A 123,984-nucleotide genomic window follows, 5' to 3' on the forward strand; every position below is an offset into this window, starting at 1 on the left:
AAGATCTTCAAAGTATGTATGTAAAAACATTTACAGGGACATTATGTATCCTACAGCCTGTATATTTAAATCTTATTTCATCTGACTTCCTGTGGTCTCCATAAAATGTCTCCATATGATTGTAGTACTACTCTACTTCAAAGAGAAAGGAAATTCTGGGAAGTGGTTACATAGAGACATCGAGATATTACAAGCTGGACAGAAGAGGAGGAAGGAGCATTCGGACCTGAGCTGACAAACTGATAGGGATTCTTAAAAATGGCCTATGAGAAGACAGAGCTAAGCAATGAGACTGGTGAAAGAAATCTAGGGTATCTGCTCTGAAAGCACTCTCTGAGTCTGAAAAAATCTAGAATACCCTTTCATAAACCACGAATCTAGTTGAACATGTAAAACAATCTTAAAATATCAAGGAGATGGAGTGTTATATGAAGCAGGTAACTCTTCAGAAGGCTGCTAGCTAAATACAAGCTGTATATAAAAAGACAAAAGTAAAACATAGGACAGGAAATGTTAAATGACATCATGATGCTTTTAAACAGAGTTACTGATGATTAGCTGGTGAAAGAGAATCCATCTGCAAACAACTAAAGATCTTTTCCCATAATAGAAACAAGAGGTACTAATTACATCATGAATTGGGCAGACAAATTAGACTATGGCAAGGATTTCAGTGGCAGAAAAAGGTTCCTTGAAAAACCTAAGTCTGAGCTCTTTGAATTGATGAGGTTATCCTAGAAAAGTCAAGCTGCCCTGTGAAAGGTGAAATACTCATTCCCTTCATAGCAACTTTATAGCTAAGCCCCTAGGATTCACTAGTTTCCTCACACTGGAAATGCATTGTTCCCCAAAAAAGATGATCCTGTGCTTGCACAGGTGGCTCAGGCAAATAATACATCTGGGTTGAAATACATACACTCATCACAATACACATAAAAGTAGGCACAAGAACTTGATGATCGTAGTGCTCTTTACATGCTTGAAGGTGTTATTGTGATGGCCACAGAGTAAATGCATGGACAAGAAAGCAAAGAAGTCCAGAACAAAAATATCAAGGTCTCTGCAGTTCAGAACACTTACTGCTGTTTTGCTTCTGTTCAAAATACCTCGGATATTTGAAAAAGTCAACAGTTTCATAACCAACCTTGGACAAGCTAATCTTTGACTAGCACAGTCAACCACGACACAAACTTTTCTGATAACTGCTGGTGTCATTGATCTTCCCCTCGGTCAGCTCGCTGCAGCCTCACACTTGCTGTGTCTGGCTTGCGAGGCTGCCATGGAGCAGTTAACAGCTCTCGTCAAACCTCTCGCAGCTGCGGCAGCTTATGTGATGTGGTTCAGCTTTTCTCACAGGGTTCTTTAGTTTGACATTTAGACCAGCAGAAATAACATATAAAGATGGTAAATGAAAATATGTGTTTCAACAGGTTTGTGGTTTTGTCTTTTAAATAAACAAAATCCCCATTTGCCATGTAAGTTTAACAGAGTAACAAATGTAGTAATTACCACTCCTTACAAATAGTAATCCAAGAGCCACATCTCATTTTCTTCAAATAAAAAACTCTTTTAGTTGTCTCTGGTTTTGGGCATTGTCTGAACTTTCATGGAAAATATATAGAAATTACACATATTTCCCATTTATGTATTTAAGTTTCAAAAAGTCTGTCATGCAAAGCAGAATTCAGTTAAGGGAAACAAATCAGGCTTGTTTTACTCTTCAGTTAATGGGAGGCCACACCTAAGAAAGAGGAGTTATGTTGGATGCATCTCTAAAGGCTCTACAGGTGTCTAGAGACAGATCTGTCTTTGTTCCTCTCTCTCAAAACAAGCTGCCAGGAACAGGTGTTCTTTTATGTCAAGTCCTTCCTCTATACATACACAGAGATTGGGATGGAGTCACAGCTTCATCGCTCTGTTGCTATGTTAGCCAAACTATATTGGAAGACTGAATAAAATGAGGAAAAGAAGAAAATTTGGCCTATTGGTTTGCTATGTAAACATTTGCATTATCATTTTAGTCCTCTGGAGTGTCTGAATTCAGTTTATCGTGCTTGCTTATATTCAACAGAAAGTAAGGCATAGTATAGAAGGATACCTCTGGATAAGAAATGTGTCCCAGATTCTAGGAACATCCATACATTGCAATTTCCCTTTCTTTGGTTAGTAATGCAGTCACATTGAAGATGTACATATATTAGGATTTCCATTTATATTAAACTTGCAAAGTTGTAATATTTTTTCTAAGAGGAATAACTCCACATTGTTTCTTATGTGTGCCAGGAAACATAAGCTTCTGTTACTTGATGAGATCCACGTCCTTTTATTACATCAAAAATTATATTGGTATCATATGAAAGATACTATGGTTTTAATTTCTGCAATATCTTTCAGACCTGTCATTTGCTTGGAGCAATGTCACACTTCACAGCCCCAAAAAAGGAACAGTGAATTTGTTCTGACAAGCTCTAGGACAAGCATGGACTATTCCTTTTTCACACAGGCCCTATCTTCCAATCTGGCTCTTCAGATAGCCCAGAACTATATTCAGTATTACGGATTTTCAGAGGACTGTCCACATTCACAGTTGTATTTAATCTAAGGTTTTTATTTCTGTTTTCAATTCAGCAAGATTTCCCTAGGTGTAATTATTTGAGAAAAAAAATCTTTAAATTTTCAATTCTGCTCTCAAGTTACCATCAACACTAAAAAAAAAAAAAAAAGTAAGTTCAAACCTTAAATTCTGGTATCTAGGATGATGTACAACCTGTCAAATTATGGTGACAAATGGCTGATCCTCATGCACCATGACAGAAGCAGGAGACCCAGGCCTGAGAGGAGCCCCAGCAGCCTCACAAGGCCAACAGAGCCCCCTGTTCCAGCCCCTCCAGGTGCCACAGGAGCCCTAAGTTGTGCTACTGGGAGGGTCCGCATATAGGATAGGTAGGTAGGGGGATGTGTGTGCATGCAAAACAGTTTTTCATCCTGATCAGCCAGAGGGGAACAAAGAGACCTCTGGTGCTGTTTGTGCCTGTGTGAGTGCTAAGTGTTCCTGCCCGTGTTGCTCTGTGGGGTTTTCCATGCCTCCATGTACACACGCCATACAGTGTGTGCATGTCTCCTGCTGGCAATGCAATACACGCTCAGCCCTGCTGCTGGGGCCACCTGGGGCAGGCGGCTGTGGCAGCCTCACCTCCACTGGGCTGCCAGATTTGGCAACCCCTAAAAGAAACCATGGAATCACAAAATGGGAAAGGTTGGAAGCAATCACCTGGTCCAACTTCCTTGCCCAAGCAGGGCCATGCTAGAGCACATTGCACTGGATTGTGTCCAGATGGCTCTTGAATATCTCCAATGTGGGAGACACCACAACCTCTCTGGGCAGCCTGTCCCAGTGCATGGTCAACCGCACATTAAACTTCTTTCTCATATTCAGGTGAAAATTCCTGAGCATCAGTTTCTGCCTGTTGCCTCTTGTCTATAGTGTGGCACCACTGAGAAGAGCCTGGTTCCCCCAATGAGACACATGGTCCATGAGATAGGTGTCAAAAGATCCGATTATTCAATGCCAACTGCTGTTTTGATGACTGGATATATTTTTAATGCTGGAGGATACATTTCACTTTCTTCCAAGCCAACTGAGAAAGCATGCAGCATCACACTATTTGACAGTAATCTGAGTTTTTATGTTCTTTTTCTACTACTTTTTTTCTACTTTTTCACTTAAAAGGCCAAATAGGGGATATTTAAAGCACGATGATAATGCAACAGGGGATGATGACAACAGAGTCACAGAATCATAGAATGTTAAGGGTTGGAAGGGACCTCAAAGATCATTTAGTCACAACTCCCCCTGACATAGGCAGGGACGCTTCCCATGAGACAAGGTAGTTCAAGGCCTTATCCAATCTGGCCCTGCCAGCAATCAGGCATCCACAACCTCCCTGGACAACCTGTTCCAATATCTCACCACCCTCACAGTAAAAGATTTCTTCCTCATATCAAACCTAAATTTCCCCTCTTTTAGTTTGTATCCCTTACTTCTTGTCCTATCACTACATGCCCTTTTGATAAGTCCCTCTCTGACTTCCCTGTTTTTCCCCTTCAGGTACTGGAAGGTTTTTATGAGGTCTCCATGAAACCTTCTCTTCTGCAGGCAGAACAGCCCCAAATGTCTCAGCCTGTCTTAACAGCAGAGGTGCTCCAGCCCTCATGGCCTCCTCTGGACTTGCTCCAACACTTTCATGTCCTTCTTATGTTGGGGTTCCTTCTGACTAAGAAATGCATTATAACACCTCTTTTCCAAATACTTCATGCCAGCATTAGTGGAGCAGAAGGGATGGGATGTTAAACAAGGCGTGTCCTGTACTCGGCACTGCTGAGGCCACACCTCGAGTACTGTGTCCAGTTCCGTGCCCCTCCATTCAGGAAGGACACTGAGGTGCAGAAGCAGATCCAGGTAAAGGCAATGAAGCTGGTGAAGGGTCTGGAGCACAAATCCTAAGAAGAGCAGCTGAGGGAGCTGGGGTTGTTAAGCCTGGAGAAAAGGAAGCCCAGGGGGGACGTTATCACTCTCTACAACCACCTGAAAGGAGGCTGTAGCCAGATGGGGGTCGGCCTCTTCTCCCAGGCAACCAGCAACAGGACAAGAGGAAATGGCCTCACGCTGTGCCAGAGGTTTAAGTTGGACATCGGGAAAAATTTCTTCACAGGCAGGGTGACTGGACACTGGAATGGAATACCCAGGGAGGTGGTGGAGTCACCATCCCTTGACATAGTTAAGGAAAGGCTGGACGTGGCACTCAGTGCCATGGTCTATTGACATGGTGGTGCTCAGTCATAACTTGCACTCGATCTCAGAAGCCTTTTCCAGTCTGATTGATTCTGTGTTTCAAGCCTGCCGTCAGCTGGTGCGCAGCTGATGACCGGCACAGCTGCAGCCCTTCTTACCACGGCGCAGCGACTACCGAACCGCTTTCCCCACAGGCTTACGCCCCGTGCCTCCAGGACTACGGCCCCGAAGTTCCCCATTCCCTCCCCGGCCCGGCTCCGCCCCGCGGCCCCGCCGCCACATAAGGCCGCCGCCTCCTCCCCGCCTCCGAGCAGCGCGGAGCAGAGGTTGAGGACCGGCGGCCGCCGCCATGGTGTTGAACCCGGTGCTGGGGAAGCTGGTCAGCAAGCGGGTGGTGCTGGCCAGCGCCTCGCCGCGCCGGCAGGAGATCCTCACCAACGTGGTGAGTGCGGCCGGCAGCCGCTCGCCTCGCACGGCCGGGGACTGTGGGCAGCGGCGGCTGCCAGTGCCGGCCCGGGCCCGCGGGGCCCGACGCCTCCCGGCCCGCCCGCCCCATGAGACCAGCGGGAGGGGAGCGGGCGGCATGAAGGAGATGCCTCCTTTCTGAAATGCACTAGTGGAGAGCAAAGGAGGCCGTAACCTGTCAGTCAGGCCGTTCAGCTCCTGTGGAGGAGCGTGTCGGCCTCACCGGGCGGGCTGCGGGAGGCTTTTGATTAGTACTTGCGTATTACCTGCCCAGCTTAGGTTGCTTGGTATTACCATTCTTAATAATTCAACTGATAAATTGAGCTTAAGTGGAAGGAATAACTTAAAAATACAGATGTGTGGAGAAGCACAGAGGTTCAGTCATGCACTGAGTTATTAGAAACATAGCCTGCCTGCTGGGTGTAGTAAATGTACAAGTGTAACATAGAGGCAAAAAAATGGAAGAATAGTTGGGGTTTCTTTTGACAAAACCAATCAGAAACTGTCCGGTTTTGTTTTCTGTTTATCGTGTGTATAAAGGCAGATAAAGTGCAGTAAAGCTCCTGTAAGAATTTGCACTGTTGCAGTAAAGTGTTATGGATGGATTCAATAAAAAAAAAAAATCCAGTAGTATAATCTTTTGTTTCTGAAGTGTGTACGTTTATACTGTTAGTTTTTGTATGATGAGAATAATGACGTGATGATTAGGTTCTAATAAATAAGGGTAGAATCAAATACACACACCTGTTTTGACGTTCTATCTGATTTTGTTTTAGATTGCTTGCAAAGTGTACGTATGCACTAAACACTGATAGGAGCACTGGGGGGGTTTTTCTGTGTGTGTTTGGGGGGAGGTGTGTTAAAGTGGAAAAAGCAGATGTCAAACTTTCTACTTGTTTAATATGCCTTGGGAGCAATGTTTAATAACGAGGTCAGATTGACTGCATCACTTTCCTGTGTTACAGGGTCTGCGTTTTGAGGTGGTTCCATCCTGGTTTAAGGAGACACTTGAAAAGTCATCTTTTACAGCCCCTTATGAGTATGCTGTGGAAACAGCAAAACAGAAAGCTATTGAAGTAGCAAACAGAATGCATGTAGTAAGTTACGATTATAGCAATGAGCTTTTTGGCTTTAGGTGATGCATTTTACTGTGACTTAATTTGCTTGCACTGTTTAAGTGATCCCTGAGTCCTTTCTCTCCACTGAAGGCTAATGAATGCTTTCCTGTCATTTGTGAAAGACAGTGTCTTGAAATTGCCTAATCAAAAGTCTCATGCCTGCAGTTCAGGCTTTCCACAAACTGAAGTGGCCTGCATCTTTTGTCAGCATCACACCTAGTCTTGTGTGGGATATATATTCCATAGTTCCTTTGAACAGTCAGGTATATGGCTGACCTCATTCTAGGTATTTGTTGATTGTAGAGACAGACTCCATGGAAAAACTCTGATGTGATTGCAGTGCTTTGCTGTATCTTTCACTGATCGAGTGACAAGAGTAACTCAGAAACTCTGAGTATAGGGGTACTGGAGGAAAGCAGAAGAAGAATTACTGTTGCTTTGCCAGAATGTTTTAAACCAGAATTTGTCTTTTTAATTTTAAGAAGGGAAAACTTGATGTGATTTTATCCAAACCAGTGATGCAACTTACACTATCAGTGGTATTTGACTTACGGCCTTGGCTGTGATCACTGTTTGAGCACATAAGGCTCTTTGCTACCAGAACCTATTTAAAAGTCTAGCTGATTAAATCTCACAAAATGGACTGTAATAATTTCTTAGTAACAAAGCTCTGAAAGAGAGGGGTATGTTTGTTGATCCTATACTAGTGGCAGAAAAAGAATGTTGAACACTTTAAATGAGCAGTGTTGCCAGATGTCACCATTCTTCAAAGCAAATATTGCATGATCTCCAATGTAAATCGTTACCCAGGATTCTGTCAACTACTTTCTGGACAATGGCACAACATCGGAGAGTGGATTTTAAACCCACCCTCACTAAATGACTTACTTTGGGCTTTCATTGCAAAACACTGTGCTGGTGATAATGCTAGTTCAGTGGATTTCAAAATGCTTCTTCATACAGGAATTACAAGAATTAACTCCAGGCATCATTAAACAATTTAAAGCACATCAACAATCTTTCTCTAGAAGAGTAGCCTCCCTATAAATGTTGTATTATGGTAGTCACACTTGCAGACAGATTTCATGTCATGCTGTGTTAAGTAAGAGTTATGTACTTTATAATATGAAAGTAAATAAAAGCTATAAGGACAGGTACAGTTTAAAGTCAAGAAAAGTCTACAAGGAATTTTACATGCCACTACCTCTCATATTCAGAAAACAGACTGTGTATGTTCCCTTTCAAGAGAAAAAAAGTGTAGCTAAAAAAATGGGGTTTATTTTTCAGTAAAATTTTGCTTGGAAGAATGATCCTAGAGGGCTGTATTCTCTGGCTTCCAAACATTAGGTACTTCCTTTAAAAGAATTGTTTGCCACCTTGAAGACCAGATGGAGTTTTGAGAATGCACTTTATTTCCTGGATGCATTTATTCATCAGTAATATATTTGGGCAAATTTGTGGTTTGAGAATGGTCTGCTCAAGCCTCACTTTTATGGTAATGTAAATGATTACTATTTTGGAAACAGTGCAAAAAGAGAAACAGTGTCTTGTTTTCAGGTCAGTGTAGAGCCCTACTTCTAAACTAGTAAACTGCTATTTTCTTACCTTAAAAGGTTTTCTTCTCTTTGCATCTTCTCACAAATGCCTTTTTTTTTATGCCTTTGCAGAAACATCTGAGAACACCTGATGTTGTCATAGGAGCAGACACTATTGTGGTAAGAAGTCTTCAGTTATTTAGCACTACTTTAATTTATGATGAGCGTAGGAAATACTTGTATCTTTGGGTTTAAAGTTTGAAAGCTGCCTTCATTGAAGTTATATCTGCATTATATTACATCTTTTGGGGTTTGTGGCTGTGGCTTTTAGGGTTTTTTTTTTCCCCAACAAGATAACTTTTGAAATCTTGAGAGCTAGAAGCCTTGCTACTGGTTTTGGGGATACTAACACTGCTGTAAGTATTGCATTGGATCATCTTATATGTAATGGAAATTGAAATTCTCAGGTGATTTGCCTGTCAAGAAGTCCAGATCATGGGAACTGTTCAGTGTTGTGCCTTATAGGAGGTCACTACACCTGACATCTTCACAGAGACAGTGACCTGTTAAGGGCAGAAAAAGTTGAATTTTTCTTTTGTTTGAGAGCTGCAGTCACTGGAGAGTAGAGTGTGGTACTCCTGTACTTGACACTAAATTACCTGTTCTACCAAAGTGTCTGTGGTTCTTGCTCTACTCAATAAACTCAAGTTTGAAGCCCTGGCTGAAATCATGGTTTAAACATAATTTATGACCTCAATCCTGTAATACTCTGACTCAAAAGTAAGAAAAAGCAGCACACTCACTCTGTCGTTCTGTTTTAGTCTGTGGATGAGCAGATCCTGGAGAAACCAGTTGATAAGCAAGATGCCTACAGGATGCTGTCAAGGTCTGTAGTTTTAAGTAAGAGATGAAATCTGAAGATTCAATTTCTCCATCACCTAGATTCTCAAAAGGGTTCCACAGAAGGGATACATGCAAATTTTCTTGGGTTTTGTTTTGTTTGTTGTAAGTTTAGTAGGTCAATGTCTTAATTAGGGATATGAAATGCACTTAATATTAGCTTTTTAGAACTCCCGGAAAAAATGCAGACAAAATGATGCATCTTTGCATCTATCTAAAGTGTCAAATGAAAATTTTCAGTGTTTCATCTTACAATTCAGTGTGGAATCTTGTGGGGAACAGAGCATGTGAGATGCTTCTGATCACATCCAAACATATCTTGGCTAATCTTTATGAGGCTATTCTTTAAACAGTCTCTTCAAAGATTCACATTGCCTTGCTATTATACATCTACTGCTTACACAGCAGATAATAAAGTCCTCAGAACTAATTGGCCACAGCGTGGCACTCCAGAGCCACTACAGGAGAGAGCCAGGGACAAGGAAATTTGGGCTCTTCCTCTACACTCTAGCTTGCCATGGGATCTCTGGGGGCCAGTCTGAATGAAAGGAGAACATATGCTCTAGTTCCCCATTACATGTTTAGTCTGAGTTGCATCACCTAGGATTTATTACCAGCTTTCAGTGAAGATGGTCGTAACAGTAGTGTTTATGCCAATTGGCCTTTTCTAATGCTTTTGGAATAGTCACTTTCCTGATGTACAGTGATTGAGCTGATACCATGGACTACTTTTATACAAATGGTATTTTGGAGACTTGAAATGACTGCAGCTTTTGATAGTGGTTTTTTTATGTGGTTATTTTTTTGTTTGTTTTGACAATGTCTTTTCACTGATACTGAAATAAAATGTATTTGTTTGGGGCACATGTCAGATACATTGAATGATATATTAATGTAGTGATCTGCTTCTCAGGCTGTAGCATTATAATCATGTAGAACATTTAATAAGACTGTTGCTTAATGGATATTTTTTTCCCTGGCAGGTTGAATGGGAAAGAGCACAGTGTTTTCACAGGAGTGGCTATTATACACTGCCACAGTAAAGGTACACATAATTTTATTACAACTCAGTATTTGTATTAAAAATTTCTCCCATTATAGCTTGTACAGGTAAAGAAACAGGATGAAGATGTTTCATATACAGTCTGAATTGGTTTTCTCCTCAGGAATTACCTTATCAAAATATAACTTAAAGACTCCCCACTAAAGCAAAACTTCTTCCTCTATTCAGTTTTCACACAGGAAGGAAAGTGACAAAATACAATGGAGTTTAGAAATACTGTCTCTGAAAGCTACGAGACTATTCCAAAGGCCAGTGTAAGTTGTGGAATATTCTAAATTAAGTTCAAGTAAGGTACTACAGACTGTGAGACTGAGCTGAATGTGATCCATATCAACTTTATTCTGTGTTGTGTTTACACCAGGTGAGGCTTAATGTCTCAGACTGTTAAGAGGCTGTAGGGAGCAATACACCAATGTTCTTTATCAGATAGTTTATTGAGAAAGTGAGTGGTTTTTATGTAAACAGTACCATTAATATAAGTTGAGGAGTATTTGAGGGCCATCATCTGATAATTGTGTCAATAGTCTTTATAGTAGAGCTTTTGCAGGCATCATTTCTGTGACATTTCACTGGACAAAGTCTTTCTGTAGACAAATTAACAGTTTTTACTCTTTTCTGGAATGATTTCTCTTAACTCTTGTAAAAGAGAATTAAAGTTAGTGATGTGGTACTGCTAGTATAGTAGAGGGAGAGCTGCTGCAAAAGAAATAAAACGTTACCAAGGGGGTCCTGTGAGCAACCCAGCAATGTAAATAATGCCTTCAACTGTTTACTCTAGGAAGAAAGTTAAGTGCACTGAACTGTAGCAGTGATGCTATAACAGCACATCTCATTTGAAGTTTACAAATTTGAACTGCATCACAGTCAGATGAATAAAAATACCTTTAGTCTGCATATTCCCCAAGACATGCAATCAATTGAAGAAGTTTTGTAGAATACATTTGTAGTTGCAGTTTATTGTTACAATGTGTTTCTTAACTTGTTAAAGATGAAATTTCCATTTTGAGCTGATTAGAACTTTTTATCATACTGAAAGACATGGTAATCTGTCTCCATATGCACTGATTTTCTTATTTCATCTGGGTCATTAAATGTTTGGCTGGTTTTTTTTTCACACTACCACCATTAGAAGTTGGTTAGCATTCTTCCCTTGGTCTGTACTGTAGATATTTCTTACTCCTCCTCAAGCATTTCCACTGCTACCAGAACTATGGTAACAGGAGATGCTGACCTTGGTGTTTATAGAAAAGAGTAGAGAGAGCTGCTAATCTGTAATGTGCACACTCATTTGTGCAAGGCTGTTACCTTTTGAACATGTTTTAGGAAAGTCTCTGTCTGCAGTGACAGCAGGGTCACAGTGTACCACGTGCAGCAGGGTCCATACCCAGGTGTGCAGTACTTTATTGCACCTTCCCTCAGCCACTTCCAGCTACAGAAGTCTGAAATAATCTTGTCATCTCTTGAGAGATATGAAGATGAGTGATGGTTCCTGATGGGACTGCTGGATACCCAAGTCTGAAGTGCAGGTGCAGCTGCATGTTCCCACTTTTATTGCAGCTACATGTTGAACTCTGATGTGTTGTTAAGAGTTCTTCGACAACAGTCATAAAGTTGGAAGGGTGATTATAGCCTTCTTTGTACTCACTGCTGGATGTGTGTGCCAGCACCCATAAATAGCTTTGTGTAAGCATTGTTAATTTAAGATTATCTTCCACACAGGAAGAGCAGTGTGTTAGCCCTGAGCCAGGATGGCAGGGGTTGAAAATGCAAACTTTTACTGTCTTGGGAAAGTTGAGTCCACTGTACCTAAAGAACATTATTAGTCATTTCATACATCTGTGTAATATATTTAATTTTTCTCAAGCAGAATTGTTAAGTGATTAAGAAATAAAACTTAGATGTTATGCTCTCTAAGCCACAATTCCTGTTTCTAATAAGGCCTCTTCCTTTCTGTAGACAATCAGCTAGAGATGGACATCACTGATTTCTATGAAGAGACTAAAGTAAAATTTTCTGAGCTGTCTGAAGAGCTCTTATGGGAGTACATTCATAGCGGGGAGCCAATGTAAGTAAGACCCTGATGCCACCACACAACACTTGAGAATAGGCCTTAGGGTACATTAAGCCACCAGTGTAAAAAAAATGTTCTGTGACATTTTGCTGTGTGTATGATAAATGATAGCATGGGTGATGCAAGGTCACTATTCTTTTGTTCTTTTGTGAAGCTGTCATTTCTTCAGTGAAAGTGAGCTACCTTTTTAGAACCCTAATGAATCTGTAAAGTGAAGTCTTGAAATATTCTGGATTAGAGCAAGTGCTTGTGCAGTATACAATTATTTCTCTGTTAGCAGAGGCATTCAGGGATCTTTGATGCCTGAGACAAGGTATAGTTTTCATTATAAACAGGTGAAAAGAGTGAGTGTGGGATAATCAGGGCATCGTGGAACTGTATTGGAAGAAGATAGAACTCAGTGTATTTAGTCTATCAAAATTACTGCTCTGATGCAAGGAACACCAGCTTAATTTTCACTTATCCTTGTGATAAGTGAAAACACAGTTTGTGTGTTCCTATGCCAAAATTGTCCTTTAGCTTATGTGTACCTGCTACACTGGTAATAAGATTACTGACCTATATAGGCAGCATTTACAAAGACAATATACCAGACAACAGTGATTCCATGGAAGAAATAGGATGAGAACAGAATGCCTATTACTACTCCTAAGATGAAGTTCACTAGATTGCTAAAAAAAAAAAAAAAAAAAAATATATATATATATATATAAAAGAAAAAGTACTTATTTGGAGACAACAAGGGAAAAAAGGACTTTGTCTTTCTTTTGCGTTAGCTGAAGCCTTGTGAAGGCATAGTTAGGACTGTGGACTGCATATCAAGTGATCTGATATGAACTTTTGTCTCTGTAGCTTCAATTCTGGCCATGTAAGAATATAAATCGTGGTGGTTTTTAAACTCATTTGTGCTATAAAACAATAAAGTCATGTTTTACTAGGGAAAGAGAAACCAGTGTAGACTTTGGACATACTTCAATGCTTATCTGTAAATGAGGCATACTTTGTGAACATGTAAGGTTCACAGTTTATTGAATAGACTGATATTAAATTGGATTATATGGAGAGAATGTTTTGGCAAGACTACAGCTTGAAACAAATTCCTAAGTAGGTTTTTGGAAGGTGATGTTTACTATGCTAATTAGTATGATGCTTAGATTTAGTGGGTCATAAAGTTTCAGTTTGAAGGAGAAATTACCATGGATTTTTAGGAAGAATGTCAGATTGAAAATAATTTTGGAATATTCTGAGTACTTCCTCTGGGAGCAAATATGCTTTAGCAGTGCTTTGCTGCAGCAAAACGGCTCATGAGCAGTGCTGGGTCATTCTGTTCATTCTGCTAAACAGGCTGTGTGACATCAAGGGTTTCTCAGGGACCAAAGGTTCAGAGAATGTATTTCATTACTCTCTTAGGCAGAAGCCAATTGATCTTTGTTTATATAATCCTGAGGATAGGAATTTGTTCTGACTTTGCAAAGGAGCTACTAAACACAGTGTCCTATAAATTTTGCAAAGCACTAAGAAGTATTTCACAGCACTTTTTTTTGGTTGTCTGTTTTTGTTCCCTCCTCCATGGCCACTCATACAGGTTACACGCCTATATGCATACAGGTTTTTCTAAACACTGTATTGCTGTCAAGTGACCATTTCTTACTTTAAAAAAAACCAACTAAATGGCGAAGTAATTTTCTGTAATAATATAAGACTTAATAATCACATGAAAAAATAAAAGAAAAATTACTAATGCTACTGAGGATTAGATTGAGTTCTTCTTGTAGCAAGAAGAAAATTGGCATATAGTATTTAAGTCAATCACTGGTGACAGAGACTAATACTAGAAATACATAGCTGACCTAAAGTATGGGTAAAAAAAGGCGGGGAAATTGCTGTCTCAAGGTAGTCTTTGGTGAGGCTATAAAAACCCTTAAATTTTGGCTGCAGAAAGATGTTTTGCTTCTTGTTTTATTCTTGTTCCTCTTTCTAACCAAGGATTTTCTGCTTGCAGGCAGTGTCTCTTTCTTCTTTTCTGTCTATCTGTAAAAAGAAGGCTGTACCACAGTAATCCTAACTGTTTTGGGCTTGTATAATGAGTAGACTTAGTTTCTGCCAACCTCTTTGACCCAGCTTTTTATTTTCTAGTCTTTCCCTTATGAACAACTTTCTCTCTCTGCTTACAACTTCTAGCCTGAAAATCCTATGTGGTTTTAGTAGCTCTCATCTGATGGCAGTGAAACCAGAGGACCCTACTGCAGTCTGGGAAGAAGGTGATGACAGAGCCTAGAGCTCTACAGTTTGACTTCACTGGGAAGTAATAAAATGTAGAATGTAAATATTTTCTTCAAGATCCAATCCCAGAACATAAAGTGTTGTAGAAAAATAAACGTGTGGCCAGTTGTGTTAATGTTCTTGCTGGGAGTATGATACTGCTGCTTTTGATAGTCCTAATGTTTTTTGCCTCCCTGTAAGCGTATACCAAAATGACTGCAACTTCATTTAAAAATGAGAAGACATTTTAGTCATTAAAATAATCCTAATTTAGTTGATGTAAGTCATAAGAATGTCATTGTTTAAATTATTACTTCTTTTTTAACAAAGTTATAAGGTAGTGCATACAATGCAAGATTAAAGGAAAATCTCTATTCCCCAATTTATAGCAATTCAGAAAATCCTACTTGTTGGGACACCAATTCCTCTGTTTGTTTTAGGATGCTATTAGAAATGGAATCCAGAGATAAGTACTAAAAATAAAGAGCTGTTCCTGATCAAATCTAAGGTTAAAAAATTAGCAATATTTTTTTGTGTAGTAACCTTCTTTCTCATGCATAAGATTGCATAATTCCGTGCTACCTTAAGTTAATGGATCTGAGGCTGACTGACCTTTAGTTTCTAAGCTTGCTGACGTAGCTTTCAGCTTCTGTTGTTATGAGGAAACATACTTTTAACTGCCTTGTTCCTTGTACGAGAACAGTAAAATTGTTGGGTCTACAGCAGCTTATCTGACTTGTATGTATTTCCATTCCACTCTGTGGAATTTGCGTAATTACGCCCATTGTGCCAAATTACCAACATTACCATGACATCTAAGAGCACAGTGTTGTGAACCACAACTCTGCTTCTATCTCGGTGGTTACACAAGAGATGGATAGGGCTAAATGGAGTAGTGGATCTTGTTTGAATAAGTTGCTCTTTCCCAAGAAAATGCTGTCTTCCCAATCCTCATTTCAGGTATTCCTGTGACTGAGATCTGCAAGACACATTCTACAATCATTTGAATTCTAAGGGGTCATCTTTGTTGAGCTCCTTTGGGACCTAACATTCCTAAAGGCTTTTCAGCCTCTTGTGGAATTGAGTGAGGGTCAGTATGCATCTGGTGACCCAGTGGCAGTGTTGGTCTTGGTGACACTTACTGTTACCTTTTTGGTAGCCACGACTTGGCAAATGCTGGGTACCCTGTGACAGCACACTCTGACTGCAGTCACCTGCTGCTTAGGTGACTGCGGCACTTGCGCTGACTGAAGCATCAAGACCTTTGGCTAGTCACCCTTAGTGGAAATACTGATCCTTATATTTATCTTGGGATTTAGAAATTGAAGTGTTGAGCCTAGCTAGTAGATTTAATCTGCTTCTGACTCAGGTACACTAGTTTTTATTCCAGCCTCTGCAGTACTGGTGGATTATTAGTGTTCTGTGATACCTCCACCCTTAACCTTAATTAGATCGATGCTGTTTTTGTTTTCTCTTCCCCAGGGACAAAGCTGGTGGATATGGTATCCAAGCCCTTGGTGGAATGTTAGTTGAGTATGTCCATGGAGACTTCTTGAATGTGGTGGGATTTCCTCTGAATCACTTCTGCAAAAAGCTAGCAGAATTGTACTATCCGCCCTCTAAACATAATGTACAACGTAAAAAGTACGACTCTATCCCTTCTGTGGACACTTTTGAGAACCAAAGTGATGGAGAAAGTGAATCTTCAAATTTCACAAAGCAGAAAGGTGCTAGTAAGTTGGACAGCAGTGGGATGCATTCCTCAGAAGCTGTTTACGCTTCTGAAAACAGTTCTGGTGTCAGAACTGGTTTTACAGTGCCTTTGGAAGATCAGAATGGAGTGTCACAGAGTGCAGCAAAACTTCCATCCAAAATTCTAGAGCTGATGGACGGTTTTAGAGCTTCAAAGGTAAGGGAAGAAAATATAAAACTACTTGTTACATTGTAGTCTGATACATTTGTTTCACTGTACTCCAGTATGTACCAGTTATGTGAAATACTTGAGCTGGGGAAAGAATGTATTAATAATTAGTAAAAAAGGACCACTGAAGTTCTGGAGAATCTAAGATAGCTGAAGCTTCTGGTGCAGTGCAAACATTGTTGGGTTTGGTTTTCTGTATTTGTTTTTATGTGTTCTATGAAATGTCAGTTACCTATTTGATAATTTTTTCTCTTGAGTTGAGAGGGAAAAGAAGTTGGAGATTTTTTTTTTTTGCTGATCAGAAGGGTACAACCAAGCTGGAATTTACTCTGCAGAGAAAACATTTAATGTGGTTAACTCACCTGACTTAAAACTGTGACAAAAATTGTATATATTATATTTCCTTTCTAACTTCTAATGCTTTGCATTAGAATTCTGTGGAAGATACTAATTTTTTATTGCCTCTTAAGAATAATATTTTTTAATAACCTGTTTCATGTTCCATGTGTGTTTAACTGAATATCCATGCTGTATCTGATGGAGGCATACTCATAACAGCTCACAAACAAGGTCACATGCTCTGTGTATCAGCCAAGCATGATGAGAAATGCATAGGTGGACATTTTAAGTACTCCCAGATTTTCTACTCATAGTTCCAGTGTAGCAAGGACAATAGTGAAGAAGAAATGAACAGTGATCATTCTAATAGATCACTGGTCTCCATCAAGTTATTTATGTTTTAGGAAGAAGTGAAAAAAAGTGCTAAAGTGGCAGTGAAATGCAAACTTGGAAATAAAGATATGACAGCTTTAAGGTGAATGGAGGGAGGCACACCAGACAGTGAACAATAGTTTTGCTGAAACAGTGGAGAGTTGTGCTCAGCTCTGAAGGAAGACTGTAGTGTGATCATGTGGTGTAGATCTGTGGGCATGCTGCTTGCAGGCATGTGCTGCTTGCAGGCATGCAAAGCTATGCTGAGAGGTTTGGAATAAAGTGGCTTTGAGGTTGCTGCATTTGTGAACTGCTTGTGTATCCATAGGGAGCAGTGTATTTGAATGGGTGAGATGATGCTTAGCATTTCTTCAATTCAAATAAAAATAAATATGGAAAATCATCAGCATGTGGTTGTACATTACTTATACTGTTTACAGTGATGTGATGCTGAATTCCATTTTGTGCAGTGAAAGACAGTGGAGGCAGGAAATAAAAGGAGGAGCTTTGCTTTCCCACTACTCCAGTGTAAAGTCATAGTATAAAGTACTGAATGGTGTGTTGAACTAGTCGGATTTATTTTTTTGGTCTTCATCATGGGTCTTGGTAAAATTACCAGTAGCAATGTATTGTGATGTGACAAAACTCATCTTTCCATTTGTGGAATAGGTTTGAGCAAACAAAAGCATTTATTTCCACAAAAACTCTAAAGTTTTTTTCATTTTGATTCTTGAATATTGCTTCAAGAACTTTATAAGGCAGACTAGAATCTCCTGCAGGTGAAGATGTTGCTGCCTATTTTACTCTGAACAGCTCTGTTGCAGAACAGGAGGGGATCAGGATTAAATCCTTCGAAGTTAAAAACCTTTGAAGTTTACTATGTTCCAAATTTACATAATCTGATCTGTACTCAGATCTTTCACATTTTTTCTTCTTCTTTTTTTTTTTTTTTTTTTTTTTTACACCTGAGAATTACTGAATGGTAGGTCAGCCAAGCTTTCTGCCTTATCTTCTCACCTTCTTTTTCTTGTTCTAATAGTTTACAGTTGGTATCAGTCTAAAGCCTGGACAGGTCTCAGAAGCCATCTGGTTGCAAACTAGATGTAATTGGCTCAGTATTGTGAAAGCCTGAATTATAATAAATCCCACCTGTATGTTCTTATTAGAGTAACAAAGGAAACTGTAAAAAGAGGTGAAGATGATAGAATATATAGACACCCAGTAGCAGACCTACCTCTCAAAGTTATTTCCCTTTGATTTTATTAAGCAGAATGTCAAGGCCCTTCTTCCCTTGATTACCTTTAGTTTTAAATTTCATTATAGTTACTTGCAGTTGCAAAGAAGTGGATTCTGTGATTGCTGCATTTGCCTCCATTGTTGTGCTCTCCATAAGTTCTTTGGGTTTAGGTGTTTTACCTGCTTCAGAATACAGAAATTGCAAATTAATTTTGCATGGAGAGATATATATTACCACATCTCATTAACTTTACTCTCTGGTTTAGTTAGCATATCTTTTAAAAAAGGTTCGGCTAAGGTTTTCAACTTAAGACTGCCATTGCCCATGAGCATTTCTTTACCATGAGGCACTAGCTGTTCTCTCATTCCCATTCCATGTGTACACGTCCTGTTAAGGTGTGCCAGGAGTAAAGTTGTCCTGGGAAGTTTTATTCTTTTTGTTCTTAATATTTTTTGGGTTTTTTCTTAATTTTAATATAATAAAGACCTGTATTTTAGCAACTGAAGCTGTTACGCTTAGTGGAGAGCTTTGAGTTCCTTATGTGTTGGGTATATAAAATTTAATTTGATCTTTTGGTCTTGGTTCGTATGCTTAAGAATGTTCCATAAGGTCAAACAGCCATATAGATGGGGAAGTGCTAAATAGCTGAATAAAGAAATGGGTCTTCATAAAGAAATGCGTCTTCATACAAAATTTGTAGGCTGCATTCCAGAATACTGTGAGTTCCCTTCTCTCCCAAACACTGTTACTAAACGTGCTGTTACTTGGCCAAGATACTGAAACCCTCTGAGAAGGAAGGGAGCAATTTTTAGGAGGTTCATTAAACTGGGTTGCAGTAGTTTAACAGTAGTTGTGTAGAATAATTCTAGGCAAACAGTATAGTTCTGTTTTTTTGATTGCAGTCTTTTAAATGCATCATGATAACAATTTCTTACCTACACATAGGCTCTGTTTGTAGCCTCTAAGCTGAAGATATTTGATCATCTGAAAGATAAAGGTCCAATGAAGGCTGTGGATATTGCAAATGATGTTGGAACCTCTGTATGTGGAACTGAAAGACTCCTTGATGCATGTGCTTCTCTTGGATTACTGGAGAAAACACCACAAGGTGATTAATGTATCCTCCCTGCAACTGCATGTGGTACTGAAAGACAGGCAGGACTGGAAGAGATGCTTTTAAGGTCACAGGTTCTGACTTGATATTGTGGGTAACTTGGATTTGGGGAAGAGGGGAATGGATTGTTACTCCTTTGCTTTTGTTATTAGTAGCTAGAATTGTTTCATATGGGGATAGGCTTTATGTAATGAACACATTCAGGTCTCCTTTATGGAGACTTTAGATTGTTTTTGCTCTCTGGACATAATATTGACCAAATGGCTAAGAAAAGGTTGCACAGACAGCAAGCAGTGTAACAGCTCAGATGTGTCATCTGCACTTGAATCACAACAACCCCATGCAGCACTACAGGCTGGTGGAAAAGTGGCTGGAAGGCTGCCCAGTGGAAAAGGACCTGGGGGTGTTGGTTGACAGCAGCTGAACGTGAGCCAGTGTGTGCCCAGGTAGCCAAGAAGGCTGATGGCATCCTGGCCTATATTGGCAGTAGTGTGGCCAGCGGGACCAGCGCAGTGACTGTGCCCCTGTATTCAGCACTGGTGAGGCCTCACCTTGAATCCTGTTTTCAGTTTTGAGCCCCTCTTGACAAGAAAGACACTGAGGTGCTGCAGCATGTCCAGAGAAGAGTAATGGAGCTGATGAAGGGCCTGGAGCACAAGTCTGATGAGGAGTGGCTGAGGGAGCTGGGGGTGTTACACCTGAAGAAAAGGAGGGTCAGAGGAGACCTTATTGTTCTCTACAACTACATGTAAGGGTGCTGTAGCCAGGTGGGAGACAGTTTCTTTTACAAGTAACAAAAGCAGGATAAGAGGAAACAGCCTCAAGCTATGCCAGGGGAGATTTAGATTGAATATTAGGAAAAATTTCTTCCCTGAAAGGATTGTCAAGCATTGGAACAGGCTGCCCAGGGAAGTGGCTGAGTCACCATCCCTGGAGGTATTTAAAAGGTGTGTAGATGTGGTACTTGGGAACCTGGTTAAGTGGTATACTTAACAGTGCTGGGTTAAACGTTGTACTTGATAATCTTAGAGGCTTTTCCATTGAAGTGATTCTATGTTTCTTGCTAAAATAAATGTCAAATTCCATTCCCTGCTGCAGCAGTACAGTCAGTCTTCAACAGATGATCAGGGTTTTAATAAGGAGAGTTCTGCAGTGTGTCCCTCTTCATGGGCAACTTAAATTTTAGTGCTCCTAACTGGAACAGTCCTTGAAGGTGTATGTAAGTGAGGGAGTCAGTATTAGAATTAAGTTTTTCAGTCCACACTATGTATTTCTAAGTTTCCAAGTGCATGTTTTACATAGTAAGACTTGAAATGGTGAAGTGCCAAGAAAAGGAAGTAAAGGAGTCTTTTTAACTCTGTTAGAGGACAAGACAAATGAAAAAGCCCTAAAGGCAAAATATAGTGGAGAAAGCTCGAATTCAGGGAAGAAGCCATAATCTAAACAAAAATACAGTCAAGAATGAGGAACTTCTAATACTGTCCCTTGAATATTAGGTATCTGAGATACTCTGGTTTAAAATAAAAATAATAAATCAGTGTGTATCTATATTTTCCAGCATCTAAATTCTTTTTATAAACTAAGTACTTACTCTTTTAAGAATGACAAGACTTTTAGAATGAATTACTTTTTCTGCAAAATTTGTACTACTAGATCATAAGATCAGGATTTACTAGCTATTTATGCAGGAAAATATGCCTTCAGATTTTAAACAACAGTTGTAAAGAACTGAAACAAAACTGGTTTCAATTGTTTTCTTTCCATAAGGTTACAGTAATACAGACTCAGCAAATACCTACCTGGCCTCAGATGGTAAATACTCACTTCATGGCTACATTATCCATTCTAATGATCACCTTTGGCCTCTCTTCACAAACTTGGAATCTGCTGTCAAAGAAGGGAGCAGGCAGAATCATCGAGCCTTTGGAAAGAAAGCAGATGATCTATTTAAGGTAATATAAACTCTTACTAGTATCTGAACCAGCTGTGAGGAGCCCAGAACTGACCTACGGGCAAATGGGACAGAGCTCAAAGTTTGTCGATCTCAGAAATGGTAGAACTACAATGTAACTCACTAATCCCAGGCTTCTGTTCCCTTCAACTTTAGGCTACGTAGTGGAGTAGAAGTAGTGGAACAACCACAGAATATATTGGGAAATTCAAGTGCTGAGAGAAGTTCTCCAGATGAAGTGTTCCCATCCCACTGACACACTCTCAGAACAACCTCTGGGCCTGTTTAGTTTCATACCAGTTAGTACCTTACCACACATGCACTCCTTCCATATTGGATGCCAGTCTGTTGATACTGATGTGCATCCAGTTTAGGCTGTGCTGTATAGTCAAAGCTGGTTTGTGTTGATGCAGTGGAGAAGTGATCTAACCTCCTTTATGAAGCTTTGTAGTTTTGTATAAGCTTCAAGCTGATATCTATTGCTGATAAAATTGTAATCCTTCTGCCATCTGTTTCAATCTGTGGCATTCCTTTCCCAGTGCTAGCCCAGGTGGATGTGATCAGACTGGAGAATCACTTAGGGTTATAACTAGCCTAACTTGTCGATTACCCATCTTGTGAAGCAGGTTGAGAGGCATAAATATTTGTACCTGTGTTAGCAGAGAGCTGGTACTGTGAGCAGGAGAATATGTCAGGACTTCATCTCTGACAGCACTGCTGGCTTAAATTGTGCTTCAGACTACATCCTGATGTCCTTAATTTGTATTTAACTTCAAGATGGTAATGAAGGCTTTCTCCTGAAGGAGATGTCTACATCCGTCATGTATAGTCAATGGAATGAATTAAGGACTTCTGGAGACTTAAAAGTTCTGCTAGCCTCATGTTGGTACTTAAATAACTGGAGGACAGAAACTCCTTTGGAAATCATTCAGAGTCTTTAAAGGGAGTTAAGGTACTTTGCTTCAGGATAGCTGTTGCAGTAGATGCCTAAATTTATATACAAATTAAGTGGTTTAATGTACATGAACTGAATCTCATCCTTTGTTAAACATCTGGGTTATCAACTTTGCTTGGGTGATGCTTGTGTCCAGTTTGGACCTGGGCTCCATATGTGTACAGGATGGTATGTCTGAGCAGAATATATGGCCTGTCTGTGGTACTGTGTGCATCACAGCCTGGAGATACTTCCATTTCATGATAGAGTCAAAGCCAGCCCTAACTGGTGAAATCTGTATAAAAGTGAAACGTAAAGGGATTTGTGTGTATGTATCCTTGAAAAGGTATAGGCCTGAGGTTCTGGTACTGAATGCTTGCTTCTTCCCTAATCAGAAAAAACAGTATGATCTTTAATGTTTCTGATTTATGGTATGGTCCAATTATCTAGTTATTTTCCCATCATGGGAGAATAAATGTTTGAATGAAATGAAAGCAATTTGTGAGGTTATCAAAAAGGAACACTCTTGTTTTTCTTTGTCTCCTAAATCTATCCTTTCAAGATGTCTGTGTGATCAGAATTCTTGAGGGGATGCAAAAATCTGCTTATCACTACAGCAAAGGATTTGGATGAGCAAATAGTCAGTGGCACTTTTAAAAGACCTTTTCATTTTGGGAATTCTTATGTTCACCACATTCACCTACATCCTTGGTTGTACATAGTTTTAGTTAATTAATGAAAATAAACATCAATTACTCTGCTTTCCCCCCTTTTTAGGACTATTATCACAGCCAGGAGGTAAAGCAACGTTTTATGGGTGCCATGCACAGCATTGCTCACCTGACAGCAAGAGATGTGGCTACAGCGTTTGATCTTTCACAGTTTAAATCTGCTTGTGATTTAGGAGGTATGGCTTGTAACTGAACTTCTATGCAAATTAAAGGGAAAAGCTTGATTTCGGTTCCATATTTTATTATTTAAAAGATATGTATATTTTTTACTAGAACTGCAGTAATATTATCTACTGTTATTTTTTTCTGATATTGCAATGTCAGAATAGAAGAACAGTGCAGCTAATTGAAAGTAGAGTTATATAAATGGTATATGAATGGTTTAAGATAAGTGAATGTTTGTCTCAATCAGTTACACAATTCAAGGCAGAAAAGAAGAGAGTTTGTGGCTCAGGTGATACAGCACTGGGCTGAGAGTGCCGTTTTCAGCAGTTTTGTTCTCTCCTTAGAGAGCAACAACAACTCTCCTTAGGAGAGTTGCTCTCCACTACAGCATATCCAGGATTTTCAAAAGTAATGAAAGTAGTGAACTGCCACTACTGGGGTGTCAAACTTGAAACACTGCACTGCTAGAACAAAAGTTTGGGTTCTTTTCTAGTGGGTTTGTTTTGTGTATTGTTGCAGTTATTAATATCTAAGATGTCCACCAAAATGTTGAAGACCAATGATATACCTAAAGAAACTTATTTTTAGCATTCCTTTTTTTGCCCTGTGCTTGGAGCGGCGAGAGGGAATGTTATTACCTAGGGAAAGATCCACTGAAGGAAGCACACTTTATTTTGTGCCTGGGGAGGTGGACAGCATGTCAGAGGAATTAAGCCCATACCAGTACAAGCATTGCCACTTGTGCAGAGACTCCAAAGCTTCACAATCTTTACTGTGCTGGAGAGTTTGTCAAATTCCATGTATCACTGCTTTGTAAATGCTAAACAGTTAGAGGTGCTCTTCAACAAGTAGAAGTCTTCGCCTTTTCATTTACATTTTGATACTCCCAAAAAAAGCCTGAGGTACCGATATCAAAGGTCACATTAGCAGTTCTGTGTCAGCAAGGAGTCATACCTGCATTCCACAAGCTTCAAAACCTTGCTCTAGCAATTAGGAAGTCCTGTTGCCCATGTTAGTTGTGGAGCTGACTGTCTACCTCTAGTTCTGATGGGATGTCTTTATTTTAATGTTATATACAGCCTTGTCCCAAAAATGTCTGTAAATTCTGGGAGAAAATACTTGATTTGACTTCTTTAAATTTTTAACAGGTTGCACTGGAGCTCTGGCTCATGAATTAGTACAAGTATACCCAAATCTTAAGGTCACAGTATTTGACCTTCCAGAAGTCATTGCAAACACCTCTTACTTTCAGCCTTCAGGACAACACACTGCTCCAGTGACATTTGTATCAGGTAAATGTAGCACACGATCTTTTGTCTGATTTGTTATCCTTGAGCATAGAACAGGCTCTTTTGCTGCTCTTCCAACCCCAAATATATCTTAGTACAGGGCAATGTAGGTTCAGCCATGCTAAATGGGGACATTGTATTTTTTAGTTGGTGGGGATAAAAAATGGTTGGAGAATGTGGCTAAATAAGTGTGAATTAGTAATTTTTTGAATACCACTGTGAGCAGAGGCTGCATGTGCTTGTCTGAGGCATTTCATTTCTAGACAAGTTTAACATGGTGACTACAAAGAACTTTGTCTCCTTCCCTGCTTTAGGCTTGCTCTCCATTTTTGTAACAGAATTCTTGCCTGTGATCTGCTCTTTAACTACACTTTCCTTGCCTGCAAATCAGGGCATACCTGTACCTGTTCATTCTTGTTACTTTTGTACTCTGCTGAGCACCTTGTTTTTGTAGCATGTGCTCCGTGGTTTCTGTAGGAATGTACTCTGTTTTCCAACAGGTGACTTCTTCAAGGATAGTCTTCCAGAAGCAGATCTTTACATCCTTTCTCGTGTTCTTCATGACTGGCCTGATGAAAAGATACATGTGCTATTAAGCAAGGTATCAGCTGTTTGCAGACCAGGTATGTTGTTTTTGTGATGAAAGGTGCATGTTAATGTACCTTTAATGAGTACTGAGTAATGCTTTTTTAATACGAATGTACGATATTCTTCTGTTCAATCGTAGTAGCCTTTGCTTGAATGTCTAGGTTTGCATTATGATAATACCTACTAAGAAAAAGAAGGAAACAAAGCTGCAAATAAAACTATGTATGTTAAGCTTTTACTATCATTGCAGGCTTCACATACAGCTATATCATCTCCCCAATCTCTGCCATGCCCAGTCTTACTAAGCCCTGTATAATCAATTAACTAAGCATGTGCTTATTTCTGTACATAAAATTAGCCTAACTAAAGCTCCTTTGGGTTAATCAAGAAGCAGCAGTTTGTTGTGCTGTTGGTTTGCTATCTCAGTAGTGTCCAGAATATGGTAAACTGGCTGAAATTCTGTACCACTTTATGCACACGTACCAGGAGAAATATGTAGCCTCTTTGACTTTCTACTACATTTGAATCATAGAATCATCAGAGTACCTCAAGTTGGAAGTGACCCATAAGGATACTCAGGTCAAACTCCTTGCTTCTTGAAGGACTAACCAGAACTAGTTCATACGACTAAGAATGTCATCCAGATGCTCCTTGAACTCTGTCAGGCTGGTGCTGTGACTGCATCCCTGGGGAGCCTGTTCCAGTGCTTACCACCTTCTGGGTGAAGAACCTTTTTCAAATGGCCAGTCTGAACTTTCCCTAATGCAGCTTCATTCCATTTCTTTGTGTCCCATCAGTGGTTCACCAGAGACAGCACCTCCCCTGCTACTGCTCCCTTGAGGAAGTCGTAGATGGTGATGAGGTCACACCTCAGCCTTCTGTTCTCCAGTCTGAACAGATCAGGGGACCTCAGCTGCACCTCATGAATGTTGTCCTCATGGCCCTTCAACATCTTGGTCACATACAGTGAGGCATGCAAAACTGCACACAGAATCAAATAATACACTGAGTTGAAAGGGACCCATCAGGATCCTCAAGTTCAACTGCTGGCCCTATGCAGGATACCCCAAGGGTCACACCATGTGCCTGAGAACATTGTCCAAACACCCCTTGAACTCAGACAGCCTTGGTGCTGTGATCACTTCCCAGGGAAGCCTGTTCCAGTGTCCAACCATCCTCTGGGTGAAAAGCTTTTTCCTGATACCTGACCTAAAGCTCCCCTGACTCAGCTTCATGCTGTTTCCTTGAGTCCTGTCATTGGTCACAAGAGTGAAGAGATCAGTACTTGATGCTCCATTACCCCTTGTGAGGATGTTGAAGACCACAGTGAGGTCTCCCCTCAGTCTCCTCCAGGCTGAACAAACCAAGTGACCTCAGCTGCTCCTTTTAAGGCTTCCCCTCAAGGCCCTTCACCATCCTTGTGGCCCTCCTTTGGATGGTCTCTAATAGCCTAATGTCTTTTTTATATTGTGGTTCCCAAAACCCCACACAGTACTCAAGGCAAGGCAATACCAGCACAGAGTGAGACAATTGCCAGTGTAGTGATTTCGCATCCTGTGCTTGATGCACCCCAGAACATGGTTGTCCCTTTGGATTGCCAGGGCACACTGCTGACTCTTATTCAGGCAGTATTAAAGATCAAAGAAGACAAAAAGCAGAAAAGCCTGACCACTAAGATCATCTGATTCCTTAATCCAGCTGTAGCTCTGAAGTTTGTTTCAGCAGAGAGCATGCAAAATAAGACCTAGCCCATAAACTATAATCCTGATTATGAATTATGAAAAAAAATTTGTGGGTGACTGTCTTAATCTTCTTTTGCAAAGACTGGGGTATGACAGATACTTACAGGAGTTGTTTGGTTCAAATAAAAGCAAGGCTGAGTTTAAGAGCATAGGCAGGAAGTGATCTGAACTTCTAGAGACACTGCTCTAAACTCTCCCTTCTTTTTAACAATTAAATGATTGCTTCCAGGAACAGATGACTGAAAGTAAACTTCTTTCACTGATTTCCACTGAAGACCATTTAAAAATCAGTCTGAGGGGACCTCTGTAACTGTCTCTGAGCAAAACATTTAAGTTAAAGCTAAAAATACTTAAACAGCACCACTTTTGGTTGCTTTGGAAATGCAGGAAATGCCTTGCTAGTGGCAGAAACTGTGCTTGATGAACAGAAGACACACCCTTCTGTAGCTGTGCTACAATCCCTCAGTATGACTGAAGGCAAGCAGAGAAGCGGCTCAGAATATAAACAGCTACTGGAGAAATATGGATTCACAGATGTACAAATTAAGATTACAGGAAACTTACTAGATGTGGTTCTGTGCTTCAAGAAGAGTCTGTCACTGTAGTGTACCCAGAAGCAATGTGGGATGCTGAATTTTCACCCCCTTGTGCAGTACACCCATCATCAACCAGCTTGTATGGGCAGTTTAGGAGCATTTTGGCCCTTTATCTGAAGCCTAATTGTTACAGGCCTTGGATACAAGTTGGAGTGCAGCTTCTGCAGGAGTGAATTCTATGCATTTTAAAAAGTGTCTGGGACAGGCCAAAACTCCTGCATGTGAAATACCTTAATGTCCAGTTCTTCTGCAGACTGCATTAAGCTTAGACTTGACCTAGCTGTGTACAGCATGTCAAGTTAAAACTGCCAGCTTGTATTGAGCTACATTAATACCTTATTTTTCTCAGACCTTAAAATTAAAAAGAATTCTTGCTCTGCAGTGTATTCAGTGGTTACTGCTCATTTATATCAGAAATGAAAAATTAGATAATATTAATATTAAATATTGTACCATCTGCCTGATTTGGGGATGTTAGTCCTGTTTTTTACTACTGTGTGGGACTTTACTCAAAAATATCTCAAGGACAGTCTCTTTTAAGCACTTTTTCTACAAGCAAAAGTGAAAACAGAACAAACCTCAAACATCTTCCTACAACAGCTATAACATCACAGAGGAACTTCAGCAGCCTCTGACCTCCAGCCACAGTGTGTACCTGCACAGGCTCCAGCTGAGAGCTGTTCGTATTGTGTACTATCACTTCTGGGGTTTTCTGAATATGGTTGAATGACCATATATGCTTTCTGTCTCATTAACTGAGATGAGTTTTAGGATTTATATATAAACCCTTGTATGAAAATTAAAAAATAAATGTTTCTTCATGCTTCAGTCTTTAATTGGAGAACCTATTTATAGCTTCAAGTAATTTGTCACTAATGTCACCTCTCCTAATGTTTATTTCTCTCCTGATACTTCATTGAAATTTATTTTTTTCTTTTTAAAGTGTACTTTTTAGTGGAAGCCTCTCTGGAGATAAAGGTTGCACTTTCAAACTAGCTTTCTTCTCTATCAGTTGTGAGTTTCTTGCTTGTCACTTGTACAGCAATAGTCCCAATAAACCAGTGTGAAAGAGGCTGTGCCAATACTGAATCACCAACCTCAGCAAATTAGAGAGGGTCAGTGAGGAAGGCTAAGAGTTCCATCTGCCCGGATGTTACTTAATCAGGAGTTACTTTGCTCCTTGACTAATGGGTAAAGAAAAAATGCCACAGATTCAACTCATCAGGAGAAACACACTTCCTACAGAGCATTTTAGGTGTAAAAATCAAGGAAATGTAAGACTTTACCATAGTGGGGTTTTTAATTCTTAGCAAAAGCTTTCTATGAATGGAAATTTGACTGATCTCATCTGTGCAGACATTTAAAATAGAAAAGGCCAAATATTCAACAAATGAATAAATTTGAAATGTTTCTTTTCCACATTGACATGAAGCTTGCTATTAGCTTAACAGGTTTGTATGTTGAGAGAGACTTGTTCTTGCAATCAGATCTCTCACAGTTATTCATAAAGCTCATAATGCTGTGCTTTAAGCTGCTCTAAGCTGTTTGAGTCAGAAACAATGAAATCCTAAAGTTGGCACACCTGTAACTGTCACAGACTTTAAAACTGTGCCCCTAAGTACTATGTCTCTGACTGTAAAACTTGAATAGAATGTGTCTGGCTACCACACAGCCTTCATGTACTCTGTCATTAAGGCACAACACTAAGCATTAGTCCCTTGGGCATGGTGTCTGTTGTCCTGCACCACAGGTTTGCTCTCTTGGGATAATTAAGCATTGGAGTACGTGGTCCAGGGATGTTGTGGAATCTCTGTCCTTGGAGGCTTCCATGTGAGAAGCCCTGAAGAAGCTGAGCTGATTGTAGAGCTGCCCTGCTCTGAGTGGGAGGCTGGACTAGAGATCTTCTGTGGTCTGTTTCAGTCTCAGCTGTTCTACAATCATTTGATGCAGCCTGGACACCTGGGGAATTATAAGCTTATCTTATTAATATACAAAATGAGTTTTCCAGTTGCTCTGAATATCTTTTGCTGACTGGTAGAAGGAGTGGATTTAATCATCTAACACTAAAAAGATTTTCTAAGCAATATGCATAACTGAGGAAAATTGTCCTGACATGAAGAATGAGGGGGGTTAAACTTCAAAACTTTTTGATGATTATTAAATGTCTGAGGTTTACAAGTTGGAATGGCTCTGAAGAGATTGTCTTAAAGGTCAGAAAGATATGAATGGTATGCAGCACTTAATAATAAAATCACCATGAACTGCTGCTACTTTGATCTGAGTTGGTGCAAGGCCAAAAGGCAAGTATGTATAGCAATGCTTGTTTTGTCAGTAGCCCTCTCTTGTCTTCCCTTTCCCCTCACAGGTGTGAATATGGAGAAAAAGACTGTGAGATCATTTAAGTTCTGCTTTCATCCTTAGGTTAGTCCCACCACAAAGAACTTGGGTCCTACAGAATAATGTACAGAATGTATTGAACAGAAACATTGACTTCTCCTCTGCTTCTGTAATGCTTGCCATTCTTCTTTCTGCTTGGCATCATTTCATTATGAATGTGAAGCAGCAGTATATCCCAAAGTCATGCAGCTCTATTCCTGTCTTACTGTTTTCTATAGTCCTCATGACAAGTCTGCAGAAGTCATCCCCTTTTCCCCTGAAAACAGAGACGTGCCTTGACTTGTGTTTGATCACTCCATACTGTGAAAGGGAATTTCCTGGGGTTTGTTAAGAGGAGTGGATTATTCATTTAATAGTGCATTAGTCCTTTAATAGCACAGTAAATCCATAAATGATAAAGGAAATCACCCAGGTCTTGTAGTTTGCACCCCTGTATATGGTAGCAGAAATTTTCTTGCCTGACAATGGATTAGAACTGTTGCATGCATTTGTTTTTAAATCAGGGTGTGCAGTTTTGCTGGCTGAAATGGTGTTGGATGATGAGAAGAAGAACAAGAGCACAGCTCTGCTGCAGTCTTTGAACATGCTTGTGCAGACAGAGGGAAAGGAGAGAAGTGGCTCTGAATATCAAGCCTTGCTGGAACAACATGGATTCACAAATGTTAAAATCAGAATAACAGGAAATTTATTAGATGTCATTCTCTGTGTTAAGACCTAGAAAAAATGGATTAAGTAGCAGTCTGGATGTCTTATGTTTGATGTTTTGTAATCATGCAAATACATTCTCAGCTTCCTATCAATACCATATACAAGTAATGTAACAAGAAATGTTATATCAGCTTTGTGGTGTTACTTTTAAAAAGGGAGAAAGATTGATTACATTTACTTTAGACTTCAGTAAAATGATGCCAGAGGATTCTGTGGCTGCACAACACATGAAGGACACAAATGGTGTCATCAGCCTGACGGCAGTATTCACACTGCTGAGAAATCACTGTTTCTTCATACTTGGTGCAATTAGAATAGTAGAGTTTTTAGACCAGCACACATTGCTTTGCCCTCTTCCAGGAGGTTAATGTTGGTATCATTTTAATGTCCTTTGGCCCCATCAACATCCATTTTAATATAATTTTATGTTACACCTTCTATGGTAAATAAACACTCTCTAATCAAGTCTGGAAACTGCTACTGCAATGGTGTAGTCAAGATTGGAAATGAGAACTGGAGCAGCAGCTTCCTGAGAGAGTCAAGACAGACTGCTCTGCTTTGAGAGAGGTTTCTGAAAAAAGGCAGTTATATAAAAGCACAAGTTTCTTCTGTGACTGTAATTTGAGATTAAATGTGAGGGCACCAAGTTTGTTTCAAGAACATTATCCTACACCTTTTTAGTCCTACTTAATTTGTGACCTCCTATAAAAGTGAATAGCAGAATATGGGATTAGATAAAGAGAAAAAAAAAAGGTGCAGAAAGAGAAGAAAAAGCGTGGTGATAGAGGAAAAAGGATTTCCCCCAGCCATATGCAGGTGAGCTCCCAAGGTGAACAGAACATGACAACTGCTGACTGAACAGTTTCCCATTACTTGTGCCTTTTACCTTCATTTTTCACACTGATGATACTCAAGAGTCTTAGAGTATAAAGTTCTTTTTAAATCAATAGAAAATTTCATGGTGAAAAAAATCTCAGTCTTGCAGACAATGTATTATGCTAAGAGAGTATTAACATTCAGTTATGAGCTTTTTTAAAAGGAAGAAATACCATGTTAGGCTGTGTGTGCCTCCCTGAATGTATGTACCACAGCCTTTCACAAATTATGTCCAAAATAATGGTCTTGTAACACTATGTGCATAACCCTCTGTGAGCACAGGATTCACTTCAGTCTATCTGTATTATGATATAGAATACAGAAGAGCACACAATTTACTTTGGATCTTTTGATGTGCAAAAAAAAAAAAGTATAGTGACATATCTAACGCAGTATATTGTACTAGAGCAGAGACAAAGGCTATGCCTGGCACATCTTCTCACAACATGCCCTCTGAGAGAGATGCTCTCATTTTGAAATCCTACAAAGTACATACATGTGTAAGCAGTGGTTTCTGGCACCTCAGCTGCTGCAGCTTTGTGGTTTACCAGTCATCTGTTTAAAAAACAGGTTTGGCCTTATTTACTTTGGTTGGAAACATCCATTAAAAATGAAAGCAGGTGAGTGTGAACAAATGCCCTCCAGCTAGCATAATTTCAATACTTTTAGAAAGAATAGCTATAATTTTGGACAGAAGTTTGACCATTAAGTTAAAAATACCAATTTCAGCATACAGTAAAATTAGCAAAGTTACTGATGGAAACCAGGCCTGTCTTGGTAGGGCCTGAGGCCCTGCCATGAGTGCTTACCCTGGCAGCATGCAGAGGAGGTTTTCACAGCATCTAACTTTGAGTGCCTATAAAAGACACTTGAACCACCCTTTCCTATTGTCCCTCTATTGCCCACAGGAAACTGCAGCTAAGTCCTTTGGCATTTCATTGTCTTGGATCAGTTCAGTGACATACAGAAGAACCCCGTGATGTGATCCTTGGCACTGGCAGTGCTAAGGAGGAGGCAGGAACAGAACTTGGGAACAAGGATATGCCATGGATCAGCATTATCCAGAGGGTGGTGAGCATGGAGCAAAACCCATTGGTGCCCAGACAGTGCCCCAAATCTGCTCCTCTCCATCTGACAGGTGCTGCTGCTCCACGAGGATCCTCTGCAGAAAGCTGTGTCTCCATCCTAGACTGGCTTCCAGGAGTTGCCACAGAAGGAGCCTCCCAGCTCGCTTGCTTCTGCTGCTCATTGAATACTGCCCAGGCCCACAGACCCGCACCCCAAAGCCAGTGCTCCACCAGCTCACGTTCAGCTTCACAGAATCATAGAATCACAGAATCAGTTACGTAGGAAAAGAATTCTCAGATCATCAAGTACAACCTCTGACCCAAAACCATATGTCAACAGATCATGGCACCAAGTGCTACATCCAGTCTCCTTAGACACACCAAGGGACGGTGACTCCACCACTTCCCTGGGCAGTCCATTCCAATGTCTCACCACCCTTTCTGTGAAGCAATTCCTCCTAATGTTCAACCTAACTGTCCCCTGGCACACCTTAAGACTGTGTCCTCTTGTCCTGTTGCTGGTTGCCTCAGAGAAAAGGCCGACCCTCACCTGGTTAAACCCTCCTTTCAGGTGGTTGTAGAGAGCGATGAGGTCACCCCTGAGCTTCCTTTTCTCCAGGCTAAACACCCCCAGCTCCCTCAGCCACTCCTCATAGGACTTGTGCTTCAGACCCCTTCACCAGCTTCATTCCTCTTATCTGGATCCACTCCAACACCTCAATGTCCTTCCTGGATTAAAGGGCCCAGAACTGGGCATAGTACTCAAGGTGTGGCCTCAGGAGTGCTGAGTACAGAGGCAGGACCACTGCCCTGGTCCTGTTAGCCAGGATGGCATTGGCCTTCTTGGCTACCTGGGCAGCGCTGGCTCACGTTCAGACGCCGTCACCAGCACCCCCTGGCCCTTTTACGCTGGGCAGTTTTCCAGCCAGTCTGCCACCAGCGCTGCATGGGGTTGTTGTGACCCAGGTGCATTCTGCATTTGGTCTTGTTGAACCTCATGCAGTTGGCCGCCCATCGATCCAGTCCGTCGAGATCCCTCTGCACCCTTCGTGCCGAGCGGTGCGGAGACCCGCTGAGCTATGCGGGCTGGTGCGGGCGCTACCGACAGCGACAGAAAGCGATCGCGGAGAGCGCTTGGGAAGACGACTGTAGTGGGGACAGCTGTGTGAGCAGCGCGATGACAGCCAGGCTGCCCCGCGGGGGCCGGGCCGGCGAGGTGGCGGGGCGGGGCGGGGCCGGGCCGGGCCGGGGCGGCGGCGGGCGGAGGCGCCCCGGGTGACGCGGCGCTGCGACACTGGCGCCGCAGCGGGGGGAGGGCGGGGGGAGGGCGCGGGGGGCGGGGCCCTTTCGGCACCCGCCCCGCCCCGGAGCGGACTGGCCAATGGGGCGGCGGGGGCGCGGCCGGCGCGGCCCGGCATTAAGCCCATGCGCGGCGGCGCTCCCGCCCTTTCGTCTTGAGCGGCAGCGGCGTTTCTCTCCCGGCGGCTCCGGCGCGGCGCGAACATGGCGGACCAGGCCATCTCCTTCCTCAAGGACTTTCTGGCGGGCGGCGTCGCCGCCGCCATCAGCAAGACCGCGGTGGCGCCCATCGAGCGGGTCAAGCTCTTGCTCCAGGTCAGCGGCGCGGGCGAGAGCGGGTAGCGCAGGCGGCACCATTCACCGTCCCCTGCGGGAGCCGGGCCGGGCGAGGACAGAAGGACGGAGGGGGCGGGGGCCGCGGCCAGCGTGGGACAAAGGGCGCGAGCCTGGCGGCAGCGGCTGGCATGAAGGTCACGTGGGCAGCGGCGGGGAAGCCGAAGCCGGTTCCGCCGTGCGGAGCGGGGAGGGGAGGGAGCGCCGGGCCGAGCCGAGCCGAGGGGGCGGCCGCCGCTGGTGTCACTTCCTGCCGCCCCCGCTCCCGGCGCCGAGGGCACGGCGGGGAGGGGAGGGCGGCTGCTCTCCGCCGCCATCTTGGCGACCTTCACGTGACGCGCACCCGGGCCCCGATTGGGCCGCGCCCGGGGCGGGGTCGGGCCGCGGCCGGCGCGCGGGGCCCGGCGTGACCCGGTGGCGCCCCAAGGTGACTCGAGTGACCTTCGTGGCGCCTCCGGCCCCGGCCGCGGACATGGTGGCTCCTCCCTCGTCCCCAGCCCCTGTTCCTCTGGCTGGCGGCTGTCTCGGCTTAACGCGGCTCCCTCAGGCGATTCCCACCCGCAGATCCGCCTCTGTCAGTAAAGGCTCTTGCTTCTAGGTAGGCCCGGTCGTGATGTATTTGCCTTATATTGGCCCTTGTTCCTTACAAAATCAGTTAGGTTGGTAAAGACCTCAGAGATGGTGAAGCCAAACCTAACACCACCATTTAAACTAGACTGTGGCACTTAGTGCCATGTCTAGTCTTAAACACCTCCAGGGATGGCGCCTTCACCACCTCCCTGGGCAGTCTATTCCAATGTCTAATCACTTTTTATCTGAAGTAATTCCTCCCCTAATGTCCAACCTCAGCCTTCCTTGGCACAGCTTGAGGCTATGTTGTCTTGTCCTGTCACTAGTTGCCTGCAAGAAGAGGCTGGCCCCCACCTTGCTACACTCTCCTTTCAGGTAGTTTTAGAGGAATTGCTCGCAGCTGTCCATTCCTATTTTGGCAAGTCTTGACCTCTGAGAAAGTTTGCAAGCAATTTTAAGCCTATTTATTAATAATACCAACCATGGCCATTCAGAATTAACGACTTCATTTGAAGCAGGTCAAAGCCCAGCTGTAGCATAGACCTGTTGAGGCGTGTGGTCAATATTCATATTTTTATTTGCAGGTGCAACATGCAAGTAAACAGATTGCTGCTGATAAGCAGTACAAGGGTATCATCGATTGTGTAGTGCGTATTCCAAAGGAACAAGGAGTGCTGTCTTTCTGGCGAGGAAACTTGGCAAATGTCATCAGATACTTCCCAACTCAAGCTCTCAATTTTGCCTTCAAGGATAAGTATAAGCAGGTGTTTCTGGGAGGTGTAGACAAGCACACTCAGTTCTGGAGGTATTTTGCTGGTAACCTGGCATCTGGTGGTGCAGCTGGAGCCACTTCCCTCTGCTTTGTCTACCCCTTGGATTTTGCAAGAACCCGTTTGGCTGCTGATGTTGGAAAAGCTGGTGCAGACAGAGAATTCTCTGGTCTCGGGGACTGTCTAGTTAAAATCACCAAGTCTGATGGTGTGCGTGGCTTGTACCAAGGGTTCAATGTCTCTGTCCAAGGCATCATCATCTACAGAGCTGCCTACTTTGGGATCTATGATACGGCAAAAGGTAATATTTCAGAAGGCATCTGAAAAACTTGGTTTTAGATTTGTATTGTCTGTTTTTGGATATGTGAAGATGAAGGGGGATTTTGGTGCTACATCCATGACACTGCTGTATTCAAGGGAAAACTTGGGGATGTGTTGATGGCAGCAGCCCACTTTCAAGTACTGGTTTTGTACTTAAGGCAGTTGCTCCTAATGCCAGGAGAGTGTGTCGGTGACCATACACAGTTAGAATAATTTCTTTTTTGTTCAGTGCATTACTGTATCTACTTTGGACCAGTCCAAGTGTGTTTAGCAAAATGGGATTGAGCAGTGCTTTTGCAAAGCAACTGTTAAGCTTGACATTTGGGCATATAGGTCATTAATGCTAGTTTGTAGTGTAATGTTATCCACAGAGCAGTGACTTAATTCAGTGACTTTTTTTTACTAAAAGAGTAGTGAATGGTCAAGTTTTCTCATGCCAGTCTAAAAAGAATGCTTGTGCTTAAATGGTAACCTGTTTTGATTCCTGAGAAAAAAGTCTTCTAAATATTGCTTCAGTATGTTTAAAGTTTGTGAAGTGTTTTGCTGCAATATTATTTAGAGTATGGGTCTCCAGTGTTTCATACTAGTTAATCTAGTAAAATAGCTGTCATGTAGTGAGTGAACCAGAGGAGGATGTGGAAGATAAAAAGCTAATTGCCTTTTTTGTTTTATTGCAGGCATGCTCCCAGATCCCAGAAATACTCACATTGTTATCAGTTGGATGATTGCCCAGACGGTGACTGCGGTGGCCGGCGTGGTCTCCTATCCTTTCGATACAGTGCGGCGTAGAATGATGATGCAGTCAGGACGCAAAGGAGGTAGGCTGTAAATCCATGGAGCTGTTAATGCTGTTTTAACAGCATTAACAAGATGGAGTTCTTTTTTACTAATGGCCATCCTCAGCAGTTACCATTCCTTGTTCCATAAGTCTGTTTTGTTACATTACACTCAAATGAGGAAATGCAGTAAGGTTCAACTTGTGATTGTCAGGATTTATGCTGAGGACTTTTCATTATGGAATATGAAATTTAAAAAACGGACTGCCCATTTGTATTGTTAGATTAAACAAAGGTATGAAAAAGAAGGCTTAACATTTTTAATACGTATTGTGTTACAGTCTTAAATTGTGGTTTGGGACATTACAGAGCAGTTAAGTGAAACAGGGCAGTTGTTAAAAATTATCTGAGATAAAATAGGAATTAAGAATAACTCTTTGCTCTTTTCCTGCAGCTGATATCATGTACTCTGGAACAATTGACTGCTGGCGGAAGATTGCAAGGGATGAGGGAGGAAAGGCCTTCTTCAAGGGTGCATGGTCTAATGTTCTCAGAGGCATGGGGGGTGCTTTTGTGCTTGTGCTGTACGATGAATTCAAGAAAGTAATTTAAACAGCCTAAATAGAATTGGAAATCAAGTTGAGCAGATCATGTAGAGTAACTACCATTATGGACCATTGACCTTCAAGAAATTCCTGTGAGTCTTATTTATCGGAGCCAGATGATACCTCTGGATGGGGCTAGAAACTGACACAGAGGACTGATCCATTTCTCTGTAATGTGCATGAAGACACTGAATCTGGCAATTCAGTGTGGCAATTTTTCTTTACAGCAGTGAGGAATGAGTGGCGTTGGTTCTGGGTCCAAATTAGCTAGGTCCAGTTTAAAAAGAAAAAACTCATTTGCCTGTGGATCAGTCCCCAGTTTCAAGTCCTATCTTATAGGACCATAAAATTGTATTTGAAAGCATTTGCTAACAAATCATGTTTTTTTCCACTTGTACTGAAGCACTATGTACCATTTTGCACAGCTGAACATCTAGCAATTTTGTTCTTAAATTGGGGCATTCTGCTGTAAAACAATAAACATACTTACTCAGTCTGCGTTGAAATTATTACATAAAAGCTTTGGGAAAGCCTCTTGTATTTGAAAACTTGTTTCAGATCATGGGTCCTCTGATACCCTTACACTGCATTCTGTAACAAAATAAGCTTTTAAAAAAATAATTGAATATGAGATCTTTAGAGGGGAGGGGTGGGGAAGCATGGGTTGTACTAACAGAAACCACTCCCATTCTTTGTGCCTGATAGTGTATGATGGGCTGCTGCAAGTGGCTTTTTGCATGATTCTTAGAAATTCATTTACAACTTCTGTGATTTAAAATGGCAGGGGGGGAGGGGGGTTCAGTTGTAGTGCTAAGAAACCCCAAAGTACCAAGGACTGTCAAAAAGTAATGCTCTTGCCCTTGGTAAAACAGCCTAAAGTAAATAATTTTTTTGTTTAGTCAGTATGGAAAGCAAAATGGCATTCATGCAAAAACCCAGGAACCCAGTAAATGCCTTCAACTTCTGAGTGACCTGTGTATTGTATTGTTGCTGCTGGTTGGAAATGTTGATTGTGCCATTCAAGATACTGTTTGGTGGCCTCATTTGTGGCAGTGGTCAGTAGATCTGTGGAAGGTTGAATTTAATCTGAAATGAGTTGCAGTCTAATGAAGTTGAAGGGGTGTGGGGGAGGGAATGTGTGTGCTTCTATGTAGCTGTAAAATAATAGATCAAGGTAGGTCAGCCTTCAGTATTAACTGATTGATGTTTAGGGATGGTCAGAAGACCAGATTGAGCAATTTCTCATAACTGATCTTTGAGATAATGTAATACCTATGTGCCGTTCTTCATATGTATATAATCTTTTGTACTTTGTAATTTGCAAGGACATGGTAGAGGGACCAGTAAAGGAAAACAAGGTGTTAATCTTCATGTTTTATGAACTCTCCCTATATCTTGAGAAAGGAAAAGTGTGTTATTGTATGACTCATTGAAGGCTGACTGAGCTGTCTTGAGTTCTTCTGTGTGCCTTCTGAGATTGCTATTCAAGATGAAGTATTTAAATTACCTGCTTGGCTTTGGTTGGTTATTACCTTCCTCTTGAGCATACTTTGTGTTTTTCCTTTCACTGTTGCACAAGCACTGCTTTCAACATCTGTATGTGAGTGTTAAGGACGTTACACAGCTCCTTTGTATACAGGCTAATGGCAAACTTCATGTACCTACTGCAAGTGGTTCTTACAGTCTGTGTGGCAGTGGCAGCTCCCTGTGGTGCAGGCAGGTCATTTGGTGTTCACCCTGCCAATCAGTTTGCTGCGGAGCAGGGGAAGATGGTTTGTCTATATAAACACATTGGTGAGGTTTTTTTCTGTATCAGTGCCTTGCAAGGGTAGAGATAATGATGGGATACCTCCCTGTGGGTGTATGGTGGCCCAAGCTTTGTGAAAGGAACCAAACGTGGCAGTTACTTCAGCATCCTAACAGGGACAGGACTTCTACACCCAATCTCCCCTCCAGAACAAGGTTTTAGCCAAAAGAAATAGGAAAAGAAATAAAGGCAAGTGTAGGTGTTTAAGTGGAACTGCACTTTCCCTATGCTGTACGTTCAATATGAACTAATTTCTGGTGTCCAGGTTTGGGGTTTTTTTTAATATATGGCTTCCCTTAATTATGCAGCAGCAATTTCCAGTGTGTGATGCAGTTTAGGGGTGTAAGAGGCAAACAATAAATGAGACTTTTAAAAAAACCCATTTGTTCTGGCCTTATTGAAACACTCTGAATTTTTTGAAAAATATGGACAGGAACACATCCAGCATTTGTAAAAGAAAATACTGGCATCTAAAGCCTATATTATTTTTAAAAGGCATTGGAAATAGCATTTACACCCTTTGAAGGGAATAACTAAAATACATTTGTGGGGAAATTTTACATTTAAAATCAGCTATTAGATTTTATTTCGGTTCTCACAACTGTTAGACTTGATTTTTTTAAAGGCTTTAGATGCTATCTGTGTGAATCAGGTACGTACTAAAACTGCACAGGATCACAGGTGGCTGTGTTTGTAGTGGCAGTACTGAGCTTGTGAAATGGCTGACTGAGAGACCAGTATTAATGGTTATAATTGACAAGTAAAATTTTATTTTCCATTTTTGTCTTGCATAAGGTTAATTGCATATATTTGGATAGTTTGGTGTTGCTGGTTGGAACATGAAAGCAAATTTAAACACATTCTAAATAGCTAGTTTCTGCTTTAGAAAATACTGGACATACAAATATTGTGGTAATATTACTGTGGCATTGTACAGAAGGCCTGTCAGCCTACAGGTAATCATTATAATGAGAGGAAAGAAACTTCATAGCAATCATGACAGCTTTATTCTGAATAAGAGGCCTTGTTTCACATTGTGAAGAACCTCCTAGCAAGGCTTAAGCACATCTTCAAAGTAGGTGTTTGCAGAAAAGCTTAGCTGCCAGGCATTGTGGGTTTGAACAAAGGGAAAACAAGTTTCAGTGGTTCTTTTTTTACCTGCTCCATTTTAAGTGGATTTTAAGGGCACAAACAAGTTTTATAGGTGATTAAATTCTTTTATAGGCTGGTTTGAAGTACTTGTCAGCAGGATCCGTAATTTTGTTTCATTGTCGGGAATCAGGTGTTTTTGGAAAGTTGGATCATTCTTCAACTGTAGTTATTTCCTCAGTATGACTTTTTGTTGGTAGATTTACATACCCTGTCTAAAGAGAAAGAAAATTCTGCACCATGCGGTAAGCTACAAGTTGCTGTTGGTATCATTCTGAGCATTAGTTTCAGCAGTACTAAAGGCATCTTGTCTTGCTCTTTTAGTACTTCAGAAATGATTGCAAAACAGGAAAAACCAGTTTTAAGGTAAGTTAAGGAATGTTTTAATATGCATGATCAGTACTAGCTGTCAGCAGGAGGAAAAACAGGAGTTGGTTTAGATGCTGGACAACCTTAGCTGAGACAATAGAAGGAATTTATTCAGTCAGTATTGCCTGAATTTTCCATATGTAAGGATTGGCTAGACGTGTAGGTAAAATATTTTGGTTGCTATCACACATCTTTACATTGGCTAACCTGGAGTACTAGGAGAATGCATGCTTCTAGGTGAGATCAAAGTACTCACAGAGCCCTTGGAGTTTTAAGTATTGAGGGAAGATAATAAAAAAAAAAGGAGGGATAGTACTGGGGGCAGGGAGGAAAGGTTAAAAAAACAAGCCTGCTGTCATACTGATGTTATGTTGCAGAACATCAAACCAAGATGTCTTGGGGACTTCTTTTCTAGGAAATCTGAAGAATGGGTAAAGCACTGCAGGGCTTTGTGGTCATGGTGTTTTGTGCTGCTTTACTGTTCTCCAAGGAAAATGTACGAAGAGTGTGTCTTGCAAGTTCTTGGAATATATTTAACTCCAGGCAAGAGGTGATAAAACTTGGTGAGGAAAGCATATGGGGAGAGAATGACTAGAAAGTCATTGGTCTGTAGTAAGATGAGTAAAATAAAATGGATTCGAGGAGTGCAAGTTGTCTGATGCACTGAGTGATTTGGTTGGTAGGATCTTAAAGCAAATAAAATGGGCAGTTCTTTAACATGAGTGTTTTAAGGATGCAGTGCAGAAAGTTAGGGGTTTTTAAATCATGAGCTTTTTCAGTGGTCTGGGGAAAAGTATTGTGTAACAGGAGAAAAAATGAGAAAATGTGAAAGGTTGTTGAGTAAATAGATGCAAAATGAGGAAACGCAAGCTTTAAAAGGGTGTGATTAGCAAAGGACATTGCCAGTTTCAAAACAGCTCATAAATCCATTAGCACTAAGTGTCAGGGAGAGTGTTTGGTGTTCACTGGAGAGCTTTTGAAAATGTACTTTTTGTACTTCATTATTATTTTGAAGAATTACAGTATTCAGTCAGTGTTAAAGGTTTTGGAGAGAAGAGGTAAAATAAAATTAGATTTTAAGAGTAGATCAAACTGTTTAAACATGTCAGAATCATATGAATTACCTTCACAGTGCCTGTTGGCAGGTATGAGGCAACGTGAGGGCTTCACTTAACTCTGGCAACTGCTGCTGCTACATTGCTCCCTGCATGGAAGTGGCTCTGCCACGGTTTGCAGACCACATCTACAAAGGCCTCTGGGTTGTAGTGGAGTGGTTTGAATGTGTTTGGTAGTATATGCACAGGAATTTGGAAGCCTCTCAACTTTAGAAAAAGCAAGCAATCAGTATGCAATTTTCCAAAAACTGCTTGTTACTTTGCTAGCTATTATTATTTAATATGATGAACTGTGGACTGCTGCTGCTCTGTAGCCTTAGCTCTGGCAGCCTGGTAGGAAGTGAGTAAACCTATCCAAGTTACATTCCTCCCTGCTTTCCATGAAAGCCAAAGCTGGTAGGACCAAAGACAAATGAATCAGGACAACAAGCTGGTATATAGTTACCAAAACTAGAGAGTTTTAGTAGTCAGAGCTTTGGGGATTCTTTGTAAACAATTAAAGGAAAATTTATGTGTCACTTTTGGACACCTCATTGGAATGCGTGGTGTTGCCCACTGAATTGTAGGCAATTAATGACTGACCTGATTTACTGACTTCAAGTATGTCTTTGCTTTAGCCAGCTGGGAGAAAGCATCCCCTCACTATGCAGTCACTGCTCAAATGGACAGATTTGAGAAGCATGAGTGGTTTGAAGCCTGGTTGTCATGATGTGTGCAGAAAGACAGGAAGAGTTATTTGCTGTTGACAGTGTGCAGGTGTGTAAGATACTGTAAACAGGAAAGGAATAAGGGTAAAAAGCAACAGATTTTAAGTGCATTAAACCAGGCTATTAAAAAGGCTTTTTAAAAATAAGGCTAATTAAACACACAGAATAGGCTGCACAGAGATGCTACAGTATATTGATCAAATACAATTTGCACAAAACACTGAAATTGCTAATCCTGTGTTGAAGCAAGAGGAAGGTTAGTTTAACTGTCAAGTCCTTCCAGCCGCGTTGATTTGCATTCAGTGTGACAGCATTTTTACATGGGTATAGGTCAGGCTTCTGAAATATATATTCGTGTTATATTATGGCCATTGATGTTTAAAAATGCTAATGGAAAATGCTTTCTCAATTAGGTTATTTTTAAAGTAGGAACAGCAATCTTTGAAATCTGGTACAAACAGAAATTACCGGTCTCAGTAGAAGTGAAAACTCTGGTCTTAAAATACCTCCAGGAAAACCATTTGTTTTAACATTGGCATAGAGCATTTCAGGTTTCAAAGCAGCATGGCTTCCATGACAGAAATTAGTTTTGGACCAAATGTAACATTTTTATAAGTCAGTTATTCTAGGCTTTGGCCTGTTGTGGTTTGTAGTTAAAAAATTTGACTGAATTGAAAAGAAGGCATACCTGGATATCTTCATCAGTTAATACATTAAATTTGTCTCTTGGCTGTGGTATGGGAGGAAATAGGCTCTTGTAACTGCAATACCTATGGGTAGAAAATGGGATTGTGGAGAAATTGAAAATACTGCTAATATAACTTACACAAACATTTTTAAGGGCATTTTTTACTTTCAAGATTGAACATCTATTGCTCTACAAATTAAATGAGAAATAAAATGTTTTGAGGGGGGTAAGTGGTGGGTAACTATTATTACACTTATTGTTTGGGTTACTAAAATTTATTTTGTGGTTAGAATCACAGTAAATACATTATTAGTCAATGACTTTGAATAAGTCATGTGACATAACTTTCACCACTGAATGAGAAGTTTTATCAAAATAAGTATATGTTAATTTGGATTCCCTCTTGTCTGGTACTGTACACAGCCAGTGGCTTCAAAGCAACCTGGATGTTAAATGCTTAAAAGTAAGAACAGAAAAGCTTTTTTAGGTTCTGGTAGAATCCATCACTTAATAACTTCAGCATCCATTCCCCCTTTTTCCCTTAGTGATTTTGCATGCCAAAGGGCCATCCCCAGCAATCCTGGTGGTAATAGTTCATGACGTTGATAATCAGATTATTTAAATTTGCAGGTAGGAAACTAGGAGGCTGGAGGAATGTGTTTCATAGATAATACTCTATCAGTAGTATCTACAGAAAAAAAGTTTGATTTACCTTTTGAAAAGACAATACTGGAGAAGTGTAACTGAGATTGTTCCAAGTGCAATCAGAAATAAAATCACGAAAATAAAGTAATCTTTCCCTTGACCTGAAACATCCGAGAAATATCTTAGCATGGCAAAAAACGGCCTTTGCAACTGTATGATGTAATGAATGCAAATTTCACTAAATTTTTTGAATGTCCCAAAGGACTTCAACTTGACTTTATCTTATAGAGTTTTGTCAAAAAATGCAGATAGATTTGATACATTTTAAGCCTTTTCAAATGTTTAAAATTTAGAGAATTTTAAGAAAATATTTCAAAATTTAAAAAAAGTTTTTTAGAATTCTGGAAAAGGAGAAGAATAAACAGAGTCACAGAACAATTAGCAGAGCAAAATTAGTGGAAAGGGTGAAAAGAAAGATGCAGAAGGAAGGGGATGATATTCATGGTAAAAACTTAGAGAACTGAGAGGCAGACTCATCAGACCAAAGACAAGAGTGGGTCTGGCTTGGTCTGTTTCTGTAGCCCTGGCATCTGAGTAACTGGTGCCTTCACAATCCCAGCTAATCAAAGGCTCCCTTGCCAGAGAATTGGAGCTTCTCCTCCATGTTAATAAAATCCACCCAGTTCCTTCCATGTAATTGGGTAAAAATTAAGATTTTATTAATTTTTGTGAATTTGAGGAAGAAAGGAAAGCTAACATGGTAATGCTGAAAAAAAAATAGTATTTCATAGTCTTACCAAACTCAATGGGTTCACTCCATTCTCCCCAATTTGAGCTTACGAGGCAGTTTGCTCCACGTGCTCTGATTTTCAGAATGTATCTTTTTTTCTCATTGTAATTTTGGAATTCATATCTGTCGTTCCTTACCTAAAAGCAAAGTTATCAGACTGCTTTTCACCTCATAGGCAAATACTAACAAAATTTATGGGTTAATTTCCTGATACAATTTCTATTTAAAAAAATTATTTTTTTACATATGTACTAGTTAAAAGTTTATCCTGCCATCGAAACTTTATGGTTTTTGAAGGTTAAAAAATTTTGATATTTATTTGGTCTTTGAATTATTTTATTATGCTTTATGGACACTTCTTTTTTTGTGTCCTTTTTTTGTGGATCCTAAAGAAATCTGAGAGACACAAAGCAGGAACTGGAGAAGTACCCTGTAAACCCCCCTTGCAACCTTCACGGGGATTAAACAGACATGGATGGTGTCTGTCTTTGCTGAAAAGATTTCATGTTCTTGAGACAATACAAGAACAGATATGTAATATTTGGCCTCATGATGCTTTATACAAAGTCTGGAATCTGTCAAGTCCTTCCAAGGCTGAGAGGACTGCTCATTCCTTGGGGGAAGACTGAGAGTATGTATTAACTTCCCCAGGTTTTGAAGGTTGTTGTACTCCCTTTGTCTAGCTCTCCTGAGCTGCAGTGGTATTATTCCACAAATGTGAAAGAGTGTTTCAGGTTCTTAGTAAGCAAAATGTCACATCTGTCGGGAGCGAAATTTATTTGTGCAATAGATGGAATGCATGAAGCTTTGTGAAAGGCGTGGAAAATTCTGCCTACCCAATCCAAAAAGGATGCATTAAGTTTACACTTAAAGATATCACAGGAAAATATTTTTCTGAATTCTCATTGCTACCTTGATACAAAACCTGTAGTTCTAGAAGTAAGTGTTATTTTCTGTAATGGTATTTATGTGCTTAAGTAGGCAAAAGCACAATTTTGTATGTGACAAGAATGCTTACATGAGGAAGCTTTTTCTCTTCTTTGGGCTCATCCTGCAAAACAAAGACAAATCTTCATTTTTGTTATTTTCTCATCAAATAATCAAACATTTTTCTCTCTTTTGTTCTCTCTTGCTTTTGAAGATCATAAATTATTTTAAACTGAAAAATCAATCGGATATTATTTTCCAGTAATGTCCCAGAATAACAGCACTTTGTATTCAGAGTTTTGTCTTCCTACATTTCCTTTTAGAAAAGGAAGAATACATTAATTATTTATCAGTAGGTGTGAGAAGCTGTATTTGTCACTAAGGGTATTTTTATATACACTATGCATTCTCATCCATATCCAAATTACGCAAGCAATCACATCATTCTACAAACATGGCAGATCTGGAAGCTGTGATTTCACAGTAGTTTGACAACCTGGGGCAGAAAATTGATGTGAATAGCAAATTTACTCTCCTTCCAGTCACAGTCTCTGTTAGACATCTGACTTTTCCATGCTCAGGGGCTTTCTGTGAAGAGCTACTTACACATCCTATGCAATAAAAATTTAATTAACTGGAATCAAACATTGGCCTGGATTAAAGAACCTGAAAATTTTGAAGAAAAGGGTAGGTTCAAAAATGAGTGAACAGATCAGCAGCAGTGAATTTAGCAATGATCTCAGCACTGAAAAGCTGAGGTCCTGGAAACATCTTTCACAAGTAGTATCAGGAGAATAGCCAGCATCATGGAAAAGTCAGAAAGGTATAACTGGAAGGAATTTCTCATTACGGAAAACACATCCACAGTGTGTCTTGCACTATAAACCAGACTAGTATTTCCCCATCACTCATTGTCAGCTGAGTGCTTTCAGCTTAGGACCTGGTGGAAGTCACCAGCCTGTGCTGTGAATGAGCAGGGTGTAAACGAGTTGCTTAAACTTTAGATGTGTTGCTGTTTTAGCTGTCTTACCTCTGTTGGCCCCTCCTGAAAGGTGTGAGTTCTATCTGCCATCTCCATGTTGGTACCTCTGGTACCCTCAGCCCCTCAAGAGCCATGAGGCACCTACTGCTCCACAGCAGGGAGCCCTAACGTGCACTGACTCTTAGGAGATAGTCATGCTTCTTTGCAGACACCTCCATTAAGGTGTCTCAGTCTAGGAGATTAATTTCTTACCCAAATGTAGAAATCTACACTGAACCCCACCTGTTGGGGAAGATGAAACAGGAAAACCTTGTAAATATGATTGCCTGACAAAAGATTTTGGGAATATGAAAACTACAGGCAACATCGAAATGAAAGCCACTTTTGAAATACCAGGTCTTAGTTACTGAACAACTAGAAAACAATGGTATGGCCAACTGAAGTAATCCCCTCTTGATGGAACAATACCCTCTGCTTGCAAACAGGTCCAAGGGTCAGAGCAGACCCTACTAGCTCAGCAGAAGGGGTCCAAAGAGTAGTTTTTAGAAGTTAAGATGTAACACTCTATGGTAATATAAGAACTCTTATAGGCTGTATGTAAATGCTATAGGATTTGTATCTTGTATTAGATTGGTTAGTGACAATTAGAATATTCAGTACAGAAGATGATTTATTGTAATGTAACCAGGACTTCAGACACTTCCATTCCTTTCCTTACTCCTGTTCTCTCTTCCACTTCTACTCTTGCTCTTACTCTTGCTCTTACACTCTCTCTCTCACCCGTTCACTCTCTTGCTCTCTTGGGCCTGCTCAGAGCTGAGTCTACCAGCTCTGAGCAGTGCCCCAATACCCACGCCCTTTACAATAAACCGACTGTGTCCCAAGACCTGCCTATAGAGATCTCTCGTCTCCATCCGTCTACGTCCGGCCGTCCCGACGGGACCCCAGAACCCCATAACCTACACCCACCCATTCTGACTGTGGCACAAGAAAGAAGAATTAACATGCATTTCTTTCAAATAAATGTTTTGATAATATTGCTATGTTGTGATCTATATCTTTATGTAAAACTTTCTAAGTATTTCACCCAAGATCTTACTGTCAAATTATACCAACCAGCTGGAAAGCTGCGTGTACTGCAATTGCTCCTTGAAATAGCTACCAAGGTAGATACTATTAATGCATGAAAGGTAAAAAATCCATAGTCCAAACAGCCTGCAAGCCGTTGGTCTTGTTTTTAATAAACAAATGAGACTTAAGGGTGTGTTGCTTTATTGCAGTTGTATATTTATGTTTAAACCTTAGCTGATCTTTCCTGATCTTGTGTCTGAGGAACTGCTACCATGGTAAGTTTCTGAGCTGCAGAAGTTCATGAGAGGTGGAATATGAGACAGCAGAGCTGGAGCAGGAGGACACCACAGCTTATGAGAGACAAGTTAATAAATGAAGGAATCAGAAATTTACGCATTATAGATATACATGAGCATAGGTACAGTACCAAAGACAAACCAAGAAATTGTTTTTACCTTATTTTGTATGCTAATTTCATACTGAAAACACTTTGCTTTTTCCACATGACTTGTAAGGGGTGGATGCCATGTAATTATGCAACCTGCTGAATCTCTGGTACAATGGGCAGTGACATTTAATGGAGCAGTGAGTATTTCTGGGGAAAAAAATGGAATAATTAATACAGGCATGGTCAGTAATTGGCTACAACTCATACCTTCTCAGTAAAATGCATGTGAAGGTGAGGCAGCTGGTGTACAACTGTGTGCTGCTGATGCTAACTAAAGTTATCTGGTAAACAGTTTTTGAACATCTGAAGTAAATGAAGTTCATGGAAAAAAAGGTATGAAAGATTTAGTGTAATTCAGTAGTGCAATCAGCAGAGTGCCATTTTCTTCTATATCTGTTTTCCAACTTCATGTTGGCAATGCAAGTTTCCATAGGAAAAAGGAAGGAAGTTTTTATATGTGTGGTATTATTCATGATGCATTAAAGGCATCTGAATTGGAGTGCCTATAATATAGCTGACTGTGTGACCTGATTTCTCTTGGAGCTTAAACACCTAGCTCACAGAGGTACCCACCTATTTGACTAACACATTCCTAATTTGCAAGCTGAATCCTCACTCTGGTTTTAGGACATGTAGCTCTTGTGGCTCTCAGGGGTGAGATTAAGGCATGGTAAAGTAAGCCCTTAAGAAAGGTGGCCTTGAAAATCTAACTGTTGTGTTTCATTACTTGGAATCCATGACTACGTCCACACCACTCCTCTGAGCAGTTTTTTCAGGCTGCCTCTGCCTTTGCTTGTTTTAGTCAAGTTTTGGAACTATATTCTGTCAGCTGTTGGGAGCAAAGTCTGCCCTGCAGTGCAGGATCCTGCAATGGCTACAGGCTTTGTTTTAATCTTCTTTTCAGAGAAAAATTCCCCACTTCCTTATTTTATAAAACAGTAATAAAATAAAATGTTCAGTTACTTACCAATTTTATACAGGTCAATGTACTCATCATAGAACTGGATCAGGGAGTCTTTGCTAGACCCATTCACCAGGAAGTAAGCTTTTTCAGTCCCTATGCTCACATTTTGGAAGATACATCCCATATTTCTGCCATTTTCATCTTTAATGTAAAGCTCACATTCCATCTCCTCTTCATCTCTGCATACAGCAAAGTATTTTAGTTAAACGTGGGCACTGTGATGTGGTGAATGAGAATTCAGAATTCCCTGGCTCAAGCAGATTTACTTACCTTGAATTCTGCCAGTAGAGAAAATACTGTGTATCTGCTGGAGCATGCCTTCCTGCCTGCCAAGTGCAGTTCATGAGGAAAATGTTATAAATCACACAGGAGAAGTTTTCAATGGCCGACCCATTCATGCCTGCAAACACGGGAATATCCATGATGAGGAAAAATCATGTGACTCCTTCAAGCTGGAGGATCATGGCACACACTTAGGTATGTTAGACACCTGCAAGCTCAGCTAGTTATTGCTTGGATTAAGAATGACTACTGAGAAAAAAACTCTACTCTCACTCCATTTTAACTGCCTCTGAACTGTGAAACCTGTCAGTAAGTGAAGCATTCCACATGTAGAGGAAGGCACATTGTCTTTTAACACCGTCCATGCTGCTACAGAGAGAAGTATTTCTCCTTTTGCAATTCATGCCCAGGAATCCACTCCAGAAGTGTTTACACAGAGGAAAAAAAAAGCTGAGACTTTTAAAAGTAAGGTTGGACTTTTTCCTGCCGTCTAATCAAGCAGGCTCTTCCTTAGATCTTTCCACTGTCATGTGGGTGGCAGTGACTTGTTCTTTTGCTTTTCTGGAGCACACTGAAATGGGAACCTCATCTCTTTGGAAGGTCCCTCATGGTTAGGCTGTGCAGGCATGCTCAGCCTCCTGTCTTCTCCTTCAACCAATTTTCTGCTCCTTTCTGTGTTATGTCCTAAATTCAGTGAAGGAGTGGAGACTTCCTCTGCTACTGACTCCAGCCCTTCCAGTGCCCAGTAAAGAGGGCAACGTTATGGAAGAGCAGGGCAATCCTACGGGGCACCTGCACACTTGGAATGTAGGGCCAGCTGGGGAGGAACACCAAAGTCCTGGCTTGTATTTTGAGGGTCACCATGAGTGTTTCCTCTGTCAAGTCTAGAGGAAGAGATGAGCAGTGAGCATTTTCTCTGCTCACATATGAGCAAGCAGATAATCCATCACCTTTGTCCTGTCTGAAATACCACAGCTACACACAGCTGCAGCAGCACTGGTGGCTGGGGAATTTTAGTAGAGAACTCTGAGCTGACAAGGTAGGGAAAAATGGGTCACAATAAACTCACCAACAGCCCAGCAGAAAAACATTTAAAAAAACAAATAAGTACTAATATCTTAATTTGTAAAAGCCAGAACACTTATTTGAATCCACACTTAAACCACTGTAATTTACTGGCATTATGGAACCTTATTATTAAAGAGAATAATGCAATTATAGATACATTTGTAGTAATACATCTCTTGCAGAGTGTTGGAGACTTATTACAGAGCAAATAATTTTAACAGATCTGAAAAAAAAAAGATTTTAATAGAAAATATAGCAGTTATCTACTGTGTAAGTAATTGTTTCCAAAGGCAATATTTACTTTTAAAAGATTTCAAATGGAGAAAACCTTAGCCAGACCATATACACTACCTCCAGGGAGAAAGGTGCATTGTTTTGAGATGTTTGTGTTTGGCACTGCAATGGTAAAGAATACCCCTTTGTGCAGAGGAAAGTACAATTCCACTGGAAAGCTGCATAGTGGACTATTCACCTGAAAAGAGAACATGTGGTTATTTTATTTCTCTGCTCTTCCTTTCTGATGTTAAATAAGGCTAGCTGTGGAAGTGCAACTCAGGAATGTAATTCCATGTATAAGTATGGTTTTTGCTCAAGAGCTAGCTCTCTCCTTTAGCACTCGAGGCTGATATAGAATGGAACTGAGGGATCAAAAGCACAACTGCACAAAAAGCTTTGCAGCTCAGGAGTTGGATGCTACGCTAGTGTGCAACAATTTCAGGAGTGTAATAGTACCCCAGTGGCATAACAGAAGATGGCTAATACATAGGGGAGCCACAAAGAAATTAAATCAAAGGATTAAGCAAAATAAAAGTCCTCATCTGACCTTCCCAGGTGTTAAAAAGGTGTCTATGGTGTTATATTAATAATCTTCAATAAAGATGTGATTTATTTTTGAATATCTATTTCTAAGGCACCTGCTTTGCTAGGCTAAATAAGTCATCTCTATCTCTGTCAAGCGTCCTATTTTTTTCTTTGGATAATGTGGGTTTATAACATAACCTGTGCTACAGGCATGATCCCGTTTACTGGGAAACAAGTGAAGAACTTCAGATAACAAAAATCCATGGCAGTTTGTGGATTTCTTTTTTTTCAAGGGGTCTCTTGCTCTGTCTCTTCAAAGTCTCTAGAAGTCTCACTTAGCCTGAACTGCACCTGTGGTGAATCATGAGTAGGGATGTAGCTACTGAAAAAAAGGGGCTGTGAGACTATCTCTTCCTTTCTGCTTTGGTGCCAGAATTTCAGTTCTTTAGTATGCCTAGGATGCTCCTTTAGCAGTAAATGCACCCTGGCATTGCTGATGGCTTTCCACTGCCCCTGAGAGATCAAGCTGTAGACTGCAAATGGCCACATGTCAGATGTTATCTGCAACATTCATTTTTTTCAAAGTAAGTGAAATTGATAAAAGGTATGATTATTTATCCCAGTGAATAGCAAGTTTACCTCTTCCTCTCTATCTTCCATATTCATGTTCATGATGGTACATTTGTACTTAGAGAAATTCCTGCTGCTCTCCCAGGACAGTTCCATTCTTCTCCAGTCCACATTCACATTTGTAATACGTGATTCCCATGTGTCTGCTGAAAGTGTTGCAGCATAAGTTCAAAAAGGATATGATATTGCTTTTGTTGAATGCAGAGGATAGTATTTGTTAGGCTTAAGATAGCAATAGCCAGTTTCATTGCAAATATCTCTGATAAACAAAGAGTTAAACTTTGTTTCTCAGATTATATCTGCAAAAACATACTTACACTCCATACACTGGATGTCAGCATGCAAGGGATGAAATAGCATCATATACCACCAAATCATGCAAATGAGTCCAAGAGTAACAAACATATTTCCTTATCTGGAAAGAGATAATGAAACCTTCAGAAAGAAAAAGAAAAAGGGAAAACAAAAAAAAAAAAAGGAAAGGAAAATCATGATAATGTGTATTTTGGTTATGAAAACCTTAAATTTTAAAAAATATTCCTTAGAAAAGCCAAGCAGAGGGTGTGCTTCAGGATGTCTGTCAGGCACCTCTTCTTTGAAAAGCTGAATAGCCATGATACTGCCTGTAACAAAGTAGTTTGAGATAAAGAGGCCACAGACTTTCATGATGATAAATACACTCACTATATCCAGGGCAGACATCATGATTTAGGATTACTCTTTTCCCACATATCTTTCCTAACTCTACCATCAGAAAGTCAGGTTTTCTTGCTTTCTGATCCTGTGAACATCTCAATGCTGTACTTTGTATTAGTAGCTAGAATGGTGCTGGTAACACACCAGTGTTTTGGCTGTTGCTGAGCAGTGCTGGCACAGCATCAGGGTTGTCTCTCCAACCCCATCCCACCAGCTCTGCAGAGGCCAGTAGGATGGGGGTGAGCCTAAGGCTGGGAGGGAGCATGGCCAGGACAGCTGACCCCAGCCGATAGGGATATTCCATATCACATGGCATCATGCTCAGCAATAAAACCTGGGAGAACGAAGGATTGGGGCGGGAGGAGGCATTCATCATCCAGGCTTTTGACTTCCAAAGCAACTGCTGTGTGTACTGAGGCCCCCCACAGGGAGTGGGTGGATATTTTCTGCTGATGGGAAGTAGAGAATAAAGAAGAGGGGGAGTGAGAGAGCAGCGGGTGGCCTGCCAAGGCCAGGGCACCACAGTATTTTTTCCTGTTTGCTATCACAAGTGGTTCTCCACTTTTCAAACTACGTAACTCCCACTGTTCTTTGAGGTTTGCATCCAGCCAGAATAGTCTGCTTCAAATTTATGTTTGCTGCAGCGTCAGAAACCAAGGAGTCAGATGTTACAGATCACTGTAGGCAATTTAATTTACTAAGGAAGTGTGAGTACCTGCAAAGGGCAACTCCACACTCATTCATGTGGTATGGAGGTCTGAGGAAAGCTAGTCAAACACTGGCATCAGCTCTTGTCAAACATTTCTCATCTTATGTACTGTTCTCCTTTTCTCAGAGGAGGTTAAAATCCTGGAAGAGATTTCCCTATTCCCAGCATTTTTTTTTTTCCTACATGAAGAAACAACTCTGGTTAAATTTTTGTTTGTTTTAGCATTGCCTAGTACTGCAACTTCATAGTAGCAATTTTCTTGATTAAAGGCAGTACTACGGATAATTCTAAACCAAATTAAATTCTTACAAATTCAGGAAAAAGAGAAACATAGTAATATTTTGTTACTAGTCTGCCTGTCTATATTAATTTTTGTGGTCTGTTTTCAAACTGATTCCACTTGTGGTGAAAGCAAAAACTCATCCTGATGTTCCAAGCAAGTCATCCTGTAGTCTTGAATATTTCCAGAAGGCATTTCACATTTCCTGGAAATTGGCTTGATATGACATAGATCGTGGTCGCCAGGATTCAAGCCGGGCCAGGATGCCATGCTGGGGTTGCAATAGAAACAGACTCTTCACTGTAACCGGCTTATCTCTTGCAGCATCCATATTTGTATATCATCATACTGCAGTAAGGATGTGGCCAGGGCTTCTGGGGAGTGATGCTGAAGAATCTCAAGTACAAACAGTATGGAGGACTGACCATGAAATCCTCTGTGAGGTACTGGTCTCAATTAGTTAGTTTCAAAAAGTTATTTCCACTTTCCCATGCTCTCAAGAACCTCCCCAGTAATGCACATGAGAACCTCGAGACCTGTTGCCCTTCTAGTCAACCTCTTAATCATATTTTTCTCCATTTTGGCCCTTCTGTTCAGTCACTCAACATTTTCCCCTCCCTTTCCTCATCTTATGTTCCTTTTCTAGGCGTTTGTTTTCCCATTCTCTGGCAACTGTCTGCTCACCTTTCCTTTATTTCCTTTGTTTCATTCTTCTTGTCATCTCCCTCTCTCTTTTCTGATTACTCCTGTGCTTTCAAAATCTCCCTCAGGTTTCCTACACATGACTGCAGCCCCATATTGCAAGTACTTTTCACACTTTCTCATGGAAACACCCATCTGGGACACAGCCATAAAAATCGTCTGCAGCCCTGTCTGCTTAGAGAAGTGTTTGCTGGCACACTCTGGACATTTCACTGGACCTGCAGTGGAAAGAGCTGTAAGCATTCGCTTTCCTCATAAGAAATGACCATTCCAGCTGAATGCCCCAACACATTGCCAGGTCTTCTGTTTCTTTCTCTGCCTGCAGGCAGGATAAGAGATGTAGGAGCTGTGGTGAGCCCTAAGCCATTTAGCTGAGCAATCCAGACCTTCTGCACAGTGGCCAAGCAAGTAGCTCTAGCACCGTATTATTAGGAATTTTCTGCCTCCAGGACCTCCACCCTCTCCCAGACTGGTCTTCTGCAGACAGGTGTGGTAAAGCTCTCTCTGGTCTGAAGACACCTCAGTATTGAAGGTGCCAGAAGGAACACTTATTTCAAAATGATTGTGCTATTTGGAGGATCAGACCAGAAGAACCGTACATATTCTACTGTAAGCAGTATTTCCTCGTATTTCATCAAAATAGGAGGTAAAATGGAGTCTATTAGGATGAAAATGACCAAACTGGATGATTTTTTCTGCTTTGCTTCTTTCTTCTTTCTCCCCTGGCCAGCCTCACAGATGTGTGTCTACCCTGCTACAGAGGGGAGGGCCCCAGGAGGGGAACTCAAACACCTGGTTTCCACACTCCTCAGCTCTTAGCTCACTCCCTAGCTCTCTCCAGGACAGTTTGTTATAAACCCAATCTATCCACCTTATCAATGTGTCAGAAGTAAAGTAATCAGGTAGTCTATAGTAGTTTTTACAGAAATCATGTACAAAATACTGACTTAAGCACTATCAATTCTTACCCTCTCAATCTACTGTCTTTGCTCTTAGGCTGTGAGTGTGGGTCGGTACCAGAAAATGTCCCCTGAGACCAGTGACTTATTTGCTTGAGTGTCTCTGGGAAAATTACTCCTGCCCATGACACACTTCCAGAAATGAAACTTTGTATTTTACTTGCAGTGTAATGTGAGCACAAACTGATAATTATACATTACAGAGCTAAGGAGAATATCATAAACTTGCTAAGCCTTCCTGGAAGCATTGAAATAGGAATAGAAACCTTACAATGCATACCAAGCAATGAAATATTACTATCAAATCACTGCCTAAATACAACTATTTCAGTTTTTAGTTCAGTATTCTGATTTCTGTAGATGATACAAAACTGGGAGGAGTGGGTGATATACAACTGTTTTGCTCAGAGGGACTTGGAGAATTTGGAGAAATGGGGTGACAAGAATCTCTTTATTCAGCAAAGGAAGGTGCTGAGTCCTGCATGTGGGGAGGAACAATCCCTGGCACCAGCAGAGACTGGACAAAGCCCTGAGCAACCTGCCGTAGCTGACCCTGCTCTGAGCAAGGGTTGGGATAGGACAATTTCTAGAATTACCTTCCAGCCTCAACCATCCCATGATTTTGTGATTCACTTTTTTTTTTCCCCCCCCAATAAGTAGAAATCCACATTTTTCTGGTTAAAGTAATTTATAGAAAGTGTAAAGAGAATAGCATTTCTTTCAGTTATTGAAAAATAGATGTCAGAAAAAATATCAAATAGTGCAACAGATATCATAGACATTTCATAGTCTTTCCTGGATCTTGCAGAAATCTTTAGAAATTTTGTATACACACATTTCTACTTTTAATCAATTAGGCTAAAGAATCCTCAAAATTTTCTCTGGAATTCCTCAAACACGAAGGAAGCTGATCCAGATTTTGTACATGTTCAAGTATGACTGTACCTAACTTAATCCTTGGCAAACATTTGCGTCTTGTAAAAAATCTTCTGTGGCACAAGAAAATCAACACACAACATAGAGAGACATACCTCCTCTTGAAAAAACTCTCCGCATTTACCTTGTTTGATTTCGGTCTGCAAGCAGCAATGTGTAGTTGGTAGTCACATGCAGAAATCAGTAAGTGTTTTGCTCTGCCAGTTAGCTTTATTTTTTTACTGCATGACAGTATTAAGTAACAAATGCTGCAAGTTAGAAAGCTGCTCAGTTTATCATTTCCCTTACTGCTTTTGAGCTTCCTTAAATTTCCTGATTGGCAGATGTTAACAACTTCACATGAAGTGATCATGCAACTGACTCTTCCTTCCTGTTATGTCAGATGAACTAAGCATTATTAGTCACAATATGCAAACACATTACCCAAAAAATACATGAATACTCAGTGGAATCACAGTATATGAATATGCTCATAGAAATACCGCCTCTATAAATAAACAGATTTTCATAAATAATATGTACTGGAAATAAAAGCAGTGTTGTGTGACTAGTCCATGTTTAAAGTGACTGCCTGTATATGTTGGTTATGGCCCCTGCACAAGCCCAGGTTCTCCTTTGAGGAAGATAAATCCTTAGCATGTATATACAAACAGCCAAGAAATTTCTGTCTTGCATATTTGCAGGCAAAGAAATGCCAAGGAAAATACCAGACCCAAATTTCTGAACTTTCTCACTGCCCAGCTGTGGGTTGTTTTTGTTTGGTTCATCTTAGGCTGCAGCATCATAAATTAGGTGCAAAACTGTCTGACTGCATAAATTAAAAGAAAATATCCCAAGCATTTACTGAATAAGATAATGTCACATTCACAAAAATCTTTGCAGTTACATAAATATGAGAGTGTAATCCGTATTGTTTGCTTTAACTTCCAGCAACTTCAGAAGTGGCTCTGGGTTATGCTGAGTGTTAGCCACTTCCCCATTTGTTTACATGATATCTGACATGCAGTTACATAATCTGCATGTAATGGATTTTTTTTTGTTGTTTCCTGCTGTTCTTGCATGCTTGTAGCAAGCTGAATTTCTGTTAGCCCCTACCTTCCACTCCCAACATGGGCAAAATAGCAGGAAAGCAAAGAATTCCCTAGGCTTCTTAGGAGTGAGGGAGGATCCTTAGTAGTTAGTCTGTTAAAGGAAGAACTTTATTCCTACCCTTATTCTTACCCTGCTATCATTGAACCAAAATTGTAGGGTAGGTTTGGGGTTTTTTTGCTAGTGTATGTGCTCAGATCCACCAATAGCAACCTACTTCACAGACTTTTCAAATTTTAGACATCTTTGTTTTCAGTCTGCACTGCTCAGTCTTGCTTGCCTTTACCATTCCCACTAGAAAGACATGTTAATATTATTTTCCATTTTAAAAATCCTTGGGTGAAAAAAACTAGGTAAGTGACATGACTAACAGTTTAGTCAGAGCACATGTGGGGCAGGGATGAGCTGCAGAATTTTGTCTCTAGAACCACATACTAATTTAGGCTCAGTCCTTGTCAGCTTTTTCAGTACCTTGGGAACAGGACATGCATGTTTCAAATCTTCTACTCACTAAAAGACTTAATTTACTTATGCTATGTAGCCTAAAAGAAACACATCTAGTACACCTGTAGTCACAGTTCAGTGTGGTCTGAAATTGTCTAGTCATCAAATATGCTCTACTTGGGTACCACCACCCACCTCAGTGACCACTGCCACCTTGAGTAACTTTTCTAAAGTTAGGTAGACGGTAAAGATCCTTCCATATCACACATAATTGTGACTCAAAGTATGTGTCAGTGTGCCTGATCAATTTTGATGAAGGGATTTGCATGCTGTTGTGGTGGCGTGTCTGGTAAGGTTCTAGGTGATGTGAAGGTAGTATTACAGTATCACCTGACCAGCACCTTCAGGCTGCCCAAACAGTGGCTGAATTAGTTTTAACTGATCCATTTGTAAGTCGTATGAGGAGTGGCTCACCATCCCTCGAAATGTTCAAGAAATGATTGGATGTGGCACTTAGTGGCATGGCTTAGTTGAAAAGGTGGTGATGTTAAGGCCAAGGTTTGGATTCAATGATCTTGGAGGTCTTTTTCAACCTTAATCTTTCTGTGATTCAATGATTTTGAACTGTAACCTGGACTAATTAATCAGGGTTCTGTCTGTAACACCTTTCCTGAATCAGCTAAGTATGTTATCCCTTTCCAGGAGAAAGAAGGAAACAAATTAGGAGCTTGTTTAAGTTCTATTTAAAAAGACCCCAATGCCATCTCTTGAGTGTCTTGATACTGTCTTTATTATACTTTACTATTCCCCTCCTTATAGCAAGCCACTGAATGGTTGTTCATGGCTCATGGCTAGGTTTTGGTGGACTGGATCCAAACTGTGCCTCCCCCTGGCAATTTTGCCCAAGAGGAAAGTTACTGTGCAAGGTTATAAACCAGTGCAGTCTGTTACAACCCCATCACTCTTTCAGCAAGTTTTGTGAGCATTTCCACTCTGACCACTGCTGCATACTGGGAAAAATACAAAGATGGTTTACAAGTGTGTCCAGCATGAATTCAGCCTCTTTAAGATATTTGCTTTGTTGTTCTGATCTGCTGCAGAAAGCTTCCTAGGTGAGTCTTTGACCAAAAGCTAATCATTAGCTGTGCCAAAGGCAGAAGTGTGCCAAGAGCTGTTTGTGTTCAGCTACTATATAAGCTGGAGAAAGTACAGCTCTGGAAGGCTCCCCAGCACTGGAACACATCCAGGAACAACTGTTCCCAGCACTAGTTTGGCCAGGATTTACAAGCAATGTGCTGAACAACTCCTGGACATAGTCCAGAGGTTAGCTCAGGCCAGGGCTAATTTCTAAAGGTAGTTTGCATGTGTCCACCTTATTTAGGGGTTTAAGAAAGCGTGTCTGGACTCTTACAAGTAAATTGGCCTCTGTGCAAGAAAATAGTCCTGGAAATGTCTAGTCTAATAATCAAATGTCTAGTATCATTATAAAACTAGTCTAATAATGAAATATCAATGTTCAAATGTCAAGTGTGAAAATCTGAGCCAATCTCAATTTTCTAGTTGTCCATGTGTACTTGAAGAGCTCCAAAGAAACTTCTAGCATGAATTGACCCATTTTTGACAGTAGAACAATGGAATTCAGGCATCAGAATTTTTTAAATTGTATTCATCTCAATAAATTAATTATTAATATTTTTAATATGAGACAGAAAACCAATCATTTTTCCTTAAGATCAAAATATAAATAAAACTTCTTGAATGAAATATTTCCATATTATTTACAAAACAGAAGATATCCAATAGGGACAGCTTACCCAAACAGTTAAAATTAGCCAAAGCTATAAGCAAATACAATGGCATTTAGAAAGATTGCATGTGAGATATCATTCTCTCTTGGTTGCATCACTGTTTCTATACAAGAAAAAGAAGAAAGTGGAGACAGCCAATGTATTATTCCAGACTTTCCACAGGAATATAGAGTTGTCTAAGAAATGCACTTTCAGGCCCCTCCATTTTTCTTGGTTATCTCACAATGTCAGCAACTAATACTATCTCTTCGTTTTCAGATGTTATTGACTGAATTTTGTTCTCCATCAGCTGAAAGGAAAATAAAAACTTCCATCAGTCTTATACATAATGTTAGGTTAGCATCTACTTATGCACAATTCTGAAAGTATTTCACCTGGTTTTGCTATGTGTCACCACCACAGTCTGTCCTGTTTCCTTACAAAACCCTATTTTGAACCGTTTTCTGCATCACCTTTTTTTCTATCCTGTGTGTATGACTTGCTAGTGGGTAAGAAGGAGAGGTGTGCACCTGGAGGGATTCAAGGTGGCAGCTTGGAGGGTGGGACCTGGTGGGGGGGACACAGGGCTCAGACGCCAGGATCAGATGTGAGGAACTCTATGGTGGTTGTAAATGAAGAGAGCAAGGAGGTGTACTCGTCTCACTGGCAAATTCAGCTGGAGAGTGGCAAGAGGGCTGTGATGTCTGGGACTCTAATTATGAGATTGCTGATGGTGTTGCTGTGGTGCTGGTAGAGGCAGCTGTGCTGGTTTTGTGTCCGGCTGCCTCACTGTGCTCTGTTGTGTCATTGTCCATGTCTGTGCCTCGTGTTGGGAAAGTGAACAGCCCTTCCTGCTGCCTACCAATGGGACCATCAACCTGTGCACCTGTGAGACTGGAATGGGAGAAACCTCGTGATTCCAGAAGAGCACTACGTTTGACTTCCCTTAACAAACTTGCCTGCTGATTTTACTTTGTAATTCTTCAGGATATGGCAAAAAGAAGAGTGATCCTTTGTAATAAGTACCTTATCATTTAAAAATTCATCCAGTAGAGCTTTGTATGTATTTCACACATTTGATATAAAAATAGAAACAGAACATACCTCTAGGTTTGTATCACCCAGTGTCAAAAAAGCAGGTTTTGGTCCTGGGATCTGTGGAAATGCTGCCTTCCAACAGCCAGTCCTGGAAATCAAAGGGTATTGAATACAAAATTAAAATCGAATAACTGTAATGTGACAAAACCATTGCACCCTTGAAGCAGCTCTTATCTTCCTCTTCAGTCTTAGAAGTGAACTGAAAAATATACATAATCTCAACACAGAATGAACACATATCAGGAAAACATTAATAATTTGGATGGTAACAGATTCATTTTTGATTCAAGATTTACTAGTAGTAAAATTCCTTCACTGAAAGAAAAAGGAATTTGTCCTATGTCATTACAAACAGTGAAAAGTGGGGGAAAAATTTTAACAAGTTGAGAGAGCAGTATCTTTTCTGAATTACTGTATATTTCTATGCAAAGTGCATCATATCATAGAACATCCTTTCTGTTTCTGTTTCACATGTGGTTTATTTTATGTATCCTACAGAGACACCTACACCTTATTTGTTTAAGCACTACAGGTGTTACACACACCCACAGAAAATAAAATAAATGCATAAATTAAGTTTACCTTTTGCAGAACAAAACTGTGATGATTGCAATTAAGGGTGTCACAACTGCTACCACAAGTAAAATCCATACTGAAGAATATATAATTTCTTCATTTCCTGAAGGAGAAACATTTATTATTATTGTTATTGTTATTATTAATAATAATAGTTGTTATTGTTGTTATTGCTTTTATACGAGGAATAGATCATAGAATTCCAGTACACAGAATGACTTGGGTTGGAAGTGACCTTTAAAGATCATCTGATTCCAGCCACTCTGCCATAGGCAGGGACAGCTTCCACTAGACCAGCTTGAGCCCCAACCTGGCTTTGAACACTTTCAGGGATGCAGCATCCACAGTCTCTCTAGACAACCTGTGCCAGTGCCTTATGACCCTCATGGTGAAGAATTTCTTCCTAAAATCTAATCTAAGTCTACACTCTGTAATTTTAAAGCCATTCCCTCTTGAACAATCATGACATGACCTTGCACAAAGTCTCTCTTCAGGTCTCTTGTAGTCCCTTTAGTACTGGAGGACTGCAAGAGGGTGTCTCTGGAGCCTTCTCTTTTCCAGGTTGAACAACCCAAACTCTCTTAGACTTCAAGAGGTGTTCCAGCCCTCTGATCCTTCTTGTGACCCTCATGTGGACTCACTCCAACAAATCCATGTTCTTGCCATGCTGAGGACCCCAGAGCTGGATGCAGCACTGCAGGTGGGGTCTCACCAGAGCAGAGTAGAGAGGCAGAATCCCCTCTCTTGCCCTGCTGGCCACCCTGCTTTTGATGCAGCCCAGGACAGGTTTGGCTTTCTGGGCTGCAAGTACACCTTGTGGGGTCATGTCCAACCTGCCATCTACCAGCACCCCTAAGTCCTTCTCAGCAAAGCCACTGTCAATTCTTTCATCCCCCAGCCCATACTGATACCAGTGGTTGCCCTGAACCCAGGTGCAGTGCCTTGAACTTTTTGAACTTCATGTTGTGCCAAACGTCTACTGTGCTGACTGACTGTGGTGAATGTCAGTCTGAAAGGTTTTGCTTGGTATGAAATGAACTCTGTAATTTATCACTTCAGCAGAAATGTCTGAAGGGAAGGAATAACATTGATCCTATTCGTACACCCCTTGCAGTAAGCAGGAGCTCACTACAGCTGCAAATGTGTAACTTTTTAATGTTATTTCCAGTGTTAAAATGTTAAGAAATCTATAAAGTCTCTTCCTGCTCTTCTCTGTAGCCTGGTGTGAACCAAAAAGTTTGCCAATCCTTTGTACATCTGTGTGTCCATATGTGCATGGCAATGTGTGAGGTAGACAGGACATCGCTGGGGGAAGAGTAGCCCAGGGCATAGATTTGTTCTTACCAAACTCAACAGGTGCACTCCATTCCCCCCAGGCTGGGTTCACAAGGCAGGCACTGCCAGCTGCTCTCATTTTCAAGAGATACTTCTTTCTTGTGTTAGATCTTGGAAATGTGTGACTATTTACCCCTTCCTAAGGAAAACAGAAAACTGAATTGTTCTCTTTGTTCCATGCCTAGGTGTCGAAAATATACATGTGCCATTTACCAGTGAAACTTTTAAGAGGCTATGAAAGCATTGTTTATTAAAGTAGGTTGCTGTTCCAGAGGAAAAAAAAATCATCATTATTATTTATATAATATTTACCCAAATGTGTATCTCAAAAATAACCTGACACTTGCTAAACTTTTTACATTTAGAAGCATTTCATCTTTTACACTGTGAAAGTATAACCTATGATTTCTTATGATACAATTTGTTTCATTGATAATTTCCCACAGCACTTAGAGAGGTAGAAAAAGGTCTTGAACCATCTCATGTCAGTACTGCTAGCACTGAGTGATTTGAGGAAGGTGTCTGTGCACGTGCCTCAGTCTTTGCATTATGACTTTTCAGACAAAGCATAACTTTCCAGCCAAACTGTAAAATAAGTAGAAGATTGCAATAATTAGTGTTACCAGAATTTACTGCAATACTCTTGCTCTTGGAGACTTTTGCATAGAGGTGGGACGTGCAAGCTGCACTGATTAAAAGGAGGTGTGGCATACCTGGATGACAGCCTCCATCCTAAAAGGACTTTTGTGGTCTATGTTTTTCATAAATAAAATTAAATTCCTAGGAGATGCTTTATCTTTTCTCTGCTGTCAGTGATGTGTAACTTCAAACTCTGTTCCCAATATTTGAGAGGGAGAGTGGACAATATAATGAAAAGTGGAAGAGTTTTCGAAATACTCACAGCAAAACAATAAAGTTCTGCCCTTGAATGTTTAATAAATTACGTATGCCATGATGATTTAGCAGTTTGACACATTCATGAAATCTATAAATAAGGATCCCATAAAGCATAGGACACTGAGGACATACTGATTTAAAGGTATTTGCATACTATTTACTTTTCACAGTTGACAATGAAACGAACATGTATTGCTAATTAATAGAACAAACAGACTCACTTGTATAGAAGTATATATGGGTTTTCCTTTAGGATTATCCTGTAAATTGAGAGAAAAAGAAAAGCAACTAACTTAATTTTTATCATTGCTTGTTTTATGTTTCAATTAATTTTTATATACTGTCCCATTTTTCTGCATTCTCTTTCTTATGTACTTTATGGTTTGTTCGGAAGAACTAATGATTTCTCTAACATTTAGTATCTAATATCTAATTCATCTACAATGCCGATTAATTCTGCTATGGAAAGATATTTGTTTTCCTTATCATTGCAGTTGAGATATAAATTTTATTTCAGACTGGTGATTAAACTGAAATGCAACTGAGCCTGACCTGAATGGAAATGATAAGTTTATTCTTACACACACCAGGGGGGAGAAAAAGATGATTAAAAAAAATCTGTGAAATAAACTTTTTAGTTTACATCTAATGTTTTAATTTTACAATAAGTGTCACTGTATGTAATTGCAAATACTATGCAAATACTGTTTTCTTTTAGATGAAAGTATTTGGTACTGGCATGGATTCACAAGTATTTTAGGCTGCCCTCCACTACATTTTTGACAGACAATACAATTTGCTCATCTTTTCTGAATAACTACCACATAATTTACTGACCACACACAACTGACTCCAGACTATATCATCTCCATTAGACTACTAGTTATATATTTTTGTAATTATTTTGCAATACACCATTTTAAAACAAAATTCAATTAATCCAGACTTATTTTTTCAAATAATTGCATGCATGCTCCTGTGGCATCTGAACATGAGGGTGTTCAGCCTGGAGAACAAAATGCTCTGGGGAGAGGTTACAGCAGCTTCCAGTACCTAAAGGGTCTTACAGGAAAGCTGGAGAGGGACTTTTCACAAGGGTAAGTATTAATAGCACATGGGGGATTGGCCTTAAACTGAAGGAGGGTAGGTTTAGATTAGGTATTAGGAAGAAATTCTTTACTGTGCTGGTGGCGAGGAGCTGGATCAGACTGTCCAGAGAAACTGTGGATGCCCCATCCATGGAAGTGTTCAAGGCCAGGTTGGATGAGGCTCTGAGTAACTTGGTCCAGTAAAAGGTGTCCCTGACATGGCAGGGGGATTGGAACTAGATAGTCTTTGAGGACACTTCCAACCCAAACCACTCTAAAACTTTATAAATCAAGCTGCTGTCCAGGGCACCTAGTATCTGCAATCAAGATAATTTTGCACAGGGATCAATCTAGGAGAAATATCTGGCCAATGAACCCCTTTTTGTTCTTCTTTATAGGCCCAGGGGTAACCTGGAAGATTTCAAGGGTGATTACAGAGCACTGGGGGGATGGCGAAGGGCAGGAAGTCTAGATGGTGTCTCTTCAGGCCTTCCAGTGAGAGGGAAAGCCTTGAGCAGAATTGCAGTCATTCAACAGGTCAACACCTGGCTGAGTAACTGCTGTCACAGGCAGGGCTTTGTCTTCTATGACCTTGGGATCCTTTTTGAGAAATGGGGGCTACTGGACAGGCATGGGATGCATCGAACCAAGGAGGGTGACTGTGTCCTTGCAAACAGGCTTGGTAACCCAGTCCTTCTACTGTGTGTAAAGGAGTTCCTTGTATGCATAGAGCTCTGTCTGGGGATAAATAATGAGCCAGTAAGAGAAGGCATCAGAGGACAGACCAGCAGAGGTGTAAATGTAGTAGGTTCTTGTTCCAGATCTCATGATCAAGAAAAAGCAGATGAGACCCTCTACAGGAAACTGCATAGTCACAGGCCTTGGTACTCAAGGGAAAGTGCCCCCGAGGGCCAAGCTACTGGTTGATCTACAAGGACAACCTCCTCAGAGCACAGGAATCATGGAATCATAGAATTGTTTAGCTTGGAAAAGACCTCTAAGATCATTGAGTACAACCATTAACCCAGCACTGCCATGTTCACAATTAAACCATGTCTGCAAGTGCCACATTGCAGGTTTAAATGTGTAAGAATGACAAGGGGATAGGTGATGGAAGCATAGCAATAACCCACATTATGCTTATCATGAAACCCTTTACGCTTTGTTAAGATCACTATTCTACATTGCAATAAATATTGTTACTTATGTTGCCTTTGGCTGGATTTTCCCAAAACTTGTTCCGTATTATGTGCTCTACCCTAATCAGCCATGCGCTTTTTGTGTGACAACTCACAAGGTTATTCATGTAGGCATCACACTTGGTGCTCATGAGGTATCTCATAAACTCAAGCCCATTGTCCTCTGCCAAGGGCTGCTGCTCTACAGTGCCTCGGATTTCTTCACTTGCCCCTTTACCTCACTCAGGAAACTACCTGGGAACCTTTGCTGGGATGCTGAGGTAATGAAAGTCTTCTGACCATTGCTCCATGCTGGTGTATCGGATGCTGCTTGAGTCCGGGCAGGCACAGCAACTGGTGGAGGCCAGTCTGATCCTGACACCTGGACTGAACACACAGCCACATGTTTTTTGGAGTGCTTCAAGGGATGGTGATGCCATCACTTTCCTGAACAGCTTGCTCAAATGCCTAACCACCCTAATATTTGATCTAAATCGCCACTAGTGCAACTTTGAGGCCATCTCCTGCTGTCCTGTGGTTTGTTTGTTGGGAGAAGAGACTGACTCCCAGCTGCTACAATGTCTCTTCAGGTGGATGTAGACTACCCTGAGCCTCCTTTCCTCCAAGCTAAACAACCCCAGCTCCCTCAGCTGCTCCTCATAAAACCTATGTTCCAGACTCTTCACCAGCTTCACTGCCCTTCTCTGGACAGACCTGAATGGTCCATTCTGGTGTGCAGAAAATCAAGCAAGTGTGACAGGTTAGCATGACAGGACATGAAGACTGAGTCTGAACTCAGAGACAAAAAGGAATTGTACAAAACGTAGAAGAAGGGATTTGGGAGGAATACAACAACATCATCTGCAAATGCAGGAATGGAGTCAGGAAAGACAAAGCTTAGCTGGAGTCAAGACTAGCAAGAGAGGTGATTATAAGAAAGTTTTTGATGAGTTCATTGACAACAAGAGAGGTTAAGAAGAAAGCAGGCCTATTGCTCACTGAATTGGGAGAACCTAGTGACAAAGAACATAGGGGAGGTAGAGGTATTTGGTGCCTTTTTAGCTCGATTTTCGTTGCTAAGTCTTTGCCTTTGGTTTTCTCAGATATCCTAATCCATAAAGCTTTAACAAGAAACACTACTGAAGAAGAAACATTTTTTTCAAACATGAAAAAATGTGATTGAAATTATGTTATTCATGTTTTTATCCTTTTTAATTTTTTTTTTTTTTGTTTGCTCCCAATGCAAGAAATTTCAATTGTGAAAAGTAAAGTTTAAAGGCTGACTGCAGTACAGCATTTGTTGCTCATAATGTATTGGTAAAAACCCACAAGTTTAGACCTGGCAGTGATAAAGAAATGAATTTGGCAGAAGAATTTTTTATGGCTAAATCCTCCAAAGATATGATTATAGTTGCATCTTTTAAGTCTCAAGGGAGCCTACGCTGCTCAGTTGCTGGAATAATTGCTGGACTTTGACATAATTAGGTAGGTGAAAACCACTAATGATTAGGAAAAAAAACTAGAAAATTCAGACAAGGTGTGAATTGAGTATTCTTTATAAAATGGATATTACATATATTAAAGTTACTAAAAATGTATTGTTTTACTGCAATAGACTTTTATTCCAATGTCAGACAGAGTTTTCAGTAAGGTTTCTTTGTTAAAACAGCCAAGTGATTCAGAGAAGTAACGCTGTTTCATGGCAGATAGTTTGGCTTGCAAAAAAATTCATCCGTGAAATAGCAAGCCCAACCCAGACTAAGAAATTCCAAATTTCAGAAACCTAGGGAATGCCTTCAATCAGCCACTAAGTGGGTGGCCAAATCCGGTTGTAGTTCAGTAAGATTTTTCCTTTGTAGTCTCTATCTGCCACCCTGTGGCCTTTTGATGCAATTCTGCCACAGTGGTTTACATCTACTCTTGGAACACGGCAGCCTCATTCCTTCCCTATTGCTGCCCGAAGACTTGTGAAGTCAAGGTCATACCCCCACTAACCTGTCCTTAATTACACGGCCTTTCTGCTTTCTCTCACATCTATTTTCCATTTATTTATCGTTGCAAATCTTCAACTTCTGGACCAACAGGTATGATGCTTATATATCGATAAGCTATTTGTGTTTCATTTATGGAGAAATTTCATTCACTTCCATTAACTCAAACTTGTTAAGTGAATGTACAGTTCTCTTTTCACTATTTAAAACCCAGCTCTGCCCTTCCACAGAGATCCAGTCTCCACTGGAAATAGTCCAACCCAGGAGAACTCCAACAGGTTTTAGTGTAAGAAGTGCCTTTTCTGACTGCTGTCACAAAGCTGTGATATGTTTGAATCTTGATTTACCATGCTTCTCCTCTGGGACTGTCTCAGTCATCCAGTGTATCTCCAGCAGCATCTTACTCAAGGGAGCAGGGATTTAAAAAAAAAAAAAATGGGGCAGTATGGCATAACAGGATTTGTTATGGACCTGAAAAGTGCAGTCACAAAGGAATAAGATGCTATGTATGGGGAAGGCTACATCATAGAAGAGAGACTGATTTTCTTTCCACCCATGTGCATTGCTAAATGCAAACATATGAATTAATATAGTGTGAGGACATTCTTACCTTGTACTTTATGTTGATTTCATATTTAAAACACTTGCCTTTGTTAGAATGACTTATTTGGGGTCGTTGCCATTGAATAATGCAATCATTTTTCATTTCATCACAGTTGACTGTGATATCTGATGGAGGCATGAGCTTTTCTGAAATTATATAATCAAGAATTGAAATAATTCACTTTTTTTAAAAAAAAATCCCTTGACCTCTTTTTGATTTTATGAAAGAGAGTGAAATTGCAAGTAACACTCTATGAAGAAAGATGCTAGTTCATATCTATTTTTCTTAGGACCAATTAGAAATAATTGAAAGACAAAAGTTTTCTAAACCATGTACACAGGATGAGAAAAAAAAGGGACTAAGACAGGGAACATAATATAGGAGGATACGAAGACAAAACTCCCCCTCCATTTACTTTTCTAGATGAATAAGATAAAGTACTGTCTTCTTTCTAAGATGATGTTTATTACTGCAGAGTAATATTATTATATTATTATATTATATTATTATAGCTGCTGCTATCCCTAAAGTACGAAATTCAAAAATCTTTTTTTCTCTAAGCCTCCTCACAATGTGACATGAAGGTGTTGCTTTCAGTCTGTCGTGAACTTTGCAGTTTATTCCCTCCTTGCAAAAGTAGCCATACAAGTTTAAGAAAGACACTCCATTTTTAACAGCCTAGCCAACTTCTTCATATATCTCCCTTCACTTCACAGATGTAAGCAAAATTATGAGGACCTTTATCTTTTGATCATTGCCAATGACATGATTAATGGAACAGCAAAAGACAGTCACTCATGGCAGAAAGGGTGACAAAAGGCTGATAGAGGAAAGTTTAATATCAGCTACACTACTGCTTTACACTACTGTCTTTAGGGACAGGCCTGGCCTATTTTTGATGGGCTACTTGGTCTAAGAACAATCTTGTTTTATCTGCCATGAGTGGTGTTACAGGTCAATTTCTTCTTATAGAATGAAGCCTTTTTTGTGCATTTTTTTAACGCAATACCAAAACCAGTGTGACATTTCCAACGAGAATTTGCCACAGTAAAAGTAACTGCACAGGAGGCTTTCAAGTACAGCACCATGTGCATAAGGTATGTTGTATGTATCTTAATTCATTTACTCCAGGGTATGGTGTCCTGTATGTCATCCCCATTGGTAATGAAAAGCAGAAATCAGTGCTCAGATAAACTTCTAAAAAGTCTCCCCTCTCCTCTGTTGAAAGGTGTTTGGCCATCACTGAAAGGACAGCAGGGAAAAGTACAGTTTGTTAAGTTTTGTGGACCTTGCTTGAGAAAAACCTAAATACCATAAGGGAAGATTGCTAAAGAATCTGAGACAGAATGCAGCTGTGGAGCTTTCCTGTTTGACTCCCCTCTTTGTCTTCTGCTTCAGGAATAGGTTTTCTTGAGAAGGCCACAGTCTCTTACTCTCAACTCTAGGTAAGACAGGGTACATGATTCCTTCTCAGGGATAAATGCTCTACTATTTTAATACAATAATTAAAGTAAAGCCAAAATAAACTATTTACTTACCAATTTTATACAGGTCAATGTACTCATCATAGAACTGGATCAGGGAGTCTTTGCTAGACCCATTCACCAGGAAGTAAGCTTTTTCAGTCCCTATGCTCACATTTTGGAAGATACATCCCATATTTCTGCCATTTTCATCTTTAATGTAAAGCTCACATTCCATCTCCTCTTCATCTCTGCATACAGCAAAGTATTTTAGTTAAACGTGGGCACTGTGATGTGGTGAATGAGAATTCAGAATTCCCTGGCTCAAGCAGATTTACTTACCTTGAATTCTGCCAGTAGAGAAAATACTGTGTATCTGCTGGAGCATGCCTTCCTGCCTGCCAAGTGCAGTTCATGAGGAAAATGTTATAAATCACACAGGAGAAGTTTTCAATGGCCGACCCATTCATGCCTGCAAACACGGGAATATCCATGATGAGGAAAAATCATGTGACTCCTTCAAGCTGGAGGATCATGGCACACACTTAGGTACGTTAGACTCCAGCTAGTTATTGCTCAGTTTAGGAAAGACTTATTTCATTTTGTTTGCTAACAATGAAAGATATTTGCCCTGAAAGATTCAATGAAGAAATTTTTTATGGATAAATCCTCCAAAGATAGTATTATAGCTGCAACAAAACAATTTGTGTGAAACAAAAGCTGGTGATCTCAGAAGTATTGCATAAACTTTATGGACATACATTGACATACAGGGTGACAGCATTTTAAGTTCTAAAGATTGTTCTTCTATCTCCTATATATAAAGTTTAGGATGAATAGATGTCAGGCAGGTGGGTAAACAGCTGCAAGCAGAAAATATCAAAATAGGTCACAGCAATATCCATCAACTCAAGTTACCCAATGTTGAATATGGTAAGTTTGCTGAGGGTGTTAGTTCTTGTGCTTTTAAGGATGTAGGTCAGATACAAAGCTTTACTGTGAGGGCAGTGAGGCAATGGAACAGGTTGCCCAGAGAAGTTTGGATGCGCCATCCTTGGAAGTGTTTGAGGCTGGGTTGGATGGGACATTCAGCGACCAGGTCTACTGGAACATGTCCATGGAGGGTTTGGTCCTCTCCAGCATAAATCATTCTGTGAATATGATTCTATGACTGAGGAACAGTCTCTCACTTTTAAAAATTCAGTATCAAACCCAGTAAAAAATCAAAATTTTGTCTAGGTTCTTTCTTAGCATGCTGCAGGTACTTTATTTGCAAAAAAATCTTCATTCAACTTAGTTCCATATATTCCTCTGACAGCTTTTTAGATTTTTGTCTGGGACATGACCCCTCCAGTCCTGGACTTCCTGGAGACTCAGTAAATACCTCAGCAAACAAAACAGTTGGAAAGAAAAAGATGGACCTACCTTCTATTTCAAAATGTCTTTACCTTGTTTATCTATTATAGTCTTCAGGTTCAGAGAAGATGGAAATACTATATTTTAAAAGGCTGTATAACTATAAATAGGGCTGTCTCCCTTGCTGCTTGTGTTTTGGGGAACCGTCTTAACATCGGAAGTGTTGCAAAATAAATGTTCATCACTTCCCCCCTGATTCATAGCAAATTTTTGTAATTGCCCAACCCGGGAGTTCTTATAACACGAACAAGAAGTTAGCTGGTTAAATTTCTCTTTTCATTGCACCAGAGCATGCTGGTGCTTGGGAATCCAGCAAGTGCATAAAAATATTTACTTTTACAGGTATTTCTCTCTAGCTCTAAACAATACTGAGAAGTACAAAGCATCTCTCTATACAAGTCATCTCTGGGGGATGGAGGATGGGGTTTCTCCATGGAAGGCATCGGGGCAAGGCCTGGCAGTCCCAGCCCACCCCAACTCCAGTCCAGATCGGGGCAACTGGGGACCCAGGGCAACCCCAACCCTGACCACCAGGAACCTTCTTGGGGACTGGGAAGGGTCATGGGCCTGAGGGTGGGCCCAGCTTGGCAGGGCCCATGTTTGGGCAGGGCAGGGCTGTGGGAACCCAGAGACTGGCCCTGCTGTGGTATCACTGGGCAGGGGCTGATGGATCCAGGGACTGATGTGGGGTTCTGGGCTCTGGGCAGGGTGAGGGAAGCTCTGGGGGTTGGGCAGGGGTAAGCAGGCCTGGGGGGGTTCTCAGGGAGATGACAATGCAAACTGTAAATGCTCTTAAAGCAGATGGAAAAAGGGGATTTCAAATCTTGGGTATGATGTCTTCAGATAAGATATATCACTATCAAAAGGTGGGCTTGTCCTCAGTCCATTTCTCCTAGGGTGAAAATAGCCAAACCACAAACCACCACTGAAACAGAAAAAAATTGTAGGTAGTAAGCATCCAAATACAAATAGCCATTCCAGGCCCATTCTGTTGAGCATTTGTTACCTTCTCGGGTCACAACCATACATTTTCTAAAGAAGAGGGTTATTATAAACAGTATAAAACATCAAAACCTCCCTTATACCCTGAAAGCCTTTGTTTCACAGAAGACAATGTAGTTTGCTTAATATGGAGATTTAAAATCCATGTAAAGTAATTTTATTTCTTCATATTGAAATTGAAGCATCACAAGAAAATATGACATTTTTCAAATACCAAGATATTTCAACATTTTCCTCTTAAGAACAGGCAGATCCTTTCTGCTTGGAGTTAAAAACCTGTAGGAAAGAGAACAGTCCATGTACTTCTCTACCACTCCCATTTCTTGGCTACTATATTTGGAAAAATTCACCTGCTGCTCAACAGTTTTCCTGGATGTTCCAGGAATTGCCTTTATCAAAATCCCATGGTCGTTCCTATCCTAGAGCTTTTTTTATTGACATATGGAATGATTTAACCATATGAGCAGTAGTTCTTATATATCAGCTATTCTTACATAACTAGGATACAGTTATTTCCAAGGGAGGAAGCTGAAGGTAGTGCAGTGCTGACTTTCCTTGGAGACAAAGAGGGCTTACTTTCTAGAGACCCAGAAATGCCTGGGCTCGTGAGTATTTCTGCTTCCTGGATTCTGGCTAGAGATTGGTGACTGATGAGCTTGAAGTGGACAGTTGTTTTCTGGTTTCATTCTCTTACATTGATTGTCAATAGTAGTTATACTGAGTTGTCACTGAGGCCAGCCAACACCACAAAGAGGACATCTGGCCTGCTTTTTTCTCCTCAACTCATGTAGTATAAAATGCACAGGTGTAGTGAAGCAAGTCTACTCATCCTACTGGAAACTTTTTGTCTGCAAAAATATTTTCTAGCAAAAAAAAAAAAAAAAGAAAAAGAACCTACCACACTTCTGCTCACAAGCAGTACTAAAAGCATAGAGCAAGGCATGAAAAAAGAACCAATGCATTAAGTGGCACTCAATGGTTGTGTTCACGCATTTGATCACATCTGTTAATAACTCGGTGTTAGCTGGGGAGATGAGCAACTCCCTTTGAGCATCCAGAACTTAAAAAACTCCAGTTGTCCACAGAATCAAGAATCACGAGAGAATCAACAGAGCATGGCCTGTTCTTTTGTGGTTTCAGAGGTAAAGATCTAAGGCAATGGTGGCTTTATAAGGACCAATTCATGGACATTGACTCTCTTCATATGCTAGTAGAGAATAACAGTATGACAAAGTTTTTCTGAAGCATAGTTATGAAAAAAAGAGTGGGAATGACGACCATATAGGTGTAAGTGGATATTCTACCAAAAAGCAGGTTTAGTCAAATAAGCAGCTCATTTTGGTAAGAATCACTATGACTACCCTATCACTTTATAGATGTCAACAGACAAAGCAACTGAAAACTTGGACATCAGGTCTGAGCCCATGGTAGTCATTCAGAGGTAAAAGAAGTCCATTTTCAGAAGTATCACTGTATTTCCAGATTAAATAAATTCCATACATAACCATGTAGGCAATTTTTTGAACATTCACTGTGCTGTATAGACAGAGGAAAGGACTTCTGATCATAAAGAATGAAAAACGCTGCATTTATTGTGCCCTCATCTTTGGAAGATGAGCACTCAATTTCGTGGTCGTAACACACTGCATTTCCTGGAGTAGGGTAGTGACAAGTACCCAAGTAATAAAATCAGAGCTGTAAGAAATGCCATGGAGAGCCAAATGGGACTGTGGAAAATGAAGGAAGTCAGAATTTTTGTTTGCCTGCCTGTCCATGCTTCCACTCTGAAGATCTCTTGAGCCTGCAGAGAAGGCAGAGGGGAAGCAGTGTGTTTTTGTGTGCTCTGTCAGATTATGTATCTCTGAAACACAATGAGGAAGACTAGAGCTTGTCTTTTTTGGATTTGGGTACTTTGTTTTTAAACTGGAACATACTGCAGCAAAACAATCCAAACAGCCCACAAGGACAGTGGTGTTTTTGCAGAAAAGGGAACTGTTCTACCCAGGGGACTTCTTGTCTATATTTAGGGCAACTCCTTACCTAAGGCTTTCAAAAATGCAAACAAATCAAAAACATTTTAAAAATTCCCAAGCAAAGATGGTGCTACTGAGGGTAGCAAAGTCTGTCATCTTTCAGAGGCCAGAAAACTAGTGTTGAGTGGCCTTGCTATGACCCAGGAGTTGGAAGCAAAATGAGAAGAAAAGAGGAAGAGAAAGAGAAAGAGTAAAGGAGAGAAGAGAAACCTGGACAGAGACACTAGGGCTGTTTACAGACTTTTGGCTCTAATGGGAGTAAAGTCATTGCAGAAACAGGATCAAACCCAAATTTTCTCAAAAATCACAAAAAGTTGAAGAATAGTTTATTGCTCCAACTAAAACAGGAGTGTTCACAAGAACCGTCTGGGTGTTTTGCTGTACTGGTGTGTTACAGTTTATGTGTATATCACAAAAATACAAATGGTAAACAAGATCCTCAATTTTTTCCTTGGAGCAAGATCTTTCTAGTTTTTAGCACAGAACAGAGGAAAAGCCATAGGTGACCAGAATAAAGGACTTCTTCCTGTGTGAGCATCCAAGCCACTTAGTTAAAAGGTTGTAAAGCCTGACCATCCTTTTCCACTGACTTTGGGGTCTTTGCCTAGGGATGGGAAAGTGATATCTTAGTCCCACTCCTACTACCATCTCCGCTGTTTCCTGGATATGATTTATGGTCTTCTCATTAGTGTGCTGATAGTGAACAAGTTTTCTTAAATGACTTTGCTGTCTCAGCAGCTTCCACAGTGAAAGCAGTGGGTATGTAAGGGGTGCCTCAATGGGCATGATCAACTCTAAGTGAAGCAGGATGGAGAGGATCCAGTAGACTGTATCTGTTTAATTGTCCTTAGATTAAAGTAAGTGTTGGCTTTAGTTATCCACATTTAATGCAGGTGCTTTTATCTTTTGGCAATAATAACTCAAGTAGAAGGATCCTTCTCTGTCACTGTTTTAAAAAGACATTCAAAATAAATTTTTGTGGTAGCTGGTGCGGAGTCTGTAGCTCAGACCCAGGAAACCATAACCGGTCTGGAGAGATGGTCCCGCGAGGAACCGTCTCCCTGACGCATTCAGAATAAATTTTTATTGAAAGCTCATTTAGAAACACAGAACCATAGAAAAATTTAGTTTCAAAGATGCTCTCTTGATGGTAACCTAGTCTAGTGGAATTTTATTACTGAGAGGACTTTATTTTCCATGATAGGATTTCAGCTACTTGAGATGACTTTAACCATCCTGAGACTTGATGGAATTATAGAATCATAGAATAACCTGAGTTGGAAATGACACACAAGGATCAATGAGTCCAACTCTTGGCCCCAAGAGTCATACCATGGGCCTGAGAGTGTTGTCCAAATGCTTCCTGAACTCTGTCAGGCTGGTGCTGTGACCACTTCCCTGGGGAGCCTGTTCCTGTGCACATCCACCCTCTGGGGAAGAACTTTTTCCTAATACCCAACATAAACCTCCCCTGACACAGCTTCAGGCCATTCTCTTGGGTCCTGTCACTGGTCACCAAAGAGAAGAAATCAGTGCCTCCGCCTCTATTTCTCCTCACAAGGAAGTTGTAACTGCAATGATGTGTCCTCTCAGTCTCCTCCGGGCTGAACAGACCAAGTCACCTCAAGCCGCTTCTCATACACCTTCCCATCTTAACAAACACGGTGAAGGCCCTTCACCGTCTTTGTGGCCCTTCTTTGGGAACTTTCTAATGGCTTTATATCTTTATTGTGTTGTGGCACCAAAAACTGCACACAGGAATCGGGGTGAGGCCACCCCAGTGCAGAGAAGATCAGGACAATCCCCTCCCTTACCCGGCTGGTGATGCTGTGCCACAGGACAAGGTTGGCCCTCCTGGCTGTCAGGGCACCACTGACTCATACTCAATTTCAAGCAAATGGAAGGTCAAATATGTGATTAGCCTCTAAATTGAGAGGTTTCTCTCATATCTCCTTATTAATTGGAAGATTCAGGCTGTGATACTTCTGCTTCATCCAGGTGTTATAAAAACACATAACCGGCCGGAACCACTTGCAGTTAGCAAGTGACAGGCTTCTGCTGCAGAGTTCAAATGTTCAATTTCCAACATTTCCCACTCAATACATATACACATATACATCTGCTACCTGTTAGCAATCATATATTAAGTAATTTTTTCATCTTACACAGATATGAAGAGATGATCTTTAATAGTAGTCATTTTGTATGAGCAAGTGATGTTTCTTAACAGGGTTGATCTTGGCTGGTTTTCATACAGTGGGCCTTCAAACAGATGTCAAATTTTATTCCTGATCACAATCGCAGTATGGATGTACCTTTTTTGAGACACTAAACCACTGGAGATCCTGAATAAAACCCTAAAGTTTGGTTGTTCTTACTTATTCTTTTGCATCATGTTGAAAACCAATATAATAACTTCCAAAGCAATACTGAAATTATTTTTTTCTGAAATACTGTAGTATTTGTCATAATAAAAAACAGAAAAAGTCCAAACTTCAAATGTTTATAGAAAATGCAACCAAATACAAAGAGGCTTTTAAAGATAATTTCTTGGGGAATTTCCTCTACAGTCAATACTCTTCTCCCTGCTTCCAGGAGTAACAGAATATGAAAACCTTGTTAATTTTTGCCAACAAGATATATATGCTTTAAAAAAATCAAGTTGCTCATTTCACTTGCATTCCATCACTTCTTCAAGACTTATTATTTCTTCAGTTTCTTGCTTTTTTAATACATCCATATCTTCTGTCTATTAAAGGAAGAATATAACATTTTTTTTAGGGTTTGATGCATGAGATTAGTCACAAGGTCATGATTTATGAATCTCCTGTCATTCAGAGTTGTTATTTATTGTGTAGAAGCTATAGAAGGACTCTGTCAATTAGAAGACCGAAGTAAACACGTCTAGGTATTCTCTCCATATAGTTCCCAAAGAGGAACAAAAGACATTTTTACTAAAAAGCTGGAAAATTCATCTTTTAAAACAGAAAAGTTAACATGATGAAGGAAGAGAAAGTAAAAGATTTTATAAAGGCTCGCCAGAAATTCAGTGTGTCCCTGCAGACAAATTTTGGCTTCCAGACCTGCCTGCTGCCAATCCAAAGACTGAAAATTGCAGCAAACTGCAATATGCTCTCTAGAAGGGAAGTTCCTGCACTGTTTGTCTGTTTGTTCCTTCTCACGAGTCATTCCAGTGTTCTGCGTAAGTTAGCACCTTTCAACACTCTGCTCCACTTTCTTGCTCACCATACCCTAGAAACTTTTTCTCCTTTAGCATCATTGCCAAATACTATCATAGATCTAAATATCTGCTATGGAAAAACTACTGTAGATTTCTTTGTCCCTTCTCTCCCTGCCTGATTCTGCATTATTATTGTGCTGAGAAACTTGCACTCAACATTATTCTAGTGATAGCATATGGCTTATAGGGAGAGCAGGGTGAAACTGTATTTTCTCCAGTGCTTCAGGTAGACAGATGACAATTATTTCATAAAAAGTAAAACAGACAAGTTACTTGTATATCGACCTTCTCTTTCCATACCCTAAGAACAAGAAAAAGAAAGAAAATTGATTCTTGCTTGTCTGCATCTTTCTAACACTACGGTCATACCTTTAGAACTAAATTTTTTAATTTCAGGCAAATGGAAAGAAACCATACCTGGAAGTCCATTGGAGAGAGCTCATGGAATGGGTCTTTTGGCTGTGGTACAGTAACAGATGTTCTTTTCAAATAAGCCCTTCTACAGTGACAAAAAGGTTTGGTGAAGAAAAGACTTAACATGCAATATGTTAATATTGCATATTAACACATACTATATGTGTTAATATGCAACACATATTATATAATGTGATATGAACACATACTATATAATAATGCTTTTGAGGTATTATTTTATTTCTCTAAGATAAGCAGTATTCTTCTACGTCAAAAGTAGCTAAGAATTACATAGGCTGATTACAATATTATAATTTTATTGTTCAGAATTTGGATGACAATAATTTATTTTATGACTTACTAAAGCCTCATAAGAAGCTGTTTTTTTAAGTATATGAAAGGGAAATATTATCAAAACATGGAAACAATTTCATGTACCAACCACCTGCATTGCAGGGTCTGATGGCAGGAAAGTGGTACTGATACAAGGCCTTGTCCCAGTATTGGAAAGCATTGAGTTATATTAACCAAGTGGATAAGAAAGTTTGGAATCAAAAGTATAGAGCACACTTGAGGAACATCCAGGAGATGATTCCTAGTATAGCTCAGTGTCAATTTTCTCCCTCTCTTATCTCCTTTAAAAAGAAGCCACAGATTTTCTGTTGGGGGAAGAAGTGTTATTTCAACTATAGAATAAAAATTTGCACAAGAAATAAGTCTTACACTGCCATGCAGAGAAAAAGTGTGAGACCTGCTGCCAGCCCTGGTATCAGAAATAGCACGTAAGGTGAAGTAGATGTAAGTTGTTGTGTTCCTGAAAATCAAGCAATCATCAAAGTGCTGGTTAGCATCACAGGTCATGAAAGATTGCACAGCTATGTGCAATCTGCTTTGCATCAGAGTGTCAAACACTGTATGAAGGGATGACTCCTTTAGCTTAGCACCTCACTGCTCTGTAGCACATGAAGTAATAGGATGGCTGACAGCACGTGGACTGTCTACAGTAACTTAAGACCTGAGGAACTGAGTCCTACACAGTATTTAAGTATCCAAGGTGGCAGAGAGCAACAGCAGGAAAAAGAAGTTTACAAAGTCAGGAGTAAAGATGGAAAAAGTAAAACAGCTGGCAACAGACCTCAAAAAGGTCTGCTTTGTTCACTATTCCAGTGCAAGAAGCACTGTCTCCCAAGAATGCTTGGAGAACTCCCTAAAATTAAGAGACATGCCAATTCTTTGACTCTCTTTGTCCTAACAAATCAATGTGTTTCCATCCGTAAGCATGAAGTAAAAAATAAGGCAGACAGGTAATTACTGAACTAGGTCAAGGAAGGGATTTTTACTCTTACCAAACTCCACAGGGGTGCTCCACTCTCCCCAGTCTGGGCTTACTAAACAAAGGCCCCCATCTGTTGCTCTGATTTTGACGCTGTACCTTTTTTCTGAGCTGAAGCTTTCATATAGGTAGGAGTTATTTTCAATGATTGCTTCCTAAATGCAAAACAAGTAGAATGAGAATTTTTGTATTATTTTTATATAATTATGATAAAATTTTACATTTTACATTTCACATTTCTATAATCTTTCTGTGTACAGACTAGAGTGAAATCACAAGTAGAAAAATATCCCTTAATAAGTTAGATTGTTTCATCCTAATTCCTCTTGTTCTAACATTTTTATTACTGGGTAATATGAAGATCGAATTTGCCGTATGCTTCTTGGCTCCTTACACTCCACTAAAGACCTGGCACTCTTTTTTTTCGTGCCATCTTTATACTGGCTTAATCTGTGAGGTAATATTTTCTCACCTCTTGTGTCTCAATCCTTTCCACAGAGCATTAATAAAGAAAAATTTCTCCACATTTTTTGTGTCTAAGTGTTACAAAGAATCATGACCCAACTTTTACATATATATGAATTTGCTAGGAAGTAAAAAAGAATGTAAAATGGAAGATTTTGTGAAACAATATCAAGCTCCACATGTGCAGGTGTTTTTGTGCAATGTTTTATAAACAACATTTTGAAACTTCAGATTTAGAAAACTTATCAATAAAGAGAATGTGCAGCACATTGAAACAGGCAGTGTGAAACCAAACCAATTTGGTTGGAGGATGCTCTGATACAGAAGAAATTTCAATATAGCATAAATGTTACATTAATACAGACTTACTGTTTTAGATGTGGTTTTGGTGTTTTTCTCAGCATCAGCCTAGCAACAAGAGAAAAGTTTAATTTTTAAGATTATTCTTTTTATTACTGTATACTAAAGAGTCTTTTCTCATGAATGCTTAATTTTCAGAAAAAAAAGTGTATGTAATATTTTAAATGCCTTCCTTTGAAGACTGTGAAATTAAGCTGTTCTTCCTCTAAGTGGTTTTTCCTCCCTGATAATGCTCTGAAATATTGTACCATTTAAATTTGATTGCAGAATTGAGTATTAAAGCACTAAACAAAAAAATGCTCAGGTTGACAAAATCTTTACATTTTACTTGTTAAAACAAAGTATCTAAAATTTATGAATAAACTCAGACAATGTTTTTTCCATTTTTTTTTTTTTGCCTGTGTATCTTTTGCATTCTTAAACTTTTAATTTAGCTATGTTATGTCTCCTTTTTCTTTTTTTAATTTCTATTTTTTACTGTTGGAACAACAAGGTCACAAATGCTCCCACAAATATTTTGAACTTTATTTTTGAAGGTTGTAATATTACTTTCCATATTCATCCAAGTTATTAAAGAAGGGGATGAGAACAGGGTACTGGTTGTATGGTGTTATGTATGGAAATAGAGACATACAAAATGCTATTAAATGTCATAATTATTCTTACCTTGTTTTCTATGACAATTTCATATTTGAAACAACTTCCTTTGTTCACATGACTTGTGCGAGGTGGTTGCCACCAAATACTACATCTATGAGAAGCTTCTGTACAGTTCACTGTGACATTTAATGGAGGGGTGAGTTTTTCTACAATAATATAATCAGAAATACTATTGATTAGTAACAGCTCTCTTCACTCTGCCATTTTAAAAACTTAGGTAGATGTTCAAACAACTGTCTAAAAAGATGTAATGCAGAATTACTATAGCAGAATTACTATATTCTCCCTATATTCTGAAGCAGGACTCCCTGATTTAACATTTCAGTTGAGGAGCCCAGAGCACTAGCTGCAACAGTAAGGAAAATTAAAAAACACAAGCCGTTTATTAGATTTTATTGAATTCAGCATATGATTTATGCAGGTTTGGTTTTGTTTCTTGGGTTTAAGATTTTTTAATACTGTAATTACAAGATAATAAGACCAACATCTAGACAGTCCCACTCAAGAATCCTTAGCTAGTTAATTCTAATAGATGACACATTTCTTTCAGAGAATAAATATTTGACTGAAGTGTTCACAATTCTCTGACCTATGATTCCAGATTGTTTCTGTTTTCATTAGTTTTTGTCCATTCTTATACTTTACACTTTTCAGACATCAGGGCTGAGAAAAAGGAAAAAAAACCCAAACCTATTATGAGGAGCAATATTTTTAAAATGCATGCTTTTTCCTAGGGATGACTTCTTCATTCCTTTAACATATAACTGGAAATTCAATCAATAAAAAATCCTTACCAATTCGGTACAGCAGTATCTTCTTCTCATATGACTGAATATTTTGTCCACTTCTAGACCCATTTACCAGGAAATAAGCATACTTATTTTCTATTATCACATTTTGGAATCGACAACCTATGTGCCTTCCACAATCATCTTTGATGTAATTTTGGCATTCTGTGAGATCTTCTTTCCTTTACATGAAATACTGTATCAGTTAAAAATTGACAATGTCACATGTCCAACCACAAATCAAAATTCCCAAGATTCAAGCAGACCTACTTACTTCGAGGGCCTCCAGTACAGAAAGTACTGGGTATCTTCTGTAGCAGTCCTGCCCACATGCCAGGTGCAGTTCATGAAGGAAACATTATAAATGACACAGACAAAATTTTCAATGGCTGTCCCATTCATGTCTGCAAACACAGAAAGAATATCTCGTGTCCACTCTGCAGAAAGACTGAATAACTGCTCAGATAAAACAGATCTTTGCAAGGTCATTTAGCATTTTTTAGCTATCTGCTTAGCAAATCCAACTGTATATTTCTTGGGTCTTGTAGTTTTGTCTGTACTTGAAGATGGGCAATGATTTTATTTGTGTTGAGCCATAAGGATTATCTATCATTGCTCCAGAAGCCATAGATGTGACTGGGATTTAACTGAGTCTTTAATCAACTCAAGCATGATGATTTAGTGGAAGTTAATAACAGACACAGTCACTGTGGTGTCCTTTGTTTAGATCCCCTGTTTAGCTGAGGCCCAGTCGACAATGGAATATAAATTCTACGACAATGAGCAAAGTTGCAAAGTTCTCTCTGTTGTGCTTGTCTTAAGTGCTCTGACCCTTAGTTATAAAGCACTAGTAATTTAAATTAAGATGTTCACCACATGCTTCTGTGCAACGGCTGGACGGTTATAATCTAACCCTGGGACTGCTTCCTGAAGCTAGTCCTTGCAGAAGTGTTGCAATTTCAAAGAGAGAATGACGTATTTTTCAATTAGGAATTGAAATTGGCTGTTAATCTCTTCCAGTACTTTGGATTCAAGGTTAGGGGGAATCTTATTAGCACTGAACTTGATAGAAACAGGCCTGAATATCCATATAATTAGTGTAAATCAAGACAAAACTGAAGCAGAAGTTTATGGCTTGCTTAAGTTAACTCACAATCTGTACTCACAATCTGAATTAATTCCTTGTGTGTTTCTCCCCTATCAAAAGGTGAGACCTCCAACAGGAAATGATGAACATTCAGTACCTAAACAACTACCACTGTGAATTGATGGACTGGGCCACAGCTTTCCAAGACTAATCCAATCGAGTTTAAGCACCACACATACAAGCTTTGCATGTACCTTTCTAGTTAGCCTTAAAACTCCACACTTGATTTTTACATCTTTGGAAATAAGAGGAATTTTTCCAGAGACGAGAAAGTTGTCAGTGTACTCCTGGATTTCTGGAAAGCTTTCTCTCTTTCAAGAAGAAGACTAAAACTTTTTCAAGAGCTTGGTTCAGCAGCATTTCTTTCAACGGCAGTATTGACCTAAGCATGCCCTGTCCTTTCCCATCCTTCATGGATCCTCCCTGATTCCATCCTGCCTCCCTGGCTGTGGTAGTGCCACTCCTTGTGGGGCCCTGTACTGAGTAGCTTTGAACAAGTGATCATCATTACAACTAATGCTCCTCTCAGGAGTTTTTTTCTTTTTGGTTGTTTTTTTTCATCTGGCTTAGTATCCTCTATCAGAAACAGTGGAACAATCTCATCAGTGTGGGCTATCAACTAAGAGAAGAGCTGTCTAAGCTATTTCTGTAGTTGTAAGAAATATTGACCCATATTTAGTCCTAGAGGTATCAAAGCTCTCAGCATAGAGTTGTTTATATCCAATTTATGTGTAAGTTTATATATTTAAAAAACTACTTTTGAGAGTTTAGTGATTATGGTACTGTGATGAGGTGATGGAGAGCTTGGATCAGTTCTCTGGTCTGCCAGAGATTCACTTTATGAGCCAGGGCCAACCAAATCTATGTACTTCACTTCCTCATTTACAAAACAAATAGAGAACTTTTCTTCCCATGAAGAAATTGCCAGGTAAATGCAGCAGTCTGAAGTATGATCACAGGTGCTGTGCAAGGGTCTTGGAGAGGTGAGCTTCCTCAAGCCTTTAGCAATGGTGAAAGTCTAAAGAAAAAAAGGGTTATTCTGATTTAAAATCAGTTTGCAACCTGGTTCATGCGTGGCCCAACAAGCAGTTGAACTGTCCAAAAACAAAGGAAATATTCAAGCATATGCTGTGAATACATATGGGTCTCCCTATACACTTTGCCGACTAGACCTTTTCTCCAAGGTTTTGAGGGCATTTATTTTTCATTTTTTATTTATTCACATTTCTGTGGTTATGCCAAAAAAAAATCTAGCAAAGTAGATAAATATGACTACCCTTCCTGTAAGGTTTTTTTTTGAGCCTACTGCATTCACCCAACACTGTCAGCAATGCCTTTTTATTTTTAGCAACACCTGGAATAGAGCTAAGTCTTCATGAGACTTCTATCTTACATTATTTCAAAGAGACACTGATATTTTTCTGCCTCCAGTTTATACTGAGGACTAGCTAAATTGCTCTAGTGTCTTTTTGCTTAACTCCCCCCCCCATTTGAAAACCTCCATATTTGTCACTTACTTATCTTTATTTCTTTAAAAAATGGCAGGACCATATTCTCTTTTCTGTGAGCTGTGATGCAAAAAACCATCTGGTTTCTCTGTATTGCACTCCTCCTTCTGAACTGCCTCCTGTATTATTTGATCATGATAGTAAAATGTATATGCAAGTATGTTAATATCCTCTGAAGCATCCTTTGTTTCAGACACAATTAGCTTATTTTCACATATTTTACAATCTTTAGATATATTTGAAATGTTGTTTTACATTCTTTTCATGGAAGTGGTGAGATATTTAACTGAGATGTGACAATTATGATTGCACCCAAATTCATAACAACCCATTGTTTCAAGTACACACAGTGCTTATATTTATTCATTTATTTGCTTGTTTGTTTATTTGTGTCAACTTAGATTATCTCTATCTCTTGAGCAGACATCAGAAACAATGTAGGCAATTTAGCTTCAGAAAAATATCAGAGAGAAAAGAATTTTGCTCTGCAATCCTTTGTGGTAACCAACATTACTAACAGGGAAGGACAGGATCTCACCTTTGGGTCTTAAGCCCAAGAGAATTTTTGCTTTTATAAAGTGATTCTTCAATGAAAAAATTCATAAACTCTTCTTGATTCTTAGACATAATTGACCAGATACTTTGTAAAGGATGTGAATGAACATACTCAATATTAGAGATCAAAAAAAACCCCAACCCAATTAAATTACTTTAACCTTTTAACCTAACTCTGAAAATGCTGCTAAGTGTAAGGTGGAGTTTGTCCTACCTAAACTTACTGAAAAGCGGTATAGATGCTCATAGGAGAACCAGTAATTCTATACTGCCTTACCACTGCCTGGAGAAAAAACAGCTACTCTGGACACAGTTTATTCAATCTAGTCTAGGACAAGATGAATGAAAGCTTCCCTGTATTTATTTTCTGCCATTCACTGAAAATAGAGCCCAGAGGAAACTCTAATTCTGAGCTATCCACCTTTGTCAGCTAAATCCAAGAGGATTTGTTCCCTTCCTTTCTTACATCATCTGGAAGTCACATGTAGTTACTAAAGAGAAATTCTGCCACTATTATTTTCTCAACTGAAAACTGAAAACTTATTACTGAAAATGTCTTTTTCTCCTTTTTCTTATACCTGTGCTAGTATCATGTGCTGCTTGTCTTTAGAAAAAGAGCTGCAGTAGAAGAACAGTAATATTTTCTCCAGAGATGTTTCAAACTTCCTTCCACATATTAAATAGTTCCTGTGCAGATTATTGCAGAAAATATTAAGGAAAATTAAAGTATTTCTATGTGAAGTTGTTTCCTTCCTGTACTGTAGTTTATAAAGTTTCTATGAAAATTGGCTACTGCTAGACTGTGCTACAGCACAAGCCACTCTCAGTTACTTCTCAGAGAAGCCTGAACCCTAACACCCTTCCACATGGGATAATCATGTTAGGAATTCAGAAGTTGAAACGTTACTGCAGTGTCTAATCTCATCTAGGTTGATTAGAGAGGTGATTAGATCAGAATAAAAACTGTCCAGTAATCTGCTGGTTATGAGTAACACATAACCATAAATTTTATCATATTTTGATCCCGCTATAATTTTTATAGCCAATGAAAAGGAAGGTTTGTAACTGAAAAAAAACCCCCCCCAAACTTATACTTTGTTTTTATACGACTATTTTTTGTTAAGCGAAAGTCTGTGTTGAGTATAGTACATAAAACTAGACTCCTGAGATTTATTTCCCAGCTTTGCCTCTGAAAGATTTTGAAAGCCATTTTTGTCAGTTGGAAAATGCAAAATGGAATTCCTGCTTACATATTGGATGTGGTATGAGGGTAAAATTATGCCCACATTCCTGCAACATTTTCAGGGAATTTTGTATATGAAATCTTCTAAAGTATTAAAATCATAGAAGAGAAAAGACACTGACATACTTCCATTCTACTGGTGCCTAAATGCAATACTCCTAAAAGAGATTCACTCCATATTGTGATTTTACTCTGTGGATGTAAAGACCTAAAATCCAAGCATTTCCAATTTGACTGTGTTTTCAAGAGAAAGTGACAGAGGCCCTCTCCAATTCTGTAATGCAGATTTAACTTAACAAACAAAATACTTCTGCGTGGATGAGGCCAGTAACACTGGAAACTGCAAATTTTAAAATATATTTATACAATTATTTTCAGACTGTAGAAAAAATATACCATCAAAATATTGGCTTAGACATTAATCAGAGGAAAGCAGGCATTTGTAGGTAGTGTCTATCTACCCCTCACAGTTATTTTAACATTAAAACTAGCAGAAATAGCAAAACTCAGTATTTCTTTGCCTAGCTTCTTTGGAGTAAAATAAAAGAGAAACAGAAAGGAAAATAGAAAAGAAAACCAGACAAAATTAAACCTACCTCCTCCTTGAAAACCTGTTTCCTTGTGGTGCTTACAGTAATGGAGAACAAAAAGGATAGAAACTACGACCTTGCCTTGGTATATTTTGCATGCTTTGACAGTGTGATTTCATTGCCTCATTTCCCTTATCCTTACTTCCGTTAAACCATGAGGAGAAGCAGGGTCACTCTCTGCCTTGGGAGACAAAGAAATCAGAATAGAATAATGCCCTCTTCATTACTTCATTTGCATAATTTTCACTCACTTCCTTCACACATTTTTCATACAGATGTTTGTACAGGGCACCACCTGAAAGGCAGATGAACATGAGTCTTCCTTCTGGCTCAGGTATAGGTCAGGTACCATTACTTCAAGCCATGCCACTGTTTTCTGCTTATTGCTTAGGAACACTGCCTTGTACAGAATTATCAGCCCAATGCTCTGGCCTGCAGAAGAGTTGCTCCCAGCTTTGCACAAGCCAGCCCAATTCCCTGTAGATGGGTAATAAACTATGTCACCAGTCTTGACTACATTCCTGTTTGACATGTGTACACTTTTTTCTGGGTTGGGTGAAATCAATGCACAGATCAGGAAAAGTTTCTTCATGTGTGCAAATGTCCTGAGTGTATCAAATCAACAGTATGTCACTTGTCTGTGCTGGTGTCCTGGAACTGAGAAGCATAAAATCTCCTTTTCATGTACCCCATGATACAGTCTGAGTATGGAGCCCCCAGTCTTCCTCATCTTTAAATATTTTTAACAGGAAAATGAAGTTATTAAAGTAGACAACAGCATTTAAATCTGATTATTTATAATGTTCAATGAGTGCACTACTCATTGGTGTTCTATCTCACTGGAGGAGTGGTAAATCATATCAAATCTGCCCCCCTTCTCTCTGTCTGTATCTTGTACATCTTCATTCCCATCACCCTTTGTTCTTGTTGCTCTTCTGAGCAGAGGAGAAATAGGTAGGGGATGGTCCTTGAGATGTTTCCTCTTCTTCAGGTCTCAATTCCTCAATTTTATTCATAGAGTAAACAGCAGGACACTACCATGTTCCCTGCTATGACATTTCATTTCAGGACCTGCAGAAGTAAGGACTTCTGATTACTGCTGTGTAGAGGAATTGAAAGAGGTCTGCTGGAGGACTGCAATAATGCTGAGACTTTTGTAACTACTCTGTTTCTGTAATTCTTGAAACTGGACCCTCTTCTGTTCTCAGAACAGAATTATTCTTGGAACCCTGAGTCCCAGGACTAGAGAAGTTGGGTGATGCTGTAACTGCTACAGTGAATTTGGTTACTGGAAACTGAGCTGGAACAAAAGCCTTAATTTATTTTCAAGTCATTTTTCTTAATACAATTTTTCATATAGATTGGAAAAGTTGAAACCTTCAATATTTATACAGAGCAAACAGTATTCAATCAATTTCAGTATAGGCAGTTTAACTAATTGTGTGGAATGGAAGACTTCATGATTATGCCCAAGATCACCTCTGCAGAGGATTTGGGGTACTACATAGGCATCTCTCATAGTCTTGTCAATTAGAGTCTCATAATCAGTGTTTGACCTAGACATGGATGCTTTCACCAAGGCAGTCAACCTGATGATGAAGTTCTCCTTAGCTGCTTTGCAGTCTGAAGGATGATTTGATTTGCTTAACAAAAGGGAGAGGAGTTGCATGCCAGAGTAGTCTGAAGGCATATTTTACAAGATGAGCACATTTTAACAGAACAACAACTTTTTGAGTCAATCTGTATTCTTCTTAAAACCAGAATAATTGTACAACTTTTAAATAACTAGCTTTGTAGACTTTAATTTAAAACATAAGAATTCCACGATTTGCATTTAGTCTTCTTCATTGCTAATGCCAAGAGTAAACATTGCAGCTATAGTAATGAAGAGGTTAAATATCAAAAGAGAATCTTTCATTCATTTTTGATTTTGTTTCTCTAGTTTAATCTATTTTAAACCAGTCACCTTTTATGTGAGATACCAAGAAGCAGGAAGGAAAGTGTAAGCAGAATTTTACTAGATATGCATTTGTCTATTAGAGTGCAGAGCTCCAAACATATAGCATATCTCAGTATAGGGCTATGGATATTACAATACCTGAAAGCTGAATTATAGCTCAGGTCCTCACTTTGTGGAGATGACTCATCCAGACATTTATTTCAGTTTACAAGTATTAATTTTCCTCCTTATTTCCTTTACTTTCATGATTTAGCTTCTTGTACCTGATCCTAGGCTACCATCATGTGGCCACTTTGAGAATCTTCCCAAGGAACAGAAACAAAGGCTGATTACTCACTGAGCCTAGAAAGCAGGAAGGCACTGCCTGCATACAAGGTGAAGGCTACATGTAACTTTTGAGGGCTTAATTTTGTGTCTTGATACTTTGCTTCTCAGTCATCCCTTGTTAAGACACTCCGTTCTTTGGTTTGTGTCTGTTTTATTCTGCTTTAATTTTCCTCCCTTGCAAATACTGAAAAAACACACCCTAATTTCAGAAGGAAAATTTTTCTCTAAGTAGCAGCATTAGGTCACTCCATGCATTAAACCTAAAACGCATTTCTACTCACTTATCCTACGTAAATCCCTTCTGTAAGTCCTTTGATACGGTCCCCCACAACAGTCTTCCCTCTAGATTGAACAGACATCACTTTGACAGATGGATGGTTGGATGGCTGGATGGGCTCATCCAAAGACTTACAGTCAGTGCCTCAATGCCCAAGTGGAAATCAGCAACAAGTGGTGTTCCACAAGTGTCCATGATTGGATGAGCACTATCTTACCTCTTCAGCAGTGCCATGGGCAGTGAGATCAAGTGCACCCTTCAGTGAGTTTGTGGATGACACCAGGCTGAGTGGTGCAGTTGATGCATTAGAGGGAGGAGATGTCATCCCGAGGGAGCTTGAGAGGCTTGAGGAATGGATTTATGTAAACTTGATGGAAATAACAAGGTCCTGCACCTGGGCTGGGGCAATCCCCAATCTCTGTGAACAGGTTGCTCAGACAAGCTGCGGATGCTCCTTCATTGGGAGTATTCAAGACCAGGTTGGGGGCAAGGATGTTGGACTAGACAGTGTTTAAATGTCCCTTCTAATCCAAACCATTCTGTGATTTTGGTATTCTATAAAATAGGATTGCAGTAAACGCTCTCCAAAGCTCATGCTTCTGAGCTATTATTTCAGACTGGGACTCAAATATGGAAGCATCTGTTTCTACGTATTTGTGGCTGTCAGGGTAGGAACAGAGATCTCCAGGTCACACAAGGCTATAATGTGAAGAAAACTTTGCACCAAGTAAAGGTACTTGTACTGGACCAATTTTTATTCATTGAATGATAGAAATAGTACTTTAAAAGAAACTACATGTTTAATATATTCATTGCAGAACCAACTTGGGTTCTTTTTTGGAGCACTTCAGGAAATAGTCCATGTTGGAGTTGGAGTCTACCACAATTTGAAACCTTAATCCAGTCTCCAACCAAATGGGATATTTATCGTGGTGTTAACATTCCACCTTAGCCTTTTCCTCCATGCACAACAAATTGTTTAAAAAGTGGAAAATTGGAAATAGTTTTGATAAGGACAGTAGGGTAAAACAGCATTTTACTCACTTGATAAGGATAGCAGACCAGAACAACATCTTACTCTTATCAAGGACAGTAGAACAGAATGACACAGCCTTGAAGAAACAGATAAACGATATAACTTAGAAAAACAGAAATCATGCAAAATGTAAGCAGGATGCCAGCTCAGCTCTGCAAGGCTGACAAAGCAGAAGTTATGCAGAACAACACTTAAATGCGGGCATTGAGGCACAGTCCCCTAAAAAGGACACCGGACATTGAAGACAGACCCCAAAGAACCATATAGGACTTCAGGTAAGGGATGCGACTATGTAAAATAAAACCAAGGAAGTGGGGATAGCAAATGAATGCATAAACAGTGTGTATGATAAAAACTCTGTTCACCTGACCTTCAGTGCACTTGATTAGAGGAAATAACCTCAGAGTGACTGGCGCACTGCAATAAAGAATGCCTGCTTTCTAATACTCGGAACTGTGCTAGAAACTTTCTATCTGGCCAATTTCAGTATCCGTTTAGATAAACATTTTTAGCTACAGACATTATTAGCTCCTAGTCCTAGTTCCTATTTTATTTTATTTTATTTTAATATTTAGTAATATTTTTAACAGAATTAAAGGTCCATACAGTGGATGTTAAACAAGATTTCAAAGATGGGATTCATCTCTGAAGTGTAGAATAAAACTGCATATTGCATTCACCTATAATTTCGTTACGTGATTCTGTGCTCATTTTAGACTCTGTGAATAGAAATGGATTCTTTCTGGGTGCAAATGAACATGGTAGGGGGGATTTTGTTTTGTCAGAGTGTATTTCTTTACATTGAAAATAATGAGAGCTGAACTGGATTTGTGTAGATAAAAATATCTCGACAGAAAAGACTGAAAATTCTTTAATACAGAATTCCTTTGCCTTTTAAGTTACAGTGACATTTACCTGATTATTCCTAGAAAGGTGAGATGCATCAGTCTGGAACTGTAGTTCTACAGCAGTAACATAAGTACTTTAATTTCTTCACCATGCACTCATTATTATACTCTCACTGATCAAGAATTGTGTTAAAGTCGCTTCCAGACTAGGCTACTCTGAGTTTTGTGTGAGAAAATATTAAGTAAGTAAATAAATTATGTGCTTCTTCAGTCTTTCTGTATTTCATAGAAGACTTGGGCTTCTCATGTTCTAATAGTGAAGTTTTTCATTTGAGCTATTTGATTCTTAGATGTACTTCATTCATTGATTCATTATTCGAGTTTGTGAGATGCACTATCCAAGATAATTTTCCTTTGCTTTTTTTTTTCCCAAGACTTTTTAACAACTATTTGCCCTGTGTTTTTCAAGTTGGTGTGATTTTTCCTATGAGATGTTTAGAAAAGATACAGCACTTTTAAAACCCTAAATATTGAATAATTCTTAGTATGCTTTCCACCCACATTGAGGGCAGTCACTCTATTAAAGCAACTCTGTTTTTAGCTGTAAAGGAAGCTGAAAAGGTCTCAAGTCTGACTGCAGTCCATCTTCATCATACTGACATGTCCTTTTCAGGTTTAGCAGCCTTCTCTACTGACCTGTTGACCACAAATTTTCCTGATTTGGCTAATCTTTTTGTTCAAAGGACATGTCCAAAACCCAGCCATGTAATCATGGGTCTCATCTAATAGGAGATAGGACATAAGTCTTTCACCCAGCAGAACGGCTGGGTTTGGAAGAAAAATACTTCTTTAGCAAGTTCTCCTGCAGGTATTGGTAACTTGATGTGAGATAAGGCAATGGCTTTAAACTGCAAGATGGTAGATTTAGACTGGATATATTTGAAGAAATTCTTTCCTGAGAGGGTGGTGAATCACTGGAACAGGTTGCCCATAGAGGTTGTGGACTTACCACTCCTGGAAGTGTTCAAGGCCAGCTTGGATGGAGCTTGGAGCAACCTGGTCTAGGGGAAGGCATCCCTGCCTATGGCAGCAGGGTTAGAACAAAATTATCTTTGAGGTCCCTTCCAACCCAAACCGTTCCATGATTCTACGGTTCTTCAGAAACAAAACCCTGTTAAACTGAGGAATAATGGCTTAAAAGGAAGAAAACATTTCACCACATAAAATTTTCAGATAACAATGAAGTGGAAGTGGCTAAATTAGTGTGACTCAGCCTAATGCAGGGAACAGTTTAAAAGAGTGATGACAACCCTGAATCAGCTGGGCAAACATGTGAACTCTCACGTCAGTAGAGCTGGTGGTACTACTTGTGTGATTAAGTGCACTGGTAAGGGTTAGAAATAAAGTAATGTCTGTGACTGAAAAGGTAGAGTTCTGACTGATTTACTAATTAGCTGATCTGATTGTGCACAAGGAGGTGAGTAAGCTGATCTATGGGAAAAGGGAAGTAACGTTGGACAGAGTGCGGGAAAGGATTTGAAAATGTTAAGGCAAGCTTGATCCACAGTAGAAGCTAGAGTTTTGAGAAATCACCTCAGAATGAGGAGTATGTCTCACTGGGACTCCCCAGAAAACTAAATGGGGAATGATATAAGCTTCACAGTTGAAATAACATCATAGAGGGCTGCATCCTCTCATCTCCATCAGAAAAGCATGAGTCCTTCCTGTGGTGCTGAAGGAGTGACTCATGGATGGACTGCAACTGCTGTGAACCTCTGCCAAAGGTAAGTTCTAACAACATTACTTTTTAAAATGTCAGGAAAATTCACTCACTTCTCTCAAGTTTCCAGAGGCAGGAACCCTCCCTCCTACCTCTGTGCTGGAGCAGTTCTCTGTCTGACAGATTTAAACCCAACTTCTCCTCCACATTCATTGTTTTCTATCAATCCTCAAGCAAAAAATTATATTTTAGTCAGAAAAATCAAGTACCCTCCACTGGGATACTGAAAAATAACCCCCACTCTGCACTCAAATTATTTTCAAGCAAAGGTGCAGGTTTCAGATGGCTCTTATTACTAACCTTTCTAAAATTTAGAATAAAACAGATTTATTAACTATCTAACATTTTAGGATTTTGTCAAAAGATTTCCTGATTTTTTTTTAATGATGACAAACAACAGTGTCTGTAGAAAGGTCAGCCTTTTGGGTGAGAATATAGTTGTTTCAAAGCTCTTTGTTGTTAAGACCCACCACAGAAGGTGAGGGTAACCCAGGTTCTTGTTAATAGATCTCTTGGGGCAGATTAGAGTGAAACAACACTGAATGATAGGTGTTTATATATACATGTATGTAGGGTTTATTTTAGAACAACTTGGTTGCAATGGAAAGCAGATCTTGGTTGTTATCCATAGTAATATAAAAACATAAAAATATCACTTAAGAAAATGTATGAGGGAAAAGAAAGAAAGGATAAGGGTAGAAAGATATCATCACCCGTGGGTCCTGAAACAAGACTTGATCATTGCAATTTCTATATATTTGATGCCAGCTGGTCAAAGTGATGGTCACAGTCTTGATCCATTGGGAATGGGGGAAACCCACAAAACACAGATGGATTTATATACGCTCAGGTTCGGTGGGAATGCCGAGATACCTCCCATGGGGCTGGGAGTCTTACACTGCAAGACTGTGGCTCAAGGGGCAGTGAGGGGTCTTTGATGGTTTATGACACATTCTAAGATACTACAGCTTCCTCTCACTCTGCCATAGTTGAGCCAATTATGGCCCATCAGAAGGGATGAATAACTTCAGGCCACATCTGAATGTCCCAGTTCTTCCCTGGAAAGGAGTTTTCACTCCTGAGTCATTTGTGTAAGGGAGGACACAAGACACGTTAAAAGCACTATCCCACCTCATATGATCTGCTTCCTTTACACCTCTTCCCTTATCTGGCTCAAACCCCAGCTTGTAGCCTCTGGTGGTAGGTGTGCACCCCCTCTGAACCTGCATGATTACTTTGAGCATGGTCAGTAAAGCACCTGCAGCTTTTGCAAACAGCCAATTATTTTGAGTCATTAACCATTTTAAAATTCCAGTCTCTCACAACTGCCTTTCAGTGGCTTTCTTAGGGTATTGACCCTGAACAGAGGCTGACAGACCATAAGACCTCAATGGAAGAATTTGTATTAACGAGCTCCAGGCTAGTAATAAGAAGATAGAAGTTTGAACAAACACAATTATCAATGTTGAACAATAATTAAGGCTGATGAGCAGAGTGCCTAGAAATATATCTTTCTCTAATACAGAATGAATTTCTCAATATCTCTCTGGGTGAAGTGACCAAGAGGAATTATTTTCTTAGATGGCTCAGTTGTAAAGAAGCTGACATGTTTTGAAACAGCGAGCAAAAGCTGTTCCACAAACAAGTAGTTTATTTATTTTCACTTGGCAGATGGATGGACATTTTCCCTCCGCCTGTCTCTAATGAATTTTATATCACCAGACTGTTCAGCTGAGAGTAAGTTTTCTTTCAACTCAGGGTTAAATGCTGCTCTTTACTACTGTGCTCTTGGGCAGATAGAGTTTGGTAGGGAGGAGTGCCACAAGGGTAAGAAAATTTTTCCTAAAACGATGGCTATAGCAGGCAGATAGACTTTTTTCCTCTCCATATTCAGTTCCACTGACATACTTGCTTCCAAGGAGAATGTCATCTGCACATATATGTTGTCATACTTGGTTAAGCCACGAGCACCCCATAGTAGTACTAGAAGACTCCTTATTTAATATCCAAAATCTAGATAGGAAGCAGATTTTTAATAAAACTATTTGTAAATCAATAGATGCTTTGCAGGTGCCAGTCCTTCCTAGTTCTTCATGGTGGCATATGAAAATTATGACCTGAAGTTTAAAAATGCTTTAAGGATTGTTTTTGAGCACTTGAAATGTTTTCTGCATACCAACAGGAAAGGAAAATAGAATAAACTATGCTGAAGGACAATCTTATATGAATTGTATAGAAGCAGCATGGAGGTAATTTAACAATGCTCCATGATACGAGTTGAGTGGAGAAAATGTTTCTTATTTAGAATCCCTTGTTTTTTTAAACCTGCTTTGTTTTAAAGGTTTTATCCTAACAGGGGGAGAGCAGAGATTACATTTCTAAATATTTTAGGGGTCCGAAGTTCATTTTTGTGAGCAGAGAATTAATTAAAGCAGTTTACAGTGTGATTTATGAGATCTATTATATGGGTCTACCTGAAGGTGGGGTGAGTGTCCCCTCTCCCCTTCTGTCTTCTCTCTCTTTTTAGTTGACTCATTACTTTAGCTGGATCTCCATTAGCTGTAACAGGAACCTGCACAAGTGCCTCCTAGTAGACACTGGTTTTCAGTCAGAATACCAGTCCTAGATTGCAGGAATCCAAATGGAGGATTAATTCCATTCCCAGACTTGTGACCGAGAAGAAACATGAGCCATCTGTCTTAAGTCTTTCCCAGCTGCCCAGTCCTCCCAGCAAGGCCTGTCTCTTGTTCATTGTCTGATCATATGCACTGCACTCCAGGTAGTGAAAGTCCTGGGAGTACAGGTCTCATGGGAAGATGCTCTACAGACTGATATGGTGGCTTAGTGGCTCAGTTTAACTGTGGTAACTTGGAAAGCTGAGTTATAAACAGAATTAAAGAGGAGGCGTTGAGGTCTCTGCCTCCTTGAACTATGCAGCTTTTGTTAGTACTCGTATAGAAACAGGCACATCCCACACATCTGCCCATGCAGAGCTGCTGTTTGCAGCACAACAGCCATCAAATGATTCAAACTGACTCCAAGAGCTAAGCATAAATAAAGGTGAGCCCAACATGCTTTGCTAGTCTCCTATTTGGTTCCACAAGCCTGTAGCTGATAAAGTATATACATTAACTATACTGCTGTCAGCACTTGAATATCTGATCAGGAATAATTGCATAAATTAATAATCACGTGACGATATATACGCTCTGAAGTGCTTTGGAATTTTCTCTGTATTAGGCTATGTTTTACCAGTTCCCTTGAAATAATACAGAAGGATCTCTTCCTAGAAATATTCAGGATGCACAGCTGATATTTTAATGATAAAAGATAACTCATTCTCTCAAGCCCTAGTCTCTTAGACTTCTTGTAATCACCACTATTGTGATGCATCAGTAGTCTGACCATCACCCCAGAGGGAATTTGTGTGCATAATGGGACATCAGCTTCTGACCAGTGTTAGGAGGGGTTTTTTATGTAGTTCATTAAATTTAAAATGGAAATGACAGAATAGTAGCAATTAGCTATTTCAGATATATCTGGTGTGATTTAGAAAATTTGTATAAACTCTCTGTTTTTCACTCAGGAAAGATTAGGGATCTGGTTTTATGTATTCTTGCCCTCCCCCACCTCTCCCATTAAATGCAGTGCATATCCTAAGGGAGGTGTTAAACGGGTCTGATTTAGTCTAATGGTTTTGTAATCACGACACTAACAGCACTATATTTATAATTGAAATCTTTCACTGATTCCTCTTGACTAGCTGAGTCCAAGCATGCCTACATAGTATTGCACCCCTTTATATGACTCTTTCTCACCACTGATGCAAAGTCACCATGCCCCACAGTGTACCCAAACCTGCACATTGCTATCTCATAAATCTCTGCCTGTAGGATTTGAGAGGAACTGAAACAGAGGCATTGTATCTAAAGTTGACTTTCATTGTCAACAGACGGCTATTTGTTGCAGCTGATAATTTTCAGAAAACAAAGAAGTGCCTTTCTCAAGCCTTGTGGTGGTATATGCACATACACATAGTTTGAAAAGTGTTACAAAAGTAATCCACGGCAAAAGAAATGTTACATTTTGATATTGCAGATGCAGAGTAGAAGGCTGCATGCACAACTGCCATCCGTATTATATGGAACAGAAACGAGATCAGCCTTAAAACAGAACTAAGAGACCCAGATGGTGGCAATTTAGTCACTGCAAGTAGAAAGCTGTGATTTCAAAATTCCTTTCTGCTAACAAGCACGTATCACTTTGAGGACACTCCCTTTATCTTACTGCTATCCTTCAAGCCTCCTCACTACTCCTTTGCAGTGAAACACTTCATTAACAGCCCAGGTTTCTGAAACTTCATTTTCACTTCAGTACAGAGCAAAAGATGAGATTTTCCCTTCTTCCTCTCTTGGCATAAACAGAGGTGGAACAAAAGAGTACCCCAAATATCCCCAGCACATGATTGCAAACACTAGCTGTGTTGACACAACAAACTAGACTGCAGGGACTTCGAGAAGGGAAAGACCTTGTCCTTTAGCCACAGGCATGGGACTTCACTGGAACTGGCTCCACACAGGGTTCAGAGGACTGAGAAAAAAATGGCTGTCAAGTACTAAACACTGCTCAGAGCACAGGCTTTATGGAGAGGGAGCAGTCATTCCTTTCCACAGGCACCTGAACCCTGGTGAAGTAACTGCAGAGTGCACTGGTTTTATGGATATTTTTAATTACATCATTACATTGGGCTGTTCCCATCAGCCCAAATCCACACGAGGTTCCAATCCATCACTTTGATGGACTGAAACTATTATGCAACTCCGTGTGAGAGGAATGGATGGAAAAAAAAGTTGAATTCCTACCATTCCTGCTTTTCTGAACAAGTTAACAACATATGAAAATTTAAAAAATACAATAAAAATCCTTAATTACTTAAAATTTTAAGAGAACTCCAGAAAATATATGTAAATTTCTTTTCTCTGAAGTCAGCAGTAGCAGTGAGTTATGTTGTAAGAAAAGAGGAAGAAACATACTGCAATTGTTGAGGTACTACCATCGATTCAATGTACAGACCACACTTAACCAGACAAAATTTACGTTTTTCTAATAAAAAAAGATACAATGGGAAATGAATTTTTCTACATTTTGAAAATTAAGTACTCGGCTTGTGGTCAGGTTTGCCACTATTACCACTGGATTTGAGATTCCAAGTCACCCTATATCACTTAAATACAACATACTTCTAAATATAGTCAAAATTCTCCAGAAGCATTTACCTTCCTTTATCTTAGTTCATAATTAGAAAAGTGTGGGTTTTGGACATCCCCACCAGATCATGTCTGGTTAACACCAGAACAAGGAAGCAATTGGACTCAAGTATTTGAGATAAATGTTGTTGGTTTAGCCCTACCTTGAATAACTCTATTATTTAACTTTAATAAAAAAAAAACCCCAAACAAACAAAAAAACACATGGACCTAAATATACCCTTTTCTAATCTAAGATCAAGATTAGCTTATTAAATCTATGTATCAGGAAAATCTAGATGTAAGTCAGTTAGAGTAATCACTGTCAAAAATATTTTATTGAAAGAAAGAGGCACCCAAAAGACAAAGCAGCAGAATAAATCTATTTCCATACATAACTGTAACAGTCTCTGCCTGGGATGAGAGTGAAGATCTTAACGTTTCTACCACTTCACTGAATAAGTCATCAAAGCAAGGGGGTTTTATGGGATCCTTCCTTTTTCAGCATTTCTCTGCTATGTGTCTGGTATCTAAAGATGGGGGAAAGCAAAGCAGAAGAGCCAGTTTCTATGCTCTGGAAAGGATCATATCAGCTAGCAAATGATAAAAACTATATTCCTTGATCTCTTCAGTCCTTTATAGAAGGGATTGTGAAATATTTTGTCCAAATTTGGCAATTTTTGAAAAGGCAATATAGAATGCATTCTTGACACTTTAAGTTCATTTTTGCACCAAAACCTGGGGTCAGATTCTTAGTGAATAAACTTTTTCATGTGAACAATGAAGCATAGCTGTTCCAAGCCACATTACCAGAAAAATAAAAAAAAGAACAATTTTTATCCATTATTGCCCCTCCAAATCCAGTTGAAAATTGGAATGCAAAAGATCAGTGTGTATGAATAAAGTGGTTGGTTTCAAACCCACTTATTATCAAGTCAGTCAACTCCCCTCAGAATGACATTCATAAGTTGTCAGTATGTCTTGCAATTGCATCTGCGATAACTGCAAATTAACATAATTTACAAAGGAAACCAATCAAAAGGACAATTTCAGAGACTAGGCTGGGCAAACCTTCAGATCTGAAGAGTTAAATAGACAGTCCTACCTGTTCAAAATTCAAGATTTATTTCTTCTTTTTCCTTATTAGTTCTATGACTTTTTTTTTTTTCAATTTGGTGCACACTGAAAGATGCATATTAACCACTAAAAACCAGGAGAATGGCAAGTAGGGTAGGATCTTTCTTGGATTTTAATTTCATAGTCACACTTGAATTTCTTCTTTAATCTGACTTCTTCTTAAAAGATAAAAGCTTATTAAAATAAGTCAAAAGTTTTGAAACCTTTTTCTTCCATATACAAAAAGGAAAAATAGTAACAGCTCTGACTTCTGAGTTAGTTATGCAGAGATGTGTCTCCTTAGAGGTATTTCAAAGACCTTGGGTAAGGTTCAGTCAGTGTTTGCTATTCAGAGGTATGCTTCAGCCCCTTAGTGGGAAGTGGCCCTGGCAATGGGCTTTTCTGAGGGAGTGCTTTGTGAAAAGGGAAGTCTTTTGAATCAATTTCTTATTGTAGTCCGAAATCAAGACATTCTCCAGTGCTGATCTGTCCTGCTTCTCAGCCCAAACGATGCATAGGTACCCAGGGTTTAACAAGTATTAAAATTAAGGTAAGTTTTGAAAAAAAGAATGTAAGTGGTACTCCTCTTTCACTGACTCTTCAGCTACCAAGAGATTTAAAATTTATTTGACCTATATTGTTTATTTCATCATTCAGTGATCAATTTCTACATTGTCTATTATCAAATATGGGATGGGGGTTGAGGAGTGTTGAAAAGTATGACTCAACAACTTTAAGTGAAGTGTAAGTTTTAGGTAGTCTTAATCAGACAAACAGTCCCAGTGATTCCCTTTATCTGAGTGTGCATTGGAACAATGAATAAAAGATTTCTTTGTTTAATGGTTGAATTTACTTTCCAAATTAGGCACAATATAATTTTCAAGACCACTTGGAATTTTCTTTTTTGACAATTTTACTATTTTTTTTCCGAAGAAAATATATGCCTAGAAAAACTATTTCTTAAGAAATTAACTTTTGCATTTAGGAGGATGTAATAGTCAGACCCAGAAAATTTTCAAAAATAGCTTTATTCTAACGCATGTATGGTGTGGATTTAAAATTAAACAGTTTATTTTCCTGCCACTTGAACTAACAGCTCTTAAGTTTTTCAAAACTTGCTTTAGCTATTTTCATTTTTTCTCTCTCTGACTGCCTACTTCCCAAATTCACCAGGTGGGCTTTCTACAAACAATGTCCGCAGCTGCAGTGGTGGATGGGCTGGCAGCTCCCCTCAGTTCCCTTCCCTTCCCTTTCTCTTACTCCAACAACCCACTACTGTAAACCAGACATTACTGGGCACCACCAACTACTTGGCTGTAGTTGAAGCTCAGAAATGAAAGAAATGTGATTAAAAAAAAAAAGTAGTAAAATATGTTGGGTTTTTTTAATAATTTTTTAAGAAAACCCCATTTTTGACATGACTCTACTTGGAAAGAACTTGGGTTTTTTTTTTTTTTTTTTTTTTTTTTTCTTTATGGTTATTTTTCAGATGATTTAGACTGTTGAGATAATTTCTACCCTACTAGATTAACTGGACTGTCTGCAAGTATATTTGGCTAGTGTGCATTTTCTCAGAGACAAAAGAACCAGAGAGCCTTATCAGAAAAAATATGTCAGGCAATGAATTTTATTTTGCACATCATTGACTGAATTTCAGCACCATGCTCAAAGCTCTTTGTAGCACAGAATGAGGAACGCAAAGTCCTGTCTGCACATGTCTGAGAAGAAATGTTCTGTCTTTCAGCTCATCTATGCTGGCATAAATGAAAATATGTGTTCTTTGACAAGTTCTGAATCAAGAGCTTTTTATGTATGGACAGTTTTTGTCCCCTCCAGGTCACTTTGGGTGCAATTATGCTGCAGTGCTTTCACTTCACTGTTTTCTGTGGACTAATTAATTGTATATAAATATAATAAATACCCTTTGGGGTCAGCCCAGCTGTCCTTCTGCTGTTTCTCCTGCAGCAGTGACGACAGGAGAAGTTACTCAGAAATAATCCACAACTCTGGTCACCTCCTGCAGCCCATTCTCTAAGCAGTCCCCCAGCACATACAGCTCCTGAATTAGGCATGTGAGCTTGTGCATCCATCTCTAATACTTTTTGGTAGCTTTCCATGTACCTGCTTTGAATGCATTTGCCTGGTCCTACTTGTAGCCTGCTCACAGTGGCCACCATCACAGCATCAGTGGGAGAAGGTGCACGAGTTCATTGCACACTGAGTGGAGAAGTGCCTCTCAGTCCTGTACAAAAGGTACTCCTAGGAGCAGTTCATCTCAGGGAAACAGCACTGGTCTCACCTGACATGTCTTTCTCTGATTCAGGTTGGTTGGCTTTTTCCTAAGATTTAAAAATCTTCCTTGTCTGCCCGTTTGTCCTCTCTCCACCTAAATGCATTTATATTGCTGCACAGATTATGTCCATTTTTGTTTCTAACATCAAAAGTTGTTGCTACTGTAAGATTTATTTTGTTCCTTTTCCTGTTCCACATCCCCTTTTGACTTGTGTTTTCAAAAAAAGGTCATGTTAATATTAGCCACAAACATTTTAACTGGCTTAGTGTTTTCCATCCTCATTTTTCCCTTTCTGCTAATTTAAATAAAGTACTTACATGTTCCTAGGACTGTTTTTGATTGCACCATTCAATGGAGAGGGATGAGCCACTACATGTTTAATAGTAAACCATCAAAATCTCCTTGTTTTTATTTTATATTTTCCCTGACTTTTTCTCTTGCCACACACCATACTATTCCCTCTCCAGAGAATTAGAATTGGCTTCTTACCTGGGCACATCAAGCAGGAGAATTTACTCTTTTTTTCACTGGCCATGTGCATAGTGTGACTTTCATACTACAGCTGCTGCTGGTGCTACAACTGAGATCACTCCAGAATGACCCAGATGGGGAAACCTCTGCCTTACATTTTTTGCTATGATTTTTTCACAGCATTTCATACATGATGGCAGCATTCATTAAGTGGTCTCTTTTTCACTGCATTGTGACAAAATAGCATTATAAAATCTGTATATGTATGTATTTTTAAGTGTGTTTCTTTTTTTCCAGGAAACCTCACTGCAGATTTTTTTTATGTGCTGAACATTCCCACATTTTCCTCTGCATGACCAATGCCCCTTATCAGCCAAGGTATTGCGAACATTTTGATATGATTCCAGGTGTTGATCCCTGGAATCAATATGTCTGGGAATTCAAAAGTGAAGAAAATCAGAGCCAAGATAAATCAGTTAGTGAGTGAAAGTCTCTGAACATGGGGGCATATGAACACAGGAGGTCTCAAATGTTGTTTTACATTAAAGCAACCTTTGGATGAATACTCACCCTTCAGAGAAACAGCAATGTTGTCTTGCTAAAACCAGGTTTGATCAGTCTGAATCTGTTTGCTCACTGTATTCCAAATTTAGCAAACACCTGAAATACTCTTGCTGATACTCACTTTTTCAAATGGCAGGATTCATCTCTTCTTACAGCTCATATGCTCCTAAACCAGATAAAACAAATCACAGTCTAGAAATGACAGCTCTGTGCAGTCATAAGAGGCTGGATAACACACACAAGTAGAGCTACTGGGCTTGTATCTAGTGATGGTTATGTCAGGTGGGCCCTACCTAAACTGCTTTCAGTGTCAGTAGTGTTGTGTCTGTGGTCTTGGCTTGCAATCAAAGCTATGCTGTCACTCAAAACCAGTGCACTATGGCACACGTCCTCTCTGGCCCCGGCACCCAGTTAAAGAGTGGCCTTGAATGCAAACATCCTGGGAATAGCAGGCACCAATCAACAAGGCCTGTCAAACATATGTCATTTCATATTTACTTTTTGTATTTTAGACATTTTTAAGCATCTATGTGACCCTTTCCTAATATTTTACAGATGAAAAATGAAAATGTCATGCTCTAACTGTTTTTTCAACCAAACTTGGAACTAAAGAGTCTCAGTTTCTTCAGACCTGTGGCCCCAAGCATTTGCTATGGCACGTGTTACAGTCATTCCTGTTCTGCTGATATTAAGCTTTTTCCAGCATAAGGCACTGTTTTCCACTATTCTGGCAAGTGGACAACAAGACATAAAGGGTAAGTAAAGTATTACGTAACAATTCATCCTGTGTTAACCATCCCAGATGTCTAATCTGAACTTGTCAAGGCATTTTCTACAGCCCATAGAGAGAAACAGAGACCTGCAGTAGGAGAGGTGTCCAAGACAGGCAAAAGTGAATCAGTTAATTTTGAGAGCTGCAAAGAGCAGAAAGATTCTCACTGCTGAAAATCATATTCCACAAAGCTCAGAAATTCCTGCTCCACGCAAGAACAGTGGTCCTGGTAGAGCTACTGGGCATGCAAGCCTCGCTGATAGACAATTCCTTTGTGTACACAGTGGAGGATCCTCTCTTTCTTTGTGCAATACCATTGTAATTGCAGATGCACTTGGGCTACATAATGTTCTGTGGATGACCAAGAATGATTCAAGAGTTATTTTGTCCTGGAACAATAACCTGACAAAAGAAGAAACCAAGAAATACACTGTGAAGTATATTTTGATTTACAAGTTCTTCAATACCACTAAGGAAAGGAAAGTAAGTTCTTCAGAGTTGCATATAGTTCAAAGTGAAATAATATATTGCATCATTCAGTAGATGAATTTGCATAATTTCCCTTTCAATACTTAGAACTGCCTACCTTCATGGAATTTCTTCTTCCTCCTTTTAGGAAAGACTGCAGGAGAAGGAAAAGATAATACATCTTAAGTTACATTCTGGTTTTAATGCTAAAGTTAAGACGCAACTTTTTGCAAAAGAAACAGAAGACATAATTAAGGAGAGTGACTGGACAGAATTTACTTACGAGGCACCTCCAGGTCAGCTATTTCCTACTTGTTGTTAAGATGTCCAAGCATTCATGATAATGGTCTGCCTTACTTGGAGAATTTCTGAAATTTGATTATTATCTTCTGCTACTATTTTTTTGTACAGATATGTTAAGAATACGGTTCATAATACCTTGAGATATTGCAGAATTATTTCCTTTTTTAGATGTGTCCAGATTCAGAAAACTCCAGCTCTGCTGAGCAAGATGTCAGTATGACCCAAACACTCTTTCCATTTTCCCTAGCAACTCATTTCTCATGAAGATTGCCTTCTGTATCACATGATTTCAGCAAATCTTAAAAGAGCAGAGCTTTTAATTTAAGTGGGTTAGTAAGGCTCTTGTGGTAGTAGCAGATGTGCTTCCCAGTTTTCACTGTCTAAAAAGCAAAAAGACCTATTTTTTCTCACATAGGACTTCTTCATGCTTCTAGAAATAAGCCTATATAATGGGTTTGTAAAGGCAACCATCATGCTGTTATTAGGAAATCAATGTAAAATAAACATGACTCTTTCCTTTTACATTTCTTCATTCCAGTCTACATTCAGAATCTTTCGTGCATCATATACAACATTTCTTTTTTCAATTGCACCTGGCACATCAAAGCAGAAGCTCCTGAAGATATCCAGATCTTTACCTCATACAGGTAAGGATGTCTAGCAAAATAAGTATGAAACCATGATTTTGGACCTAAGACTTTTTTTAAAAAAATTATATTTCCTTCTCACAGACATGCAGGAAAAGTTTTTGCATGCCACCAGTATATAAAAAATGCATGGAAGAAAAATATCGGATGCTACATGAAAAAAATGCATTTCCAACCATCAAGGAAAATAAATTTAAATATAACTGTAAGAAATTTGAGAAATAGTTCAAGAGGACTGTCTTATTGCAAAGCTTTCACACCTCAGACAATAGGTAATTATTGTCTATTATTGTCTATTATGAAAAGTTCATTAATTGGTTACTTCATGGAAAGCAAAAAAGGAAATAGGCGTGACAAAGTCATAATATTAACTCCAACTATTTAGGCACCCATCTCAGTGTGAATGTTACACAAAGATTAAATAAAATGGATTATGGCTGAAGGCTTTTAATTTTTTTTCTCTGATTTAATAACGTTGCTTATCTATAATTTTAATTAAAAGATAGGCTAATGTGAGAAAACAATATTTTAAATCATTATACCCTTGTTTCTCTTTGTGTTTTCTTTTCTATCCTGTTTTTTTATAGTGCTGAGCAAGTATGATAAAAAAAAGAGCATAAATAATCACAAGTCTCATCTATAACCTGAATTTAAGAATATGAATGTTCTCTAATATTAGTAGCATTTTTATTTATTTTTTAAGTTAAAAATATCTTGGCAGTTATTTTTAATTATCGACAGTTTTGAATAATCATATAAAATTACTTTTCCTAACTTCTCTGGGAAGTTTGAATTAATCTCATGGGTAAGAAATTCACCTGAATTTTAGCAAAGATTGCAGATTCAAGTGCCTTTTAAGTCATTAACATGTTGATCGTATTCCAGACCTGAAACCTGGGAATCAGTTATAGCTCAAGAGATAGCAAAAATATAATTCAAAACTCTAAAAATTTATTCTGAGTTAGATCTCATTTAATATTTTCTAAGACATTAGAATTGTTTGCTTTACCTAAAGCTTTACACTGCAATCAGAGCTGGCTATAAGCTGACATACGACAAAAGGATGAGAAGCTGCCTATTCTTGATATCCTTACAGAAGGGACACATGGTCTAGGAACAGTGCTGCAGACACTAAACAAAAAATCCCTGGTTCTTACTCTTCTCATGGCCCATGACTCTTCATGGCTCATGGTGTGCCCCCACCCTCAAAGGCTGCTAGAGCAAGCACAGCAGCTGCACGGACCAGTTGTGCTTCCACTCCCCCTCTGCCTCTCCCTGGCTTTTCTCACTGGTGCCACACTGCAGCTGTGTCATCCCCAGACCGCGCTGACCCTGTCTGCAGAAATTTGCCGCGAACTTCTGCCTCTGCTGTGAGGGCTTTTTCAGAAAACTCCAGCTGGAGTTCTTCCTTTCCCAGCAATGCAGCAGCAGCTGGGAAGGACTGAGGATGCCTGAGTACCAAGCACACACTGAGGATCAGTGCCCTAACATGCTAAAAAACTGTAGACTTGCTGATATAAATCCAAGGCTAAAATCCTAGGGACCCAAACGCCCCTTGCTTCCAATCCTGTACTTCCTCCATAGCAAGTGCTTGCCTGCTCCTTTACAGGAGAGAGAAAGAGAGATATTTCTTTAGCATCTGCAGAAATCTTCATGTATTGAATCAGACAGGTTCTCTGGGCAACAGGTTGTTCAGAGGGGTTGTGGATGCCCCATCCCTGGAAGTGTTCAAGGACAGGTTGTAAGGGGGTTTGAGCATCCTGGTCCAGTGGGAGGTGGCCCTGCCCATGGCAGGGGATTTGGAACTAGATGGTCCTTAAGGTCCCTTCCAACCCAAACCCTTCTGAGATTCTGTGAGGGCTTTCCAAGTGGCTCTTCTGTAACCCCTCTGTGAGAGATGAAATTCCATTTTTTTCAAAGTAATAACACTGGGCCTGTGGGTAGACAAAACACATGTGTCTTACATGAAATGGAGCCAGTAGCAGACTCGAGGTGTCCTCAACACTGATTCCAGACAGAGCCTGCTTGTCCTGTCCACTCTTGCTGCCTTTCCTAGAAAGATATGTGAAAACCCCCCACTCTGTCCCTTTATTTTGAGATGCTTAGTGAACAGCAACTTCAAAGAAAATGTGTCACTCACTGAATGTCTCCTTTCATTTGGGTGTGACCAGCTACAAAATACTCAGCTGTGTATTTTAAGTACTTATGTACTTTCATTTGTTTTACATCAGTTTAAATATGAGAAAGACCATGAGGTACAGAAGGTCTCTCTGGGTTATTTTTCAGAGAAGCTGAACCCACCAATCAACGTCTCAGTTTCCCTTGAAAACAGAAATATTAAAATTCACTGGAAACCTCCACCTACTATTGGTTCGGCAAGGAAAAAGTGTTTTTTGTATCAAGTGAAAATAGCAGATCATAAGGTAATCAGTCTTTTCTAGTACACTTAGTCTGTATAGTATGACTTCCATAAAAACAAGGCATCCCTCAAACAAAAATTGAATCTCAAACAAACTTTAAAGAAATCCCATTGTCTTTAATGAATAATCCTACTTGTCTTTCTGGTAAAAAAGTGAAAAATCAATACATTTTATGAAACCTTTCAGAGTCAGGCTTGCATTGAAGCAAATTGAATGTTTTTTTCTTCTAAATTAAATTTGAATTGTACATTAGTATCACATAGACTGTATTGACTTTTTTATTATAGAAAAAGAAGTGTTGTCTGAAAGCTAGGAAAGGTTGTCAAGTACCATGAGAAACAAGATTAGGATTTGAAATGTTAGTTAATTCTGAAATCAACAAAGTGAAATTCAGTAACAAGGAAAATCCTATGATTAGGAAATACAGGTCAAATATGTCAACACAAAATGAGGAATTAAAATATAGGCGTCAACACAGAAGAAAAAAGGTCTGTGGATTACACTGAACCACAAACTGAGTCAATCATTCTGTGTTCTTAGGCAAGGGTCAAATGTTATTCAAGTTTATATGACCAGCACATCACATGTAAGATGTAGGTTGTGACTAATTTGCCTGTCTAGATGCTGAGTTTCACCTGAAGTTTCATATTGTGCTTTGGGCACCACAAAATAACAATAGACACCAGAACTGGGAAAGTCTTAAAGGGAAGAGAAAGAAGTGCCGTGGTACACAGGGCCAAATCCACACCACACCAGTCAGTATGAGGAGAAGAGTCACCGAAAAAGACACTAAAGAAGCAAAGATTCCATGCCTCTCTGTCTATGAGATTCATACTTTCTACTTCTTTGCAACCTTCCAACATCACTTTTCATTTTTACAAGCAAGAGGGTTTTTTTGTTTTTTTTTTTCATTCCTTCTTAAATTCTTAACATTGTTTATTTAAAGAAGTTTGCTTCAGTTTTCAAAAGTGGTGGATGATTTAGAGATCCCTCTGCTTTAAATTCCACCACTCCATGTTTGGGCTTGATCTTTTGAAGTGATGTTTTTTTCATAGGCACAATTAAAGATGTTTCAGGATAGTCACAAAAATAGTGGACACCCTTCAGCTGAAAAATGTAAGACTTTATTCTACCAAAGAAGCAAGTATAGCACACCACCCACATCAAAATCTTGAAACTTACAGTTCCACAGTTACTGTGTTCGTCCTATATTTGATGTGATAAAAAATGAAAGGGGAATCAGTGTTTTCAAATTCTTAATTTCCTGCCAGAAATTAGACTGTTTCCACCTTATCAGTTCCAGTCTGTCTTCATGTTCAGTTCTGAGTTTTAACACACATCAGATAAAAATCAAATTGTGTCTGGACATAAGAACTTGTTCTGAAAAATCTCTTCCTACTAGTTAAAGATGTAAATAGTAGTATTTGGCATCTCTAGTTTATATCTGTTTGCAGTGCAATGAAAATCATTTAAAATAATCCCCTAAACCTCTCTTGATAGATTGTAAATGTCACTGCAGAGAACTATAAGTATCCGTTTCATAAGCCAGCAAAAAAATGTGCAGTACAAGTGAGGGTAAAGAAAGAGATTTGCATAGCAAACAAGATCTGGAGTGAATGGAGCAAACCAGTATTTATTCATGATGGTAAGTTATCATGTACTTACTTTTCATAACTGTTATTATGAGTTATGTTATTACCATTCAATATATTTACTTCATTATTGCTTCTGTTCTTCTCCAGGCTGTTATTGGGTCATAACAGCACCTAAGGGTCCATGGCACACACGAGGCTTACACAGCTCTGTTGTAGGGAAGGAGGGTCCTTAGTCTGAGTTCTACTTCCCTGGTCTTTACAGAGCTGTTCTCCTGAGTTAAATTACACCTGACTCTTGACAGCCTTTAGGAAACAATAATGGCCATCAGCTGACAAAATCCCAACACCACCATCCCCCCACCCTGCTGCATTGCCCTGCAAAGGACAGCCCAAGCATCTCTAAAAATGCTTTCAACTACAGTTAGTAAGCCAAGAAATCCACAAAAGTCATAACATTCATCAAACCACATAGTCTTTAAGGACTAAGTCTAAGATTTCTTTCATTACACTGGTGGAAAAATTTCTTATCTGACAGAGGTAGGAAACGGTTTAGCTCTCATTTAAACATATGTGCTCTGGCCCCCACAGCTCACTACAGCACAAAGTAACCAAGAGCCTTGCAATAGTTTTCCTTCACCCCCTATGAGGACATTTTAACATTGGTGTGCTTGCAAGGGAAACTTGTTCCTTCCTTGATGAGAAAAATGCCTCCACATGCAGAAGCTTCCTGACATCAGATTAGGCAGAGGGCAAGAAGTACAATGTGTGATTATGTATTTATAGAAAGAAGCTTGTGTCTGTGTGTTGACATGCAAAAAAAGTACAGTATTATTGGTAGTAAAACAAAACAAGTATTGTTATTTAATGCAACAGACTGTGTATTTTGGAATATGTCTTTTTGATCTTTGAGCTTCAAATACATATTTATCTGAGGACAGGAAACGCCAGGCCAGACATTATTATTTTTGAAATGGATTGAATGTAAATTCAGTTATAGACTTTCTGGATATTGGCTGCCTACTCCATCAGATGCCTCACTATATCCCACTAGTCTGCTGAAACCTTTTTTGTCCCAAATTCATTCATTTTAATTCAAAAGCATTCCACTTGTGAAATTGCTGTAGAGAGAGATACCTAATTGCCCTTCATGCTCACTGTGGTGAAGGAAATCATTTTTCAGGCCATAAGAGTCTTGAGTTCCTCTTTAGAGATTCCCCTTTCTTCTCAGTAAAGACAGAGAGAATTTAGGACCACTGCATGGCCTAGGAGGGGTCTGCCTGGTCTGTCTGTCTGGCATCAGGCCAGACGCATCTGATGTGTAGATAGGGGAAATCAGAAGAGTTTTTCTGGGTGGAGGCATATAGATTTACTTGCTCCCTGCCAGCCTTTCACCAGAAGAAGGAAATGGAATTGAAAAGTCACCCATTCCAGTTCCAGCCTACCAAACCTTGCTCCCAGCATCTGTCACTCTCTTTTAGCTGTTTTCAACACTGCTGCTTTCCCAGCTTCCTCTACAGATGTTGCTGAGGTTCAGTGATCACAGCGTGTTTCCTCCACTTCAGAAAAGTTTATGATGGGCAAGACCACCATTGCGCATAAGCTGTAAAATCTGCATGTGTTCAGTGCAGCATGATGACTTACCCTGGAGTGTACTGCACATGTGGTGCAGCCATTTCCCTCCTTCCTACTCAGGAAGAATCAGTGGCTCTTATAAAATGAATCTATGGAGATATTCCACTGGATGGTCAGGTGCTCAGGCAAATCTCTTTAAATACATTCTTTGATGCCCAGACAAATTTTTCTGTCCATTTTATTCTGTATTCTGTGGAAATTATCCTGTCTGCTTCTAATTGGAACATGTATAAATGGACATTATTCAAGTAACCCAAAAAGAAGACTGTCCATTCAGTATTTTTGTTTTGAGATGTATCAATTGTGCAGGATCTCTTTCTACTGAAAGTCTTGAAGAAGCATGGCATGACCATGCCATTTTGTCTGCTTCTCCATGACATTCCACTGCTTCATCTAGGAAATGTGCAATATTTCTTTAAGAATGCATTTTAAAAAGGCATTTTAGCCTTCATTTAAAAAAAGCTGAAACATCAAAATGAAATAACATAATTCAAAACATAACTAAAATATTTGTTCTGAAATGTTCCTTTGACATGAAAAGAATTTGCTAATTTTTTCATGGGAAAAACATTAATTCTCCATTGGAATTAGCATATGCCCTTGAAAAAAAAACTTACAATTTAACCTGAACTGAGCTGTTTACTAGAGAAACTTTCTGCTAAAAAAAGAATTGTTTAATCAGCTTTATTCATGTGTAGAAACTTGAAATAATTGGTCTAATTTTTAGAGCTGATGAGCATTCATAGATCACTTTGAAGTTAGTAGTAATTCAGAAGTGTTCTGCATTTTTGCAAACCAAGCCACTTGTTTTGGTTTGAAAGTTCTGTTATTTCTGTCAAACTTAAAGCATTTGCATCTGAAAAAACCCACCATGAAATGGTCTACCCAGAAGAATATATGTGCTTCATTTTCTTACTGCTTTCCAAAATGCAAGAAGCAAGAAAGCAGGAGAAGCAAACGTCTTTGTGGTTCAGCTGATAATAAGAACAGAGCTTCCTCTTCTCCTGGGTGTGTGCATGATACAGGGTTAGCACAATGATGCAGAGCAATTACCACAAACAAAAAACATATCTACTACACAGTCCAGAGGTTGTTCAGAATAAGTTTTCTGAGCCCTCATCTCAGAAAGCAAGCAGAAAATAACTTCCTTTTCCTCTTAGAGTGAATAAAGAGTAGTTTTGTACTTTACAGAAGATAAAGCATATTCTGGTAAGTTCTGCCCACAAGATTTTCTTTGTTTCATGCCAAACTTGTGGAAATAGATGCATTCAAACTCAGAATGTTTGTTCCATTCTTTTGTTCTTTGATTTTTACCTAGATTAATCCTAAAAAACGCTTTAACTGGCCTCAGACTATTACCATTTTAAGAGCTGTCCTTGCCTGTTTTTCTTCAAAGTACTTTGTTAAAACCAATCCAAACTAGTTGTGGTTCTAAAGCTAAATAGTTTTGCCAGAAAATTTGCCAGAAGAACATTTCTGAGTCAAACAAATACATTGTTATTTTGGTATTTTGGGTATTTTGGAGGAAGAAATGCAAGGTAAAGAGCAGTAGTATTTGTTGAACAGTGTAAATATGTATTGATGCCATTTCTTTAGGACTACGCTAAGCAGGGTTAAAAAGGCAAGTGTAACAGAAACCAAATGCTGCTTCTTGAATCAAAGAGAATATTTGGTTTGACAAAATGCTTTTATTTTCATTTTGTCCTAAATCAGTTACAGCTGTGAAGTGGTGAGGAGGCAGGAGCAGGAACTCACGGTGTGTGGAGATGGGAGGTAGCAACAGTAGGAACTCAGGAGCAGCTGGAGCAGAAGTACCAATAGTAGATGGACAGAGGGTTTGATTCAGAGGAATTAAGGACTTATGGAGGTATCCAGTGGCAGGACAGGCCATGCCCGCATATGAGAGAAGAATTCCAGGAAAGGAGGGAATGGAGTCTATTGCAGAGGAATGAAGCAAGAGGAAGTGCTAGACAAAGGCAGCAGCAAGGCCAAGGGCTAAAATGAGGAAGGAACAGTGCTGAAGTCAGAAGCCCTTTTCCCCTAAAAAGAATTTCCAGGAAATGTTTCTTTAAATCTGTGACAGTTCAGGAATAATGCAATATTTATGTATCCATATGTAATTCAACCATTTATGAACTACCCTAGCCTCTCCCATATATTTTACATTACTTTTCCCTCTCCTTTTTTTTTCTTTTTTATTTTTAAGAAAAGACAGTAGATATCCTGCTGCTAAGCCTCGCATTGTTTTGTCCTCTGATTTTTCTTGGAGGTCTGCTGATATATGCATGTAGAAGGTACTGTACATTTCTGGGTGGTTGTATAAATTTCTGGTGGAAGAGGGGTCAGGCTGAGGGTAAACCATACAGTGGATAAAAGTCAAACACAGATCTTCTCAGATAAATTATGTTTACACGAAGCAGTTAATTGTGCATATCCAACTAGTAACAAATTGGCATTATGACCTAGTGTAAGACACTAAGACTTATAACTCTTCTCTCACAGCTCCTACCACAATCCCCCGCAGATTCAGTCTCTCACTCTCAGATGCCTTTCTGCCACTATAAATGACATCTTTTAATCTTACTCTGACAGCTGCCCCTCTATCCTCAGTGTGGCTTTACCCCATGCTTTCACAGGTTCTGCATTAAAGGCCACCAATATTAATCAGGCCAAAGATGAACTGCATGTCATGCTGTCCAATTTCATTTCATAATCCATGGGTGTTATGAAAAAAGTCTTTCACTCTAAGCTGGACAGTTTACAAGAAATAAATAAAAAAGGGAAGTCAGGCTGATAGAAGGAATTTCCTTTGCTGTGCTATTAATACTATTAGTAGAGCAAAGTAATAGTAGTGGCCCTAGACCCATGAACAGTTAATTCTGCCAACTGTCTCTATGCCACTACTGTTCTGCCTGGCTATATAACTTTCCTATTGGCATGGCAGCAAAGGCTTTCTTGAACGGAGAAATAAACTTGTGCAGGATAGGATGATAACTCAAGATACCTTTATATTTGGAAGGTACAATATGTAAATGAAACCTCTATTAAAAGTAAACTTATTCTTTAATTAATGACTAATTATTACTCCTGATTTGTATAGAAGAAGTTATCAATTTTTAATTATGGAAAGAACACATCAGACTAATTTGTTAAGCTATAGACACAGTAGCAGGCCACAAGTTCTTACTTTGCTCGGAAATAAATATTTGTGTAGAAATCATAGGTTTTCATATACCCATCCAGTCCTTTCAAAACTCTTGCAGGTTAGAAACCAGTCAGGCTGAAGAAGAGCCAGGGAAAATGTTGAGAAAAGTGTCTACAGTGAAAAAAAAATTTTTTTTAATGGCTTTAGAAATAGTAGATGCCTGTCTTGGAATTGGAATATATATTACAAAGCATTAATGTCTGATCTGTTCCAGCAGACAAGAATAGTCATGTGCCTGTATCACTGTCTTGCAGGTATAGATGCCTGGAAGTTATAACCACGCCTGTTCCACATCCTTCAGATAATATCAAAACATGGTTAGCAGATGAGACTCACCACGAGGTAGTGTGGCTTTTTTCTCTCACTACATTGACATGCATGGTATTGCTTGCAATCAGAATGGTACAACATTGCATTTGGAGCAGCAAGTAATTAAAAAAAAAAAAGGAGGGGGGAAAAGGTATGTGCAACACTTGTAGTGAAGCCAGAAGAGAGCAGAGAACTTGTGGAGGTTATGGGACAATGATCTCAGTAGACAGGATTGAGAAAATCCTCAGGGGACTAAAATGTCTAGTGTGCCTCAAGGTGTTTCAGCATATCCACACTCAGTGGGCCAACATTTTAAGGAGAGATCACCCTGAGTCCCTGAAGAATAGTCAGTTATGGGATACTGTACATGTAAGCATGTAGGCCAGTTATCAAGAGGAATTTTTTGTGGAGATCTGCGAGTCATTGCATATGCTGTAGTAAATGTGCACATTCTTACAGCAAGAAGGAGGAGGCTCCACAATGTGCGCAATATAACCCACCTGTGTCCCTGCTGCAGGACAAAGCCATATGCAGAGGTGCTTACTTTGGAAGAGCTGATGCCCTCTAAGTTTGGATGCTGTCTTATCCCATGTCAGATTACAAATCTTTAGTCAACTTGGCAAAAAAAAGACTAAATATTTACAATATTTTTGTGACTGTCATTAATGGAGCTCCTTAGCTTGCACATTGAATGTTTCTTATTGCACTCTGTCATTGTGTGAGTTGCAGGAAAAAAAGTCCCAGTCAGGCAGTAGTTTAGATCTGTGTGACTCCAGAGAAACCACACAGTGAATTGTGTGTTAGAAGGCACAGTAAGATTGCTTCTTACCTGGTTCTGCAACATATGAAGAGAAAGCACAGGTGTGCCCAAACTGTGTTTTTTTTGGTGGAAAATACTATTAAAATAGAAAATTGTAATGAGGATTTTCTCTGCTCTATGTGCTCAAAATATTTGTTCAGAGCCTCTGCAGGATTTCTGTTAATTTTACTCTATCCTGCCATACTATTGTACTTACACTGCAATATCAAAATATCTTCTAATACCACATTCAGCAATTTAACTAGCAATTCCCAGTGGGTTCCCTTCTGCTGTTTTCTTTCCCAAGGGAAAGATGTATGTACGCCTTCCAATATTGTGGTTTGGGGTTTTTTTTTTAATAATATATCTATGTGATTGCAAACTCTGACAGAAACCACAGATCATCTCAATCCAGGAATCATAATTTGAGTCATGAGGCAAGAGGAATGGGTTGTTTTGTTTAATTTTATCTTCTCAAAACAAATTTATGGGGGAAATGATGTGCATATTCTATATAATCAAATGACTAATTACAAGATTGAAGTGTTTTGAACTTGCACTTAGAGTTTAATCCACAAGCCTTGGGATGGCTCCCCAGAGCAGACTGTGCTCCTCTTCTTCACTGCAGTCATCTTCTCAGAAAAGCTCAAGAGCTGCAGAACTGGCCTGAAGCCAAGTCTCTTATTCTCAAGATTCAGAATAAATTCTATGACACTTCTACTCAATATAATTTGACCAAATTTGATGCTAAAGGTGCAATATTGATCCTGATCCCAGCTGGTTAAAGAGTATATTTACCACCTCTTCTGTGCAAAAGTCCTTCTCACCCATTTTTACCAGTAATTGTGAGCAAATGAACTGATAATACTCACTGTGGCTATGGGCTGGCAGAATATAAAGACAGTCACCATCCAGTTTATATTCTGCGTCTCCCTTCACGTTAGAACTGGGTAAACTGCTATGTAGAGGGGTCTTTGTACTCCATATATAAACAAAATCCCACCACAATCAATAATTACCACAAAAACTATATTTAATGTTACTGACAGAGAAAGAAGCGATTTCTGTCCCCAAACTCTTACTCTTTGACAGGAAGACTTCAGCAAATCTGGGTAATTACTGTCTGCATGATAGCAACAAATGACTCAGATGGCACTGTGATCTTGTGATTCAAGTGACTGTTGATGGCACTTCTAGGAAAGATAAATTAAATAATTCATATGGAACATATCAGTATCTCATATATTGCTGACACACGAAGTAGCAAATACATTGGCTTTGGACACTCTGAAATATTCAAGACAACTGTGGAGAATGGTGCTGAGATAATCCATTTTATCCAACAAATAAATATAACCCCTGAAAGCAAGACTGTGCCTTGGACATAAACCCTAGGTACAGAGTCATGTCCTGGAGAGTGCCAAGCAATAAAATTGAGGCTCATAAAAACTAAGCAAATTTTCCTAAGAACAACTTGTAGATTGAGAGAGAAATTAATATAATCCTTGTATTCCAGTTGCAGCAGAGTAAGTAACCTGTACTAATCCCAGATATATGCAAAATAAGTAGAGTGCTTGTAACAATATACAGAATTTTTAATATCACTGAATGCAGACGTTGTGCATAATGTAATTTTTATCCAACAGCAACATATGTCAATGCAAATGGAGATGCATTCAGAGTTTACTCTGGGAAGGCCAGAAGAGAACAGAGATGAGAACATTCAACTGCAGAAATGTTTGAAGGAATTCGTGTTAGAAGATCTACAGAGATGATACGACTTTTTTATCTGCATGCAAGTGTACCTGTCCATGAGGTGGACAATATTCTAACAGATCAGAGAACAGCTGATATGGGAGTTTGTCTGAGCCCAATAACTTGAAGTATTTTGTGCTCTGACAACATGAAACTCTTAAAATTAGCTTTGGATCACAAACACAATGCAGTATCTTGCAGTTTGTCTCCAAAAAACCTGATCTTCAGCCCACCAAAATTACAGCATCTCAGAAAATATGAATTAACATTGAGGTCCACTTGGGTTAAAATGAAATTAGTGTTTCATAATGCTACAATAGCTTCCAAGTACTGTCTGATAGATCAAGACAAGCCAAGAAGATTGGCTGTTCATACAAATCTCATACTAGCTATTCAACATCTGATTGGACAGCTCATGAGAAATGGTGGAAGCAGTGAACGTTTCTGGAAACAGCAAGAGAATCTCACAAGTGTTCTCTAAAACTCAGAAAAAGATCCCTGAGTCACTGCATTGTGTAAGCACATATCAAGCAGAAAGAAGAGATATGTGTGAACACATAACATCTTTTAATGTTGAGGACTTTGCAGTTGGTAGAATAAGTAAAATGAGAAAACTTTAAATGAGGTAAAGAAAGCAAAGTTTTCTGCTCTATTGTGATTGTTTAAATAAGTTTAACTCAGAGCAGTTAAAGTTCAGAACTGACCAATTTTTGTTATTTATTTTTCCCTGTCCTTTTAAAGAATCTTTCCTACTGATTCCATGAGGTGATGAGCTATGCTAGTCCATTTTCAGGGGCACAATCAGGGCAGATTTTTCTAACTCTTAGTTGGGACAGCATTTATTTGACTAGAAGAGAAGGAATTGATTTTGCAAGGAAGACATTTCTTTTATGTAGGTGGAAATTACAAATCAATGATGGACATAATTTTCTGGAAGGTTTGGAAGATACCTAAAAATAACTTGATTTCATTGCTGGTAATAGTTTTCTATGTCAGAATAATACTGATTGGAAGAAATAATGATATAAAAATTTTGTTTGTGCTTTTGAAAAATAAAGTTTCTCAGATATACTTCAGTGCAGAGTCTTAATTCACCTGAATGTGCTTTTTGTTTCAGTAAAAGGTCCATCATGGAGAAGATTGCAGTATTTCTCCTTTATTATGACTGGCAACTAATGGAAAGCTCAAGCTAGAAACGTCAAGCAACAAAAGGACTATAGAATACTTTGCCATAAGGTCAGGTTAATGACATCAAAAGAACAGTCAGCTTTAGTAAGTAATGTTACATTTCCTCTTGCATTGTACTTTTTACAGAAGGTAAGGGTGGCCTTACCTTTGAACATCAGTGCTCTTCCTTCCATACCTGTCAGTCTGATGCCCACACAAATCATCAGGCAGAAGGTAAATTGCAGACATCAGGTACTGAGTCAAGTTTCAGTGAGACAACTCCTGTAGTATCTCCTCTGTCTTGAGTGCTGAGGGGAAAACCCTCAGTCAACATCATAATTTTTCTTTTGGATGATCAGACACCATCTCTGTAGGTAGGCTACAATTTATCCCATTGTCCAATGTTCAGATACGTTTTCTCAAGAAGAGGGGAAAGAATTACTACTTTCTGATAAAAATCATTAGAGGAGGCATTTAGAAAGCATCATGAACTTATAAATTCTTTTCTTGGTGAGAATATAGAGTGGATAAAATGAAAAAATCACAATATAAGTAAGGTAAGAGGGGTAGAGGAGAACTACACTGGCCACTCAACATCTGGAACACAGACATCGTAGACTGAAATCAGGACACAGAGAATATTATATTGTTCCTTAAAATATATATTTTTGTACATATATTTTATATAGTTTTGGCTTGGAGTGCTTGAAGCCCTAAAGCAGTGCCAGGATTTAAAATAAAACAGAGAACATACAGATTAAAGGAATTTCATTATTTTATCTGAAAATAGAAGAATTAAATAGAATTCTTTCAGATTAAAATTGCTTTTCTTACAAGAGGCCTTGCTCAATACACAGAACTTGCCTGCATGAACATGACAGTCTCCAGAGACACATCACATGAAACATTATGATAATATCAGTTGTATTGAAAATTAACCCTAAAGTGCAAATTTGATAATACAAAATCTATTATCTGGAACCTTCCAAGAAATATTTGACCACTGTATTCACAAAATGGTATAACTTTTCCTTAAAATAAACCTATCCAAGACCTCTCCTCCAATAGTGGATCAATGTGCAATACATACATAAAGAAAGGTAAGGATCCGAGAGTGAAATTATACCACTGTCAGCGTGACATTAAACACCTCAATATGTACAAAATACTCAGCAAGCTGACTGATGACATTAAGAGAAGGGGTAGGGTTCACACATCTGAGGGACAGGATGTCATCCAGAAGGAATTGGACAAGCTGTAGCACCTGGCCCATGGGAACATCATGAAACTTAAGAAAGCCAACTACAATGAGCTACACCTGGGTTAGGGCAACCCCTGTATCAACACAGGCTGGGGAATCAACAGACAGAGAGCAGCCCTGCTGAGAAGGGCTTGAGGGTGCTGGTGGATGAGAGGCTGGACATCACCCAGCAATGTGCACTTGCAGCCCAAAATGCCAATGTGTCCTGGGCTGCATCAAAACCAGTGTGGCCAGCAGAGCAAGGGATGTGATTTTCCCCCTCTACTCCACTCCTGTGAGATCCTACCTGAATTCCTGTATGCACGTCTGCAGCCCTCAGCACAGGAAAGACATGGACCTGTTGGAACAGACCCAGAGGAGAGCCACAAAAATGATCAGGGAGCTGAAGCACCTCTCCTAAGAAGACAGGCTGAGAGAGTTTGAGTTGTTCAGCCTGGAGAAGACATGGTTTCAGGGAGACCTTATAGCACCTTCCAATACCTAAAGGGGGCTGACCAGAGAGCTGAGGAGGGACTTTTTACAAGAGCATATAATGGTAGGACAAGGGGGAATGGGGTAGATTTAGATTAGCTATTAGGAAGAAATTCTTTACTGTGAGTGTGGTGGGGCAGTGGAACAGGTTGCCCAGAGAGGTTGTGGATGCCCCATCCCTATTGGTGTTCAGGTTGGATGAGGCTTTGAGCAACCTGGTCTAGTGGAATGTGTCCTCATCCATGGCAGGGAGGTTGGAAGCAGATGACCTTTAAGGGTCCCTTCCAATCCAAATGATTCTACAATTCTCTGAAAATCCTACTCAGCTTGGCTTGCTTGCTCCTGTCAATGAAGCTCTTGCCTTTACCTTACTGGTGAATGACTCTCCTGTGTCTAAGATTTCACCTTCTGGCACTGAAGTGGGACCTGATGAGACAGTGGGCAGTGCACTGCATGTAGATTGCTCTTCCTCTCCACTTATGCACTCACAGAGTCAAAATCCCTTTGTCGGGGTCATAAAACCCGGTGATATGTCATGGTTGTCTGCTTTTATGCTTCCAACTCCAAGCCCCCACTTCAGTCAAGTACATATAGCACACAGGAACCCAGGGCTAGGAGCATTATTTAGTTTTGTGTTTCTTCCTAACATCAGTGACTATATAGATATCAGACATACTTTGCTAAAGCTTCTGAAGGAAAAATAGTCCCTTCCCTTTGCTTTTAAAGGAGAATAACTGCAAGAGGGTGATGAGAGTCAGCACAGCAACCTTCAGTCTTGGGACTCAGCATGGAGGCTGGTCTGGTTGCCCAACGCTGCCACCTACCGTACAAACAACCTTCCTCCAGTCAGAAATGTTCCTCAAGGTTTCAAACTGCTTTAATTAGGAGCAAGTCTGTTGTTTTAAGTGCACTGAGAGAATTAAAGAAGTCCACCTCCTGGTCTAACTTGAAGACCTGGCCTTTATTAGGCACAAGATGCACTACAAGATACAAGATTCTAATTTTTGCTTCCTCAAGTTTGGGTATCTAATGAAACAGAGCTGGCCATGGCCCTGGGATATTTAGAGAAGATCTCCAGCAATCTCATTCTAGAACAGGTGTCCGAGACAGGATGACCATATCTTTCTTATTGAACACTAGATAATCAGACTCAGAGTAGATGCCCACATTTTCTTGACCTAGTTATTCTGGCTTTCTCTAACCTGGTGAAAGGAGATATTTTGGCCAAAGAACAGCTTGGCAGTTACAGCTTTTGCATTTGGGAGTCTTCCCAGCACAGTTAAAGATGTCATAGTTCATATCTCATAATGTTTCAGACCAACATTATTAAGCAGCAGTAGTAGTTTTGGTCAGAAACATCCTTGTTCAAGAGCAAGCGCAGAGAAACTTGGGCCACAGTGTTTAGGCTGAAGCCTCAGTTCACAATTTTATTCTTATCACTCTCAAGTAGAGAAGCTGGAGGATGCAACACAAATGTATCAAACACATGAAGAGCACAGGAATGTGGTGGTGTATGCACATGGATACACATGCATGGCCAAGGAAATGCTGTTTGTATGGAAAATGGCCCCAGTATTCCTTAGGGAGAAGTGTATGGTGCATATTGTGTTCTTAACATACTGCCCTGTATTTCTCCATTGCAGATGCTCAAGTTATCTGCTGACATTTGATCAGCCAAGGCCAGTTGACTGCTACAACCTGGTCTACTTATATTGAAAGGAACAAGATGGCTCCTACAAAGTAACTTTAAAGATAAAGGTGACATTGGGAGATAACAATGCTTTGGTGACTGATGCAGCACATGGTTGTGCTTAGAGTTACATTACTGCAGCTCATCAAAATATATACATCAGCCTATTTTTGGTAATCTCAGAAAAATTCCAGGTCACAGCTTTGAATGCCAATTTCCTGTAAAGCCTGTCACCATGCTCTGGTTCTCCTGAAACCTGGCAGGTGATCAAACCCCTACCCTTTGGATAAATAGTTAGAGAATATGATTTTGGTATTTAGTTCAGAAAGACACTTGGAGCAACAGAGAACCAGCAAAGCAATTGACATCTTTGGGCCAAAACTACCATAGCTTTACTCAGCTTTCCTCTTAATATTCTCTAATTTTGTAAAAGCTTCTAAAGAAACCAGAATCATATGTATCTAGCTCCAGCGAAATCAAAACATGCCAGCATTAAAAAACACAGAGTGTAACAGATAGGCAAAGCAAGATATTAACAAAGAAGGAAAGAATAGATGAAAGTGGAGGGGAAGAATTAAAAGAATTAGTATTCCAGACTATACAGCACTACTGTGTTTTCATTAACTCACAAAATTAGTTTGGATTCAGCAAGCTGTCACTTTACATTCATATAGATGAAAAATAATTGCATTTTAAAGCTTGCTTTGGCTTCTGGCTGTCATTTGGTTTTTTAACCAATGACAAAAATGAGAAATAGGGTGATTATGTAAATCTTCTAGACCACAATAGCTAACAGATACTCATTTCATCCTTGATTTTGTGCAAAAGGCTACTATGCGGGGAAATCTTTCTCCAGTTTTTAAACTCCAGAACGGCTTGCTACAGGATGTTGAAAATGTACATGAGCTCAAAAGGAAACTCGACAAAACCATGAAGAAATACCTATCAAAGACTTGTTAGATACAATGTCAGCTCTTCTGACTTATGTGGTTATTTGTTCAAAAATTGCAAGACACAGGGAGAATACTGCTGTCCCCTTGTTGCTTTCTCCCTGGGCTCCTGCACAGGCACTACTTGAGAGAAAGTGGACCACTGGTCAAGGTCAGACATATCTTTGGTGCAACTGGAGGGATGCCTGAGGCATTGGATGTGTTTCAGACTGAGGGATTAATGAGCTCACTCCGAATGTTGAAACCAAGTTTCCAACCTCTGTCTTTAGGAGAATAGCAAAAATTGCTGCTCAGCTAACACCTATACCCAAAAACCAGCAGAACTCTGTGGCTTCATAAAATCTCCCAGTTCATCTTCACTGATGAACTTCATCTTCCAGGTAAACTTTATTTGCCCAGACTTTCAGTGATAGTCTGGCAAGGGTCTTTTTCCACTTACATAATTTCAGTAGCATCTTGATTTACGAGGTGTTTTTTATAGAAAAAAAATGTTTTATTTAAAACACACAGGACAGGAAAGTTTTATCCCTGATCCCTTTCGAACATTTAATAAAAAGAAATAGTGATGTATATATTATGGCCTGTTTCAACATCTGGCAACAATAGAAAAAGATGGACACAAGCAAAATTGTGCCCACTTTCTGCAGGCTGGGGAGAATTTACAGTAACATATATTCATTATATTGTTAATCCAGTCGGCTTTAATTCATTGTAAACCTGCTCTACTTGACTGAAGAGTATGGAAAGAGTGAGGTCTTCAGGGTTATATAAACTGTAAATTATTGGCATCCTTACATCTTTCAATTTATTTCTTTGTGAAAACCAATAAAAAATAAAATAACAGAATATTTATGTCGTATGCAGCATATATTTTGGGTTCCTTGAGATTGAAGATAGTGTCTGTTATAGGGAAGGGCTGTGCTTGGTGAGAAGGCTAGTGCTCATAATTTGAAACTAAGAGGCTTCAAGATAAGCTGTTTGGTGATTTTTTCTTGTTAAACTCCTGCCCTATTTCTATCCCAGGGACTTGTAATAAAAGTGTTGACAAAACCACTTTCCCACAGTGGACAGCAGGGCACTGCTGGGCTTTGTGGGAGCACGGAGTGGTCAGGGCCACTCCAGTGGTGAATGATAGGTTGCTTCCCTCCCAGCTCTAGAGCAATGGGTTAGATGTACTGGCACAGGGAGATTTGGGGTAGAGACAGCACACTTCAGATGATTAAGTTAGTCGAAACATGATGATTATCAGACCATGGTGATTATTGACTTAGTAAGACAGTATGTCCTGTGATCTCTTTAAATGCCACTTTTCTGGGACATCTCAGCCCTTGATCTGGAGTACTGCTGATGAGGTGGTACTTTGAAACAAGTGGGAGCTCTTCTTGCTAGAAGTAACACTTTTCAGTTGCTTTCTGTGTACCTTTTTTTTCTTTTTTTAATGTGACTGGATTTTAAACACTAGGTGTCAGTCAGTCACCTCTCAAAAGCATGATCTCAAGCACTAGCACATTTGTCTTTGGCAGCAAAAACTTTTAAAGAGATGATGTACAATAATGTACACATTTAATAATAATTACAATGGTGAGGCAATTATTCCATAGGTCTGTTTAGCAGACAGACAGATCCCAGAGCCTGGAAATGTCAAGAAAACCCTTTTGTAGAAAGACCCTTGTACACTCTGTAGTGAGTATTCATGCTGTCATGATAAAATATTTGTTAATCTGTTGTCTAATGCTACAGGTGAGTGATAAATTCCTCTTTCTTTCACCCATTATACTTCAGCTTTTGTACCATTTCTAAAAAACCTATGTTTCAAAAGAAAGGACACCCATCCTGACCTGTGGAGGTTGCTCCCCACAGGGCATCATTGGCATATAGAAACTTATGCCTGCAACCAAGCTGTTGTGACAGCCAAAGGCAGTTTAAGAAAAATGCTTACGTTGACAATAGTTTGAGTATTGCTCTTTTTGCCAGTTCTCCAAACAGTACATTTTTACAGAGTCAAGCTGCAGCAAGAGCCACTGGACTTAATAGGTCAGGCCACTCAGGCAGATCCACACTGAGGATCTCCAGTTTTGTGGATCTGGATTTTAGTGATCTGATACCTCAAGAGATGCAGATAACAGAGCTGTCTCCATAGAATATTGATATACAAGAGGAGCTCTTTGCTTAAGCACTGCTCTGTGACTACAGACATACTGCCTCAGGACACAAACTCATATGTCTTCACTCAGCCCCCAGCATGGGATATCTAGGATATCTGTGCTGTGTGACTTGGGCACAAGGCTTTCCCTTCAGATTGCATCATGGACCTTTCCCAAATGCTCTCAGCTCCACTAGATGTAAGGGCTCATAGATCCTCTTGGTCATTTAAAGAGTTTCTGCAGTTTGGCTTTGTAGTTATTGAGGTTTTTTCATTAATCTCATCAGCTACAATTTGATTCAGTAATCTCAATAGTCCTCCAAAAATACATCACCCATTCTTGAAACACATTCAGACTGTCTTTCTTCCCTGGAATCATATATGTGTGTAATTTCAAATACTGAACTATTAAGACAACGGCACTGTGTAGCTTGAATGGAAACTTGCTCTAGAGTGCATGAAGAAATGTATTTTGCAATCATGATCTTTATTCTTTTACACATATATTTAAAATTACTGCATGTCTGCTGTGAGGTGCTGAA

At 39.5% G+C, this 123,984-nt stretch overlaps 5 protein-coding genes across 15 annotated transcripts; 3 read left to right on the top strand and 2 right to left on the bottom strand.

Moving 5' to 3' along the window:
• The first annotated feature begins 5,083 nt into the window (after positions 1-5,083).
• ASMTL (acetylserotonin O-methyltransferase like) lies at positions 5,084-30,755 on the top strand. Of its 3 annotated transcripts, XM_048324166.1 has the most exons (14): positions 5,084-5,234; positions 6,223-6,354; positions 8,043-8,090; positions 8,732-8,796; positions 9,794-9,855; positions 11,830-11,938; positions 15,689-16,115; positions 19,021-19,183; positions 20,957-21,141; positions 22,852-22,981; positions 24,119-24,262; positions 24,760-24,882; positions 29,551-29,606; positions 30,086-30,171. In XM_048324166.1, the coding sequence occupies exons 1-13, from the start codon at positions 5,142-5,144 to the stop codon at positions 29,604-29,606; spliced, it is 1,737 nt and encodes a 578-aa protein (XP_048180123.1). In that variant the 5' UTR covers positions 5,084-5,141; the 3' UTR covers positions 30,086-30,171. The 3 variants fall into 3 exon arrangements, with proteins under 3 accessions (XP_048180123.1, XP_048180116.1, XP_048180110.1); XM_048324159.1 differs by lacking the exon at positions 29,551-29,606 and having other exon boundaries at positions 30,086-30,755; XM_048324153.1 differs by lacking the exons at positions 29,551-29,606; positions 30,086-30,171 and adding an exon at positions 26,977-28,257 and having other exon boundaries at positions 5,085-5,234.
• A 2,903-nt stretch (positions 30,756-33,658) lies between these two features.
• SLC25A6 (solute carrier family 25 member 6) lies at positions 33,659-37,401 on the top strand. The gene is made up of 4 exons (XM_048324266.1): positions 33,659-33,847; positions 35,020-35,506; positions 36,204-36,344; positions 36,757-37,401. The coding sequence occupies exons 1-4, from the start codon at positions 33,737-33,739 to the stop codon at positions 36,912-36,914; spliced, it is 897 nt and encodes a 298-aa protein (XP_048180223.1). The 5' UTR covers positions 33,659-33,736; the 3' UTR covers positions 36,915-37,401.
• A 2,053-nt stretch (positions 37,402-39,454) lies between these two features.
• LOC125336096 (granulocyte-macrophage colony-stimulating factor receptor subunit alpha-like) lies at positions 39,455-58,727 on the bottom strand. 5 transcript variants are annotated; one of them, XM_048324224.1, is made up of 12 exons: positions 55,757-58,727; positions 51,668-51,765; positions 51,360-51,496; positions 50,271-50,391; positions 48,840-48,969; positions 48,573-48,748; positions 47,613-47,752; positions 45,196-45,228; positions 44,185-44,314; positions 43,455-43,548; positions 42,743-42,824; positions 39,455-40,078 (listed from the first exon to the last, which is right to left on the bottom strand). In XM_048324224.1, exons 2-12 carry the CDS (start codon positions 51,753-51,755, stop codon positions 40,016-40,018), a joined length of 1,194 nt encoding a protein of 397 aa, XP_048180181.1. In that variant the 5' UTR covers positions 51,756-51,765; positions 55,757-58,727; the 3' UTR covers positions 39,455-40,015. The 5 variants fall into 5 exon arrangements, with proteins under 5 accessions (XP_048180181.1, XP_048180191.1, XP_048180171.1 ...); XM_048324234.1 differs by having other exon boundaries at positions 51,360-51,493; positions 55,728-58,727; XM_048324214.1 differs by having other exon boundaries at positions 55,728-58,727.
• An 86-nt stretch (positions 58,728-58,813) lies between these two features.
• On the bottom strand, positions 58,814-83,659 carry LOC125336117 (interleukin-5 receptor subunit alpha-like). The gene is made up of 14 exons (XM_048324280.1): positions 83,559-83,659; positions 81,169-81,298; positions 80,901-81,076; positions 80,113-80,252; positions 79,456-79,494; positions 78,635-78,776; positions 69,525-69,654; positions 69,258-69,433; positions 67,726-67,865; positions 63,080-63,118; positions 61,971-62,100; positions 60,633-60,729; positions 60,057-60,138; positions 58,814-59,262 (listed from the first exon to the last, which is right to left on the bottom strand). Exons 1-14 carry the CDS (start codon positions 83,626-83,628, stop codon positions 59,188-59,190), a joined length of 1,566 nt encoding a protein of 521 aa, XP_048180237.1. The 5' UTR covers positions 83,629-83,659; the 3' UTR covers positions 58,814-59,187.
• Positions 83,660-89,735: 6,076 nt separating this feature from the next.
• Positions 89,736-117,040, top strand: LOC125336065 (interleukin-5 receptor subunit alpha-like). Of its 5 annotated transcripts, none has more exons than XM_048324202.1 (14): positions 91,547-92,169; positions 98,984-99,077; positions 100,684-100,850; positions 101,589-101,669; positions 102,411-102,610; positions 102,956-103,110; positions 103,244-103,391; positions 103,937-104,045; positions 104,130-104,317; positions 106,332-106,468; positions 107,966-108,110; positions 111,899-111,986; positions 113,152-113,239; positions 116,878-117,040. In XM_048324202.1, exons 5-14 carry the CDS (start codon positions 102,508-102,510, stop codon positions 116,878-116,880), a joined length of 1,164 nt encoding a protein of 387 aa, XP_048180159.1. In that variant the 5' UTR covers positions 91,547-92,169; positions 98,984-99,077; positions 100,684-100,850; positions 101,589-101,669; positions 102,411-102,507; the 3' UTR covers positions 116,881-117,040. The 5 variants fall into 5 exon arrangements, with proteins under 5 accessions (XP_048180150.1, XP_048180159.1, XP_048180136.1 ...); XM_048324179.1 differs by lacking the exon at positions 116,878-117,040 and adding an exon at positions 115,652-116,870; XM_048324193.1 differs by lacking the exons at positions 91,547-92,169; positions 98,984-99,077; positions 116,878-117,040 and adding exons at positions 89,736-89,812; positions 115,652-116,870.
• The last annotated feature ends 6,944 nt before the right edge of the window (positions 117,041-123,984 follow it).

This window comes from Corvus hawaiiensis, chromosome 2 (assembly GCF_020740725.1).
Source record: "Corvus hawaiiensis isolate bCorHaw1 chromosome 2, bCorHaw1.pri.cur, whole genome shotgun sequence".
NCBI classification, from domain to species: Eukaryota; Metazoa; Chordata; class Aves; order Passeriformes; family Corvidae; genus Corvus; species Corvus hawaiiensis.

Coding starts and splice junctions, on each gene's coding strand:
- ASMTL (XM_048324153.1), top strand. CDS start 5,142: ATGGTGTTGAACCCGGTGCTGGGGAAGCTGGTCAGCAAGCGGGTGGTG. Junction 9,856..11,829: donor TATACACTGCCACAGTAAAG/GTACACATAATT, acceptor TCCTTTCTGTAG/ACAATCAGCTAGAGATGGAC. Junction 22,982..24,118: donor ATCTGCTTGTGATTTAGGAG/GTATGGCTTGTA, acceptor AATTTTTAACAG/GTTGCACTGGAGCTCTGGCT.
- SLC25A6 (XM_048324266.1), top strand. CDS start 33,737: ATGGCGGACCAGGCCATCTCCTTCCTCAAGGACTTTCTGGCGGGCGGC. Junction 35,507..36,203: donor GATCTATGATACGGCAAAAG/GTAATATTTCAG, acceptor GTTTTATTGCAG/GCATGCTCCCAGATCCCAGA. Junction 36,345..36,756: donor GCAGTCAGGACGCAAAGGAG/GTAGGCTGTAAA, acceptor CTTTTCCTGCAG/CTGATATCATGTACTCTGGA.
- LOC125336096 (XM_048324224.1), bottom strand. CDS start 51,755: ATGTTTGTTACTCTTGGACTCATTTGCATGATTTGGTGGTATATGATG. Junction 48,749..48,839: donor CTCTACTGGCAGAATTCAAG/GTAAGTAAATCT, acceptor TGCTGTATGCAG/AGATGAAGAGGAGATGGAAT. Junction 40,079..42,742: donor TAACTGATGAAGATATCCAG/GTATGCCTTCTT, acceptor CTTTCTCTTTAG/ACAGGGTATGTAAATCTACC.
- LOC125336117 (XM_048324280.1), bottom strand. CDS start 83,628: ATGGTTTTTTGCATCACAGCTCACAGAAAAGAGAATATGGTCCTGCCA. Junction 69,655..78,634: donor GAGCACCCCTGTGGAGTTTG/GTAAGAGTAAAA, acceptor CCGTGTTTGCAG/GCATGAATGGGTCGGCCATT. Junction 62,101..63,079: donor CCATATATACTTCTATACAA/GTGAGTCTGTTT, acceptor TGTTTTCCTTAG/GAAGGGGTAAATAGTCACAC.
- LOC125336065 (XM_048324193.1), top strand. CDS start 102,508: ATGGCACGTGTTACAGTCATTCCTGTTCTGCTGATATTAAGCTTTTTC. Junction 106,469..107,965: donor TGAAAATAGCAGATCATAAG/GTAATCAGTCTT, acceptor CTCTCTTGATAG/ATTGTAAATGTCACTGCAGA. Junction 111,987..113,151: donor CTGATATATGCATGTAGAAG/GTACTGTACATT, acceptor ACTGTCTTGCAG/GTATAGATGCCTGGAAGTTA.